The 144,179-nt window shown below is 39.5% G+C and overlaps 7 protein-coding genes, 3 long non-coding RNA genes, 2 other non-coding genes and 3 pseudogenes across 15 annotated transcripts in view; 13 read left to right on the top strand and 2 right to left on the bottom strand.

Moving 5' to 3' along the window:
- Positions 1 to 389, top strand: part of LOC146915874 (uncharacterized) — a 2,488-nt gene extending 2,099 nt beyond the window's left edge. Inside the window, exon 3 of the long non-coding RNA XR_015014787.1 lies at positions 170 to 389. This is a non-coding gene — a long non-coding RNA (uncharacterized LOC146915874). The remainder of the gene's footprint in view (positions 1 to 169) is intronic.
- Positions 390 to 9,421: 9,032 nt separating this feature from the next.
- On the top strand, positions 9,422 to 11,134 carry LOC146915873 (uncharacterized). Its single transcript, XR_015014786.1, has 2 exons — positions 9,422 to 9,557; positions 10,927 to 11,134. It is a non-coding gene; the product is annotated as an uncharacterized LOC146915873 (long non-coding RNA).
- A 1,556-nt stretch (positions 11,135 to 12,690) lies between these two features.
- On the top strand, positions 12,691 to 20,726 carry LOC146915872 (uncharacterized). 4 transcript variants are annotated; one of them, XM_085718133.1, is made up of 8 exons: positions 12,691 to 12,756; positions 13,340 to 13,485; positions 13,571 to 13,715; positions 17,359 to 17,960; positions 18,441 to 18,633; positions 19,167 to 19,231; positions 19,364 to 19,574; positions 20,058 to 20,726. In XM_085718133.1, exons 3-8 carry the CDS (start codon positions 13,623 to 13,625, stop codon positions 20,418 to 20,420), a joined length of 1,527 nt encoding a protein of 508 aa, XP_085574259.1. In that variant the 5' UTR covers positions 12,691 to 12,756; positions 13,340 to 13,485; positions 13,571 to 13,622; the 3' UTR covers positions 20,421 to 20,726. The 4 variants fall into 4 exon arrangements, with proteins under 4 accessions (XP_085574259.1, XP_085574261.1, XP_085574258.1 ...); XM_085718132.1 differs by lacking the exon at positions 12,691 to 12,756 and adding an exon at positions 12,954 to 13,028; XM_085718135.1 differs by lacking the exon at positions 13,340 to 13,485.
- Positions 20,727 to 22,393: 1,667 nt separating this feature from the next.
- LOC146915871 (uncharacterized) lies at positions 22,394 to 24,924 on the top strand. The gene is made up of 3 exons (XR_015013602.1): positions 22,394 to 22,670; positions 23,376 to 23,522; positions 24,518 to 24,924. It is a non-coding gene; the product is annotated as an uncharacterized LOC146915871 (long non-coding RNA).
- Positions 24,925 to 31,497: 6,573 nt separating this feature from the next.
- Positions 31,498 to 34,921, bottom strand: LOC146915870 (uncharacterized). Its single transcript, XM_085721471.1, has 3 exons — positions 32,666 to 34,921; positions 31,872 to 32,495; positions 31,498 to 31,785 (listed from the first exon to the last, which is right to left on the bottom strand). The coding sequence occupies exons 1-3, from the start codon at positions 34,919 to 34,921 to the stop codon at positions 31,498 to 31,500; spliced, it is 3,168 nt and encodes a 1,055-aa protein (XP_085577597.1).
- A 1,865-nt stretch (positions 34,922 to 36,786) lies between these two features.
- On the top strand, positions 36,787 to 37,515 carry LOC146915869 (uncharacterized). Its single transcript, XM_085721470.1, has one exon. The coding sequence runs from the start codon at positions 36,787 to 36,789 to the stop codon at positions 37,513 to 37,515; it is 729 nt and encodes a 242-aa protein (XP_085577596.1).
- Positions 37,516 to 57,872: 20,357 nt separating this feature from the next.
- Positions 57,873 to 68,330, top strand: LOC146915868 (uncharacterized; annotated as a pseudogene).
- A 1,142-nt stretch (positions 68,331 to 69,472) lies between these two features.
- LOC146915867 (uncharacterized) lies at positions 69,473 to 80,782 on the top strand (annotated as a pseudogene).
- Positions 80,783 to 82,557: 1,775 nt separating this feature from the next.
- On the top strand, positions 82,558 to 92,765 carry LOC146915866 (uncharacterized; annotated as a pseudogene).
- A 2,243-nt stretch (positions 92,766 to 95,008) lies between these two features.
- Positions 95,009 to 95,115, bottom strand: LOC146915865 (small nucleolar RNA R71). The gene has a single exon (XR_015017091.1). It is a non-coding gene; the product is annotated as a small nucleolar RNA R71 (small nucleolar RNA).
- An 88-nt stretch (positions 95,116 to 95,203) lies between these two features.
- On the top strand, positions 95,204 to 96,910 carry LOC146915864 (uncharacterized). Its single transcript, XM_085721468.1, has 3 exons — positions 95,204 to 95,318; positions 95,747 to 96,600; positions 96,860 to 96,910. Exons 1-3 carry the CDS (start codon positions 95,204 to 95,206, stop codon positions 96,908 to 96,910), a joined length of 1,020 nt encoding a protein of 339 aa, XP_085577594.1.
- Positions 96,911 to 105,757: 8,847 nt separating this feature from the next.
- On the top strand, positions 105,758 to 109,030 carry LOC146915863 (uncharacterized). The gene is made up of 5 exons (XM_085721467.1): positions 105,758 to 106,032; positions 106,296 to 106,464; positions 106,521 to 106,795; positions 106,876 to 107,119; positions 107,426 to 109,030. The coding sequence occupies exons 1-5, from the start codon at positions 105,758 to 105,760 to the stop codon at positions 109,028 to 109,030; spliced, it is 2,568 nt and encodes an 855-aa protein (XP_085577593.1).
- Positions 109,031 to 109,222: 192 nt separating this feature from the next.
- Positions 109,223 to 109,735, top strand: LOC146915862 (uncharacterized). The gene has a single exon (XM_085721466.1). It carries the CDS (start codon positions 109,223 to 109,225, stop codon positions 109,733 to 109,735), a length of 513 nt encoding a protein of 170 aa, XP_085577592.1.
- A 9,814-nt stretch (positions 109,736 to 119,549) lies between these two features.
- LOC146915861 (small nucleolar RNA R71) lies at positions 119,550 to 119,656 on the top strand. Its single transcript, XR_015017141.1, has one exon. It is a non-coding gene; the product is annotated as a small nucleolar RNA R71 (small nucleolar RNA).
- Positions 119,657 to 136,393: 16,737 nt separating this feature from the next.
- Positions 136,394 to 137,668, top strand: LOC146915860 (uncharacterized). The gene is made up of 3 exons (XM_085721464.1): positions 136,394 to 136,504; positions 136,910 to 137,107; positions 137,198 to 137,668. The coding sequence occupies exons 1-3, from the start codon at positions 136,394 to 136,396 to the stop codon at positions 137,666 to 137,668; spliced, it is 780 nt and encodes a 259-aa protein (XP_085577590.1).
- The last annotated feature ends 6,511 nt before the right edge of the window (positions 137,669 to 144,179 follow it).

Genomic DNA, 144,179 nt, shown 5'->3' with positions numbered 1-144,179 from the left:
CATTTGCTAGGCTAATTGTGCATCATTATATTTTGTGTGAGGAATGTTTATGCTGATGCCATTTACCATGCTAGTATATATGCCTGCAGTATTTTTGTAATTATGTTGTTATTAGATCGTGACCCTTTACATTAATCCGTGGATCGGGCTTTGCCCCATATCCAAATAGGGAGTGTGCTTTGCGGGAATAGCAAAGGCTTTGGAGGTGTAGCAGTTTGGCGGCTTGATGCCATTGGTGGGATCTTGTCCATGTCATCCCAGTTCAGAGTTAAGGATCAGCTTAGATGTTTTACTTGTGGTGTCTTATGTTTATGTAATTTTACTTCTTTTGTTTGGACACCGCTGTAAATGATACTACCATGAGAAATGAATACTCGAACATTATTTTATGCTTCCGTAGTGCATGATTTGATAGTAAAAGCTCATTTCCTAATATTGTTTTATAAAATGTGACATTTGATTCAGATTGTATTGTTGGTAATGCTTTCAAAATGTTTTACTTACTCTGATTTTAAATTAAAGACAATCCTGAATCCTTTAGTGCATGACATTGAGTTGTTTTTAAAAGAAAAAAAATGCACTCCTGTTTTAAAAATCGGGCTGTTACAGATCTCTTCGCCTGGAACCCGTCCGAGATTCCAGGAATGGATCCTGACATAGCCTGCCACCACTTATCCATTAAGTCGGGCATCAAGCTAGTTGTATAGAGAAAAAGAAAGATGGGCGAGGAAAGAAGGAAAGCCGTTGACGATGAAGTAAGAAGGTTGGTGGACGCCCGTTTCATCTGCGAAAAAATATCCCACATGGCTAACCAACACAGTCCTCGTGAAGAAAGCGAACGGGAAGTGGAGAATGTGTGTGGATTATACCGATCTGAACATGGCGTGTCCCAAAGATCCTTATCCACTTCCCAATATCGATCACTTGATCGACAGCGCCTCCGGATACCGGACTTTAAGCTTTATGGATGCCTACTCCGGTTATAATCAGATACGCATGGATCCCCTGGACGCCCCAAAAACGGCTTCATGACCAACACCAAAAATTATCATTACAAAGTCATGTCTTTTGGCCTCAAGAATGCAGGCGCAACCTTTCAAAGATCTATGGACGCAGCTTTCTCTCAACAGATAGGTCGAAATTTGGAAGTGTATATCGATGACCTGGTGGTAAAAACAAAAGAGGGGCATAGTCACACGGGCGACTTAGAGGAGATTTTAGGTCCGGTTCAGAAGTACAGAATCCGACTGAACTCGACGAAGTGTTCTTTCGGAGTACAAGCGGGAAAATTCCTAGGTTTCCTTTTAACGAGGCGGGGAATTGAAGCAAACCCCGATAAATGTCGGGAGATCATCGATATGAGAAGTCCCTCCAACATCAAAGAGGTGCAACCGCTAACAGGAAGGTTGGCAGCCTTATCTCGTTTCCTATCCTGCGCAGGTGACAAAGCTTTCTCTTTTTTCGCCTCCATCAAAAAGAAGGAGAAGTTCGAATGGACGCCGGAATGCGAAGACGCCTTTCAACAGATAAAAAAATTTCTATCTATTCTGCCTGTCCTCCAACGGCCAAGCCAGAACGCTGTCTTGTTTTTGCATCTAGCCATTTCAGAGAACGCCATGAGCACTGTCTTAGTCGAAGATTCGGAAACAGGTGAAAAACCAATTTATTTCGTCAGCAGGGTATTTAAGGGTGCAGAACTAAGATACCAAAAGATAGAACGACTGGCTCTAGCAGTGGTGACAACGGCGAGAAAACTTCGACCATATTTTCAGAGCCACAAGATTGTTGTAAAGTTAGATTATCCCATCAGGCAAGTCCTGGGTAAACCTGATCTGGCGGGACGGATGGTAGCCTGGTCTGTTGAACTCTCAGAGTACGACGTGCAATTTGTTCCAAGAGGAAGCATCAAATCCCAGGTTCTAGCAGATTTCGTCGTAGAGCTCACCTCGCTAGTACTGGAGCAGGCTCCCTTCGTATGGCTTCTGTCGGTAGACGGTTCCTCCAATTTAAAAGGCAGTGGTGCAGGCGTAGTCTTAGAAGGACCAGGCGATATCCTCATAGAGCAATCTCTTAGATTCGAGTTCAAGGCGAGCAACAACCAGATAGAGTATGAAGCACTAATCGCCGGCATGACTTTAGCACAGGAGATGGGGGCTGAAAATTTAAGGGCAAAAAGCGACTCCCAGCTCGTGACGAGCCAAATCACGGGTGAGTATCAGACAAAGGACGCCCAGCTTACCAGATCTCGCCAAAAGGTTTACTTTCTTTGAAGCAATCTATGTCCCACGAGAACAGAATTCAAGGGCAGACTTATTAGCAAAGCTCGCCAGTACCAAGCGGCCGGGCAATAACAGAACCGTCATCCAAGAGATAATTACCACACCCATCACCAGCATCAAAGAGGTGCATCACGTCGCCGAGGGCATGCAGAACTGGATGGAGCCATTACTAAGATATCTGACAGGATCATTCGTAGCCGCTAACAACGAAGAAGAGCAGACTGTCCGAAAACGAGCTTCAAAATTCATAATCGTTTCTGGAAAGCTATACAAACGAGGTCGAACGACCCCTCTATTGCGCTGTCTAAACAAAGAAGAGGCCCAACTGGTTCTTTTGGAAGTACACGAGGGCATATGTGGAAGCCACATCGGGGGGCGAGCTTTAGCGGCGAAGCTCCTCCGCGCGGGATACTATTGGCCCACCATGCTTCAAGATAGCTCAGATTTCGTCAAAAAATGCGACAAATGTCAAAGGTTTTCAGATAAGAAGCATGCTCCTACTCATGAGTTGACTTCCGTCTTCTCTCCCTGGCCTTTCTACAAATGGGCGGTCGACATCATCGGACCTTTTCCCCTCGCCCCAGGACAACTGAAGTTCCTCATAGTAGGCGTCGATTACTTCACCAAGTGGATAGAAGCAGAGGCGGTCGCCAAGATCACCACTGAAAGGGTCAAAAAAATTTACTGGAAGAGGATCATCTGCCGTTTCGGTCTTCCTAAATCCATAGTGTCGGACAATGGGACGCAATTTGCAAGTTCAACAGTGATAGACTTCTGCAAACACTTGGGGATTCATACGCAATTCCGTCATTCATCTGCAGGCCAACGGACAAGCAGAGTCAGCCAACAAAGTCATCCTCAATGGGATTAAGAAAAAGCTGGAAGCCGCCAAAAGTCTCTGGGCAGAACAACTCAATGAGGTATGAATAAACTTTTAAAATTGATTCCACTACTCCAAAAAATTATTTTAAAGTAATCAATATTGCATTACATATGAACGCCATGCTGGTCAAACGAAAGTACAGGTATTATGGTCCTATCATACCACCCCCCATTCTTCAACCAAGGAGACGCCATATACAATGGTTTACGGCGCCGACGCCATGCTCCCAGTGGAGATAGATACTCCAACTTGGCGACGGGATAATTTCTCGGAAGAAGGTATCTATCTTTTTATGTTCGTATAACTAACAGTTTTGAATGCAGGAAAATTCTTTTACTTGTTACACACTACTCTCACGGAAACTTGAATTCATGAAATGTTGCTTTACAAAGCAAACGAAGTAGGTTTAGCAGTTAGCATGGATGTCATTGATGAAGTTAGAGAGCAAGCCCACATCAGAGAATTCGCGGCTAAACAAAGAGCAGCTCGCCCCAACAAGGATAGGGAAGCTTTTCCCAAACTGGGAAGGTCCATACAGAATCCGAGAAAAATGCTCCCATGGAGCATATAAGTTAGAAGAGCTAAACGAAGAAGTTGTGCCTCGCACTTGGAACGTGGCTAATCTGCGTCACTATTATAGTTGATTTCCTAGTTTAATTTTGAATAAGGACGGTCTCCAGCCGCCACTATGAACTAGTATTATCTCATTACTTTATCAATAATCTAAGGTTAGGGTAGCACTCTTTTCCCCTGCAAGGGCAGGGGTTTTTAACGAGGCGCCCTCTCCTTTTTTATATATGGTGTTCTTTACTTTAATTGACTGTTTAGCTTCGCATTGTCATTTTAAAACATAGAATTCAGCCACTCGGAAAATCAGGTGACATACATCTAAGAAGATAAAAAATATATTGATCCCATGGATCTGGTCCCATGGACCTGCGAGCCCCTAAAACGCCAACCCTTTTAGGACTCTGGCGAGGGTCGACGATAACTCGCCAGAAGATAAAATTTTTGATCCCATGGATCTGGTCCCATGGACCTGCGAGCCCCTAAAACGCCAACCCTTTTAGGGCTCTGGCGAGGGTAGACGATAACTCGCCAGAAGATAAAAATTTTGATCCCATGGACCTGCGAGCCCCTAAAACGCCAACCCTTTTAGGGCTCTGGAGAGGGTCGACGATAACTCGCCAGAAGATAAAAATGCTCCCATGGAGCATATAAGTTAGAAGAGCTAAACGAAGAAGTTGTGCCTCACACTTGGAACGTGGCTAATCTGCGTCACTATTATAGTTGATTTCCTAGTTTAATTTTGAATAAGGACGGTCTCCAGCCGCCACTATGAACTAGTATTATCTCATTACTTTATCAATAATCTAAGGTTAGGGTAGCACTCTTTTCCCCTGCAAGGGCAGGGGTTTTTAACGAGGCGCCCTCTCCTTTTTTATATATGGTGTTCTTTACTTTAATTGACTGTTTAGCTTCGCATTGTCATTTTAAAACATAGAATTCAGCCACTCGGAAAATCAGGTGACATACATCTAAGAAGATAAAAAATATATTGATCCCATGGATCTGGTCCCATGGACCTGCGAGCCCCTAAAACGCCAACCCTTTTAGGGCTCTGGCGAGGGTCGACGATAACTCGCCAGAAGATAAATTTTTTGATCCCATGGATCTGGTCCCATGGACCTGCGAGCCCCTAAAACGCCAACCCTTTTAGGGCTCTGGCGAGGGTAGACGATAACTCGCCAGAAGATAAAATTTTTGATCCCATGGACCTGCGAGCCCCTAAAACGCCAACCCTTTTAGGGCTCTGGAGAGGGTCGACGATAACTCGCCAGAAGATAAAAATGCTCCCATGGAGCATATAAGTTAGAAGAGCTAAACGAAGAAGTTGTGCCTCGCACTTGGAACGTGGCTAATCTGCGTCACTATTATAGTTGATTTCCTAGTTTAATTTTGAATAAGGACGGTCTCCAGCCGCCACTATGAACTAGTATTATCTCATTACTTTATCAATAATCTAAGGTTAGGGTAGCACTCTTTTCCCCTGCAAGGGCAGGGGTTTTTAACGAGGCGCCCTCTCCTTTTTTATATATGGTGTTCTTTACTTTAATTGACTGTTTAGCTTCGCATTGTCATTTTAAAACAGATAGAATTCAGCCACTCGGAAAATCAGGTGACATACATCTAAGAAGATAAAAAATATATTGATCCCATGGATCTGGTCCCATGGACCTGCGAGCCCCTAAAACGCCAACCCTTTTAGGGCTCTGGCGAGGGTCGACGATAACTCGCCAGAAGACAAAAAATTTTGATCCCATGGATCTGGTTCCATGGACCTGCGAGCCCCTAAAACGCCAACCCTTTTAGGGCTCTGGCAAGAATCAATATCTCGCCCACAAATAAAAACATATGAAGGGACTTGTGAACTGAGTCAAAATGATAAATGACCACCACAAAAAATTGATATCGTCCATTGAAAGGGCACTGAAGAACGGTTTGTGATCATCAAAAGCACAATAAGCCATGGCAGTAATTGAAATTCCAAAACAAGCAAGTTTTATCAAAGACAAATTAAATAACCAGCTCAGCGTCATACAAGCCAATAAACATTGTTTAACGGGCTCTTCGCAGAGCCGCCAAAAGTTACCAAAAGAAGCTTAAATAAAAACAGGAACTACTCGTCGTCTACAAGCTCGCCGTCAACAATGACCTTGAAAGGGTCGAGCTCGTCCACTTTGGCCTCAGGATTAAACAAAAGAACCTGCTCCTTAGCCCGCCTGAAACCGTTATCAAAATACTCCGCTAAAGATCGCCTCTCCTCGTCCACTGCCAACTCTGATTTTTCCAGAGCAGATCTGACCTCATCCCGTTCTCCCTCCGCGGTCTCTTTAGCCTGCTTCATCTCCTCTAGGGTGGCCTCCGTGGTTGCCTTGTCCTTCAACGCCTCCTTAAGGCGAGCATCTAGTCCGGTACACTTATGCTTCCACTTCTCCTCATCTTCTGCGGCATCGTTGTACTTTTTCGCAGCCAGATCATGCTTCATCTCCAAGCAGTGGTTCATCAGCATAATCCTCAAAGCTGCAGTATTGGAATCAGCCACCAGGTCACTGCACTTGGCCTTCACCCCAGCTTCCACATCCACTTTCGCAAACGGCACCAGTTCTTTCATATACCTACAAATAATAAAATCGCAATGGGTTAATCCTGGTCGCCCGAATATAAAGAATAGAGAAAGTAAGAAACGAAAACATACCGGCGGATGTCAAATTCAGAATGCCACAAGGAGTCCACCACCTCGTCATTTAGGGAAGAAACACCGGCTTCCTTTCCCGACGGAGGGCGACTACTGCTAGGCTTTGTCCCCCTGCTGGTCCTATTTTTCTTGGACGTAGGAGAACCCGCCAAGACATCAGCATCGCCAGCACCCTCCATATCTTCCACCTCAATCACGTTGGCGTCGCCCTTTCCAGAGTCTTTTCTCTTTAGCCTCCTCAAAGAAACGCCCGCTGCACTACTGGACACATATCCATCAGGATTTTTGCTCTTCTCCAACTCAGCCAGATACTTCTTCATCTCTGCGCCGGTAAAAGGCAACATTTCGTCTACACAAAATAAAATAAAAAGAAGTAAAGAAGAAAGAAGAAGATTCAGTTAAATAAACCGAAAGGAATAACAAGCAGAGCAAATATGAATTTTAGGGGCACTCATGTAAGTAAGCTGCCATGCGGACAACGTCGCCCTCTCTATTTAACAGATCATGGATATTTGTCAGTGGAACCTTCTCCAAGAACTGAGCTAGCTTATGCTCGTAGGGCGACATTTCATCCAAGTCATACCCTTTCACCGCCAGAGGGGCACTGGTCCACCGAAGAGGAAACTTTGGCTCGCCATTCATTAGAACTGAGGATGTTGAACACCCAGGCGACCCCTGCACTCTAACGAAAGTATCCCGCCATTCCTTCTTAAAGTTACACGCATAAGTGGGAAAGAGCCTTTTCCCAGAATGGGCGGAGATAGATATCCAGGTCCCTTTGTTAACGTCTTTGGAGACATAAAAGTGGAAAAAGACGGCGACAGAGGGCTCAAGACCTAGAGACTTGCACAGAATTTCAAAACCATGAATGAACGCCCAGCTATTAGGACGAATCTGCGTAGGCGCCACATTCAGGAACTTTAACACGCCCATCTCAAAGGGCGTGAAAGGAATTTTCACGCCAAATTCCTCTAGAACGGCGGTATATACGAAGTAAGATTCATCCCCCTCGCCCGCCATCTCCTGATCGCACACGCATTCATCCGGATCACAAGACAACAACACTACGTCCTCCTCCCGTCCGGTGGCCGAAATGTCGAACTTACTTTGAAATGAATCCATAACAGAAACGTCAACATAAAGGGAATCCTCTAACAACACTTCTTTCGCAAACAAAGACATCCCTATTAACCTAGGAGGTAACTTCTTCCCCACTAATCCACGAGAAGTTCCCTGAAATGGACGAATTGCCCAGCACTCGTCCTCCTTAGTTGCCCCTAAAGTGGCAGACAGAAACACACAATCACTAGCACTGCGCGAATTAGTACTTGACTCACTCGAAAGGTCACTAAACAATTCTTCCCCGAATAGCCCATCGTAATAAGCATCCCAATTGATAATCCCATCAGCACCGGTAGCATGCCTCAGACACTCTTTTCTTAAACGTTCTTTTTCAATCGGATCACTGGGTTGGATCAATTTCCCCTCATCGTCGCACTCTCTAATTAAAACCATCTCCTAAACGACGTATTCGCTCGAACATAAAAACACGAAAGAAACAAAAGTAACGAAAAGATAAATAGTCAGTAAGTACCTGCGAAGGGAAGGAAGACCGATCCTCGAAGGTAAGAGGGACGAAAGTGACCGAATCAAACGAAGAAGGAACCAAAAGAGAAGACGGCGAGGAGCGTTGGGGAAATGAAAGAAAGCAAACGTAGAAATGCGCTTTTAAAGGAAGGAAAGAGTCGCCTAGGGAAACGCGTCGGGCACAGTTTGCCAAACCAAGATTGAGACACGTGGCGGCCATCGACAAACAGTGGAATATAAGAAGTTCGTGACTACACAAAAGGCGACCTGATGTGGTCGCCCAAAACAAAGAGGAACATACAAAACCGCCTTTAGGCGACATCCTCTGAACGAAACACAGATAGGACTGTCGTACGTTACAAACCATCTCGCCTTGTCCCAAGACTCATGCTTGGGAGGATATAAGGAACCAGCAGTGCATGAATATATGCACCCTTGGGGACTATCAAAGCGTTTCGTGAGAACCCCAGTACAAGATCCCTAAGTTCAGGACACATATCTACCCTCAGGATCCCCTGAACTTTCCGAACCACCTTAGAAAAATCTTCCGAAATAACAAGCAACATGGCAGGATTTCATAAGCTCATCCCTTCGCCTTGTACCAAGACTCGTGCTTGGGGGGGCGTGAACCGCCATAACCTTTAAAAATAAACTCTCAGATAGTCCTTTCTCACATCATCCCTTCGCCTTGTCCCAAGACTTGTGCTTGGGGGGCTGTGAACCATCATAATATTCCTGAAGTCTTAGGAGACCTCCAGAAGGGCTTCAAAGACCTCCAAAGTGGATCTAAGGCCTCCAGAAGGGCCTGGGCGTCCTCCAGAAGGGTTCCCCGGCCCCTGGCGCGCCCTAATAAAGGCGCCGACCTATTGGACTTCTAGAAGCCGCCTAAAACTGCTCTAAATACTAAAATACCCCTGTTGCTTGGGAACCAAGCAACAAAAGCCCAAGCCCATAACAGGCTATAAATACTACTCTTGAGAGCATTCTCAAGGCATCTAATCATCAGTCTAAACCCTAGAATCCTAGTATTCCTTACCGTACTTTTTGCAAGTACATTATAAAATATGATATTTCTACCATGGTCATATGTTGCAAATATGTCTATATAATTGTATAGTCAATTTGATATTTATATGTGAAACTCTATAAAAAAAAAACCGTGCATCGCACGGGTTAGAGTCTAGTTTTGTTGAAAAATAATGAAGTATGAAGCGTTTGAAGTTGTGAATTTCTGCTGGAAAAACTGCTTACGGGTTTTGGGACAGAACTCCACTAAAATGGTAAGAACTCTCTCCATGTAACTCCGAATCAAGTGGTTATTGTTGCTATGGTTAGCTAACGAAATTACTGTCGTTTTGGCACCGGTTTCACGAATTTTGGCTCAGTAATGAAGTCAGGAGACGATTTTGAAGTATGGTGACTGATGCATGATTTGAGCTGAAGACATTGTTTTCATGTTAGTGTAAAGGATGCTTTTACGGCTTAGGGAAAGGTTTGAGTGCAGAAGCTTGGAGTGATGAAAGCTTGGATAGATCTCAGAACTTTCATTGTGAGTTCCTTTAGTTAGAAAACTTCCCTTTGGGTAGTTAAATAATGCCTTTAGAATAATAGAATATAATTTGGTACATTAGAACATAATTTAGTGACATTATGATTTAAGGTTCACACCCTTGCTAGTGTACTCTAAAATAGTTTTTATGTTGATAAATATGCTTATGGCAATGTAGGAGTTAGAGGAAAATTATTATGATAAGTTTTACGTGCGTATGAATAAATATGCAATTTCGGCTAACATTCCGAAAAGTGAGAATTGTTGGATTTTATTACTTTATTTCGACTCTTAGCTAATATAAATTATACTTTTAAGGTGATATGATGGTTTGGTTTGGCTAAGACTCTAAATTCTCATTTTTATCGAATATTTATATGTAGCCGAAATTGTATTATGAATATCCTCTTATCATATACTACCATAGTGTATATTTATTTGTGTAAAAGAATGATTAGAGTAAATTAGCCATTGGGACAAATCATTCATGAGTAAGTTTCCAATCATTGGAAAGAAAAGAATTCTAAGTATGGAAGTTCGACTTAATTAGTCGAATTTAATTTATCAGGATATGGGGAAAATTTTATAACCTTTTAGGAATGGCATATGACAACGATATGTCTAGAACATGAATAGGTTAGTATAAGAAATAATTTCAGAATAAAGACGAAATTACTACGTCTTTATTATTAGACTCAGAATGTTATTACTTCAAGGAAATCAGTTAAGATAAGTTATTCCTCTCTAGCTCCCCGTTAGTAGTGGAGTTGAGGATTAACTCAGTTATCAGAAATCAGTTCAAGTTATAATATTAAAACATGTTTAAGCTGTGGCTTTCGCTATCCGCCAGTTGGATACGAAAGGTTCCCGCCAGTTGGAACGGGCACTATCCGTGAGGATGACCCCACAATAATCAGAGGAGTCTGGTATCCCCGTCAGTTGGGTTCCCGTCAGTTGGAAATATATATATATATATATATATATATATATATATATATATATATATATATACATACCGGTTAGCAGAGGAATAAATTTCGGGGTTACTCCACCTGGGTTTATTCGTAAAATCAACTCAGATAATATTGTTTGTTCAACGCTAACATTTCTAACATAATATGACAGACATTATGAACATAATTATGAGTATGATTTCAGCATTAGTATCAGAGCTGACACAGCATTTCAGATAGCGATCCTAGTTATCCCCCGATCGCTCAGTTATGCATGACACTACTGTATAAACCCAAAAGGGTTGAGTTTAGAGACAGATGGCGATCCTAGGTTCCCTGAAATTGCCTACAACCTAGGATAGGTGGAACTCACTGAGACATCCCGTCTCACCCCAATCCCTTTTATTTTATTTCAGATCAGCAGGTTGTACGTGGCAAGGAGACAATACAGGAGGCTGAATGATATATTTTCACATGCTCGTGTCGTACTAGTTCAGATTATTTATTACGGTTCCAGACATGTATTAAGATAGCAAATGTACGATCCTACAGTGATGTATATATTTATTCAGTCGAAATTTTTATTATTGTAATTTTAATGTATCCAGTACTAAATTTAACGCACATTATAAGTATTCTAGATAAGTTTAGTATGGGTGTTACACTCCCTTTGGACATTCATCCCAATTAACGAACTTCTATGAAAATTGACTTTCAATCCCGACGCCATTTCAAGGCCTCTCAACACCGATTTCAACATCCAAAGGTTATCCACCGTTGGTTCTCCGATACAAAGATTGTCATCGGCATATTGCAAATGAGAAACCACTAGACCACCTCTTTTTACCTCAAAGCCTTTAAAGAAATTATGATTGACCACATTTGTCATTAAACCATTAAAACCTTCGGCCACCAAGAGAAACAAAAACGGAGCTAGCGGATCCCCTTGCTTTAAGCCTCTTTGCACATTAATTTCCTCGGTAGGACTCCCATTCACTAGGATTGACATGTTACCACCAAAAATACACGCTCTCATCCACCTAATCCACTTTTCCTCCATTCCAACCCTTTTCATCATATATTCTAAAAATCCCCAATCCATCGAATCATACGCCTTCTCAAAATCCACTTTTTAATATCAAACATTCTCTATTTGCCCGCTCCGCTAAATCCACAACCTCATTAACAATCAATACACCATCGACCAAATGCCTCCCTTTCAAGAAAGCCGATTGTGAGACCGAGATTATAGAATTCATCACCTTTGAAATGAGCTTATACAAACTACCCAAAAGAGATATGGGGCGATATTGATTTAACGACACCGGGGTGCTCACCTTAGGGATTAAGGTTACGAAAAAAGAAAGAAAACTCTTGGGAAGCTTTTCATTGGCATGAAATTGGTCGAACATAATACGGATTTCATGTTTCACAAGGTACCAAAACTCTTTGAAGAAGGCAAAGTTGAAACCATCGGGACCCGAACTTTTTCCACCATCACTATTTTTAATCACATCTTCAATCTCCAATAACGAAGAAGGTGTGGATAGAGCCCTATTTTCGTCTGCCGTAAGCATCACAAAATCTACCCCATCCAAAGTTGGTCGTTCCCAATGCACATCTGCCACATGACCTCTAAAATAATCAACCACCGCTTTCCTCACCTCCGTCGGGGAGTCGACCCAAACACGTTGACTTAGACTATATACATAATTCAATTAATGAATCTAAAATGTTAATTTTTGTTTATAATAGTAATCGGAGAGTGTATATAATATAATGGTATCAATTCAGATACATTTATATGGACGCATAACGCATTTAATTTTTAACAAAATATATACACAAAATATTGACAATTTTCATTGTATTGAATGATTGGTTATCAAAAACATCATTTATACTTGATAACTATTTTTTATGCAAGCAAATAACTAAAATAAGAAGAAAGGTAATAGTATTTATATTTTCACTATAAGTATGCCTCTCTTAAAGCAAACTAATAATTGAGACCCCAATATAAGGGAAGACCTCTGTAACGGTAGTTCCCCAACTTTGTACTTTTGTCCAAATTGTGGACATTAAAAGAACTTGGAAAGAGACCTTTCTTTTCGTCCCATTTGATTTTATAGCACTATAGCATCTCACCTTATAAGCAATATTAATCATTCAAATTATACATTGCAGGCTAAAGACACATTCACGCAGCTGTATTATACTCACTCACGAGATTCATCTTCAAAAAGGTTTTCCAATCTTCCTTTTGAATTGACACTCACATAATCTCTCTCTTCCTATTAAATGATCTTTTTCTCTTTCTTTTTTTTTTTGGTAAATTATTTTTTTTCCTCCTTTTTTTTATTTCCATCTTTTTTATTAACATATATGATAAAAAAAGTCGTTTTATTTTTAAATAAAAAAGTCATCAACATGTAAAAAAGTTACACAAATTTCTCATTCTCATTCTTGTCAACTCAAATTATTCCGCAAACAACACAAGACAAGAGAAAATTCCCAGGTTCATTTATTTTTCTCTGTCATTGTTTTTTTTTTTGTTTTGATGAATGTTTTCAAAACAAATTCCAAATTTGCTATTTAGACACGACATCATGGTTTTTGACATCTCAGCTGCAATCATGCCTTTGTCTCATAACATGATTGCAATTGTGATCTCTTTTCAATTGTGATTCTCTTCAATATCAAAATCAGCTACATCATTTTCACTCAGTTCTCAATTTAAAATTTCTTAATCTTCTATATTTATTTCTTTAGAATTTCCCATCTAACATCTTTTCTCAACCCAATTTTCTTTTTTCTTTTGTTCTTCAGCCATCATTTTACACCATCACAACCCAAGAACAAAGTCACAATAGACCAATCAAATTGGCCAAAACTCAATGACCCAATTCAAGAACCATTTCAAAGTTTCCATCTTTTGGTATTCTAACTAACAACAAGCTCCAAACATCAAAAGGGTATGTATGAAATTTGCAACATTAACATGTTTTGTCACAAAAACAGAGTATTTTAAGATTTAACAACGTTGTTGTTCTTTTGCAGGGAGAGAAAACTACAGATCGGGGCAAATTGGTAATTTTGAAGGTGTACGTTCATGAAATCGTTGTCGAGATTCACCGCCGTGTTGGTGTTTCCGGTCGTGTTAATCGTCGGCGCGTTAGTGTACGCGCGGTTCCTCGAAACACCTGTGAGTATTTTTTTGCTTTGCCTCAAGCAACATTGATTTGATTGGTTCCTAAAGTTTGCTATTTTTTAACGTTAGTTATTTGTTTTGGATGTTTCGGTTAAAAAAAGACATTTCGGTTAAAAAAAGACATGAGAATTACTTGGTGACTGAAAATTTCTTCCCCCTATGTATATGTTACTGTTTGTCACCTCTAAAGTAACTTTATTTTTTTATATTAGAAAATCTCTAAAGTAACTTTCTCATTTTGGTGGATAAATTTAAAAAGTTTTTCCAAAACAAAATATTTTTTAAGTACTATTAATTTAACTGTTAAAGCATATTTTTTAAGTATTAATTTTGCTCTAAAATGTGCATGACCAAAGAAACAATAATGAGTATGTTTAGATAATAGTTTGCAAAGTACATAGACTAAATTGTTGTGTTTTCATATTTTAGAGATTGCATTATGAAGTTGAGAGATTAAATTGTTACTGAATTTGTGTATTTTCATTGTTTAAGAACTATTAATGGGCATTCATGTGAGCCACTTAACCGAAAGACTAAATAATTGAATGAAGAATAATTGAGAGTTTTTTTGATTGATTTTAATAGTTTAGAGATCAATTTGAAGAGAACAACATTTTATGATCGAAATTGTTGCTCTATCCAAATTTTATTTATAATTAGTTAATTTTATTTATCCTAACATATTATTTTGGAATAAAACCCAATTAACTAACCTCAAATTGAGATTTAAAAGATATAAATTGAAATCTAGTCTAGATATGCATAATATCTTTTACTTAACCTCTTTCTAGAGAGCGGTGGGTGACTGCCACCGCAAATTCACTAGCCATTTTACCACCAAAACAAACAATACTTGGTTAACTTTGTGTTTGAGTGAGAAGTTAAGTAGTTGAATGACAAGGAGATCTAGAGTTTTTATCTCCATCCAACATAATACTAATACTTATTTTTAAAATAGGTTTGCTCTTAAACTTGATTGGTGTGTCTTGCAAAATCGTGTTTCACTCAATTTGTTACACATTATTTGTAAAAAAAAATTGTTAGAAAATATCTAGTATAATTTTTGTTTGACAATATACATATTTTAAAGGAGACTCTATCTTTTTAATAATACAAAGAGGACACGAAATATTTTATAGATCAAGAGTGGTTCAGTGACTTTGGTTTAGTTAGGTAGGTTTGGCAAACAAAATGAAACTGTAAAAAGTCAACAATGTCCTTTTGGCGTATTAGGGGTTTACCATTAAACAGCTGTGCACAAGAGTCAAGAGACAAAGATGTGACTTGACCCAAAAGCCCGATTTTAGTTGAATTGTCAACATATTCAGCTGTCCAATTAGAATAAATTGTTTGATAATTTTTTCAAACACATGTCTTTCTTCAAAATTATCTTACTTGATACTCCCTCTTTTCCTTTTTAATTGTCACATTTTGACTTTTTACACAAACAAAGACAACAAATATTTTTACTACTTTTGATACAACAATTTATCTTTTTCCTATAATAACCTTAATCATTTAATACTTCATTTCATATATTTCTCTCTCTGCAATAAATATATAGGGGTAATATAGGTAAAGTCACATTTAATGATACTTTAAACTTTGAAAACGACAGTTAATTAGAAACAAAAAATTTATGCAAAAGTGACAATTATAAAGGAACGGAGGGAGTATGATTTAGGCTACTCTTAGATGGCCGTCCATCCTATAAGATTTGATCGATGGAGAGACTATGCAATATGTTTAGGGTATGGCAAAGTGACTTGAATATTTTAGGTAGACTGAGATTAATAAGATTTTTTTGCTACTAGATATTTCTAATGCCTAATGAGTGCAGCTAGTGTCGGCCAACCAAACATAGAAAATTAAAAATTCTAAGATCTATTGTTGAAATGTGAAGATGTTTGGCCACGTGTCCTTTTGTGGACCTACATATGACTTTTACGACCCACGTTTTTTTCGAAGGAACGACCCACGTTAACATTGTATTTTTGCACCCCAGTTGACGTGTGTTGTTGCCTTGTGATCCTTGTTATTTTAGAATGTGTTTTAGTTTTTTGAGTTGCTTTCTCCTAAATCCTAATGGTAATTTTAGTGGATTAAGTCTAAATTCTCTTGGTTGTAATTTTAGTGGGTTAAATTCATACAAAGTTATGCTTTGATTTTAAGTGAGATTCTGCTGATGGATAATGCGATTGAATCAGTTAGATTAATCGTTTCTTTGATTGTCCCGTGAGCTTAGCTAAGCTGGTAAGGACAATGCATAATAATATATGCATGGCTCGGGGTTCGAACCCCGGACACCACAACAAAAAAACGTTTCTTTGATAGATCGAGTTTAAATTTTTTATATTGTAATTTTTTGCTACATGTTCATGCAACGTTAATTAAATTTTGACCCATCCATAATATTAATAACTTTTTTTAGGGGTATAATTAACTTTTTTTTAGGGGTATAATATTAATAATTTTTTAAGGGATAATATCATAAAATTAATAGCTTTTTTTTTGAAGGAAAAAATTAATAGCTTGTTCCGTACATTTATAACTATTGGATTAAGCTCTTCAAAAAAAAAACCATTGGATTAAATTAGATAATATACTATCATTATAGTAAACAATTCCTTTATTATTATTATTATTATTATTATTATTATTATTATTATTATTATTATTATTATTATCATCATTATTATTATTATTATTATTTTAGACATAATATTTCATGTCATATTTATAAAAAAAAATAATATTTAAGAGTTAAAATACTCTACACAACCCAAAAAAAACTCTAGATTTGCTTCTTCTTGGTTTTTTTTTATGGTGGTTTGGATTTGAATCTCAAACCTTGCATATATTATACATTGTCCATACCAACTAAGAGCTAATGTTTAATGTTGGTTTGTTAAGGTACGATACATTTAAAGTTTCTTTCCTTTTTTGAAAGAGCGTTTAAATTGATTACATTATAAAAAAAAAAAAAAAAAACGAGCATTGAATTAGCTAGTGTTGCCAAAATAATGTAGAGTAACGACCACGCCACTTTAATTAAATTGGGGAGATCTAGTTATTTAGAGATTCAAATCCTAAATATGAACTCTGAAGTAGGGTCATTCCCTTTTTTATTAATGACGTAGATCATGTCCCTTTCATACACTCATATGTCTTTATCATAAAAACAATGGGAGTGTATGACTAGTACATACTACATATGTAATTTAACCATCGACGTTTACTTATGTTTTTTAAAAGATATTTTTAGTGTGTGTGAGATTAATTTTAACGTTAGAATCTTTCAAACTCAAAAAGAATCGTTTGTTAGTATCACATTCTTTTTTTTGCTCAAAAAAAAAAAGTATCACATTCTTTTTTTATGAATATAAGATCTAAAAAAACTATTAAAAAAAATTCAAAAGGTTAATGAGTTGGATTCAAATATGATTTATGATAAAACATTATACTATAATTCGATCTATGCAGATGACCCCGCTTAGTAAAATTAGGTTTGGTTGTAGTTGTATGAATATATATTGTTCTTTATAAATTTTTTATGTTGATTCTACTACTATCTTCACAATTGTTTATTTGATGAGATTTATAGTGTATATAATGACCATAATGTCCCTGTGTGTAGGAGGTTTTCTCCGCAGTTTCATCTAACGAACCAATCCTAACAAACAAAGCATATGATGAAACACCAAAAAAGCCCCTGAATCAAATAGATGAAACACCAAAAATAACCCTGAATCAAATAGAGATCCCATTAAATTGCAGTGGATACAACCTCACTGGAAAATGTCCCACAAACAATCCCACCATCTCAACAAACAATCAAGACCATTCATCTACTTCCACGTGTCCCGATTACTTCCGTTGGATCCATGAAGATTTAAGACCATGGGCCCACACAGGAGTAACAAAGGAAGCAATAGAGAAAGCACAAAAAACAGCAAATTTCAAGTTAGTGATATTAAAAGGAAAAGCTTATTTAGAGACATATGAGAAAGCATTTCAAACAAGAGATACTTTTACTCTATGGGGGATCCTACAGTTGTTAAGGAAGTACCCTGGAAAATTACCTGATTTGGAGCTTATGTTTGATTGTGTTGATTGGCCAGTTGTTCCAAGTAGTGAATATAGTGGACCTAATGGTGTTGATCCACCACCACTCTTTCGTTATTGTGGCAATGATGCAACATTGGATATTGTTTTTCCTGATTGGTCCTTCTGGGGATGGTAAGTCATCAAAACTTATTTCACAAATTGTTGTATCCTATTTCTCTATGGCCGTTTAGTCAAATTTCAACCATTAGATTATCCTTTAACTTGATTCAATAGTCGAGATTTATCTTAACGACTACAAAGAACATAAGCATGTGTTTGGAAAATGTCAATTACGCGGCATGATTGCACACTTGTCATGCATCTCCAAATAGTAGCTTCAAAGTATACTATAATTTTGAGTAGCTACACTCTTTTTTTTGAGTAGCTACACTCTTGTGTACACTTATATATTAGTTTTGGGAGGTTTCTGAAGCTTTTATAAATCAATGAGGTCCTATAAATGTAAACATAAAACCAATTATTTTTAAATGATATTTTAGTCTAAAATGATGTTTATTGTGCCAAATAGAGATTGATTGTTTTTTGTGACAATGAAATTTAAGCAAAAATTATAGTTTTATGGCATATGTTGTGCTTTAATTGATGATATAGGCCTGAAACCAACGTTAAGCCATGGGAGATTCTATTGGGAGAGCTGAATGAGGGCAACAAAAGGATTCCATGGATGAAGAGAGAACCTTATGCTTATTGGAAAGGGAATCCAAGTGTTGCTGAAACAAGACAAGACCTCATGAAATGTAATGTTTCTGAAAAACAAGAATGGAATGCTCGTTTATATGAGCAGGTATGTGTCAATCTTTCCTAATATAAAGTTTTTTTCTCCTAATCTAATTTTTATTTCGGTTAAATAAGTTTTTTTTCCCCTAAAAATATAAAGAATTTTGATTTTAGTTCCGAAAAAATTAAACAGTAGGTTTTCGTCCTCACAAAAAAATTTAATTTTATTTTTGCTCCTTAATGACCAATTTATGTTAATATGAATGTCTAAATTATGAGTCTTTTATGTTCAAAATGTGTTCATGTTATGTCCGTTTATTATGTTCGACTTTTGCAGGTTCATATTATGTTAAACAAATGTAAAGAACACGTACGTCAAAATTAAATTCGTTAAGGACCAAAAACAAAATAAAAAAAATTTGTGAGGATGAAAACACCTCATTTTTTTATGGATTAAAATCAAAATATGTTATATTATAGCGATGAAAATCATATTTACCCCTTTTATTTTTGTATAATACTTTTTTTTTCAAAGGTATTTTGTTATGATAAAATAATAATGAAAATTGCCTAAATTAACAAATGAAAGTTTTGTTTCAGGATTGGGGACGAGAGTCACAACAAGGGTACAAGAAATCTGACTTGGCAGCTCAATGCACCCATAGGTATGTCCTTAAATTCAACATTAACTTTATGGAACATGAAGTTAGCTCCTATGTTTGAAATCTTGAAGTTATAATATTTCATAGTAATCAAAATATCAATGTTTTAATTCAATCATGATATATTGTGTGTAGATATAAGGTTTACATTGAAGGTTCTGCTTGGTCCGTGAGTGAAAAATACATTCTAGCATGTGATTCTCCCACTTTACTTGTGAAACCTCATTACTATGATTTCTTCACAAGAGGTTTAATTCCAGTGCATCACTATTGGCCCATTAAGGAAGATGATAAGTGCAAGTCCATTAAGTTTGCTGTGGATTGGGGCAATAGTCACAAGACAAAGGTAATTAATATATTTTTGTTTATTTACTGAGACTAATTAATCATATTCTTTGCTGGTAATTAATTTTGAATCTCTTGTGTCTCAATTACATGATATAGTTCTCTTAAAGTGGGAAAACATATTTTTAAGTGTAATTTGCAAATCCTACACTTGAACTCACTGGGAAGATATGTTTTTTTTAAATGATAAAAAATATGTTTTTCCCTATTCAAGATGATCTTATTGTATCCCAATACTTAGTCAATAACATGATGATTATAAGCTCTGTACAATTATAATGGAAAGTGTGTCTTTGCACGAAGCTGACACTAAGACATGTGATTACATTCCATTAATTCATTCTTTTAAATTTTATCGATTTGGAAGTACGCTATCTGGTGTTTGTGACATTGCTTCATAGGTTATTATCACCTTAGAGTCTTTTTGGTTCTCAATATTTATATTCCCTTTGTTTTAATGTTACATGTCTTTTTCCTTCATCAGGCACACGAAATTGGAAAAGCAGCAAGTAATTTCATTCAAGAAGAGTTGAAGATGGATTATGTGTATGACTATATGTTTCATCTCCTAAATTCATATGCTAAACTCTTTAGATACAAACCATCTATAAGTGATAAAGCTGTTGAACTATGTGTGGAATCAATGGTTTGTAAAGCAGAAGGATTAGAAAAGAAATTTATGATTGAATCATTGGTCAAGGGTCCTTCAAACACAAATCCATGCACCATGCCTCCTCCTTATGATCCTCCATCTTTGCATGCACAAATAAGAAGAAAGCAAGGTTCAATTCAACGAGTCGAATTCTGGGAGACAAGTTATTGGAAGAAACAAAATACGAAATCTTAATGTATATTTTTTATGACCGAGTTCTTGTCCAAGGGAACGATGTGCAGATCGTATGAGTGTTGTAAACCATAGGATACCGAGTTTGATTACTTAATCATCACATCAAAAAGGAAGAAAAAAAAGAAAAAAAGATGATTGTCATCATTATTAGAGATTATGTTTTTTCCTTTCCATATGGAGTTTTTTGGGTAGATATAAATTTAGTATACACCTTGTCTCATATAGTTGGCTAAATAAAATGTATCATATTTGTACGGATTACGAGTATTTTTTTTTTTTACTTCATAAGAAATAGTATTTTGTACGTTATGAAGTCGTGTTTAATTCATATCTCCTCAAATAGTATTTTTTTATTTGTACGTTATGAAGTCGTGTTTAATTCTTATCTCAAATGCAGGAGTCTTATTGTACCAAAAAAAAAATGCAGGAGTCTTAACACACACGCTCATACCTAGGTAAGAAGATGAAGAAATGTAAGAAAAAATTAGTTGTTGGTGATGCACAATAAGATACAACAAACCTGCATTGTCTAATAGTTTCTTTTTCAAATAAAAGATCAAATGGTTAAAGTTAAAAAATTTAATAAGGTCTATGATGGACCACAGTAATGTTGGTCCACCTTAGACATTTGTGGTTAAAGTTAATAGAAAGTGACTTAATTGATTTACGAAGGTAAAGTTAAAGGACCAATATAGGCGTTTTAGAAGTTACAGAACCAAAATCAAAACAAAAAATTAATTATTTGATCAAACGATCAATTGAGCCTTAAGTCAAATACCAATGTGAGACTCTTAACAATAACCAAATTTATCCACAAAACATTAAATTAGTATGCATACCATCGTTTAACAAGAACAATTAAGATAAACTACAAAATAGTGTGAAGGATCATACCATCACTTGATTTGTTCATTTGAATTAATTCAGGTCCCTGTATTTTGACCATATTTTTCCTCTTAAAAAATCTTTTGTTTTTAGCATTGCGTTCACTGTAGGTCGAAATAGTCACCACGTGCTTGGTTAAGTTGTTTAATTAGCTCTATCTTAATCTTAATAAATCTAGTATGACTATATGTAAATTTGGTGTATTTGATCTAAATTTGCGACCTAATGCGCTGTTTTGCGACTCTTTCGTGAAGAAAGTCAGGGTTTTTATCCTAAAATCAGGTGGAAATTTTCCCTATAAATACCGTCTTCCTCGCTCACTATTTTCTCATTCAGAGCGAAGCAGTTCAAGAGAAAGGCGAGCACTAGGAGCTTCCACATAGGAGTTTCTCTCTTCTCACTCCAATTTTTTCTAGGGTATGTTTTATTTCTTTTGTAATTTGTTTTTAGTTATCATGAGTATCTAAATCTTTTTAGGTCTGGGTTCTAAGATGAGCTTATATTTTATTTGTTGGATAATTATTTAATTTAAAGTCGTTTATTCAATTATTTTCTGTTCGCTATTTAGTTTTACTGAAGTGCTTAAGATTTGTCTACTCTAGAGCACAACCCTGATTTAGTCACTTAGGTAGTGACATGACCTAATATTGATATTTATATTTGTCTAACCAGGAAGTAATTAGTTAGTAACTAGCGAAAGAAATCGAAAGCGATTGGACCTTGATAGTAAGTTATTAGGAGGTAATATAACTAATATCAAGTAAAATCTGCTGAAATCAGGATGTAACTCGTTAGTAATTAAGAAAACAAGTGACTTCACGACTTAAATCAGCATACCATTTTTCTTGTACCTTGGTAAGATAGACGATGATAAGACCGCTCGTTTCTAGAACTAACGAGAGGCAACGAGAACGTAAAAAAAATGAACGTAAAAAAAAAAAAAAAATCATAAGCAAGGATAAAATGAACGTAAAAAAAAATAAAAATAAAAAGAAGCGATAAATTTTTTTTCCCCCACACACAGAGAGGAGAGATGGACCAAATAGGCAATGAGAAGTTTAGCTTATTTCCCCCTCTCCTTACATTCTCACGCAGCAGCATCCACACCCACACCCACACCAAGAAGATAACGATAACCATTCTATTCCTTTCTAGATCAAATTCAACATGCAACCCTAAATTTCACCCTCTTTTCACCTTGTTAGTTCCTCCATTGGGTGTTTGATCATAAAAAAGGAGAAATAATAAGAGAAATATTAAGATTTTTTATTAGGGTTCAAGGAAGATTAAGAGGAAATTGGGGGAAATTCTAGGAATTGGAAGAGAATAGGAGCAAATAAGAACAATTGGATCCAATAAATCAAGGTGGGTTTCCTTCCCTTCATCCCTCATTCATTGGATTAAAGGGTTATGAATTCGAATTTTAATAGTTGAGAATATCCATGAATTCATGAAGCATGCATGTTAGATATAAGAAATTGATGTTGTTGCATTATGTCTTGAGTAATTACAACTAATTATGTATGATTGATGATGATAGGGTTAGAAATTCATGTTGTGTGGCTGTTGATATGCATCGCTAGTTTAGTCCCTGATAGTTTAAATGATAATTATACTATGTATAGTAAATTATGATATTTTAAGTATGAATGATGATATATGATTACAAATATGCAAAGACATCAAAGATTACAAGAAGCATAAATATACTTCCAGGTAGTACAAGAATAAAAGATAATGATTATTACTAGTCCGTTATCAAGCGGCTAGGTGGTATTGAAAGAACGATAAGGTAACCTCAGAAACAGAGGTACCTTAAACGACGTTTACATTAAAGTAGTAGGTGGGGCGTCACTTACCGCTTTTTAGCCTACTTACCTGGTAGGTAACTTTCTCTCGTGTATACCCACGTTTAGAGAAGTTGAGAATGCAACAAACGAAACGAAACTTATAGGTATATACGTAAGTAGTATCATGAACTATTATATGTATTCTTCTAGATTGACTTATGGATCTTCAAATTCCTCTTTATAAGTGTCTTCTTGCTGATACAATGCTGCAATTTGACAGAAAAATAAAGGAGGCCGTGTTAAATATTATGAGCTATCATCTATTTGGAAACAATTCTTTCATTGAAGGATGAAATACATGTGATGGTGGAGGCTGTACTGTCCCTGCAACAGAATAACTGCCTTTAACATCAGAGACTATCCGCAGGTATATAATCCTTATGCTTTCTGCGAAATTGGAAGTCAGTTAGTTCCATTTAAAATGTGCTCATGTTTTTACACACTCCACTACATCGATCCTTTATAAGAAAAAAGCTTTCTGAGATGAAACATCTGAGTTTAGGCTATTTGCTATCAATCGAAGATTCATTTAATTGTTATACACTATCTAATGTAGCTAAACTGATATTTTGTTTAAAAAAAGTTATTCTTTTTGGACAGATTGCTTAAAAATAATTAATGTCCCAATTTTTCTCTGAGACCTTGATCCCTTTCCTTTCAAATTAAAACTTAATCTTGTATTCATTTGCTGCTTAACCTTATAGTGGTATTCATTTATGCATAAACCACAAATTTTCAATTTCAATTTTGAGCTCTTATATTTTAATCTGAAAATAGCATCTTTGGTGATAGGTGGACTGGTTTTTTTTTATTTTTAAATTACATCTTTTCTTAGTATAATTTTCAACATTGAAGGTAAAAATTTTATTTGATGTAGAAACTCATTTAATTTCTACAGTTTAAATCTGAAAATAATAATTTGGAAGTATAGTTTGAAGTTTTTAGTATTATTTTTTTTTATTAAGCTGATTTGTGCCATTGTTTAAAAATTGTTTTCTTTTAGTGGGTCTTCCACTGTTAACAGAAAAAATTATCGTGGGCAGGAATCTCAAAAGTGTGTAATAGACATAACTTTGGTAGCTAGCAAGTAAATTTCATTCTTAGATTCCAAATCCGACCAAAGTAAGGGAAAATATAATTTTTTAATGGCATTTCACCCTCAAAATTTGATACTTACAACAAATTATTAAATCTTGTGTTTGATGGTTAGATGAAAATTAGGAGTAGATTATTGTGATTAAAAAATCTGAGTCTGTTGTACACCAGTAGAATTGAATATTTTAGTATTGTATGTGATCATTTTATGATCAATTTAAGTTGAAACTGCTAGAGTGACTTGATTTCATTTGCTAAATTCTGCAGAACCGGTGTGTAAATATAGCAGCACATCTATAATCTATTCCACGATCCTATTGGTTCAGAGGCAATCATGTTAGCTGGTAATCACGTTAACTGCATGCTCACATCATGATAAATAGGTATATGTAGTTATGTTCTGTATTTTGTTACACATGAACTTTTTCCACTCCAAACATGACTTTAGATAAACATATTCAGAAAAAATGCAGATTTTGTATGGTCCGGAAGTACATTTCTGTACAAAATATGTCCACTACATACATGACTAATATTGCACATATGAGGCCTTGTCCTGTGCTTTGTTTATTCTAAGGCATCATTTAAGTTTAGGTCTCGGGTAAATAGTCATTTTGAATTTTGATTCTTAAATATGTGAAAGTTGTCACAATAGTACCTTAATCTATTACAATTATGAAAACATATATAAATGCGTCTTTTGCTTTTCAGTTTTCGTACATTTGTATTTCTGTTAGTCAATGTAACACACAATAGTTCCTGAATGTGTCTTTCGTTAGTCAATTTAACCCACAATGAAGTTACTTACAAAAGACACACTTCAGGTGTTTTTGAAATATCGATACATTCATGAACTATAGCGACACGACCACATACATTTATTTAGGGATCAAAATGATTGTTTACTCTGTGTGTCTCACATCGCTGCCATATGGTAGAATCAAAATTCAAAATGATTTAAGTGATTGATGTGTCATATGTTGGGGTCTTTTCCCTTTAGGCCTCTGTTTAATGTTGTTTAAATATGCTACACAGGTTTGTTGGGAAAATTTACTAGGTACTTTGAGGTTGAGCTAAAGGAAGTGAAACTCATAGAGGATTACTATGCTTCTTGGAGCGGATGGGGGGTGTGTACCTGCAGGCACTCCGACGCTCAAGTCAGTAGAGATCAGAGAGTGAAGGTTTTAGAGGGAGATAGAGTTCTACCTTGGGGACTGCGGTGAGTCCACTATTTATAGAGGTGGAGGGCTGCAGAGCCGTTAAGGAGGCACACCTGGCTCTGGCGGTTACGAAATCGTGGGAAGTGTAACCGACATAGATTTTATTGCGGGAACGTGCACAACGTGCAAGAGAGACGTTGGGGTTCGTTTGAACCGGTCTCTTTGCTTCGTGCACCCCCCTTCAGGCGAGGGGGTACGTTGTGAGCAATAATGCCAAACGTGGAGTTTGGGCTTTGAATGATATTGGGCCTAAGTAAATGGGCCAAGAATCTCTTTGGTCGGTCCAGAACAGTAGCCGCCCAAGTCGTTGCTCTTGATAAAGAGTGATGACTTAAGTGCGGGCGTTTTGCTCGTAAGGAGCCGATCTCAAAGGAAATTCAGTTGGTATGTACCCCCGTGCTAGAGGTAGAGAGATGGATCTCGTTAGCGGACTTATGCGTGCCTTGACTTGGAGGATCGTTTGTGAGGCAGACTGAGAATGTTGAGGCTTTGGGCCAGATAGGCTCGCCTGTCTTGAAGCGCTTGTTCTCCCTCTAACGATGTAAGTTCGCCTGTCAATGTGGCGGAGTCCGGTATACGTATGTCTGGCGGTGAGATCGGATGAAAAGATTCCCTCGTCAGGCAGTTTGGTCGGATGTCATTCCGTAATTAATGCCAGCATCTCGATGAAGAAGTTGAGGGGACATGACCTTTGGTTTCTGAGTGACACGTGTGTAGGCTGTTAGTAGCACTTGAGTGCCTATAGTTTCCAGCGTGTTCTCAGGTTGTATTTCCGAGGTGCCATCATCACCGTTGATTGGATTGACGTTTGGAGAAACGTAGTGAAGGATCATAGCCCTTGGGTGAATGGGTATGATTGAATCTGGGCCGTCGAAGCAGTGCTTTAGAGGAGGAATAGCGAGTGAAGGGATGCGTCGAATACACTTTGTGACTTTTGGGTGGTTCGTGCAACGAGTATAAATAGCTCCACTATTGTTTTGGAGAGTCACTGTATTTTCGAATTTCTCAGAGACTTGGAGATTTCTCACAGTTTCCACAGGCAAAGTTCTTTCGAGTTTTCGCATCCCAACCGCAGCTTCAATCTCTTCTTCCTCACTGGTAGAGTTCTGAGACTCGTTTCTTTTACTTTTGTATTTTAGTTTCTGTTCTGCTTTTAGAAACCGTAGGAATGCATGCTTCTTAGGGCAGGAGTAGCTTGACTTGGTGGTTTCCGCCGTTGGTTCAGGCGTTTTCCACCGTGCATTAAAGAGTTTGTAGGTATGCTGTCTGTTTTCTGTTTAGTGTTTAGAGAAACATTGGCGACAGGCTTGTGCTTCTTCCATAAGCTTTGGGTCTGTTCGCTGAGGGTAGATCCCCTCGATGCGTGAGTTGATTTTCTAGACCTCTTAGCTTTTTTATGGTAGCGATTTGATCCCTTCCTTGCCATGGCCGACCTGATAGGTGAAGGAAGGGTGGATCTGACTGTTAGATTCACTTTTTCCTTTGCTTTTTCCAGATCTGTCATGGCTGACGAGGGAGTTGCTGCGTCCGTCATTATGAGGCTCGGAGAGGAGCCTTTAGAGACTGAATCGGTGTTTGCCGCTGATGGTTTGAACGAAGCACCTTTTGACCTCATCGGTGAGGGTAGACATTGGGAGCTGATTCTGCCGAGCACGTCCAACCGGGTGTGTTCGGAGTATGAAAATTACGTATTTCCCATGTATGAAGTGATTTTCAACGACATGGATTTTCGGCTCCCTTTCTCTAACTTCCAGCGGGAGGTGCTTCGCTGGACCAAGTTGTCACCTACCCAGATTCATCCAAATTCTTATGCCTTTATGAGGGATTTTGAGCTGCTGTGCGATTATCTTCGCATCCTTGCCTCCAAGAATGTCTTTTTCTCCTTCTTCACCGTACAGCGGGGTACGGACTGGGTTTCTTTCCGCCAGACCCAGAAGATGTTTGAGGCCTTTGCCGGGAAGATCCGGAGTTTCAAAGAGCATTTCTTTCTGGTTCTGCCTAAGAGTGCGGCCGCCTTGGGAAATCTCTTGGAGGCTGCTAAGGAAGGTGGGCAGAAGCGTCGTTCTTACTTCCACCCATGCTGGTCTCAGGACCATTTTGCTTATGAACCGAAGGACTTCGGTCGGACCGCTGCCACTTTGACCGATGAAGAGAAAAGCCTTCGTCAACAACTCTGGGCTTTCATTGAGTCCCTTCCCCAAAGGGTTAAGACAGACCGGCGGGGGGACCCTTTGATGAATGCGGACGGGACCCCAGTAACAGAACCCCGCTTCATCAATACTTATAAGTTGTTGACCTCTGATAATTCTGATGCCTGTCTTGGTAGCTTATTTTCTTGTTTTGTCTTCTTGCTGTCCTTTTGTTCTGTTTCTTCTGACAAGTTTCTTTTGTCTTGTGTTTGCAGAGAAAATGAAGAAAGACTTAGGAGCCCTCGTGAATGCGGCCAGCAAGAAGCTCTCGGCCAAGAAAAAGCGTAAAAATGTTCAGTCTCTGGAGCATCTGATTTCTGGGTCTGGTCCTAGCTCAACCCCTGGTCCTGTGGTGGATTTGGACAGGGAGGAGCCATCTGAGGAGCTGGTGCAGGATCCTGCCAAGAGGCAGAGGGTGAGGATGTCCTCTGAGGATCCAATCACGCCGATCAAGGCCGTTCCCGTCCGTTCTGAGAAGGGAGACTTCCTCCAGTTGCCGAAGGTGTGGTCCGAGCCGGAGCTGTGTGGTCCCCAGTCGACCCTTTTCTTGGATGATTATGAGCTAAGGATTATCCAGGATCTGGGTCCAGCTGGCCAGAGTAAGGCAATAACTGATGGGGTTATTGCCACTATGAAGGCTTTGGAGGTCGCTGCTGCTTTGAACAACGGTTCTCTGGACAGTGAGGATCGGGTCGACACTCTGGTGCGGGAGAGGGATGTTTTGACCGCCAAGGTCGCTGCTCTTGAGGAGGATCAAAGGAGCAAGAGGTCCGTCGCTGAAGAGCGTGACCGTGAGCTTGCTTCATTGAAGGAGCAGTTGTCCGGAGCTCAGACTGCTATCGAGCAGGCGACCGCATCTTCTCGGAAGCTGGCTGAGGAGAAGGCTTCCTTGGAGGGGACTTTGGAGAAGGCAGACCTCCCTAGGGATGATGAGGCAGAAGACCTTGCTGTCCTGCGGCGCGCTGGCCTTGTGGACATGATTGGTGAGCTGGAAGGAAGCTTGGTGGAGGCCCTCCAGCTTGGCTTTGATCGGGCGGTGGCCCAGTTTAAGGTGACGAACCCTGGCATTGAGCTGAATGTCGAAGGAATTCACCCTCTTAGCGAGGTGAAAGACGGGGTGATCGTTCCGCCTCCCGATCCCGAGGAAGAAGACGGGCGTGTTGATGAAGCCCATGCCTGATGTGGCCTTGTAATTAATCTCTTGTTCAACAACCAACTTGTAATGACATTGTGCGCCCTTTAGTGGTTTTAGCACCTTATAATATGATTGTTTCATTCTCAATTATACTTGTTTCTGTATGTTTTACTTTCAAGTACAATGTTTTGAATTTTGCATGCTCGTTGCGTGAGGCTTTACTACTCTTTGAAGTATTTGTTGAGAGCGAATTATCTATCTATCTTGTATGTAGGACAAACTGTAATAATTCGTACGCTCTTAGCTGCTGTCGAAAGCGGATTATCTATCTGCCTTGTGTTTTTGACAGATTGCAATAATTCGTGTGCTCTTAGTTGTTCAACTTTCGAACTTGTCTGCTTTTGGATCGCAAAGCTCTTTAAGTTGAGTGTAGCGGGACGGGCTACCCCCCGCAGTCATTATTTCGACGAAGTGACTTAATGACTGGAGAGTCTTGTACGCCCGCCCGACGTTTGGTAGCTTTGATTTGATGAAATCAAAGTTGTGCCTTTTGCTTTCCAGGTAACAATTGACTTCGCTTGGAAAGTTTTTACCTTTGCGTAGTTTTGCAAGGAAGAGCTCAGGCAAGAAGTTTTCTAACCGTTTACGCGGAGTATTAGTTAGAAGTGTTTGCACATCCAAGAGATTGTGTATCTGAATATGTGTCCAAAGTTATGGACGTGTAACAGCGGATGAATGAGACAATTTTTTCTAAGTTCCCTCCACTGAGGCGTGAAACACCCATCGCGAGCTGGGGTTCTACCTAGCATGTCGAGCAGTGATGTCGCAGCGGTATGCGTACATACTGAGGAGTAAGAGAATTTGTTATGTAAAATCCTCTTATCCTTTTTCTTTTTGGATTCGGAGTGGTACGACTTTCCTCTTCCGTTTATTTGCTCGACGGGGAGCGATGAGTTCGTTGTATCGAACTAAGTACATACATTAGAGTGAGTTGGCGTTGTTTGCCATCTAAGTGTAGTACTTTTTGAGTTTTTCTGCATTCCAAGTCCTTGGAATTGCATTTTGATGGAGGTCTTCGAGTCCGTAATCTCCTGTCCCGGTCTTCATCCGGATCCTGAAGGGGCCGTCCCAGTTGGCGGCGAGCTTCCCTTCTTCGGAGTCCTTCTGGTTTCGCTGGAGGACGAGGTCGCCTACTTCGAATTCTCTTTTGATGACTTTCTTGCTGTGGCAATCAGCTATTTTCTGTTTTATTGCTGCGTCTCGCAAGGTTGCCCCTATCCCGACTTCGTCGACGAATTCGAGTTCTTCACGTAGATTTGCCGTGTTGGCCGGGAAGTTAGTGCTGGCGTCCGTACGCCATGTGAGTTCGGTTAGCTCAATGGGTAAGACCGCTTCCGTCCCGTACGTGAGTCGAAAAGGTGACTCGCCAGTTGTGGAATGGGGAGTAGTTTTGTAGGCCCAGAGGACTGCGTGTAATTCCTCCGCCCACTGTGTTTTGGCCGCGTCTAGCCTCCTTCTTATTCCTCGCAGAACTACCCTGTTTGCAGCCTCAGCGAGGCCGTTGGCTTGAGGGTGTTCGACGGAGGTGAAGCTTTGCTTGATGCCGATATTCCTTAGGTAGTCCTGGAACCGTTGGTCCGTGAACTGTGTACCATTGTCGGATATCACTAATGCTGGCACTCCGAATCTTGCTAAGATGTTTCTCTTGAAGAAGCGGAGTACGTTTTTAGCTGTGATTTTGGCCAATGGTTCTGCTTCAATCCATTTGGTTGAGTAGTCGATTGCGACGACCAGATATTTTAGTTGCCCAGCGGCTTTGGGGAATGGTCCCAGAAGGTCGATGCCCCACCATGCGAAAGGCCAAGGTGAGACCAAGGACATTAGCTCAACAGGGGGTGCTAGGTGCATGTCCCCGTGTCGCTGGCATTTATCGCAGAGGTTCACGTAGTCTTGGGCGTCTTTCAGCATGGTAGGCCAGTAGTATCCTGCTCGTAGGGCCTTTTTTGCGAGAGCTTTTGCACCAAGATGTTGTCCGCAGATGCCATCGTGGATGTCAGCGAGGACTTTTTGGGTCTCGTTGGGTCCTAGGCACTTGATTAGTGGAATATTGAAACCTCTTTTGTACAAGGTTCCTTCCACTAAAGTGAATGAGCAGGCCCTCCGTTTCAACCTTGTCTGTTCTTGCTGATCGGTCGAGAGCTCGCCATTCTCTATTTATCGAGAGATGAGTCCCCTCCAATCTTCCAGTCCGATGATCGAGTTGACCTCTTGATGTAGAGTCCCTCTATTCGGGATGCTTGGCTCGCCGAGGACCTCTTGTATTACTGTCTTGTTTCCGTTCGCAGTTCGTGTACTTGCGAGTTTCGAAAGAATGTCTGCCCGAGTATTCTGTTCGCGGGGAACGTGAATTACTTCTACGGCGTCAAATTCTTTCATTTTCTCTAGTACTAACTGGACGTACTTTTGGAGGTGGTCTTCTTTTACCTGGAACTCTCCTGTGACTTGGGAAGCCACTAGTTGCGAGTCGGTAAAGATTTTCACCCTTGTGGCCTCCATGTCTTTGGCGGTTCGCAAGCCAGCTAGGAAGACTTCGTACTCTGCAGTGTTATAGGTAACAGGAAAAGACAAAGCGAGGGAAATTTCGACAACGATACCTTTGTTGTCGTCGATGATTATTCCGGCTCCGCTTCCTTTGGCGTTAGATCATCCATCTACAAAGGCGGTCCATTCTTCAGGGCTTTCCTCAGCTGGGAAAGTCATTTCGGTGAGAAAATCCGCGAACACCTGAGCCTTTAGTTCCTTTCTGGATTCGTAATGAATGTCGAACTCGGATAGCTCGAGTGACCATTTCATCATCCGACCAGCCACGTCTGGAGGACCCAGGATCTGGGTTGGTCCGTCCGGACTACCACCGTGTGCGCTAGGAAGTACTGCCTTAGTCTTCTGACTGCGCCGAGGAGTGCGAGGGCCACCTTTTTGATCCTTTGGTACCTTGTTTCAGGTCCCAACAATGCTTTGCTGGTGAAGTATACTGGTTTCTGCCCCTCCGCCGTTTCTCTGATGAGGACGGCGCTTACCGCGTTAGAAGAAACAGAGAGATATAGGTACAATACTTCACCTTGATCTGGTCGTGATAGCACTGGTGGCGCAGAAAGCGTTTCTTTGAGGCGCTGTAAGGCAGCTTCGCACTCGTCAGTCCATTCGAACTTCGTTTCTTTCCTCAAGAGTTTGAAGAAAGGAAGTGCGTGTTGAGCGGACTTGGCCACGAACCTGGAGAGAGCGGTCAACATTCCGTTGAGTGTTTGGATGCACTTTTTGGAGTGGGGTGTTGGAAGCTCAGTAAATGCGCGACATTTGTCTGGATTTGCTTCAATTCCTCTTTCTGTAAGATAGAAACCGAGGAATTTACCCGCTTGGACTCCGAACGTGCATTTTTCTGGGTTGAGTCTCATGTTGTATTTTCGAGTTTGCTCGAACACTCTTTTGAGATGAGCGGCATGATCCACCTCTTGTTGGGATTTTACGATCATGTCCATGTAAACCTCTAGAATGTCGCCCAGAAGTGCCTTGTCGTAAACTCTGTTCATCATCCGTTGATAAGTAGCCCCCGCGTTTCGTAGACCGAAGGGCATTACGTTGTAGTAATAGTTACCTGATTCGGTCATGAAGGCTGTTTTCATTTTATCTTCAGCCATGGGTATCTGGTTGTACCCAGAATAGGCGTTCATGAAGGATAAAGTTTATAGCCAGAGGAATTATCAACGAGTTTGTCGATGTTAGGAAGAGGATATGCGTCTTTAGGGCAGGCCCTATTAAGATCGGTATAGTCAACACACATACGCCATTTTCCATTAGATTTTTTGACAAGTACAACATTGGAAAGCCAGGTAGTGTATTTGGCTTCGGAAATAAACTTTGCCTCTAGGAGGTCTTTTACAACCTTTTCTGCAGCCTCTGACTTCTCGGGAGACTGCTTCCTACGACGCTGGGCTACAACGCTAACTCCAGGATCCACAGTAGGTTGGTGACAGGCGACGCTAGGGTAGATTCCGGGCATGTCAGCTGCGCTCCAGGCGAACAGGTCAGCGTTTTCCTTGAGGCAGGCGACCAGCTGGTTCTTGACAAGTTCGGGGAGATCCTTGCCAATCTTGAAGTTCTTCGAGGGGTCGTTGCCGAACGGGACCAGCTTGAAATCACCATCAGGAACAGGTCGAAGAAGTTTCGCGTTGAGCGGATCCTTCTTCTCCTGTTTTTGTTCCTTTAGGTCCTCCTTGGTGAACCTGGGGTCAAGTTCGACCAAGTTGGCGTCCACAGCAGCTTTCCCTTTGTTCTCAGCAGGTTTGCTGGGTTGGGAAACCGAGTTCTGGGTTTTGTTGGCTTGGAGGAAACATCTTCTTGCAGCTTCGATGTCTCTGCTGAGTGAGGCGATGATGCCGTCTTTCGCATGATATTTCAACTTCAGATGAGCGGTTGAACATGCGGCCCCTAGCTGGGCGAGCCCAGTTCTCCCTATAATGCAATTGTAGAGAGACTGGCAGTCGATCACCAGGAATGGGATCTTTATTGTCGTTTTGGCCTCCTCTTCGTCGAAGGTGACCATTAGCTCCACGTACCCCCTTGGTTGAGTGGATGAGCCGTTGAAGCCATAGAGTTCATCCCCAACGTAGGGAGAAAGGTTTTTCTCCGTCAGTTGGAGAGTTCTGAACAGGCTGGTGTACATGATGTCGCATGAGGCCCCTGTGTCTATCAGGACTCGTCGGACATCTGCATTGGCCATCGATGCTCGCACGAGCAAAGGGATGGCAGAATTTGAAGCTCCACCAGGAAGTTCGGAGTCATAGAAAGCCAAGGGTGGCCTTCCTCCTCGGATGGATGGGGCCATGGTGTTGACGTCCATGAGCTCCGGGAACTTCCTCTTCATGCTGACCATGGAAATGTTCAGCGTCCCTCCAGTGATGATGTTGGCGGTCGAAAACTGTTCCCCGGTGCATGAATAGGGGGTGATTTCCACGTTGTCTGGGAAATCACCTAGATGTTCCATGGACATGGCGATGGTCCGGCCAGGTTCAGAACTGTCACCGACGAGATCGACAACTTTCCTTTCTGATTCTGGATTTTTCACGTATTGTTTGAGTCGACCCCTTTGGATGAGTAGTTCGATGGCGTCCTTCAGATGGATGCAGTCGTCGGTTTTGTGTCCGTGGCACTTGTGGAACCGACAGTATTTTGTTTTGTCGACTCCCTTCCTTTCCTGAGTTGGAGCCTTTGGCGGCTTAATGCCGACTTCTGTTAGATCGGCTACAGCAATCTTGGAGATGATTTTCTCCCTTGACATAGCCAGTGGAGTGTACTCGGTGAAGTGACCGTTTGGTCTATTGCTTTCGCGAGCAGCTTTGCCTTCCCTCTTTTTCTCATGGAAGGGCTTTTTGGAGGATTCAGCAGCAGGTTCCTCCTTCCTGACCTTGTTGAGGCTGTCCGCAAACAAAGCCTCTTCGTAGGCGATGTAGATCTTGACGATCGCTAGGAACTCGTTGAGAGTCCTTGGGCGATCCAGGAGGACAGCTTTCTTGACGTCCGTCTCGTCGCGTAGGCCTTTGGCAATGAGGTATAGCTTCGTTGTCTCATTTGCGCCCCGGACCTGGACGGCTTCTTTGTTGAACCTCTCGATGAAGTCTCGGAGAGGTTCGCTTCTTCCTTGGACGATGGCTTTGAGGGAAGCCACCGTTTTTGGTTGCGTCCTCGACGCAGTGAAGTGGGTGGTGAACTCGTTGCAGAGGTCGCTCGAAGAGTCGATGGAGTTTCTCCTCAAGTTCTTGAACCACGTAACGACTCCTCGCCTCAGAGTAGTGACGAAGAGCTTGCATTTAATGGCGCCCCGCACCGATCGGTAAGTGAGAACTGCTTCGATGTTCTCAATGTGCTCATCCGGATCGGTAGTTCCGTCGTACGAGTCCATTTGCGGCGGCTTTTCCAGTCCGCGAGGGATAAGAGCTTCCCGGATACGCCGTGTGAACGGACCGTAAGCATTACGATCGGTTCGGGTATCACGGGTGTCCAGTGAACTGGAAGGTGACCGGGAGAATCTATTGTGCCTGGGTGGAGACCTCCTGGGTGGAGTGCGGCGCATAGGGGATCTTCGCGACGGGGCCCTTCTGGGAGGGGATCTCCTTGGTGGAGACCGTCGGGGGGACCTTCTTGTCTAACTCCGGGAGTAGGATGGAGATCCGATGCTCGCCGAATGTCGAGGGGATCTGGAACGTGACCGGTCGGGGCTCCCTCCTCTTATGTTACGCATTGGGGAGAGAGATCGCCGGGTTTGGACTGTCGGACGTGCTTGTTCCAGATCCATCAGCCGGCGGTTCTGTTCCTCGATTAAAGATGTTTGTCGTTGAACCGTGCGGATCAGGTTGCTGATGAGTACGCCGGTTGACGCTGCGTCTTCTGGCGTCTCTGCAGGGCGGATGGGACCTAGCAGAGGCCTTTGTTGGATAGGAAGTACGTGAGTTGGGTCCTCCCTGGGTGTATCCACAGGTGAAGGTGAGGATGTTACGCCATCCTGTTGAGGAATACGCACCTCACTTCGTAGCTGGGATTTGGCACCGTTGGCAGCCATGGTAGTTTTTTGTGAAAGCTTTGGTTTTTAGGGATAAAAACGGGGAAGCTTGTGATTTCCCACAGACGGCGCCACTGATCGTACCTGATCATAAGGAGACTGTTGGTGCTTTGAATGCGGTGGTTGTGACGGTGGTGGAACGCGTCAGGATGCTTCTTGGAGCGGATGGGGGGTGTGTACCTGCAGGCACTCCGACGCTCAAGTCAGTAGAGATCAGAGAGTGAGGGTTTTAGTGGGAGATAGAGTTCTACCTTGGGGACTGCGGTGAGTCCCCTATTTATAGAGGTTGAGGGCTGCAGAGCTGTTAAGGAGGCACACCTGGCTCTGGCGGTTACGAAATCGTGGGAAGTGTAACCGCCAGAGATTTTATTGCGGGAACGTGCACAACGTGCAAGAGAGACGTTGGAGTTCGTTTGAACCGGTCTTTTTGCTTCGTGCACTCCCCTTCAGGCGAGGGGGTACGTTGTGAGCAATAATGCCAAACGTGGAGTTTGGGCTTTGAATGATATTGGGCCTAAGTAAATGGGCCAAGAATCTCTTTGGGCGGTCTAGAACACTACCTTATGTTTGAACGTGATAGCTTTAGCTTTACCGGTAAATAAGTCGTGGTTGTAATGCTTCATCTCACAATATATATTTCATGCATCGTCAATTGAATAGAAAACTATATTAACATTACATGTTGTGATTATTAATTACTTTTTTTTTTGGTTATATTATTTTATTAAAAGTATAATCCCTCCGTCCCGGAATATCTGACTCATTTTCTAAAAAAAAGTGTTCCAAAATAACTGAGTCATTTCAATTTTCAATACAACTTTCATCATTCCCAATACAATATAACATTAAATACAACTTTCATCATTCCCAATACAATATAACATTAAATAATACTACTTTTATCATTCCCAATACAATATATTCCAGTTTCCCCTTTATTTATACATTTTTCTTAATCTGTGTGAAATGAGCCCAGATAAATTGGGACGGAGGGAGTAATAGATTAATTTGATTTTGGCAGGATAGTATAATACATTAATTTAACACAATAGAAAAAAAAAAAAAAAGGACAGATATATACGGGAGTGCTCTAACGCCAGTCTGTATTAAACAAAAAAAATTCTGTTGCTTTTTGTTAACCTTTATCATGTGATCCGTACATGTGTCACATGTGTATAAAAATAGAATAATGTGTCACATGTCTATAATAGATTTTGACCAAAGAAAAACAGAGTGATAGACAAAAACCGTACATGTGTGTGATAAAAAGTAACAGTATAAGCTGTTGCAACGGATCACCAAGAAAACAGATAACTCCTTTTTGGCATAAAAAGAACGTAGCAGAGAAATACATAGAATCAATTATTTTCACATCATCCATGGCACCATCAAATCGAAAAGCAGCATCAAAAGATAAATCCTCGTCAAACATGGGCTCACCACCACCAGCTGTGGCCGCACCCCCCATGACATATAACCAACCACTGTCACACGAATACCCCGGATACCCGCTTGACAACAACAACTCTTCTGCTAGTGCTAACCAATTCCTTCATTGGTATATTCGATGTTCATGGTTAACATTCACACGTGTATTAGTTTCCGTGCTTATCTTGGCGGTTGTGATAAACCCTGAGCTTCCTATTTTGAAGATTGTTTACATGTCGGTTTCTAATTACAACAGTTCATCAACACTTACAGGAAATTGGGACGTTAGTTTAACTATTAAAAATCCAAACAATAGATTTGGAGCATCTTTTTTGGATTTTAAGATTCATATATTAAGTGACAACAAAACGTTAGCAGTGAGTAATGTACCTGATTTCGAGTTAAATACACATGAACAAAAACAGGTATATGTGAAGACTTCATCACATTACTTGATGAACTCGTTTCAAAAGTGGGATTTGGATAAAATGAATAATGAAAGACAAGGCGGTTCTATGGCATTTAGTGTGAGGGTGTCTTGCAAGAGTAAATTTAGTGTTGGGCCGTTGGCTTTGAGAAGTAGTAAGATTTCAGCTATTTGTGAAGGATTAAATGTTATGTTTCAAAATAATTCGGGAACGGGAATATTTGATAGTGGTGGTAACCCTGTTACTTGCTAACTTTACATGTGAAGAAAATTCGATGTTATACATTTTTATTTTTTTTTATGGATGCATTTGTGTTATTTAAGAAGTCTTTCTTCTAATTTTGTCGTTTCAATGTGGGAAATATATGATGTTCTTTCTTTTTGTTAAGATTTTTTAGATTTTTTTTTTTGAGTACATAGACGAAATGACAAAGCCATTATAAACTCACACACACAAGTGGAGGTACCGGGGTTCGAACCCCGGTCATGACATCCGGCCTAACAATTTCGGCATTTTTGCCAGTTCAGCTAGGACTTGTGGATAATTTTTTAGATTATTTAATTGGAATTAAATTTATCTTCAAATTTTTATGTTATCTGCTGAATTTATGTAAGTTATCAATGGTTTATGTTGTTTATTTAGATTCAATTAGTGTCCCACACATTGCAATCTATATCTGTTCTGGACCGGCCAAAAGGACTTTAGGCCCATTTACTTAGGCCCAATACAATTTCAAGTCCAAACTCCACGTGTGGCAAACTTACTTGCGACATACCCTCTCTCCGCGAGGGGGGTGCACGGAGCAAGCAGGATCGGTTCAAACAAGCCACAACGTCTCTTTGAACGTTCCTGCAATTATTTCTCTGGCGGTTACACTTCCCACTATTTCGTAACCGTCAGACCCAGGTATGCCATTACAACGGCTCTGCAGCCCTCCACCTCTATATATAGGGGACTCTCAGCAGTCCCCAAGGTAGAATCTATCTCTATCTCTCCCTCTTAACCTTCACTCTCTGATCTCTACTGACTCGAGCGTCGGAGTGTCTGCAGGTACACACCCCCCGCCATTCCAAGAAGCATTCTTGACGCATTCTACCACAATTCCAACCACCGCATTTAAAGCATCGGCAGTCACCTTCTGATCAGTAGTAATTAGTGGCGCCGTCTGTGGGGAATACAAGCTCTCCCCGTTATTACCTTACTAAAAACCAAAGCTTTCCAAACAATTTACCATGGCTGCCAACGATGTCAACTCACAGATACGAAGTGAAGTTCGTATCCCTCAACACGATGGTATGACATCTTTACCTTCTCCTGTGGGTACACCCAGAGAGGAACCAGTACAAATAGTTCCTCTCCAAGATAGGCCTCTACAAGGTCCTCCACGACCTACAGAGTCACCAGAAGATGCCACACCAACTAGTGCCCTTGTTGTCATACCCCAATTTTTGACCTAAGACATCACTAACACACGTCGTTTGACTCTGATCGATCTGTGACTTTTCATTAAAAAATTCGGCAGGGAGGTATTTTAAAATACCTCATATATGGTTTCGAGTCGGCCCCTCTTCTCTCAATTTTTATTTATTATTACTTTTAGTTTTTATCTTTTGTTGTAGTTAATTAATTTTAAATTACTTTTAAATTTTATATCCATAAGTTAATTACTTTTAAATTTTAAGTTAATTACTTTTAGTTTTATTTATTATTATTATTATTTATTTTTATATCCATATCCAAAATTTTGTCCAAAAATATCCAAGGCCAGCTCATCCATCCTGTCACGTTTTCCTTTAATCCCAAGCCAAGGCAATTTTGGTACTGCTTCCCTCTATAAATATAACACACTAATAGCCAATTTGGGACACACAAAAAAAAATTCCAAGGAGCCAAATTTCGATCCAAACAGCCATCAAGCACACAATTTTCACACTGAAAATCTTTCCAGCAGAACACACAAAAACAAGCCGAAGTTCATCACAAGCACACCTGCAATCAACCAACACATAAACCTGCACAACAAGAACAATAATTCTCGAAAGGCACACGTACAGAAATAGACGCACAAAACAAACCCAGTTACCAACACAAGTCTCAAACAAACCTCAAAACAGCCATAACTCATCATCCACACAACCCAACCAAATCGACATAAACCAACCATCACAACCGACCCAAATCCAGATTCAAACTCGTGCAACAATCAAAACCAGTAACAAATCCAGATCGTACAACAATAAAGATCAAAGGGTATAACCTTAATTTCTTTTTCTTTGATAGATCTAGTGTTCCTTTCTTTTAAAAAAAAATCAATTGTTGTTGTTTTTTTTAAAAAAAAAATCAAAAGAAGGAGGAGAAGAAGAGGATAGAAAAAAAATTATATAAAAAAGGGACTTTAAAGTCCGGCGCGGCGGCGCCACCGCACCTTGTCGGCGACCACCACCACCACCTTCTCCACGTTGGAGAAGAAGAAAGAAAGAGAGAGAAGAAAGTCTCTCTCTAAAAGGAGGAAGAGAGAGAAGAAAAGTGTAAAAATGAGAAAAAAAACCGGAATACCACATATATAGCAGTAAACCGGTCTGGTTCTCTCGGAACCGGTCCACCAAAATCGGTTCCTCAAGCCCAACGCGCTCAACATCACCCTAAGGCCCAATTTTTTTCTTTTAATTTCTGCACCCCCTTTATTTCTTGCCCACCCCCCCCCCCCCCCCCCCCCCCCCCACATGCATTTTTTTTATTCCCGGTTTGTTTATTTCCTACGCATTTTATTTTTATTGCATTTTATATCATTGCATCTCATTTTTATTTTGTTTTCATGCATTTTAATTTTTTTTGCACATTTATTTTATTTTTTCCTCTTGTATTTCATTTCTTTAGTGTCTTAAGTTTATTATCATCCACATATTTATTTTATGTCATTTATTTTCATTTTTATTTTGTTTTCATGCATTTTAATTTTTTTTGCACATTTATTTTATTTTTTCCTCTTGTATTTCATTTCTTTAGTGTCTTAAGTTTATTATCATCCACATATTTATTTTATGTCATTTATTTTTATTGCATAGATTTAGAATTTTAATTTCTTTTGCATATTTATTTTATCTTTTCCTTTTGCATTACATTTTCTTTATTGTTTTAAGTTCATCATCATTCACATATTTATTTTATGTCATTTATTTTTATTGCATAGATTTAGAATTTTTATTCCTTTTGCATATTTATTTTATCTTTTCCTTTTGCATTACATTTTCTTTATTGCTTTAAGTTCATCATCATTCACATATTTATTTTATGTTGTTTATTTTTATTGCATAGATTTAGAATGTATTTAGGTCAAATGTAATACACAAATAAGAAAAAGTGTGCGTGTGTGTGTGTTGTATTTATCGCTTTATATATTATTAGGGACTTTGGGGTGATCCCATGTCACCACGGAAGTCCACGCGCATTTATCTTTTATCGCTCCGTTAGTTTAATTTTCATTTATTATCAAAAATAACAAAAACATTCAAATAACAAAAATCAGAAAAAATATTTTCATAACAAACCTTGATCTAAAATCAAGTGATCGTTCTTTTTATTTTCTTTCTTAATCAAATTTCAAATCAATTTTAATTCTACTTTGAGTCTACTTTCTTTCAATATAAAAAATACAAACAAATTCCAATTTGCCACTTGGCTTTTTATTTCAAACCTTTTTTCAGAACTAATAAAAAAACACAAAACCAATCAAACGTCGTTTTCTACCCCGAACTACGAGGTTTTGATCCCTTACGGGTACGTAGGCAAAGGATAGTCGTCCTTCCAAATCAATAAAAAATATAATTAAAAATGTTCCTTTTCTTTTATCACTTTAATTCCTTCTTTTAAAAAGCAAGCAAGTTATAGCACAAAATTTGAATAAAATCCAGAGGTTCTTGTAGAGTACTACGAATATTTGGGGTGCTAATACCTTCCCTAAATATAACTAACCCCCGAACCCTAAATCTTTTAAAATGTGGTATTTGAACCTTTTTTCCACTTTCTTTTGAAAAATCAAATGTTCAGTCGTGAATAAAAATAGTGAGTCAAACGCTAATCAAATAGCTTGACATCCAAAAAATGACGCGACAGAAAAGGCGAATTCACTAGGGAATCCCCCCTAAGAGGGTTGAGGTTAACTTGGCTTTATTTAAATTTTATACTATAACTTGCTTAAAAATAAAATCAGAAAAATAAAAGATGGAAATACGTGTATATATGTCCTTTCTTCTTTCTTTCTTCTTTCTAATGTGAGTGGTGAGATAAGTCCATTACCCAGACTTCAGAGAAACAATATGATAGGACGGTGGTATAATCATAGTGCCTTGCCAAGAGTGAATTTTGGTTGTGGCACATGTGATAACCCCACTCAACTCAGGGATCTTGGAAACATACTATGTTGGCATGAGTATTCATGTTTGGCATGTTATTTTCAAGTGACCGCTAAAAGTTGAGAACCTTTAGTTACCTTTAACCCCTCTTGGCCTTTTAGGACGTAGTGTGGTGGCTAATCATGAGTAATCTTGGTTTAGTTGATACGCGATACTACACTCAGACGAGACTTTCTTACGAACGTTGTTGGACCAGAAGTATTTCCGCAACCCGACGACATTCGGAAGCGGTTAAATACTCTGAGGACTTTGTAGAACCCGAAATAAAGGTACATATGAAACCATAGTCTTTATCAAATGGGGTTGTTACCCTTAACTCCAACATTATGGACCTAAACTCACCATGTATTCTCTGTATTTTAGCATAATCATGCATATTCATTCATAAAACTTTTAAATATCAAAGGACTTATAGAAATTTTCTTGTAAAACACCGTAGATGGAGATTCTTACGAGACACACTAGGAGTTATGCTTTCCAGAGACCAGATGTGTCCAAATTAAGGGAGCTAGGAAGAAAGGTAGCTAGTCAGGACGATTTTCACGAACGTTCTGGGAAATTGCTTGATATCCTCAAGATAGACGCTACAAAAGGCGTCTTGGAGACTTTGGTTCAGTTTTATGATCGTCATTGTCACTGTTTTACTTTCCCAAATTATCAGCTTGTCCATACTTTGGAAGAGTACTCTTATTTAGTTGGTCTACCCGTGCTTGATGAAGTACCCTTCAGTGGCCTTGAGCCTGCTCCTAAATACTCAACTATTGCTAAAGCCCTCCATCTTAGAGCCTCCATCGTAAAAGATAATCTTATTGTCAAAATCAAAGGAAGTCTCTCAGGCTTCTCTACCGATTTCCTTTACGATCAAGCCTCCGTTTTTGAGGAAGCATGCGCCAACTATGCCTTTTTCTCTGTCATAGCCCTGCTTATTTATGGTCTTGTGCTTTTCCCAAACATTCCTGACTTTATCGACATCCCGTGCCATCCAAGTTTTTCTTACCAAAAACTCTACCCTTACTCTTTTAGCTAACACCTACCATTCCGTCCATGATCGAACTCTTGCGAGTCATGGAGCTATCCATTGTTGCGCACATTTACTCTACAAATGGTTCGTCTCTCATCTACCTCGATCCCGTTCTTTCATAGTCAACCTTGAAGGTATCCCCTTGTCATACCCTAATTTTGGACCTAAAAATACTTGCTCAAAATATTTTTCATCTATGATATGGTCTTGGACCTTTAAAAGATTGTCAATTTGCTATTGTTTTACACTGATATTTTGCCCTGCTTTATCTGCCAATTTTGCTTTGAAAATCTTTTCAATTGTGATTTTGTCTATGTTTTCTTGCATTTGAAACCACACAAAGGATTTTCTTGCATCTCAAGTCATTTGAATTTTCTCTGATCAATTGCATATTTCTCTGCATTTTATTTGAACCTTATTTACAAAAATCATTAGAAAGGACATTTTAGTCATTTCCTGCATTCAAACTCATTTTAGTCCTTGTAAATGTCTCTGAGTCTTTTCAACTTGTCTGCATAAATCCTTGCTTTAATTCTATGATAAAATTTATTTCAAAAATTGCATTTGAGTCATTTTGAGTCAATTTAGTCCCTAGGGGCATTTTGGTCATTTCACATAAAATTTTCACAGAGAGGTTACTTTAAAGTACCTCATTTGGTAATTGGTTCATTTTAGTCCTTTTTGTTGCTTTTAATTGTTTCACTTTACGTTATTTTCAATTTACCATTTTTAAACCAAATTTTATTATTATTTTCAATTTAGTCCTTTCTTCCATTTTATTTTTTTCCTTTTTAGTCTTTTTTCATTTTAAGTCCTTTTAGTCCTTCAAATTGCAGTTCAGTCCTTTTCTTATTTTGTAGTTTTGTCCTTTTAATTAATTGCAGATTAGTCCTCCTAGTTGTTAAAATTGCATTTTTTAGTCCTTTTTTCAAAATTGCAGTTTGGTCCTTTAAGTTTGTCAAATTGCAGAAAGGTCCCAAGTCCCAAAATTCAGCAAGGCCGAGTTTGTTAGAGCTCCAAGCACAGGTGGCATTTTCTCATTGGCTTACAGGTCCAAGTGTCAGCCTATAAAAGGCCATATCATTAATGCACAGTGCCAACACACCCACTCATTACGAGCCAAATCATCACAAACACATTCCCATTTCCATTTTCCAGAAAAACGGATCAAAACCTCAAGTTCACATGAACTTCATCAAGAACACGTGAACCAGAAACCCTAACCGTTTTCCAGATTCACCAAAACAAACACAAATCAACAAATTCAACACCAATTCCATCGTTTCATCACAATCCAGAACATTCATCCCCAAATCCAAACCCTAAATTTCCAGAACATGAAATTGAAGCAAAATCAAACGAATTCATCACAGTTCTCAGAGATTCAAGCATGAATCATCATCATTGAACTGGTTTCTTCGCAATTCAAGTGTGAATTCATCACTGACAGTGACGAATTCGCCACGATCACGAAGAGGAGTTTGAGAGAGAAGAAGAAGGATCGAAGCAAGGTTTTGAGCCGGCGAAGAAGTAGAAAAGGTTCACCGATTTATTTTCGGTCTCCAGAAGCTTCAAAACACTTACTAGAAGAATCTGAAGCAACTGTGAAGTTCTGCGAAGAGTTCTTAGTTCAAATCTCCGATTAAACTCAGGCAACTTCACAAAACCTTCTCGTTTTTCATTTCAAAGACTCAACGAAGGCGCGTGAGCGTCTTTAATCGGTGAATCTATGTAGATTGAGGAAGATTAAAAGGTTTTCTTGTGAAAAACTTTGAAAACCTAAAAAGATTTTCAAAACCGAAAAGTTAAAACTCCGATCTACGTAGATTCAAGCCTTGCATGTGTTTTTTGATGCATGATTCGTATTTAGAATTAACAAAGAAGTGGTTTAGGGTTTGATTCGAGTGTGAAACTCGCCGGAATCTGGAATTCACGGCGGAGCTGATGAAGATTCCGATGAATCTTCATCTTTTCCGGCCGTTTCATTCCAGAAACCGGCAGGGAAGATGAACGGAGAAGAGGAGAGAGGGGAGAGCTTCTCTCTCTAAGTGTAAACTTAGAGAGAGAAACGAAGAGAGAAAATGATTTTGAACCGGCCTTTGGTGCTTTTATAAGGGCGTGAACCGGACCGGTTCGTTCGAACCAGTCTGGTTCACCTCTGAACCAAACGTTTTCACCATTAGATCTAGGTTAGTGTTGGATCTGGATCAATCCAAAGCCTCTGAGGCTTTTGGATAGTACAGATTCAACTGCAACGTTGGGCTTGGGCCTATCTGCATGTTGTTTTCGCTTTTGCTTGTTATTTTGCTATTTGTACACTGTTAACTGTTAGTTACACCATTGTTCGCCTAAAAACTTTGATAAAAATCCCTGAAAATTTTGTTCAATATTTTCTTGTTATTTTTGATAAATTTTGATGTGTTTTACATGTTAATCTTGATAAAAAAAATACATGAAAATAATTTGTTCTTTGGCAACTCAATACTTTTGTTAATTTTGTTAACAATTTTGCTAAAAACTTCTAAAATTTTGTGAACAACTCTTGTGATTGATTTGGATATTTAAGACTTGTTTCTTATGATATTTTGACATGTTAAAAAATGGATAAAAATATATGTGAATTTGCTTGTGATCTTTGGTGCCTTTTGTCAATGTTTGTAAAGTTTTTTTTGCATGTTTTGATTCCAATATTTTGCCTCATGATGATTGATACTTGATGAATAAACTTTGTGATATGTTTGTCTTTGATTTAGTGTATTTGGTGCTGTTTGTGATGTATGGTATTAGTTTCTTGGTTTGCAAGTTATGTGAGTTTTTGTTTGTGAATATTAAATGCAAAATAGGCCTAAAATGCATCCTAATTGTTTGGCTTGATACTTTCTTCTAATTCTCATTATTAACACTGAAATGAAACCTTTGGAAAATAGTTGAAATGTGAGAATTAGAGGCCTTGTATTTGCTTTGTATTTGTGGTTGATTTTTACGAGTATTTTGCTGCCTTCGTTGTTATGTTTGATATTTCTTTGTGATGTTAGTTTTACCATTTGTTATACCACTCTTCTTTGCCTATATTTTCTACTATTTCTTATGCCTTATTCTACTAACAATCTCATCTATTTGTTTCATACATTCCACAAGCATCTTATCCTCCATCTTATATTCTTAGCATTTATTTCTTGCACTTTAAATTTTGCCAAGACTTAGCATGTAAAGACTTAGGGATTTTGTAATTTTCTTTATGCTTTTAATTTCTTGCAAGAAGTAGTGTGTAAACTAGGACCCAATGTAACGGAGAATGGACTATAATGATGTACACCAACACTCACCGACACATGCACACACATCACATGTATGCTTTAGATGTATGCTTAGGGAATGTATGCTTTAGATGTATGCTTAGGAATCACGATACTTAGAAAAATTCTCTTTTCCAAAAAATGTGAACAACTTCACTCAAATAATTTTCCAAAGAAACCTTGAGATCAAAGTCCTATTGAATTTTTCCCTTTTATTTTCTTAATAAATGATAAAACAATTGCTAAATACTTTGACTAAAATTTCGTAAATAAATTGACCAACCTCACTCTTTTCCAATCCTATGCCCTTGAGGCCTCTCTCTCTTATTCTTCAAAATTCCATTTTCAAATTTAAAATCAACCAACAAAAACAAAAATACTTTTTTGGAAGAGAACTACATGGAGTTTGATCCCTTAAAAGGGTATGTAGGCAAGAAGTCAAAACTTCTCCAAGTCCAATAAAACAAAAATCCAAACACATTCTTCTCCCTCCAATTCTTAACCTAGCAAACCCTTAGGTGTAAATAACATTTTCAAATAGCATTTAAAAATAAAGCGCGTGTGTAGAAAGTAAAGACGGTTCCTATAGAATACTATAGTCGTTATAGGTGCATAACACCTTCCTATAGCGAAAACAACTCCCGGACCTCGATTCTCAAGGGTTTTTTTCCTCATTTTGCCCTTCCCAAGAAAAAATGAGATATCAAAGGTTAAAAAGGTTCAAACTTAACCAATGTTTGACACCCGAAAAACCAAGATAAAACAGCTGGCGACTTCACTGGGGAGATTTGAGAGTTACGCCTAGTCTTTATTTCTTACGCTTGCGCTTTACTTATTTTTGCTATACTTGCTTAATTGTTTAAAATTAGCTTGTCATACCCTAATTTTGGACCTAAAAATACTTGTTCAAAATATTTTTCATCTTTGATATGTGTCTGTTACTCTTGAGAGATTGCCAATTTGACATTGTTTGCCCTGATATTGTACTATGCTTTAGCTGCATGTTTTACTGTCTTTGCTTAGAAAAATTTTCAATTGTGACTTTGTCTATGTTTTCTTGCATTTTAAACCATCCAAAGGGTCTTTCTTGCATTCCAAGTTATTTAAAGAGTGTCTCTGATCAGTTGCATATTTCCCTGCATCTTATTTCAATGTTATTTGCAAAAATCATGAAAAAAGGCATTTTAGTCATTTCATGCATTCAAACTCTTTTTAATCCCTGAAAATTGTCTCTGAGTCTTTTCAATTTGTTTGTATAAATCTTTGTTTCAATTCCACGTCAAAATCCATTTCAGAAATTGCATTTGAGTCATTTTGAGTCAATTTAGTCCCTAGGGGCATTTTGGTCATTTCACATAAAATTTTGACAGAGAGAGGTTACTTTAAAGTACCTCATTTGGTAATTGGTTCATTTTAGTCCTTTTTGTGTTTTTTAACTGTTTCACTTTACGTTATTTTTCATTTTACATTTTTTACCCAATTTTATTTTAATTTGCATTTTAGTCCTTCAAAGTTTTAAAATTTCTTTTTAGTCCAGTTTGTTAAATTGCAGTCCAGTCCTGTTATTTCTAACAATTGCAGAATAGTCCTTATTTTGTATCAAGTTTGTTTTAGTCTCTCCAGTTTTGCAGATCAGTCCTTTAACTTCCAAAAATTGCAAAAAGGTCCCTAAGTCCAAATCAGTCCAAGGCCGAGTTAGTTACAGTCCAGGAACACATGGCAACATTTCATTGGGTCTCAAGTACACATGGCAGCCTATATAAGGCCACATCACTGACTGCAACATCACCAATTCCATTCACAACATGCAAACTCATAAAATCACAAAAACAAATCAAAGTTTTCTCTCTCTTTGCGGTTATATCAAAAGCTCAACATAATTGAAGAACATTGTTGAAGTTCATCAAGAACTTCATCAATATTGATCATCACCAAACCCTAACCAACTCAATCTTCCACCAAAATTCATCAATCAAAGCCTCAGATTCAATATAACCGATCGAAATTCACAAAAGCTCTCAGAAATTCATCATCATCGAGTAGTTAATCCAAAAAAAAAATCACGTAATCACTTGCAATTCGAATGGGAGTTCGTTACGAAGTGTAACAAACTCAAGCACGATCGCAAGGACGCGTGTGAGCCAGAGAAGAAGAAGGAATTGAAGTTGAATTCAACCGAAGAAGAAGAAGAGAACCGGCACCGATTTATTTTCGGTTTGCAGAATCAAAAGTGCTTACCAGAGGAATTCGAAGTTCTCCGAAGAATTTTTGTTCGAATATTCAAGTCAAACTGAGGTAATCTCTCAAAACTCCTTTGTTTTCATCGCAAAAGCTCATCGAAGGTCTACAAACACAAATAAACGGTGAATCGAAGCAGATTAACAAGTTCTAAGACTTGTTCTTTCGAAGAACTCTGAAAAGATTGAAAAGATTTGAAAGCCGAACCCTAAAACGTAGATCTACGAAGATTCACCGTTTATTTGCAAAATCTAAGTTCATATTCGTAATCAGTGTGAAAAATAAGTGGATTAGGGTTTAGATCCAGACAAATCGAAGTTGTTTGAAGTGTTGTTGGAAACTGGAAATCACGTTGGAGAAGATGAAGATTCCGGCGGATCTATGAATATTTTGGTCGATCTTCATCCTCCCCGGCCGTTTCTTTCCAGAAACCGGCGAGGGAAGAACACCGGTGAGGAGAGAGGTGAGAGCTTCTCTCACTAGGAGAAGTTAGAGAGAGAAAGAGAAGAGGAGAATGAATTGGACCGGTCCTCAGGTATTTATATAGGCACCTAAACCGGTCTAGTTCAACCTTGGTTCAGTCCCCTTGCATCCTGGCCGTTGGATTTAGGTTTGATCCAATTGGATCAATCCAACGGTCCCTGAGCTTTCCTGTGTGATCCTAACCCAATTGGATCATAGAAGTTTGTTGGTTTCATGTAAAAATTCCTAAAAATTGGTTCAATATTGTCTTGTTATTTTTAATAAATTTTGATATGTTTTACATATTAATCTTGATTAAAAATACATGAAAATAGTTTGTTCTTTGTTAATTCAATTCTTTTTCATTTCTTGTTAAAAATCTTGTTAAAAATTTCTAGAAATCTTGTGAACTTTCTTGCAACTATTTTTATGCTTGAGATTTGTTTCTCATAATATTTTGGCATGTTAAAAAAAAATGGATAAAAATGTAGGTGATTTGTTTGTGATTTTTGGTGCCTCTTGTCAATGTTTGTGAAGTTTTTTGCATGATTTGATTCCAATACTTTGTCTCATGATGATTGATACTTGATGATTAAATTTTGTGATATGTTTGTCTTTAGTTTAGTGTATTTAGGTGCTGTTTGTGATGTATGGTATTAGTTTCTTGTCTTACAAGTCATGTAAACAATTGTTTGTGAAAATAAAGTACCAAATGTGTCTAAAAATATATCATAGTTCTTGACTTGAATGTATTCTTATAATTCTCACATTATTGATTGTAATAAAACCTTTGGGAAAATTGTCATGATATGAGGGTTATAGGTCATATACTTGTTTTGATATTATGATAAATTTTAGGTATATTTTGCCACTTTTATGTTAAGAGTTTTGTTACTTTTTTGTCAAGTTTCTTTAGTGTTTCTTTTGCTTATAATTTCTATTCTCTTATGCCTTATGCTACTAACCCTCTCATTTTATGTTTCATTCATCCATAAGCATCTCATCCTCCATCTTATATTCTTAGCTTTTATTTCTTGCACTTTAATTTTCGTGCCAAGACTTAGCATGTAAGACTTAGGGACTTTGTAATTCTCTTTATGCTTTTAAATTCTTGCAAGACCATAGCATGTAAACTAGGGCATATGTAAAGGACAATGGACTCTAATGATGTACACCGACACAAGCACCGACACATGCACACACATCACATGGATACTTTAGATGTATGTTTAGGGAATGTATGCTTTAGATGTATGCTTAGGAATCACGATACTTAGAAAAATTCTCTTTTCAAAAAAAGACATGAACAACTTCACTCAAATAATTTTCCAAAGAAACCTTGGGATCAAAATCCCATTGAATTTTCCCTTTATTTTCTTAAACAAAAAACTTTAATGAACTTTAATCATACTTAGACTTCTTTCTTGCAAAATAACTAATTCCACCTCACATTTTCCAAATCTTATGCCCTTGAGGCCTCTCTCTCTTATTCTTCAAAATTCCATTTTGAAAATTAAAATCAACCAACAAAAACAAAAAACTTTTTTGGAAGAGAACTACATGGAGTTTGATCCCTTAAAAGGGTATGTAGGCAAGAAGTCAAAACTTCTCCAAGTCCAATAAAACAAAAATTCAAACACATTCTTCTCCCTCCAATTCTTAACCTAGCAAACCCTTAGGTGTAAATAACACTTTCAAATAGCATTTAAAAATAAAGCGCGTGCGTAGAAAGTAAAGACGGTTTCTATAGGATACTATAGTCGTTATGGGTGCCTAACACGTTCCCATGACGAAAACAACTCCCGGACCTCGATTCTCAAGGGTTTTTCTTATTTTTCCCTTCCCAAGAAAAAATGAGATATCAAAGGTTAAAAAGGTTCAAACTTAATAAATGTTTGACACCCGAAAAACCAAGATAAAACAGCTGGCGACTTCACTAGGGAGATTCGAGAGTTACGCCTAGTCTTTATTTTCACGCTTGTGCTTTTGTTTTTACTTGTTTCCTTTACTTGTTTTCTCATGTGAATAAATGTTTAAATTCTTGCAAACGTGTGGGGGTGAGAATATTAAATCCCTACACCCGGGCTGAGTGAACTTAAGATTAGGGGGGATATAATCGACAATTCATTCCGAGGGTTGCCTCGTGTATTGGATTATGCGATCAATCCCACATAGCTGAGGCATTTTGGGGGTGATGTTGTCGGCGCGTGTTGTCGCGTTTAGGCACTTTGCTTCCAATTGTTCTATGACACTATGGACCGTAGATAACCGAACCCATCCATGGCCATTTTCTAGGATGTAGTGCGGAGGCTAAACCGAGTGTCTCGAGTTTTAGTTGTCACGCGATACTACACTCAAGTTAAACCTTCTTACGGATAATCATGGGGCGAATGTTTGTCTCGTGGCACCATGATATACATAAGAGAGGTTGCGACTTGGGAACCTTTTGTAGAACTCGGTTACTATTACTTATAGCCCTAGTATCACCGGACACCGTGTCCACCCATGGCTCCTTGACTTTTAAACTCTAACCCACCATGTTCTCTCCGTACTTGAATGTGATCATGCATACATGCATAAATCTTTTTCCATGCATTTATCGAAGGGCTTAGACAAATTGAATTTGTAAACATTGTAGGAATGGGGAAGACTAAGTCCTACAAGTTCAAGGAAGTGGATTTGGCTGGTTTGAGAGATTTGGCACTCAAGATCAAGGATCCGACCGGTTTCCGACGTCGTTACGGGGATTTACTTACTCTTCTCCGGACTAATGTGGATGAGAAGCTTGTACACACTCTAGTGCAGTTTTATGATCGGGATTATCGGTGCTTCACTTTTCCCGACTTTCAGTTGGAGCCCACACTCGAGGCTTATTCTTGCTTGATGGATCTATCTATTGCCGAAGGGACACCTTTCACGGGTCTTGAGATTGGCTTTCTCAAGTAGATACTTCGAAGTGAACCCTCGGATGTGAGCCTTAGTGACAAGATTCTTGGAGACATCGGAGGTCTTGAGCATCCCCCTACTCCCTTGGTCATTGCTAAGGATCTCCATCTCAAGACCTCCGATGTCTCCAAGAATCTTGTCACTAAGGCTCACATCCGAGGGTTCACTTCGAAGTATCTACTTGAGAAAGCCAATCTCAAAACCACTTGTCAGGACACTCTTGAGGCTATTCTTGCACTACTCATCTATGGGCTTATCCTCTTTCCAAATCTTGATGACTTCGTGGATATGAATGCTATTGTGATCTTCCGCTCCAAGAATCCGGTTCCTACTTTGCTAGCTGACACATACCATGCTATTCACGATCGATCCAGCAAGGGTCGTGGATACATTCTGTGCTGTGTACCTCTCCTCTACAGGTGGTTTATTTCACACCTTCTGAAGTCTTTCCATGATAACCCAGAGAATTGGACTATTGCACATTAACCCTAACGAAGTGATTTGGCTCACCCCCGCTGCTAGAGTCAAAGAAATTATCTTCGGTGGTGGAAAGTTTCTTAATGTACCTCTTCTTGGTACCCGGGGTGGAATCAACTATAACCCGGAGCTCGCCTTGCGACAATTTGGTTTCCCGATGAAAGAGAAGCCCATCTATCTTGTTACATCTCCTTATTTCTTCCATTACTCTAATGCTCCTACGGGGATAAGAGAATATTTCATAGAAGCTTGATCCAAGATTTGGAAGAAAGATGTGAAGCATATGGGTGTGAGGTCCGGTATTGGTCACGAGGCTTATACTCAATGGGTAATAAACTAGGCTGAGAAGATTGGCATGCCTTACCCCGCCATGAGATATGTGTCCGCATCTACTCCAACCATGCCTTTGCCTCTACCTCTGCCTACTCAGGAGATGTATCAGGAGCATCTAGCTATGGAGAACCGAGAGAAGCATCAGTGGAAGACTAGATACTATGAGGCTGAGAATTTGATCATGACTTTGGATGGAAAGGATGAGAAAAAGACTCATGAGGTTTCGACGTTGAAGAAGGAGTTGGAAAAGGCTAGAAAAGAAATTGAAGAAAAGGATAAGTTGCTTATGAGGGATTCCAAGAGGGCTAGGGGTGCCCGTGACTTCTATGCCCGATATTGAAGCTACGAGTCTGAGTCTGAGTCTGAGGATGACCCCTCCACTTCCTACGCTTAAGGATTACTGTTCCTGTTGTTATTGTTTGTTTTACATTTCAAAGTCTATCCCTTGGCTTAGCATTGCAAAGGGAATTATCTTGTAAGACCTTGTGATGTTTGATTGTTTCGTCTGGTTATGATTGTTTAGTAATGTTTACAAATCTCTAATTTGTCTAAAACCCTTCGATAACACAAAAAAGAGTCTTCTTTTGCATATGCATTTACACATTTCATGCATCATATGCATTCATTGGTCACAAAAAAAACTTCCCTCGTGCTCATTGCTTCCTGGTTTTCCCGCCGCAGTCTGAAAGGTGGCTCGTGCACGCAAAGTTCATCAACCAGCTAGAATTCATCAGACAAGATTGTACAAGAGAAGAAACATGGCTAACTTTGAAGAAGAGAATGCTCAGCTCCGTGCCGTATTGGCTGCTATGAAAGAAGACTTGGCTAAGGCTCATGACACTATGTCTACTCTGATGGCTGGACAAGAACAACCGGTCACGTCTGTTCCGGCTACTACTGAAATGATTCCATCCATCCCATTGTCCACAGTGGCTTCTGATGCCCGGTTTGTTATGCCCAACGGGCGCCCTTATGGACTCTCAGCTTTCTATGCTCCCAACACTGCGGCTGGTATTTCTGGTATTGCCCATCAAGGACATATTCCTGCAACAACTTTTGCTTCTACATCTACCTCTATGCCTCAAGTGACTACTGTTGTTACCGATCTGGTTGTGCACACTGTGCAACAGGTAATCGATGTTGACACTCCGCGTGGACAGGACCCCATAATGGAGGCTATGAGAGAACAGTTAAGAGAGCTAGCTGGAGAGCTCCGCGAGGTCAAAGCTAGCCGTGGGAACGGTGTTTCTGCTAAAGCTCGTGATCTATGCCTGGTATCCCGATTTGAGGTTCCTAAGAAGTTCAAAGTGCCAGATTTTGACAAATACAATGGATCTTCTTGCCCACATAGCCATGTCATTCGGTACGTCCGAAAAATGGCTAACTACGCAGATAACGATGCACTAATGATCCATTGCTTCCAGGATAGCTTGACAGAAGATGCGACAGATTGGTACACTAGTTTGAAAAAAGACAATATCTATAATTTTGAGGAACTCGCCGTTGCTTTTGAAAATCATTATGAGTTTAACACCCGCTTGAAGCCGAATAGGGATTCTCTTAAGTCTTTGTCTTAGAAGTCAGATGAAACCTTCCGTGAATATGCTCGAAGATGGAGAGGGGCAGCTGCCCGTGTTTCTCCTCGGCTCGATGAGGAAGAACTGACACAGACATTCCTGATAACTTTGAAGAAATAATATGTTGAAAGAATGATAGTCTCTGCACCAAATAATTTCTCCGACATGGTTACTATGGGAACTCGTCTAGAGGAGGCTGTCAGAGAAGGTATCATTGTTCTTGAAAAAGGTGAGTCCTCAGCTAGTGCGCCAAAGAAGTATGGTAACGGCCACCATAAGAAGAAGGAATCCGAAGTAGGGATGGTGTTCGGTAACCAGACTACAACTGATGTCGCTCCTATTAATGCTGCTCAGTTACCCCTTCCCTACCAATATATGCAGTAACCTCAACATCCCTTCTTCCCACCATTCTAACAGCAGTATCCTCTGCCACCGGGTCAACCACCAGTGCCCGTTAATGCCATTGCCCAGCAGGTACAACAACAGCCTCCTGCTCAACAGCAACAGCCACAACAACAGGGGCCTTGGCCCAGGCCTTATTTTCCACCAATACCAATGCGGTATGCTGATCTGCTCCCAACTCTACTAGCTAAAGGGAACTGCGTCACCAGGCCAGGCAAGCCTCCGCCTACGCCATTGCCTCCCAGGTTCCGACAGGACCTCAGATGTGAATTCCATCAGGGCGCTCAGGGCCACGATGTTGAAGGGTGTTATGCTTTGAAATACGTTGTAAAGGATCTAATAGATAGAGGACGATTGACTTTTGAAAATAGTGTTCCACATGTTCTTGACAACCCGCTTCCAGATCATGCAGTTGTTAACATGATTGAGGCTTTTGATAAAGTTGAAACATCTCGGGTTTTTCGAGAAGTCCCCGCTTTAGATGTCCGTAATGTTGCTACTCCTTTGGTGCCACTACATGTCAAGCTTTGCCAAGCTTCCTTGTTTGACCACAACCATGCTTCCTGTTCAGAATGTCTTCAGAATCCCATGGGTTGTTATACCGTGCAAGGTGATATACAGAGTCTAATGGACAATAAGCATCTGGTTGTTAGTGATGTTTGTGTGATTGTGCCAGTGTTTCATGATTCTCCTGCTGGGAGTGTGCCTCAGACAAGGAATGTTGAACCCTTGGTGATCAGGCTACCCGGCCCGGTATCTTATGCCTCTACTAAAGAAATCCATTACAAATACGATGCAACTATGATTGAGAATGGAGTGGAAGTGCCTCTGGTATCCCCAGCTGCGGTTAGTAACATTGCTGAAGAAACTACAACTCTGAGAAGTGGAAGGGTCCGTCCACCCTTGTTCCAGAAGAAGGTTGTCACACCTGTTGCCACAGTAACTCCACCGGTTGCTCCTCCTATTGACAAGAATGCCAGCCCATCGAGCCAGTCTATTGAAGAGTCTAATCTGGACGAGATCCTGAGGCTCATCAAAAAGAACGATTATAAGATTGTAGACCAACTGCTGCAAACTCCGTCGAAAATATCCATCTTGTCTTTGCTCCTGAGGTCAGAGGCTCACAGGAAAGTGTTGATGAAAGTGCTGGAACAGGCCTATGTTGATCATGAAGTCTCCGTGGATCAGTTCGATGGAATAGTGGGTAACATTACTGCTTGTAATAACTTGTGGTTTGGTGACGATGAACTTCCTGAAGCAGGGAAATACCACAACTTAGCTTTGCATATCTCAGTGCACTGCAAGTCTGACATGATATCCAACGTGTTGGTGGACACTGGATCATCCTTAAATGTAATTCCTGAGTCTACATTGAAACAGTTGAGTCATCATGGAATTTCTCTAAGGGGAAGCAGCTATTTGGTTAAGGCTTTTGACGGATCTCGTAAAGATGTTCTTGGAGAAGTAGATCTGCCAATTACCATTGGTCCTGAGACTTTCCAGATCACTTTCCAGGTCATGGACATCAATGCTTGTTACAGTTGCCTCCTCGGAAGACCGTGGATTCACGATGCTGGGGCAGTAACTTCCACTCTGCATCAAAAGCTCAAGTTTGTGAGGAACGGTAAACTTGTCACTATACATGCTTAAGAAGCGTATCTGGTGAGCCAAGTGTCATCTTTCTCTTATGTTGAAGCAGGGTCCGCTGAAGGGACGTCATTTCAAGGCTTGACTGTTGAAGGTGCAGAACCCCGAGGAGGTAGTGCTACCATGGCTTCATTAAAAGACGCCCAAAAAGCTGTTCAAGAAGGGCAAGCTGCTAGCTGGGGGAAAGTGATACAGATTTTGTAGAATAAGCGCAGAGAAGGCCTCGGTTTCTCCCCGATCTCGGGCGTTTCAACGGGAACTTTCTATAGTGCTGGGTTTATCAATGCTATTGCCGAAGATGCTGCTAAAAGTAGTGATATGCATGTGTTTGTTGTACCAGGAGGCACCATGAGAAATTGGGAGGCCGTTGATATTCCTTTAGTCATGCATGCTTCCATGTAATGTGTCTTGTTGCTCATGTTTTTCTCTGTTTTCAAAATAACAATCCTTTCGCTCTGCCCAAGGCGAAAGTGATGTCTTTGTAAGGGCATGTTTGTTTCGTCATTGCCGTTATTAATAAAAGTTGTCGTCTTTCCCGTGACTCTTTGTTTTTTTCTTTTTTACTTTTAGTGCCTTTTCTTGGAAATAATGGTAATGCCAGAAAAAACCAAAACATCTTTATTTTCTGATTAATTTCAAAAATCTGCATAAAAAACCTTTTTCTAAAATCATCCCAATCATATTATGCAGATTGAACAATAATAAACTCGTTGAACACAGTGACCCTACGGCTCCTCTAAATTTTGAATTCCCTGTATACGAAGCTGAAGATAAGGAGGATGACGAAGAGATACCATATGAGATCACTCGACTGATTGAGCAAGAAAGAAGAGCCATTCAGCCTCACCAGGAAGAGATTGAGCTCGTTAATTTGGGTACTGAAGAGAACAAGCGGGAGATCAAAATTGGTGCTGCACTTGAGCCAGAAGTGAAAAAGAAGATTACTCAGCTTCTCCGTGATTATCCAGATGTCTTTGCATGGTCCTATGAAGATATGCCGGGTCTAGATCCCAAGATTGTGGAGCATCGGATACCTACAAGACCTGAATGCCCTCCCGTCAAGCAGAAATTGAGAAGGTCTCATCCAGACACGACTCTTAAGATTAAGGCTGAGGTGCAAAAGCAAATTGATGCAGGCTTCCTCATGACAGCTGAATATCCTGAGTGGATTGCCAACATTGTACCAGTACCAAAGAAAGATGGGAAAGTTCGAATGTGTGTTGATTACAGAGATTTGAACAAAGCCAGTCCAAAAGATAACTTCCCATTGCCTCATATTGATGTACTCGTTGACAGTACTGCTCAATCCAAAGTGTTCTCCTTTATGGATGGTTTCTCTGGCTATAACCAGATACGGATGTCACCTGAAGATAGAGAAAAAACTTCTTTTATTACTCCATGGGGAACATTCTGTTATAAAGTGATGCCGTTTGGTTTGATAAATGCTGGTGCTACCTATCAAAGGGGTATGACCACTCTGTTTCATGATATGATTCACAAATAAATTGAAGTATATGTTGATGATATGATTGTGAAATCAAGTGATGAAGAGCAGCATGTTGTGTATTTGAAAAAAATGTTTGAAAGATTAAGAAAGTACAAACTGCGGTTGAATCCCAACAAATGTACGTTCGGTGTAAGATCTGGAAAGCTGCTAGGCTTCATTGTCAGCCAAAGAGGCATTGAAGTTGATCCTGACAAAGTCCGAGCTATCAGAGAGATGCCGGCCCCTCAAACTGAAAAGCAAGTCAGAGGTTTCCTCGGACGCCTGAATTACATTTCAAGATTTATATCTCACATGACTGCTACCTGTGGACCAATTTTCAAATTGCTCAGAAAGAATCAGCCTGTTGTATGGAATGATGAATGCAGGAAGCTTTTGATAGCATTAAAGAATACCTGTTGGAGCCACCTATCCTTGTCCCGCCAGTGGAAGGAAGGCCTTTGATTATGTACCTGTCAGTGGTAGATGAATCCATGGGTTGTGTTCTCGGTCAACAAGACGAGACTGGAAAGAAAGAAATTGCTATCTACTATCTGAGCAAGAAATTCACCGACTGTGAGACTCGGTATACAATGCTTGAAAAGACTTGTTGTGCTTTAGCTTGGGTTGCCAAACGCATGCGTCATTATATGGTGAATCATACAACTTGGTTGATATCCCGAATGGATCCAATCAAGTACATCTTTGAAAAGCCTGCTGTTACTGGAAAGATTGCACGTTGGCAAATGTTGTTGTCTGAATATGACATTGTGTATAAAGCTCAAAAAGCCATCTAAGGAAGTATCCTTGCTGAGCATCTTGCTTCTCAACCTCTTGATGATTACCAACCAATTAAGTTTGAGTTCCCTGATGAAGAGATTATGTATCTAAAAGCAAAAGACTGTGAGGAACCATTGATTGATGAAGGGCCGGACCCCAACAGCAAATGGGGGTTGGTATTTGATGGTGCTGTCAATGCTTATGGTAAGGGGATTGGGGCCATTATTGTAACTCCGCAGAGGCACCACATTCCTTTCACTGCTCGAGTATCTTTCGAATGCACGAATAATATGGCTGAATATGAAGCGTGTATCTTGGGAATTGAAGAAGCCATTGATATGAGAATTAAGCATCTAGACATCTACGGTGATTCCGCTCTTGTCATTAATCAGATAAAAGGTGAATGGGAGACTCATCATGAGAAGCTGATCCCTTACCGTGACTATGCAAGACGTCTGTTGACATACTTTACAAAGGTTGAGCTGCACCATATCCCTCGGGATGAGAACCAGATGATTGATGCTCTTGCTACTTTGTCTTCCATGTTTCGTGTGAACCACTGGAATGATGTGCCCATAATCAAAGTGCAGCGTCTTAATAGACCCGCTCATGTGTTTACTATTGAAAAAGCACCTAGTCAGACTGATGAAGATGTGAATGATGGAAAACCTTTGGTATTACAATATCAAACAGTTCTTGCAGAATCATGAATATCCACCCGGTGCTTCCAATTGGGATAAAAAGACCCTGAGGAGATGGGCTAGTAGATTCCTTCTGGACGGAGAAATTCTATACAAGAGGAACTATGACATGGTCTTGTTGAGATGTGTTGACAAACAAGAAGCTGAGAAATTGATGCATGATGTACATGATGGTACTTTTGGGACCCATGCCACGGGCCACACTATGTCAAGAAAGCTGTTAAGAGCCGGCTATTACTGGATGACTATGGAGCGTGACTGCTACAAACATGCCAAGAGATGCCACAAATGTCAAATCTATGCTGACAAGATACATGTGCCTCCACATGCTCTCAATGTTATCTCTTCCCCATGGCCTTTCTCTCTGTGGGGCATTCACATGATCGGAAGAATCGAGCCAAAGGCTTCTAATGGACATCGTTTCATTTTAGTGGCAATTGATTATTTCACCAAATGGGTTGAAGCTACTTCCTATGTGAATGTGACCAAGGAAGTGGTAGTTAAATTTATCAAGAATAACATCATCTGTCGATATGGTGTTCCCAACAAGATCATCACTGACAATGGTTCCAATTTGAACAATAACATGATGCAAGCTTTATGTGAAGAATTCAAGATTGAACATCACAACTCTTCTCCTTATAGACCACAGATGAATGGTGCAGTTGAGGCCGCTAACAAGAACATCAAGAAGATTGTTCAGAAGATGGTCACTACTTACAAAGACTGGCATGAGATGCTACCTTTTGCCTTGCATGGTTACCGTACTATGGTGCGCAGTTGAACTGGGGCAACACCTTTTTCCCTGGTATATGGTATGGAAGCAGTTCTCCCTCTGGAAGTGAAGATTCCGTCTCTTTGAGTGATCATGGAAGCAAAATTAACTGAGGCTGAATGGTGTCAAAGTCGGTATGATCAGTTGAATTTGATCGAAGAGAAATGCATGGATGCTATGGCTCATGGACAGTTGTATCAAGTGCGAATGAAGAATGCTTTTGACAAGAAAGTCCGACCTCGTGAATTCAAGGAAGGCGAACTTGTATTGAAAAGAAGGATAAGTCAGCAACCTAGGGGCAAGTGGACACCTAACTATGAAGGTCCTTATGTTGTCAAGAAGGCTTACTATGGTGGTGCTTTAATTCTTACACACATGGATGGTGTTGAACTTCCGAATCCTGTAAATGCCGATATAGTCAAGAAATACTTTGTCTAAAAATATGAAAAGAACAGCGTGGTAGGTCGAAAACCTGAAAGGGCGGCCTAGGCAAAAATACGCTTCCCGGTGGATCGAAAACCCGAAAGGGCGATCCAGGCAAAAATTAGGGACAAAAAAATGAATATGAAAAAGCTCGCTGAGATTGTACGCAACTCAGGCAAAAATGAGCGTCTCGATGAGCCGAAAACCCGAAAGGGCGGTTCATGCAAAAATGAGATTGATAATGAAAGACAAGTAACTATATCTGGCAAATCACCACCACCCCTTGGGGCATCTGCAGCTGTCAATGATCGTCTTCATCAGAAGCTTCTGTACTTGTGAGTTCAAAATTTCTATGAAATGTAGCGGTCATCATGTTCAATGTACCACCAACCAATAAAATTACCATTTTCCAAACTTTGTAAATCCATGGAGTTATGCCTTTGGCTGACTTTCACCCTTCTACATCAATATTGAGCCTGTGCTTTCGTTTGAAATTCTATTTTCTTTCTATTTTCAATGCTATATACAAAATATTTTCTTTCTATTTGATAATGTCAATGCCTGAAACAAACATCTTTGAAAATTGAGAAACCTTTTTCTGTCTATTTTGAAAGCAAACCTGAGCAATAGGATACATTCCAGTGAAACATGCATGAATAAATGTGTACCAATGTCCATTTCAATACATGTTACAAGCAGGTTGTTCCCCAAGGTGATCCGTGGTTAATGGCAAGAATGAAAAAACAGAATGAAAAACAAAAAATGAAAAGGAAAAGCTCGATAAGTCGAAAACCCGAAAGGGAGGCTTAGGCAAAAATGAGCACCCCGTTGATTGACAACCTATGAAGGATATTCAGGCAAAAATGGGGCAATGAAAAGAATTTATCCCCGGTGAATCGAAAACCCAAAAGGGCGGTTCAGGCAAAAATGGGATTGAAGAATGAAAATGAAAGAATGAAAAATGATATAAAAGCATTGACCACAGATGCGAACATCCAATGTTTACTCAGCACTGACACGCCTAACAATGGCGACCTGTATCAAAGAACCTTCCAAGGTTCCCTCTTCTGCAAGTTTTGTGTATGTGAAGTGATATATTGCCCTCAGCCATGGTTTCGATACGTCTCTCAACGAAGGTCTCTCCAAAGAGGATTCCTGTGTGTATATGTTATAGCACGAGCCACAACGTGCCCAATCTTCCAATGTTTTGTCTGTCTCTGTGAAACTTCTCTGCCAAATTGTAAACCAATCATGCATTTCCAAGCATTCATACATGCATAATCATGCATTCTATGTGCTCATGCATTTGTAAAATTGTTATACCATACGTACATATTGCATTTTCAATCTCAAACTCCAATTCAACTCAATCTCAACTTCCAATTCAATTCAGTTTCAACCCTCAATTCAATGTCTATGCCTATGTCTATGTTCGATTCCATGTCTATGTCTATGTTTGTGTCTCTGATTATATTCAACTTTCAATGACTATTTCAATGTCAACTTTCAATTCAATTCAACGTCTCAGTCAATGTTAACCCACTCTCAATTTTCTTTTGGGCCAACGATAATGGTCATGTCTATCTTCAAATCAAGACAATGTCAATTTACTCTCAATTTGTATCTTGCTAAATCAAGCTCCCCATGTATCTTGCTATATGTTTCGTTATTGGTCAAGTGGCTAGTTCGATCCAAAGAATAGCTTGTACCTGCTTATATGCCTGTGTTTCCGGTCAAACGACAAGTTCGATCCAAAGAACAGTTTGTACCCGGATTATGTTTTGTTATCGGTCAAACGACAAGTTCGATCCGAAGAACAGTCTGCACCTGCCTGCATGTTGTGATATTGATCAAGCAGCAAGTTCGATCCAAAGAACAGCTTGTATCAGCCTTTTGTCTATGTCTCCAGGTCAAACAACAAGTTCGATCCAAAGAACAGTTTGTACCTGTCTACCTGTTTGTGTTATTGATCAAGTAGCAAGTTCGATCCAAAGAACAGCCTGTATCTACCTATATGTCTATGTTTCCGGTCAAGTGACAAGTTCGATCCGAAGAACAGATTGTACCTGTCTTCTATCCCCGGTCAAGTAGCAAGTTCGATCCGAAGAATAGCTTGTACTCACCTTTTATTTGTATTACTTGGACAAGTGGCTAGTTCGCTCCAAAGAACAGCTTGTACCTACCTGTTGTCCCCTGATTTGTCTACCCTGTCAATGTCCACCTAGATCCCCAGTGATATGACATGCTCTGTAGACTCCAGTTGTTTGTTTTGCATTCATAATCAAAATGTTGCATGGCATTCATGTTTTTGCAAATGTGAGAGCGTATTTTTATGTCCAAAAACAATGCAAATGTTAATATTTAAGTATCTTCGTCCCGTCAAAACAAAGACTTCGTCTCTTGACTCTCCGGACAAAGAAACTTAAATAGGGGCAACTGTCATACCCTAATTTTGGACCTAAAAATACTTGCTCAAAATATTTTTCATCTTTGATATGTGTTTGGTACTCTTGAGAGATTGCCAATTTGACATTGTTTGCCCTGATATTTTACTATGCTTTAGCTGCTTGTTTTACTGTCTTTGCTTAGAAAAATTTTAAATTGTGACTTTGTCTATGTTTTCTTGCATTTTAAACCATCCAAAGGGTCTTTCTTGCATTCCAAGTTATTTGAAGAGTGTCTCTGATCAGTTGCATATTTCCCTGCATCTTATTTCAATGTTATTTGCAAAAATCATGAAAAAGGGCATTTTAGTCATTTCATGCATTCAAACTCTTTTTAATCCCTGAAAATTGTCTCTGAGTCTTTTCAATTTATTTGTATAAATCCTTGTTTCAATTCCACGTCAAAATCCATTTCAGAAATTGCATTTGAGTCATTTTGAGTCAATTTAGTCCCTAGGGGCATTTTGGTCATTTCACATAAAATTTTGATAGAGAGAGGTTACTTTAAAGTACCTCATTTGGTAATTGGTTCATTTTAGTCCTTTTTGTGTTTTTTAACTGTTTCACTTTACGTTATTTTCCATTTTACATTTTTTACCCAATTTTATTTTAATTTGCATTTTAGTTCTTCAAAGTTTTAAAATTTCTTTTTAGTCCAGTTTGTTAAATTGCAGTCCAGTCCTGTTATTTCTAACAATTGCAGAATAGTCCTTATTTTGTATCAAGTTTGTTTTAGTCTCTTTCCAGTTTTGCAGGTCAGTCCTTTAACTTCCAAAAATTGCAAAAAGGTCCCTAAGTCCAAATCAGTCCAAGGCCGAGTTAGTTACAGTCCAGGAACACATGACAACATTTCATTGGGTCTCAAGTACACATGGCAGCCTATATAAGGCCACATCACTGACTGCAACAGCACCAATTCCATTCACAACATGCCAACTCATAAAATCACAAAAACAAATCAAAGTTTTCTCTCTCTTTGCGGTTAGATCAAAAGCTCAACAGAATTGAAGAACATTGTTGAAGTTCATCAAGAACTTCATCAATATTGATCATCACCAAACCCTAACCAACTCAATCTTCCACCAAAATTCATCAATCAAAGCCTCAGATTCAATATAACCGATCGAAATTCACAAAAACTCTCAGAAATTCATCATCATCGAGTTGTTAATCCAAAAAAAATCACGTAATCACTTGCAATTCGAATGCGAGTTTGTTACGAAGTGTAACAAACTCAAGCACGATCGCAAGGACGCGTGTGAGCCAGAGAAGAAGAAGGAATTGAAGTTGAATTCAACCGAAGAAGAAGAAGAGAACCGACACCGATTTATTTTTGGTTTGCAGAATCAAAAGTGCTTACCAAAGGAATTCGAAGTTCTCCGAAGAATTTTTGTTCGAATCTCCAAGTCAAACTCAGGTAATCTCTCAAAACTCCTTCGTTTTCATCGCAAAAGCTCATCGAAGGTCTACAAACACAAATAAACGGTGAATTGAAGCAGATTAACAAGTTCTAAGACTTGTTCTTTCGAAGAACTCTGAAAAGATTGAAAAGATTTGGAAACCGAACCCTAAAACGTAGATCTACAAAGATTCACCGTTTATTTGCAAAATCTAAGTTCATATTCGTAATCAGTGTGAAAAATAAGTGGATTAGGGTTTAGATCCAGACAAATCGAAGTTGTTTGAAGTGTTGTCGGAAACTGGAAATCACGCCGGAGAAGATGAAGATTCTGGCGGATCTATGAAGATTCCGGCCGATCTTCATCCTCCCCGGCCGTTTCTTTCCAGAAACCGGCGAGGGAAGAACACCAGTGAGGAGAGAGGTGAGAGCTTCTCTCACTAGGAGAAGTTAGAGAGAGAAAGAGAAGAGGAGAATGAATTGGATGAGTCCTCAGGTATTTATATAGGCACCTGAACCGGTCTGGTTCAACCTTGGTTCAGTCCCCTTGCATCCTGGCCGTTGGATTTAGGTTTGATCCAATTGGATCAATCCAACGGTCCCTGAGCTTTCCTGTGTGATCCGAACCCATTTGTTTTGGGCTTGGGCTTCCAGTTTGTTGGTTTCTGCGTTTTTCTTACTTTCTTGCTATGTGTATCACTGTTTTTGCTATGTGAACCCCCTGCCTACTTGATTTTCATGCAAAAATTCCTAAAAATTGGTTCAATATTGTCTTGTTATTTTTAATAAATTTTGACATGTTTTACATATTAATCTTGATTAAAAATACATGAAAATAGTTTGTTCTTTGTTAATTCAATTCTTTTTCATTTCTTGTTAAAAATCTTGTTAAAAATTTCTAAAAATCTTGTGAACTTTCTTGCAACTATTTTTATGCTTGAGATTCGTTTCTCATAATATTTTGGCATGTTAAAAAAAATGGATAAAAATGTAGGTGATTTGTTTGTGATTTTTAGTGCCTCTTGTCAATGTTTGTGAAGTTTTTTGCATGATTTGATTCCAATACTTTGTCTCATGATGATTGATACTTGATGATTAAATTTTGTGATATGTTTGTCTTTAGTTTAGTGTATTTAGGTGCTGTTTGTGATGTATGGTATTAGTTTCTTGTCTGACAAGTCATGTAAACAATTGTTTGTGAAAATAAAGTACCAAATGTGTCTAAAAATATATCATAGTTCTTGACTTGAATGTATTCTTATAATTCTCACAGTATTGATTGTAATAAAACCTTTGGGAAAATTGTCATGATATGAGGGTTATAGGTCATATACTTGTTTTGATATTATGATAAATTTTAGGTATATTTTGCCACTTTTATGTTAAGAGTTTTGTTACTTTTTTGTCAAGTTTCTTTAGTGTTTCTATTGCTTATAATTTCTATTCTCTTATGCCTTATGCTACTAACCCTCTCATTTTATGTTTCATTCATCCATAAGCATCTCATCCTCCATCTTATATTCTTAGCTTTTATTTCTTGCACTTTAATTTTCGTGCCAAGACTTAGCATGTAAGACTTAGGGACTTTGTAATTCTCTTTATGCTTTTAAATTCTTGCAAGACCATAGCATGTAAACTAGGGAATATGTAAAGGACAATGGACTCTAATGATGTACACCGACACAAGCATCGACACATGCACACACATCACATGGATACTTCAGATGTATGTTTAGGGATTGTATGCTTTAGATGTATGCTTAGGAATCACGATACTTAGAAAAATTCTCTTTTCAAAAAAAAGACATGAACAACTTCACTCAAATAATTTTCCAAAGAAACCTTGGGATCAAAATCCCATTGAACTTTCCCTTTATTTTCTTAAACAAAAAACTTTAATGAACTTTAATCATACTTAGACTTCTTTCTTTCTAGGGGGGCCCGTGACTTCTATGCCCGATACTGCAGCTATGGGTCTGAGTCTGAGTCTGAGGATGATCCTTCCACTTCCTATGCTTGAGGATTTCTGTTTCCTGTTGTTATTTCCAGTTATTGTTTATGTTGTTTTACATTTGAAAGTTTATCCCTTGGCTTAGCATTTCAAAGGGAATCATCTTGTAAGACCTTGTGATGTTTGCGTATTTCGTCTGGTCATGATGTTTCAATTGTTTAGTAATGTTTACGAATTTCTAATTTGTCTAAAACCCTTCGATAACACAAAAAAGAGTCTTTTTTGCATATGCATTTACACATTTCAAGCATCATACACATTCATTGGTCACAAAAAACTTCCCTGGTGCTCATTACCTCCTGGTTCTTCTTCCGCAGTCTGAAAGGTGGCTCGTGCTCGTAAGGTTTACCAACCAGCTAGAGTTCATCAGACAAGATTGTACAAGAGAAGAAACATGGCTAACTTTGATGAAGAGAATGCTCAGCTTCGTGCCGAATTGGCTACTATGAAAGAAGACTTGGCTAAGGCTCATGACATTATGTCTACCTTGCTGGCCGCACAAGAACAACTGGCCACGTCTGTCCCAGCTACTACCGAAATGATTCCATCCATCCCATTATCCACTGTGGCTTCTGATGCTCGGTTTGTTATGCCTAATGGGCGCCCTTATGGACTCTCAGCTTTTTATGCTCCCAACGCGGCTGGTATTCCTGGTATTGGCAATCAAGGACAAATTCCTGCAACAACCTTTGCTCCTACAAATACCTCTATGCCTCAAGTGACTACCGTTGTTACCGATCCTGTTATGCATACTGTGCAACAGGTAATCGATGTTGACACTCCGTGTGGACAGGACCCTATAGTGGAGGCTATGAGAGAACAGTTAAGAGAGCTAGCTGGAGAGCTCCGTGAGGTCAAAGCCAGCCATGGGAACGGTGTTTCTGCTAAGGCTCGTGATCTATGCCTGGTATCCCGATTTGAGGTTCCTAAGAAGTTCAAAGTGCCGGATTTCGACAAATACAATGGATCTTCTTGTCCATGCAGCCATGTCATTCGGTACGTCCGAAAGATGGCCAACTACGCAGATAATGATGCACAAATGATCCACTACTTCCAGGACAGCCTGACAGAAGATGCGGCAGATTGGTACACTGGCTTAAGTAAAGACAATATCCATACTTTTGAGGAACTCGCTGCTGCTTTTGAAAATCATTATGAGTTTAACACCCGCTTGAAGCCGAATAGGGATTCTCTTAAGTCTTTGTCTCAGATGACAGACGAAACTTTCCGTGAATATGCTCAGAGGTGGAGAGGGGCAGCTGCCCGTTTTTCTCCTCGGCTTGATGAGGAAGAACTGACACAGACATTCCTGATAACTTTGAAGAAATAATATGTTGAAAGAATGATAGTCTCTGCACCAAATAATTTCTCCGACATGGTTACTATGGGAACTCGTCTAGAGGAGGCTGTCAGAGAAGGTATCATTGTTCTTGAAAAAGGTGAGTCCTCAGCTAGTGCGCCAAAGAAGTATGGTAACGGCCACCATAAGAAGAAGGAATCCGAAGTAGGGATGGTGTCCGGTAACCAGACTACAACTGATGTCGCTCCTATTAATGCTGCTCAGTTACCCCTTCCCTACCAATATATGCAGTAACCTCAACATCCCTTCTTCCCACCATTCTAACAGCAGTATCCTCTGCCACCGGGTCAACCACCAGTGCCCGTTAATGCCATTGCCCAGCAGGTACAACAACAGCCTCCTGCTCAACAGCAACAGCCACAACAACAGGGGCCTCGGCCCAGGCCTTATTTTCCACCAATACCAATGCGGTATGCTGATCTGCTCCCAACTCTACTAGCTAAAGGGAACTGCGTCACCAGGCCAGGCAAGCCTCCGCCTACGCCATTGCCTCCCAGGTTCCGACAGGACCTCAGATGTGAATTCCATCAGGGCGCTCAAGGCCACGATGTTGAAGGGTGCTATGCTTTGAAATACGTTGTAAAGGATCTAATAGATAGAGGACGATTGACTTTTGAAAATAGTGTTCCACATGTTCTTGACAACCCGCTTCCAGATCATGCAGCTGTTAACATGATTGAGGCTTTTGATAAAGTTGAAACATCTCGGGTTTTTCGAGAAGTCCCCGCTTTAGATGTCCATAATGTTGCTACTCCTTTGGTGCCACTACATGTCAAGCTTTGCCAAGCTTCCTTGTTTGACCACAACCATGCTTCCTGTTCAGAATGTCTTCAGAATCCCATGGGTTGTTATACCGTGCAAGGTGATATACAGAGTCTAATGGACAATAAGCATCTGGTTGTTAGTGATGTTTGTGTGATTGTGCCAGTGTTTCATGATTCTCCTGCTGGGAGTGTGCCTCAGACAAGGAATGTTGAACCCTTGGTGATCAGGCTACCCGGCCCGGTATCTTATGCCTCTACTAAAGCAATCCCTTACAAATACGATGCAACTATGATTGAGAATGGAGTGGAAGTGCCTCTGGTATCCCCAGCTGCGGTTAGTAACATTGCTGAAGAAACTATAACTCTGAGAAGTGGAAGGGTCCGTCCACCCTTGTTCCAGAAGAAGGTTGTCACACCTGTTGCCACAGTAACTCCACCGGTTGCTCCTCCTATTGACAAGAATGCCAGCCCATCGGGCCAGTCTATTGAAGAGTCTAATCTGGACGAGATCCTGAGGCTCATCAAAAAGAGCGATTATAGGATTGTAGACCAGCTGCTGCAAACTCTGTCGAAAATATCCATCTTGTCTTTGCTCCTGAGGTCAGAGGCTCACAGGAAAGTGTTGATGAAAGTGCTAGAACAGGCCTATGTTGATCATGAAGTCTCCGTGGATCAGTTCGATGGAATAGTGGGTAACATTACTGCTTGTAATAACTTGTGGTTTGGTGACGATGAACTTCCTGAAGCAGGGAAATACCACAACTTAGCTTTGCATATCTCAGTGCACTGCAAGTCTGACATGATATCCAACGTGTTGGTGGACACTGGATCATCCTTAAATGTAATGCCTGAGTCTACATTGAGACAGTTGAGTCATCATGGAATTTCTCTAAGGGGAAGCAGCTATTTGGTTAAGGCTTTTGACGGATCTCGTAAAGATGTTCTTGGAGAAGTAGATCTGCCAATTACCATTGGTCCTGAGACTTTCCAGATCACTTTCCAGGTCATGGACATCAATGCTTGTTACAGTTGCCTCCTCGGAAGACCGTGGATTCATGATGCTGGGGCAGTAACTTCCACTCTGCATCAAAAGCTCAAGTTTGTGAGGAACGGTAAACTTGTCACTATACATGGTTAAGAAGCGTATCTGGTGAGCCAAGTGTCATCTTTCTCTTATGTTGAAGCAGGGTCCGCTGAAGGGACGTCATTTCAAGGCTTGACTGTTGAAGGTGCAGAACCCCGAAGAGGTAGTGCTACCATGGCTTCATTAAAAGACTCCCAAAAAGCTGTTCAAGAAGGGCAAGCTGCTAGCTGGGGGAAAGTGATACAGATTTTGCAGAATAAGCGCAGAGAAGGCCTCGGTTTCTCCCCGATCTTGGGCGTTTCAACGGGAACTTTCTATAGTGCTGGGTTTATCAATGCTATTGCCGAAGATGCTGCTAAAAGTAGTGATATGCATGTGTTTGTTGTACCAGGAGGCACCGTGAGAAATTGGGAGGCCGTTGATATTCCTTTAGTCATGCATGCTTCCATGTAATGTGTCTTGTTGCTCATGTTTTTCTCTGTTTTCAAAATAACAATCCTTTCGCTCTGCCCAAGGCGAAAGTGATGTCTTTGTAAGGGCATGTTTGTTTCGTCATTGCCGTTATTAATAAAAGTTGTCGTCTTTCCCGCGACTCTTTGTTTTTTTCTTTTTTACTTTTAGTGCCTTTTCTTGGAAATAATGGTAATGCCAGAAAAAACCAAAACATCTTTATTTTCTGATTAATTTCAAAAATCTGCATAAAAAAACCTTTTTCTAAAATCATCCCAATCATATTATGCAGATTGAACAATAATAAACTCGTTGAACACAGTGACCCTACGGCTCCTCCAAATTTTGAATTCCCTGTATACGAAGCTGAAGATAAGGAGGATGACGAAGTGATACCATATGAGATCACTCGACTGCTTGAGCAAGAAAGAAGAGCCATTCAGCCTCACCAGGAAGAGATTGAGCTCGTTAATTTGGGTACTGAAGAGAACAAGCGGGAGATCAAAATTGGTGCTGCACTTGAGCCAGAAGTGAAAAAGAAGATTACTCAGCTTCTCCGTGATTATCCAGATGTCTTTGCATGGTCCTATGAAGATATGCCGGGTCTAGATCCTAAGATTGTGGAGCATCGGATACCGACAAGACCTGAATGCCCTCCCGTCAAGCAGAAATTGAGAAGGTCTCATCCAGACACGGCTCTTAAGATTAAGGCTGAGGTGCAAAAGCAAATTGATGCAGGCTTCGTCATGACAGCTGAATATCCTGAGTGGATTGCCAACATTGTACCAGTACCAAAGAAAGATGGGAAAGTTCGAATGTGTGTTGATTACAGAGATTTGAACAAAGCCAGTCCAAAATATAACTTCCCATTGCCTCATATTGATGTACTCGTTGACAGTACTGCTCAATCCAAAGTGTTCTCCTTTATGGATGGTTTCTCTGGCTATAACCAGATACGGATGTCACCTGAAGATAGAGAAAAAACTTCTTTTATTACTCCATGGGGAACATTCTGTTATAAAGTGATGCCGTTTGGTTTGATAAATGCTGGTGCTACCTATCAAAGGGGTATGACCACTCTGTTTCATGATATAATTCACAAATAAATTGAAGTATATGTTGATGATATGATTGTGAATTCAAGTGATGAAGAGCAGCATGTTGTGTATTTGAAAAAAATGTTTGAAAGATTAAGAAAGTACAAACTGCGGTTGAATCCCAACAAATGTACGTTCGGTGTAAGATCTGGAAAGCTGCTAGGCTTCATTGTCAGCCAAAGAGGCATTGAAGTTGATCCTGACAAAGTCCGAGCTATCAGAGAGATGCCGGCCCCTCAAACTGAAAAGCAAGTCAGAGGTTTCCTCGGACGCCTAAATTACATTTCAAGATTTATATCTCACATGACTGCTACCTGTGGACCAATTTTCAAATTGCTCAGAAAGAATCAGCCTGTTGTATGGAATAATGAATGCCAGGAAGCTTTTGATAGCATTAAAGAATACCTGTTGGAACCACCTATCCTTGTCCCGCCAGTGGAAGGAAGGCCTTTGATTATGTACCTGTCAGTGGTAGATGAATCCATGGGTTGTGTTCTCGGTCAACAAGACGAGACTGGAAAGAAAGAAATTGCTATCTACTATCTGAGCAAGAAATTCACCGACTGTGAGACTCGGTATACAATGCTTGAAAAGACTTGTTGTGCTTTAGCTTGGGTTGCCAAACGCATGCGTCATTATATGGTGAATCATACAACTTGGTTGATATCCCGAATGGATCCAATCAAGTACATCTTTGAAAAGCCTGCTGTTACTGGAAAGATTGCACGTTGGCAAATGTTGTTGTCTGAATATGACATTGTGTATAAAGCTCAAAAAGCCATCTAAGGAAGTATCCTTGCTGAGCATCTTGCTTCTCAACCTCTTGATGATTACCAACCAATTAAGTTTGAGTTCCCTGATGAAGAGATTATGTATCTAAAAGCAAAAGACTGTGAGGAACCATTGATTGATGAAGGGCCGGACCCCAACAGCAAATGGGGGTTGGTATTTGATGGTGCTGTCAATGCTTATGGTAAGGGGATTGGGGCCATTATTGTAACTCCGCAGAGGCACCACATTCCTTTCACTGCTCGAGTATCTTTCGAATGCACGAATAATATGGCTGAATATGAAGCGTGTATCTTGGGAATTGAAGAAGCCATTGATATGAGAATTAAGCATCTAGACATCTACGGTGATTCCGCTCTTGTCATTAATCAGATAAAAGGTGAATGGGAGACTCATCATGAGAAGCTGATCCCTTACCGTGACTATGCAAGACGTCTGTTGACATACTTTACAAAGGTTGAGCTGCACCATATCCCTCGGGATGAGAACCAGATGATTGATGCTCTTGCTACTTTGTCTTCCATGTTTCGTGTGAACCACTGGAATGATGTGCCCATAATCAAAGTGCAGCGTCTTAATAGACCCGCTCATGTGTTTACTATTGAAAAAGCACCTAGTCAGACTGATGAAGATGTGAATGATGGAAAACCTTTGGTATTACAATATCAAACAGTTCTTGCAGAATCATGAATATCCACCCGGTGCTTCCAATTGGGATAAAAAGACCCTGAGGAGATGGGCTAGTAGATTCCTTCTGGACGGAGAAATTCTATACAAGAGGAACTATGACATGGTCTTGTTGAGATGTGTTGACAAACAAGAAGCTGAGAAATTGATGCATGATGTACATGATGGTACTTTTGGGACCCATGCCACGGGCCACACTATGTCAAGAAAGCTGTTAAGAGCCGGCTATTACTGGATGACTATGGAGCGTGACTGCTACAAACATGCCAAGAGATGCCACAAATGTCAAATCTATGCTGACAAGATATATGTGCCTCCACATGCTCTTCCCCATGGCCTTTCTCTCTGTGGGGCATTCACATGATCGGAAGAATCGAGCCAAAGGCTTCTAATGGACATCGTTTCATTTTAGTGGCAATTGATTATTTCTCCAAATGGGTTAAAGCTACTTCCTATGTGAATGTGACCAAGCAAGTGGTAGTTAAATTTATCAAGAATAACATCATCTGTCGATATGGTGTTCCCAACAAGATCATCACTGACAATGGTTCCAATTTGAACAATAACATGATGCAAGCTTTATGTGAAGAATTCAAGATTGAACATCACAACTCTTCTCCTTATAGACCACAGATGAATGGTGCAGTTGAGGCCGCTAACAAGAACATCAAGAAGATTGTTCAGAAGATGGTCACTACTTACAAAGACTGGCATGAGATGCTACCTTTTGCCTTGCATGGTTACCGTACTACGGTGCGCAGTTGAACTGGGGCAACACCTTTTTCCCTGGTATATGGTATGGAAGTAGTTCTCCCTCTGGAAGTGAAGATTCCGTCTCTTTGAGTGATCATGGAAGCAAAATTAACTGAGGCTGAATGGTGTCAAAGTCGGTATGATCAGTTGAATTTGATCGAAGAGAAATGCATGGATGCTATGGCTCATGGACAGTTGTATCAAGTGCGAATGAAGAATGCTTTTGACAAGAAAGTCCGACCTCGTGAATTCAAGGAAGGCGAACTTGTATTGAAAAGAAGGATAAGTCAGCAACCTAGCGGCAAGTTGACACCTAACTATGAAGGTCCTTATGTTGTCAAGAAGGCTTACTATGGTGGTGCTTTAATTCTTACACACATGGATGGTGTTGAACTTCCGAATCTTGTAAATGCCGATATAGTCAAGAAATACTTTGTCTAAAAATATGAAAAGAACAGCGTGGTAGGTCGAAAACCCGAAAGGGCGGCCTAGGCAAAAATACGCTTCCCGGTGGATCGAAAACCCGAAAGGGCGATCCTGGCAAAAATTAGGGACAAAAAAATGAATATGAAAAAGCTCGCTGAGATTGTACGCAACTCAGGCAAAAATGAGCGTCTCGATGAGCCGAAAACCCGAAAGGGCGGTTCATGCAAAAATGAGATTGATAATGAAAGACAAGTAACTATATCTGGCAAATCACCACCACCCCTTGGGGCATCTGCAGCTGTCAATGATCGTCTTCATCAGAAGCTTCTGTACTTGTGAGTTCAAAATTTCTATGAAATGTAGCGGTCATCGTGTTCAATGTACCACCAACCAATAAAATTACCATTTTCCAAACTTTGTAAATCCATGGAGTTATGCCTTTGGCTGACTTTCACCCTTCTACATCAATATTGAGCCTGTGCTTTCGTTTGAAATTCTATTTTCTTTCTATTTTCAATGCTATATACAAAATATTTTCTTTCTATTTGATAATGTCAATGACTGAAACAAACATCTTTGAAAATTGAGAAACCTTTTTCTGTCTATTTTGAAAGCAAACCTGAGCAATAGGATACATTCCAGTGAAACATGCATGAATAAATGTGTACCAATGTCCATTTCAATACATGTTACAAGCAGGTTGTTCCCCAAGGTGATCCGTGGTTAATGGCAAGAATGAAAAAACAGAATGAAAAACAAAAAATGAAAAGGAAAAGCTCGATAAGTCGAAAACCCGAAAGGGCGGCTTAGGCAAAAATGAGCACCCCGTTGATTGACAACCTGTGAAGGATATTCAGGCAAAAATGGGGCAATGAAAAGAATTTATCCCCGGTTAATCGAAAACCCGAAAGGGCGGTTCAGGCAAAAATGGGATTGAAGAATGAAAATGAAAGAATGAAAAATGATATAAAAGCATTGACCACAGATGCGAACATCCAATGTTTACTCAGCACTGACACGCCTAACAATGGCGACCTGTATCAAAGAACCTTCCAAGGTTCCCTCTTCTGCAAGTTTTGTGTATGTGAAGTGATATATTGCCCTCAGCCATGGTTTCGATACGTCTCTCAACGAAGGTCTCTCCAAAGAGGATTCCTGTGTGTATATGTTATAGCACGAGCCACAACGTGCCCAATCTTCCAATGTTTTGTCTGTCTCTGTGAAACTTCTCCGCCAAGTTGTAAACCAATCATGCATTTCCAAGCATTCATACATGCATAATCATGCATTCTATGTGCTCATGCATTTGTAAAATTGTTATACCATACGTACATATTGCATTTTCAATCTCAAACTCCAATTCAACTCAATCTCAACTTCCAATTCAATTCAGTTTCAACCCTCAATTCAATGTCTATGCCTATGTCTATGTTCGATTCCATGTCTATGTCTATGTTTGTGTCTTTGATTATTTTCAACTTTCAATGACTATTTCAATGTCAACTTTCAATTCAATTCAACGTCTCAGTCAATGTTAACCCACTCTCAATTTGGTTTTGGGCCAACGATAATGGTCATGTCTATCTTCAAATCAAGACAATGTCAATTTACTCTCAATTTGTATCTTGCTAAATCAAGCTCCCCATGTATCTTGCTATACGTTTCGTTATTGGTCAAGTGGCTAGTTCGATCCAAAGAATAGCTTGTACCTGCTTATATGCCTGTGTTTCCGGTCAAACGACAAGTTCGATCCAAAGAACAGTTTGTACCCGGATTATGTTTTGTTATCGGTCAAACGACAAGTTCGATCCGAAGAACAGTCTGCACCTGCCTGCATGTTGTGATATTGATCAAGCAGCAAGTTCGATCCAAAGAACAGCTTGTATCAGCCTTTTGTCTATGTCTCCAGGTCAAACAACAAGTTCGATCCAAAGAACAGTTTGTACCTGTCTACCTGTTTGTGTTATTGATCAAGTAGCAAGTTCGATCCAAAGAACAGCCTGTATCTACCTATATGTCTATGTTTCCGGTCAAGTGACAAGTTCGATCCGAAGAACAGCTTGTACCTGTCTTCTATCCCCGGTCAAGTAGCAAGTTCGATCCGAAGAATAGCTTGTACTCACCTTTTGTTTGTATTACTTGGAAAAGTGGCTAGTTCGCTCCAAAGAACAGCTTGTACCTACCCGTTGTCCCCTGATTTGTCTACCCTGTCAATGTCCACCTAGATCCCCAGTGATATGACATGCTCTGTAGACTCCAGTTGTTTGTTTTGCATTCATAATCAAAATGTTGCATGGCATTCATGTTTTTGCAAATGTGAGAGCGTATTTTTATGTCCAAAAACAGTGCAAATGTTAATATTTAAGTATCTTCGTCCCGTCAAAACAAAGACTTCGTCTCTTGACTCTCCGGACAAAGAAACTTAAATAGGGGCAACTGTCATACCCTAATTTTGGACCTAAAAATACTTGCTCAAAATATTTTTCATCTTTGATATGTGTTTGTTACTCTTGAGAGATTGCCAATTTGACATTGTTTGCCATGATATTTTACTATGCTTTAGCTGCTTGTTTTACTGTCTTTGCTTAGAAAAATTTTCAATTGTGACTTTGTCTATGTTTTCTTGCATTTTAAACCATCCAAAGGGTCTTTCTTGCATTCCAAGTTATTTGAAGAGTGTCTCTGATCAGTTGCATATTTCCCTGCATCTTATTTCAATGTTATTTGCAAAAATCATGAAAAAGGGCATTTTAGTCATTTCATGCATTCAAACTCTTTTTAATCCCTGAAAATTGTCTCTGAGTCTTTTCAATTTATTTGTATAAATCCTTGTTTCAATTCCACGTCAAAATCCATTTCAGAAATTGCATTTGAGTCATTTTGAGTCAATTTAGTCCCTAGGGGCATTTTGGTCATTTCACATAAAATTTTGACAGAGAGAGGTTACTTTAAAGTACCTCATTTGGTAATTGGTTCATTTTAGTCCTTTTTGTGTTTTTTAACTGTTTCACTTTACGTTATTTTCCATTTTACATTTTTTACCCAATTTTATTTTAATTTGCATTTTAGTCCTTCAAAGTTTTAAAATTTCTTTTTAGTCCAGTTTGTTAAATTGCAGTCCAGTCCTGTTATTTCTAACAATTGCAGAATAGTCCTTATTTTGTATCAAGTTTGTTTTAGTCTCTTTCCAGTTTTGCAGGTCAGTCCTTTAACTTCCAAAAATTGCAAAAAGGTCCCTAAGTCCAAATCAGTCCAAGGCCGAGTTAGTTACAGTCCAGGAACACATGACAACATTTCATTGGGTCTCAAGTACACATGGCAGCCTATATAAGGCCACATCACTGACTGCAACAGCACCAATTCCATTCACAACATGCCAACTCATAAAATCACAAAAACAAATCAAAGTTTTCTCTCTCTTTGCGGTTAGATCAAAAGCTCAACAGAATTGAAGAACATTGTTGAAGTTCATCAAGAACTTCATCAATATTGATCATCACCAAACCCTAACCAACTCAATCTTCCACCAAAATTCATCAATCAAAGCCTCAGATTCAATATAACCGATCGAAATTCACAAAAACTCTCAGAAATTCATCATCATCGAGTTGTTAATCCAAAAAAAATCACGTAATCACTTGCAATTCGAATGCGAGTTTGTTACGAAGTGTAACAAACTCAAGCACGATCGCAAGGACGCGTGTGAGCCAGAGAAGAAGAAGGAATTGAAGTTGAATTCAACCGAAGAAGAAGAAGAGAACCGACACCGATTTATTTTTGGTTTGCAGAATCAAAAGTGCTTACCAAAGGAATTCGAAGTTCTCCGAAGAATTTTTGTTCGAATCTCCAAGTCAAACTCAGGTAATCTCTCAAAACTCCTTCGTTTTCATCGCAAAAGCTCATCGAAGGTCTACAAACACAAATAAACGGTGAATTGAAGCAGATTAACAAGTTCTAAGACTTGTTCTTTCGAAGAACTCTGAAAAGATTGAAAAGATTTGGAAACCGAACCCTAAAACGTAGATCTACAAAGATTCACCGTTTATTGGCAAAATCTAAGTTCATATTCGTAATCAGTGTGAAAAATAAGTGGATTAGGGTTTAGATCCAGACAAATCGAAGTTGTTTGAAGTGTTGTCGGAAACTGGAAATCACGCCAGAGAAGATGAAGATTCTGGCGGATCTATGAAGATTCCGGCCAATCTTCATCCTCCCCGGCCGTTTCTTTCCAGAAACCGGCGAGGGAAGAACACCAGTGAGGAGAGAGGTGAGAGCTTCTCTCACTAGGAGAAGTTAGAGAGAGAAAGAGAAGAGGAGAATGAATTGGACGAGTCCTCAGGTATTTATATAGGCACCTGAACCGGTCTGGTTCAACCTTGGTTCAGTCCCCTTGCATCCTGGCCGTTGGATTTAGGTTTGATCCAATTGGATCAATCCTAAAAATTGGTTCAATATTGTCTTGTTATTTTTAATAAATTTTGACATGTTTTACATATTAATCTTGATTAAAAATACATGAAAATAGTTTGTTCTTTGTTAATTCAATTCTTTTTCATTTCTTGTTAAAAATCTTGTTAAAAATTTCTAAAAATCTTGTGAACTTTCTTGCAACTATTTTTATGCTTGAGATTCGTTTCTCATAATATTTTGGCATGTTAAAAAAAATGGATAAAAATGTAGGTGATTTGTTTGTGATTTTTAGTGCCTCTTGTCAATGTTTGTGAAGTTTTTTGCATGATTTGATTCCAATACTTTGTCTCATGATGATTGATACTTGATGGTTAAATTTTGTGATATGTTTGTCTTTAGTTTAGTGTATTTAGGTGCTGTTTGTGATGTATGGTATTAGTTTCTTGTCTTACAAGTCATGTAAACAATTGTTTGTGAAAATAAAGTACCAAATGTGTCTAAAAATATATCATAGTTCTTGACTTGAATGTATTCTTATAATTCTCACATTATTGATTGTAATAAAACCTTTGGGAAAATTGTCATGATATGAGGGTTATAGGTCATATACTTGTTTTGATATTATGATAAATTTTAGGTATATTTTGCCACTTTTATGTTAAGAGTTTTGTTACTTTTTTGTCAAGTTTCTTTAGTGTTTCTATTGCTTATAATTTCTATTCTCTTATGCCTTATGCTACTAACCCTCTCATTTTATTTTTCATTCATCCATAAGCATCTCATCCTCCATCTTATATTCTTAGCTTTTATTTCTTGCACTTTAATTTTCGTGCCAAGACTTAGCATGTAAGACTTAGGGACTTTGTAATTCTCTTTATGCTTTTAAATTCTTGCAAGACCATAGCATGTAAACTAGGGCATATGTAAAGGACAATGGACTCTAATGATGTACACCGACACAAGCACCGACACATGTACACACATCACATGGATACTTTAGATGTATGTTTAGGGAATGTATGCTTTAGATGTATGCTTAGGAATCACGATACTTAGAAAAATTCTCTTTTCAAAAAAAGACATGAACAACTTCACTCAAATAATTTTCCAAAGAAACCTTGGGATCAAAATCCCATTGAATTTTCCCTTTATTTTCTTAAACAAAAAACTTTAATGAACTTTAATCATACTTAGACTTCTTTCTTTCTAGGGGGGCCCGTGACTTCTATGCCCGATACTGCAGCTATGGGTCTGAGTCTGAGTCTGAGGATGATCCTTCCACTTCCTATGCTTGAGGATTTCTGTTTCCTGTTGTTATTTCCAGTTATTGTTTATGTTGTTTTACATTTGAAAGTTTATCCCTTGGCTTAGCATTTCAAAGGGAATCATCTTGTAAGACCTTGTGATGTTTGCGTATTTCGTCTGGTCATGATGTTTCAATTGTTTAGTAATGTTTACGAATTTCTAATTTGTCTAAAACCCTTCGATAACACAAAAAAGAGTGTTTTTTGCATATGCATTTACACATTTCATGCATCATACGCATTCATTGGTCACAAAAAACTTCCCTGGTGCTCATTACCTCCTGGTTCCTCTTCCGCAGTCTGAAAGGTGGCTCGTGCTCGTAAGGTTTACCAACCAGCTAGAGTTCATCAGACAAGATTGTACAAGAGAAGAAACATGGCTAACTTTGATGAAGAGAATGCTCAGCTTCGTGCCGAATTGGCTACTATGAAAGAAGACTTGGCTAAGGCTCATGATACTATGTCTACCTTGCTGGCCGCACAAGAACAACTGGACACGTCTGTCCCAGCTACTACCGAAATGATTCCATCCATCCCATTATCCACTGTGGCTTCTGATGCTCGGTTATGCCTAATGGGCGCCCTTATGGACTCTCAGCTTTTTATGCTCCCAACGCGGCTGGTATTCCTGGTATTGGCAATCAAGGACAAATTCCTGCAACAACCTTTGCTCCTACAAATACCTCTATGCCTCAAGTGACTACTGTTGTTACCGATCCTGTTGTGCATACTGTGCAACAGGTAATCGATGTTGACACTCCGTGTGGACAGGACCCTATAGTGGAGGCTATGAGAGAACAGTTAAGAGAGCTAGCTGGAGAGCTCCGTGAGGTCAAAGCCAGCCATGTGAACGGTGTTTCTGCTAAGGCTCGTGATCTATGCCTGGTATCTCGATTTGAGGTTCCTAAGAAGTTCAAAGTGCCGGATTTCGACAAATACAATATCCTCTGCCACCGGGTCAACCACCAGTGCCCGTTAATGCCATCGCTCAGTAGGTACAACAGCAGCCTCCTGCTCAACAGCAACAGCCGCAACAACAGGGCCCTCTGCCCAGGCCTTATTTTCCACCAATACCAATGTGGTATGCTGATCTGCTCCCAACTCTACTTGCTAAAGGGCATTGTGTCACCAGACCAGGCAAGCCTCCGCATACGCCATTGCCTCCCAGGTTCCGACAGGATCTCAAATTTGAATTCCATCAAGGCGCTCAAGGCCATGATGTTGAAGGGTGCTATGCTCTGAAGTATGTTGCAAAGGATCTAATAGACAGAGGACAGTTGACTTTTGAAAATAGTGTTCCGCACGTTCTTGACAATCCGCTTCCAAACCATGCGGCTGTTAACATGATTGAGGCTTTCGAAGGAGTCTGTGCCCTTGATAAGATTGAAACATCTCGGATTCCTCGAGAAGTCCCTGCTTTAGATGTCCGTAATGTTGCTACTCCTTTGGTGCCGCTACATGTCAAGCTTTGCCAAGCTTCCTTGTTTAATCACATCATGCTTCCTGTTCAGAGTGTCTTCAGAATCCTATGGGTTGTTGTACCGTGCAGGGTGATATACAGAGTCTAATGGACAACAAGCACTTAGTTGCCAGTGACGTTTGTGTGATTGTGCCAGTATTTCATGATTCCCCTGCCAAAATTGTACCTCAGACAAGGAAAGTTGAACCCTTGGTGATCAGGCTACCTGGCCCGGTATCTTATGCCTCTACTAAGGCAATCCCTTACAAGTATGATGCAACTATGATTGAGAATGGAGTGGAAGTGCCCCTGGTATCCCCAGCTGCGGTTAGTAACATTGCTGAAGAAACTACAACTCTGAGAAGTGGAAGGGTCCGTCCACCCTTGTTCCAGAAGAAGGTTGTTACACCTGCTACCACAGTAACTCCACCAGTTGCTCCTCTTGTTGACAAGAATGCCAGCCCATCGGGCCAGTCTATTGAAGAGTCTAATCTGGATGAGATTTTGAGGCTCATTAAAAAAAGCAATTATAAGATTGTAGACCTGCTGCTGCAAACTCCGTCAAAAATATCTATCTTGTCTTTGCTCCTGAGCTCAGAAGCTCACTGGAAAGTGTTGATGAAAGTGCTGGAACAGGCCTATGTTGATCATGAAGTCTCCGTGGATCAGTTCGACGGAATAGTGGGTAACATTACTGCATGTAATAACTTGTGGTTTGGTGATGATGAACTCCCCAAAGCAGGGAAATACCACAACTTAGCTTTGCATATCTCAGTACACTGTAAGTCTGACATGATATCCAACGTGTTGGTGGACACTGGATCGTCCTTAAATGTAATGCCTGAGTCTACACTAAGACAGTTGAGTCATCATGGAATTTCTCTAAGGGGAAGCAGTTATTTGGTTAAGGCTTTTGACAGATCTCGTAAGGATGTTCTTGGAGAGGTAGATCTGCCAATTACCATTGGTCCGGAGACGTTCCAGGTCACTTTCCAAGTCATGGACATCAGCGCCTCTTACAGTTGCCTCCTCGGAAGATCGTGGATTCACGATGCTGGGGCAGTAACTTCCACTCTACATCAAAAGCTCAAGTTTGTGAGGAATGGTAAGCTTGTCACTGTACATGGTGAAGAAGCGTATCTGGTTAGCCAAGTGTCATCTTTCTCTTGTGTTGAAGCAGGGTCCGCTGAAGGGACGTCATTTCAAGGTTTGACTGTTGAAGGTACGGAACCCCGGAGAGCTAGTGCTACTATGGCTTCATTGAAAGACGCCCAGGAAGCTGTTCAAGAAGGGCAAGATGCTGGCTGGGGCAAGGTGATACATATTCTGGAGAATAAGCGCAAAGAGGGCCTGGGTTTCTCCCCGACCTCAGGTGTTTCAACAGGGATTTTCTACAGTGCTGGGTTTATCAACGCTATTGCCGAAGATGCTGCTGAGAATAGTTATGTGCCTGTGTTTGTCGTAGCAGGAGGCACCGTGACAAATTGGGAGGCCGTTGATATTCCTTTAGTCATGCATACCTCCATGTAATGTGTCTTGTTGCTCATGATTTTCTTTGTTTTCAAAATAACAATCATTTAGCTCTGCCCAAGGTGAAAGTGATGTCTTTGTAAGGGCATGTTTGTTTCGGCATTGCCGTTATCAATAAAAGTTGTCGTCTTTTCGGCGACTCTTCGATTTTTACTTTTTAGTGTTTTTTTTCTTGGAAATAATGGTAATGCCAGAAAAAACCAAAACGTCTGTATTTTCTTATTAATTTCAAAAATCTGCATGAAAAAACCTTTTTTCTAAAAATCACCCTAATCATATTATGCAGATTGAACCATAATAAACCCGTTGAACACAGTGACCCTATGGTTCCTCCAAATTTTGAATTCCCTGTATATGAAGCCGAAGATTAGGATGATGATGAAGAGATACCGTATAAGATCACTCGACTGCTTGAGCAAGAAAGAAGAGCCATTCAGCCTCACCAGGAAGAGATTGAGCTTGTCAACCTGGGTACTGAAGAGAATAAGCGAGAGATCAAAATCGGTGCTGCACTTGAGCCAGAAGTGAAAAAGAAGATTACTCAGCTTCTCCACGATTATCCAGATGTTTTTGCATGGTCCTATGAAGACATGCCGGGTCTAGATCCCGAGATTGTGGAGCATCGGATACCGACAAGACCTGAATGCCCTCCTGTTAAGCAGAAATTGAGAAGGTCTCGTCCAGACATGGCTCTTAAGATTTAGGCTGAGGTACAAAATAAAATTGATGCGGGTTTCCTCATGACAGCTGAATATCCTGAGTGGATCGCCAACATTGTACCAGTGCCGAAGAAAGATGGGAAAGTTCGGATGTGTGTTGACTACAGAGATTTGAATAAAGTCAGACCAAAAGATAACTTCCCATTGCCTCATATTGATGTACTCGTTGACAGTACTGCTCAATCCAAAGTGTTCTCCTTTATGGATGGTTTTTCGGGCTATAATCAGATACGGATGTCGCCTGAAGATAGGGAAAATACGTCTTTCATCACTCCATAGGGAACATTCTGTTATAAGGTAATGCCTTTCGGCTTGATAAATGCTGGTGCTACCTATCAAAGGGGTATGACTACTCTGTTTCATGATATGATTCACAAAGAGATCGAAGTATATGTTGATGACATGATTGTGAAATCAAGTGATGAAGAACAGCATGTTGTGTATTTGAAAAAGATGTTTGAAAGATTGAGGAAGTACAAGTAACAGTTGAATCCCAATAAATGTACATTCGGTGTAAGATCTGGAAAGTTGCTAGGCTTCATTGTCAGCCAAAGAGGCATTGAAGTTGATCTTGACAAGGTCCGAGCTATCAGAGAGATGTCGGCCCCTCAAACTAAAAAGCAAGTCAGAGGTTTCCTCGGACGCCTGAATTACATTTCAAGATTTATATCTCACATGACTGCTACCTGTGGACCAATTTTCAAATTGCTCAGAAAGAATCAGCCTGTTGTATGGAATGATGAATGCCAGGAAGCTTTTGATAGCATTAAAGAATACCTGTTGGAACCACCTATCCTTGTCCCGCCAGTGGAAGGAAGGCCTTTGATTATGTATCTGTCAGTGTTAGATGGATCCATGAGTTGTGTTCTTGGTCAACAAGACGAGACTGGAAAGAAAGAACGTGCTATCTACTATTTGAGCAAGAAATTCACCGACTGTGAGACTCGGTATACAATGCTCGAAAAGACTTGTTGTGCTTTAGCTTGGGCTGCCAAACGCCTGCGTCATTATATGGTGAATCATACAACTTGGTTGATATCCCGAATGGATCCAATCAAGTACATCTTTGAAAAGCCTGCTGTTACTGGAAAGATTGCACGTTGGCAAATGTTGTTGTCTGAATATGACATTGTGTATAAAACTCAAAAAGCAATCAAAGGAAGTATCCTTGCTGAGCATCTTGCTTGTCAACTTCTTGATGATTACCAGCCGATTAAGTTTGAATTCCCTGATGAAGAGATTATGTATCTGAAAGCAAAAGATTGTGAAGAACCGCTGATCAATGAAGGGCCAGATCCCAATAGCAAGTGGGGATTAGTCTTTGATGGTGCTGTCAATGGTTATGGTAAAGGAATTGGGGCAGTCATCGTAACTCCGCAGGGGCACCACATTCCATTTACTGCACGAATAACTTTAGAATGCACGAACAACAGGGCTGAATATGAAGCATGTATCTTGGGAATTGAAGAAGCAATTGACCTGAGGATCAAACGTCTTGACATCTACGGTGATTCCGCGCTTGTCATTAATCAGATAAAAGGCGAATGGGAAACTCATCATGAGAAGCTGATTCCTTACTGTGACTATGCAAGACGTCTGTTGACATACTTTACAAAGGTTGAGTTGCACCATATCCCTCGGGATGAAAACCAGATGGCTGATGCTCTTGCTACTTTATCTTCCATGTTTTGTGTGAACCACTGGAATGACGTGCCCATAATCAAAGTACAGCGTCTTGATAGACCCACTCATGTGTTCACTATTGAAAAAGTGCATGGTCAGGCTGATGAAGATGTGAAGGATGGAAAGCCTTGGTATTATGACATCAAACAATTCTTGTAGAATCATGAATATCCACCTGGTGCTTCCAACAGGGAGAAAAAGACCCGAGGAGATTGGCTAGCCAATTCCTTCTGGACGGAGAAATCCTATACAAGAGGAACTATGACATGGTCTTGTTGAGATGTGTTGATGAGCAAGAAGCTGAGAAATTGATGCATGATGTACATGATGGTACCTTCGAAACCCATGCTACAGGTCACACTATGTCAAGAAAACTGTTAAGAGCCGGCTATTACTGGATGACAAGAGATGCCACAAGTGTCAAATCTTTGCTGACAAGATTCATGTGCCTCCACATGCCCTCAATGTTATCTCCTCCCCATGGCCTTTCTCTATGTGGGGCATTGATATGATCGGAAGAATCGAGCCATATGCTTCTAATGGACATCGTTTCATTTTAGTGGCAATTGACTATTTCACCAAGTGGGTTGAAGCTGCTTCATATGCTAACGTGACAAAGCAAGTGGTAGTGAAATTTATCAAGGATAACATCATCTGTCGATATGGTGTTCCCAACAAGATCATCACTGACAATGGTTCCAATCTGAACAACAACATGATGCAAGCTTTATGTGAAGAATTCAAGATTGAACATCACAACTCTTCTCCTTATAGACCTCAGATGAATGGTGCAGTTGAGGCCGCTAACAAGAACATCAAAAAGATTGTTCTAAAAATGGTATGAGATGCTGCCATTTGCCCTACATGGTTACCGTACCATGGTACGTAGTTCAACCGGGGAAACGCCTTTCTCTCTAGTATATGGTATGGAAGCAGTTCTCCCTCTGGAAGTGGAGATTCCTTCTCTTCGTGTGATCATGGAGGCAAAATTAACTGAGGCTGAATGGTGTCAGAGTCGGTATGATCAGTTGAATTTGATTGAAGAGAAACGCATGAATGCTATGGCTCATGGACAGTTGTATCAAGTACGAATGAAGAATGCTTTTGACAAGAAGGTCCGACCTCGTGAGTTCAAGGAAGGTGAACTTGTATTAAAAAGAAAGATAAGTCAGCAACCTGACCCAAGGGGCAAGTGGACACCTAACTATGAAGGTCCTTATGTTGTCAAGAAGGCTTTCTCTGGTGGTGCTTTGATCCTTACACACATGGATGGTGTTGAACTTCTGAATCCTGTAAATGCCGATATAGTCAAGAAATAATTTGTCTAAAAATATGAAAAGAACAGCGTTGTAGGTCGAAAACCCGAAAGGGCGGCCTAGGCAAAAATGCGCTTCCCGGTGGATCGAAAACCCGAAAGGGCGATCCAGGCAAAAGTTAGGGACAAAAAAATGAATATGAAAAAGCTCGTTGAGATTGTACGCAACTCAGGCAAAAATGAGCGTTTCGATGAGCCGAAAACCCGAAAGGGCGGTTCATGCAAAAATGAGATTGATAATGAAAGACAAGTAACTATATCTGGCAAATCACCATCACCCCTTGGGGTATCTGCAACTGTCAGTGATCGTCTTCATCATATGTTTCTGTACTTGTGAATTCAAAATTTCTATGAAATGTAGCGGTCATCGTGTTCAATGTACCACCAACCAATAAAATTACCATTTTCCAAGCTTTGTAAATCCGTGGAGTTTTGCCTTTGGCTGACTTTCACTCTTCTACATCAATTTGAGCCTGTGCTTTTGTTTGAAATTCTATGTTCTTCCTATTTTCAATACTGTATACAAAATATTTTCTTTCTATTTGATAATGTCAATGTCTGAAACAAACATCTTTGAAAATTGAAAAACCCTTTTCTGTCTATTTTGAAAGCAAACCTGAGCAATAGGGTACATTCCAGTAGAACATGCATGAATAAATGTGTGTCAATGTCCATTTCAATACATGTTACAAGCAGGTTGTTCCCCAGGATGAGCTGTGGTCAATGGCAAGAATGAAAAAACAGAATGAAAATGAAAAATGAAAATGAAAAGCTCGCTAAGTTGAAAACCCGAAAGGGCGGCTTAGGCAAAAATGAGCACCCCGCTGATTGACAACCTGTGAAGGCAATTCAGGCAAAAATGGGGCAATGAAAAGAATTTATTCCCGGTGAATCGAAAACCCGAAAGGGCGGTTCAGGCAAAAATGGGACTGAAAAATCAAAAATGAAAAATGAAAGAATGAAAAATGATATGAAAAGCATTGACCACAGATGCGAACATCCAATGTTTACCCAGCACTGACACGCCTAGCAATGGCAACCTGTATCAAAGAACCTCCCAAGATTCCCTCTCCTGCAAGTTTTGTATATGTGATGTGATATATTGCCCTCAGCTATAGTTTCGATACGTCTCAACGACGGTCTCTCCAGGGAGGATTTCCATGTGTATATGTTATAGCACGAGTCACTACGTGGCCAATCTTCCAATGTTTTGTCTGTCTCTGTGAAACTTCTCTGCCAAATTGTAAACCAATCATGCATTTCCAAGCATTCATACATGCAAAATCATGCATTCTATGTGCTCATGCATCTGTAAAATTGTTATACCAAACGTACATGTTGCATTTTCTATCTCAACTTTCAATTCAATTCAATGCCTATGTCTCTTTCAATCTCAATTTTCAATTCAATGTCTCTGTTAATGTCTCTGTTAAAGTCTCTGTTTATGTCTATGTGAAAACTCCTGTGAAATTTCTGTGAGCCAACGTTATTTGGCCATGTTTCTACCTGCAAATTTGATGTCTATGTCAAAATCTCTGTAATGGTCATGTCTATCTTCAAGTCAAGACAATGTCGATCTACTCTCAATTTGTATCTTGCTAAACCAAGCTTCCCATGTATTTTGCTATATGTTTTGTTATTGGTCAAGTGGCTAGTTCGATCCAAAGAACAGCTTGTACCTGCTTATATGCCTGTGTTTCCGGTCAAACGACAAGTTTGATCCAAAGAACAGTTTGCACCCGGCTTATGTTTTGTTATCGGTCAAACAGCAAGTTTGATCCAAAGAACAGTTTGCACCTGCCTGCATGTTGTGTTATTGATCAAGTAGCAAGTTCGATCCAAAGAACAGCTTGTATCTGCCTATATGTCTATGTTTCCGGTCAAGTGACAAGTTCGATCCAAAGAGCAGCTTGTACCTGTCTTGTGCTTCTATCCCCAGTCAAGTAGCAAGTTCGATCCGAAGAACAGCTTGTACCCACCTTTTGGTTGTATAACTTGGTCAAGTGGCTAGTTCGCTCCAAAGAACAGCTTGTACCAACCTTTTGCCCCCTAGTTTGTCTACCCTGTTAATGTCTACCTAGATCCCCAGTGATATGACATGCTCTGTAGACTCCAGTTGTTTGTCTTGCATTCATAATCAAAATGTTGCATGGCATTCATGTTTTTGCAAATGTGAGAGCGTATTTTTAGGTGGCATTTAGCCTACACACTACACAAATTTGTGTAAGATGCACAAGTTAGAGAAAGTTTTTTTTAAACCATTGGATAAAAGAGAAACATTGATTTTATCATAGTATGTCCACACTATATCACTCACACTTTGTCTTCCCTCTTTTCACCACCACCACCAAACCCAACACTCATCGGTAATGCTATAATATTTATTTGACCTGAATTAAAAAAATAGATCAAGCGCTGTCCTTGTATCACTACATCAGTGAAGTGTAAACATTTTTAATTTTTTTACATGGAGGTGTACGATTCTTCTTTTCCATTAGAACTTGGTAACAAAAATCATCAAAAAAACAGGATAAGTTGTCCATAAAATGAAACGGAGAAGATGACTGGAGTCTATAGCAACGGTGGTGGACGGTGGTTCTCCGGCGACGGTCTCCAGAACTCAAAACAAAGTAGCTGAAACATTACCGTAGATCTCGTAGGATATGGTGAAGATGTATTGAGCAAATAGAAAAGCTTCTCGTTAATTTCACCAGTGTTAATTTGTTCATACGAGAAGTGAGTGTAATGGGGCTGCAAATAGTTTGGCCAAATTGGTTCATAGGGTAGTGGTAGGACTTGGATAGAAGAAGATCCTGGTGATATCCAGGCCCAATTGTACTGTGATTCCAATTATATAACCTTTCTCTTTTTTTTTTCTTTCTTTCGTGTTTATTGTTTATTTTGTGGATCTTACTGTTGAGCAAAATAGATCTTAAAATGTTCATTGATTGTGGTTTAATTTTAGTTTTCTGGTTTTTTTAAGAACATGATGAAGATAGAAAATGGATGGTAGTCTTATGATGGGTGAATTGCATATGGAGAGGTTGAAGACAAAGTGAGAGAGATATAGTGTGGGTAGACTATAATAAGGATCAATGTTCTTCTTTCATCTAATGGTTTAAAAAAACTGTCTCTAACTTGTTTCATGTGCACAAATTTGTGCATTGTGCATATTAAATGCCGTATTTTTATGTCCAAAAACAGTGCAAATGTTAATATTTAAGTATCTTCATCCCGTCAAATCAAAGACTTCGTCTCTTGACCCTCCGGACAAAGAAACTTAAATAGGGGCAGCTGTCATACCCTAATTTTGGACCTAAAAATACTTGCTCAAAATATTTTTCATCTCTGATATGGTCTTGGACCTTTAAAAGATTGCCAATTTGCTATTGTTTTACACTGATATTTTGCCCTGCTTTATCTGCCAATTTTGCTTTGAAAATCTTTTCAATTGTGATTTTGTCTATGTTCTCTTGCATTTGAAACCACACAAAGGATTTTATTGCATCTCAAGTCATTTGAATTTGTCTCTGATCAATTGCATATTTCTCTGCATTTTATTTGAACCTTATTTACAAAAATCATTAGAAAGGGCATTTTAGTCATTTCCTGCATTCAAACTCATTTTAGTCCTTGTAAATGTCTCTGAGTCTTTTCAACTTGTCTGCATAAATCCTTGCTTTAATTCTATGATAAAATTTATTTCAAAAATTGCATTTAAGTCATTTTGAGCCAATTTAGTCCCTAGGGGCATTTTGGTCATTTCACATAAAATTTTGACAGAGATGTTACTTTAAAGTACCTCATTTGGTAATTGGTTCATTTTAGTCCTTTTTGTTGCTTTTAATTGTTTCACTTTACGTTATTTTCAATTTACCATTTTTAAACCAAATTTTATTATTATTTAGTCCTTTCTTCCATTTTATTTTTTTCCTTTTTAGTCTTTTTTCATTTTAAGTCCTTTTAGTCCTTCAAATTGCAGTTCAGTCCTTTTCTTATTTTGCTGTTTTGTCCTTTTAATTAATTGCAGATTAGTCCTCCTAGTTGTTAAAATTGCATTTTTTAGTCGTTTTTTCAAAATTGCAGTTTGGTCCTTTAAGTTTGTCAAATTGCAGAAAGGTCCCAAGCCCCAAAATTCAGCAAGGCCGAGTTTGTTAGAGCTCCAAGCACAGGTGGCATTATCTCATTGGCGTACAGGTCCAAGTGTCAGCCTATAAAAGGCCATATCATCAATGCACAGTGCCAACACACCCACTCATTACGAGCCAAATCATCACAAACACATTCCCATTTCCATTTTCCAGAAAAACGGATCAAAACCTCAAGTTCACATGAACTTCATCAAGAACACGTGAACCAGAAACCCTAACCGTTTTCCAGATTCACCAAAACAAACACAAATCAACAAATTCAACACCAATTCCATCGTTTCATCACAATCCAGAACATTCATCCCCAAATCCAAACCCTAAATTTCCAGAACATGAAATTGAAGCAAAATCAAATGAATTCATCACAGTTCTCAGAGATTCAAGCATGAATCATCATCATTGAACTGGTTTCTTCGCAATTCAAGTGTGAATTCATCACTGACAGTGACGAATTCGCCACGATCACGAAGAGGAGTTTGAGAGAGAAGAAGAAGGATCGAAGCAAGGTTTTGAACCGACGAAGAAGAAGAAAAGGTTCACCGATTTATTTTCAGTCTCCAGAAGCTTCAAAACACTTACCAGAAGAATCTGAAGCAACTGTGAAGTTCTACGAAGAGTTCTTAGTTCAAATCTCCGATTAAACTCAGGTAACTTCACAAAACCTTCTCGTTTTTCATTTCAAAGACTCAACGAAGGTGCGTGAGCGTCTTTAATCGGTGAATCTATGTAGATCGAGGAAGATTAAAAGGTTTTCTTGCGAAAAACTTTGAAAACATAAAAAGATTTTCAAAACCGAAAAGTTAAAACTCCGATCTACGTAGATTCAAGCCTTGCATGTGCTTTTTGATGCGTGATTCGTATTTAAAATTAAAAAAGAAGTGGTTTAGGGTTTGATTCGAGTGTGAAACTCGCCGGAATCTGGAATTCACAGCGGATTTGATGAAGATACCGATGAATCTTCATCTTTTCCGTCCGTTTCATTCCAGAAACCGGCAGGGAAGATGAACGGAGAAGAGGAGAGAGGGGAGAGCTTCTCTCTCTAAGTGTAAACTTAGAGAGAGAAACGAAGAGAGAAAATGTTTTTGAACCGGCCTTTGGTGCTTTTATAAGGGCGTGAACCGGACCGGTTCGTTCGAACCAGTCTGGTTCACCTCTGAACCAAACGTTTTCACCGTTAGATCTAGGTCAGTGTTGGATCTGGATCAATCCAACGCCTCTGAGGCTTTTGGATAGTCCAGATCCAACTGCAACGTTGGGCTTGGGCCAATCTGCATGCTGTTTTCGCTTTTGCTTGTTATTTTGCTATTTGTACACTGTTAACTGTTAGTTACACCACTGTTCGCCTAAAAACTTTGATAAAAATCCCTGAAAATTTTGTTCAATATTTTCTTGTTATTTTTGATAAATTTTGATGTGTTTTACATGTTAATCTTGATAAAAAAAAATACATGAAAATAATTTGTTCTTTGGTAACTCAATACTTTTGTTAATTTTGTTAACAATTTTGCTAAAAACTTCTAAAATTTTGTGAACAACTCTTGTGATTGATTTGGATCTTATATTTAGTGGGTCATCAGTAAAGCTATCCAGAATCAGATGCCTTACACTGTACCGAGGCTCGTATCCGCAACAACTCCACCATCATCTTTACCCTTACTCTCTAAGACTATGGGAGAGCACCAGGAACAATTGGCTGATAAAGACCGAGCAGTTGCCATTTGGAAAAGGAAATATGATGAGGCTACGCTCATGGTAGAAGATAGAGATGAAGAAATAAGAAAACAGAACAGTGAGATTCTCAAATTAGGACAACAAATGATTGAGAGAGATGATCTACTCCAGGAGAAGGACAGGCTGCTTAAAAAGCATACCACTAAGAAGCAACGCATGGATTCCATGGATTTGTTTGACGGTCCGCATTCACATTTCAAGGATTATCTTACTTTCTACCTTTCTGTCATGTACTTTAGAGCCTATCCCTTGGCTTTGTTGTTAGAAAGGGAAACATCTCGTAGTACTTTAATTATTCAATAAAAGTTTCAATCATGATGTTTACAAAATTCATTTTATAAGTCCTTCGATAAATAAAATAATGTGTCCATTTTTTTGCATAACATCATGCATCATTTTGCATTTCATAGTCTCGAATCCAAAGTCTCACACAAATTTTTCTTTTCCATAAAAGGTCAGCTCGCTACAAAAGTGGCCAGACGTATTCTCCATGAGTCTACTCGTACTGACTACACTCGGTCAGTCTTAAAGAGGAAGATGGAATATCTCAAACAAGAAAATCAAGTGCTCCGTGAAGAAGTAGCCACCATGCAAACTAAGATGGGCGAAATGGCTGAAGCGATGAAGACAATGACAGCCATGCAAACTAAGATGGACGAAATGACTGAAGCAATGAGGATAATGGCGGCCACGCAGGCTCAAACACCACCTACTCCTACTATCAGGACTCAAGCCGAAACTGTTTCTACTGGCCCTGAATGGACTTTCTGTGCCGACACTCCAAAGCACTCTGCTCCTCAGCACTCCGTGCCCTGGTTCCCGCCTCTTACTGCCGGTGAAATACTCCATCCCGTTGCTTGTGAAGCTCAGATGCATACTCATCAGTATGCAGCTCATGTTCCTCCACCTTTTGTAAGAGCTCCTCCAGTCGCTATGACCTATGATGAGTCAATAATTAGCTAGTTTTAATATAATAATTGGTTTCGTTTTAATTAGATTTAAGTTTATTTTATTTTAATATTATTTCCTTTTTGAACTATTTTACTTCAATTGCATATTATTATATTTCAGGAATAAATATTTGATGGATTGAGTCTTGGAGCAAAAGAAAGGGGTCTGGAGCTGATTCGGAGCAAAAATACGAAGATTCAGAGACAAAAATATGTCTCCCCCAAGTAAGAAGCTTCGCACGACCCATGCTAAGGTTGGCACGGCCGTGCCACCTCCCAGGACAGCCTTTTGTTGCTTTCGCTTAGGATTTAAGCTACTCTATTCTAGTTTTGACCAAAATGCCTGCAGTTGCTTGTGGAACATTCTACTGATGTAATTGCTTAGATTTTAAGTCGAATGTATCCTATAAATAGAGTAGCTAGCCATCACAAACAAATCGTCTTTATTTTTTGGAATTCAATAAGTGACAATTGTCTTTCTCAATAAAGTTCTTCTTTTATTTCTTTACTTTCTTATTATTTACTTTATGCTTTCTCTCTTCTCCTCTATGTGTACGATGAGCATGACTGAGTAGACTTCTTTGTCTTGGGATTGTTGGATAAGTCTAATGACATAATCCGAATCAAACCAAGCCTTAAACCTTAATTTTATGTAACCCTAATTTCTAATCTAAATTCACCGTTTTAACATGAATTAACCATTATCAGACTGTGGAAGCGAAAGTGGAGGGTTTGATAATTGTTAATTCATTATTCCAAATATCAATTCATAAAACGAAAGTGGAGCTTTGATATTCGAACAAGTGAATTTAGACAAGGATTGCGAAACATGAGAATAGTCTAGCAAACCCAGTGGCGGAGCCACTTGGAAACTGGGGATGGCCATGCCCTACCCATTATTTCTGGGAAATTACTATTATACCCTCAATGTTATTTAAAAATTACAAACATGCAATTCCTAGATGTGCTAATCTTGCTGCTTCCTCTATTTTTGCTTGTGCTTGTTTTTCTATAACTATAAGCATGCTCTAGCAACCTGTCATGATAAGTAGCAACATTCATGGCATTTTCCATCAGAAAAGATCTATCGAACCTGGCTTATCTGTTGAGTTCAGCTATCGTCGTCTTCTGTTTATGAAAATCAAGTGAAATATAAATTGGTCCATTTTGAAATCACGTATGTTATTTCAATGAAATTGAAACTGGCTTTTGTTATGAAATTTGAATGTTATTAGAATTAATGTAACATTGAAACCATGTATTGTAATTTGATTTTTACCTTTTCTTTTATTTGATTTTGAAAGTGTTTCAACTGGAAAAGTTAAGATGAAAAGTCGAAAGGCCGATGGCATTGAAAGAAATGAGCATCACCGTTTTAAGCTTAATAGAGTTAACCCGGATGACATAGAGTTAACCCGGATGACATTGTTAATAGAGTTACTTTTTGATAGCGGCCACCCCAAAAAATTTGGTCTGGCTCCGCCATTGAGCAAACGTTGAGACATATAAAGTTTCGAGCTTCAAGGATTCCAAAGGCAATCACCCATGAGAATAGGTGTGGTTGTTGGAGGAACACACTCACTGAGACCGAAAGGAGATGTGATAGGCTAAAGAGAAACTTGTCTTTAGAAATTAGGACTAACGTAAGGTTATAAGTTTAAGGGTTTGTTTGTGAAGGATTCGTCATTATGATGAACCAATAATCCCAAGGCTCTTATTATTATTATTATTATTATTATTATTATTATTATTATTATTATTATTATTATTATTATTATTATTATTATTATTATTATTATTATTATTATTATTATTTTCTTTCATTAAAAATCAAACCTTTTCAACTGAACTCTCCTCTAATCATTCTCTAAAAGTTAATTGAATTGAACAACTCCCTGTTGGACGATACTCTCTGTTTATTACTAGTTCGATAGACCGTGCACTTGCGGTTATTATTGTGTACCCGACGGTTGAGGGTGACAACTTTGAAATCAAGCCTGCCCTACTTAACTTGGTGCAGCAAAATCAGTTTTTGGGATCCCCCGCCGCGGATCCCAATCTTCACATCTCTATTTTTCTAAGAATTAGCGGAACCATAAAAGAGAACCAAGAAGCCCTAAGACTTCATCTTTTTCCCTTTTCCTTAAGGGATAGAGCTAGCACTTGGTTCCATTCCCTTGAAGTAGGTTCCATTACTTCATGGGATCAAATGAGGCAAGCATTCCTTGCCTGATTCTTTCCCCCCCTAAAACTGCTAAACTAAAAGACCAAATCACACGGTTTAATCAAAAAGATGGGGAGTCTCTTTATGATGTGTGGGAGCGTTTCAAGGAAATGCTTAGACTTTGTCCCCACCATGGTCTAGAGAAGTGGCTCATAGTCCACACTTTTTATAATGGCTTGTCCTATACCACTAAGACGTCTGTTGATGCAGTTGCAGGTGGAGCTCTAATGAACAAGAATTACATAGAAGCATATGCCTTGATTGAAGACATGGCTCAAAATCACTACAAATGGACCGATGAGAGAGCCATCACCAATTCTTCACCCTCCAAAAAGGAGGCAGGTATGTACGGAGTCTCTAAGTTTGATCATCTTGCTGCTAAGATTGATGCACTAACTAAAAAAATTTGAAAAACTAAATGTTAGTGCCACCACTTCTGCTTCTGCATCTCCTTCTTGTGAAATATGTGGTATATCTGGTCATATTGGTGTTGATTGCCAACTAGGTAGTGCTATTAATGGTGTTGAGCAAATGAACTATGCTCAATACAACTAAGGGATGAGGCAAAACCAAATTTTTTATAAAAACCCTCAAAATCCCTACGGACAAGTAGCACCATCTGGCTATGCAATCAATCAGAGAGTCACTCAGAAATCAAATTTGGAAATTTTAATAGAGAATACTATTGCAAATCAATCTAAACAGCTTCAAGAACTCAAAAAACCAAACCGGATTTTTGACTGATTCTCTTTCGAAACTCAATACCAAAGTTGATTCTATTGCTACTCATTCTAAAATGCTTGAAACCCAAATCTCCCAAGTGGCCCAACAAGTGGCCACCCTTTCTCAAACACCGGGGGTCTTTCCTGGTCAAACCGAAGTCAATCCCAAAGCCCATGTTAATGCTATTTCTTTTGGGGGTAGTATGTTAGGAGAAACTATTGCTAAGGTTAAAAAGATTGAGAAAGAAAGTGTCAAGGTTTTAGGTGATAAAACGGTGATAGAAAATGAGAAACCGCTTGATGAGACCAAAGCTCCTTCCCCTTTAAAACTTGCTAATCTCAACTTGGAGGGTAAACTTAATAAATTTGTTAACATACTTAAGAAAATTTGCATTAAAATTCCCTTTGCGGAAGCTTTGTCTCGGATGCCTTTATATGCTAAGTTTTTAAAGAAATTTTTTTCAAAGAAAAAGACTATAGAGCATCATGAGACAATAGCTTTGGCTAGGGAAAGTAGTGCAATTATTCAAAAGACACCCCTTAAGCTTAGAGATCCAGGTAGTTTTGCCATACCTTGTATGATTGGGAGTGAGACCGTTGACAAAGCCTTGTGCGACTTAGGAGCTAGTGTTAGTTTGTTCCCTTTGTCCCTCTTGAAGAGGATGTGGATAGGAGAGTTGAAACCGACCGTGTTGGTCATGAAGTTAGCTGATCGTTCTACTATAAATTTAGTCGGTTTTGTTGAAGACATACCTGTTCAGATAGAAAGGATATACATCCCGGCTGATTTTGTGGTAGTTGACATCGAAGAGGACGATGACGTCCCTATAATCCTAGGTAGACCTTTCCTTGCCACTGCGGGATTTCTTGTTGATGTTAAAAATGGTAGGATTGTCTTTCAAGTGAGTGATAAAATGGTAGGATTTGAGTTGGAAAATGTTATGAAAGGTCCCGCTCTTTACTCTAATTGCATGCTTAAAGATCATGATGTGAAAGAATGCGTCATAGTGTCATCTACGCAATATGATCTCTTTGATCCATTTTAAGGACACTTTCTAACCGTCAAGCTAATGACTCTAAAAGAGCGCTTCGTGGGAGGCAACCCACATATTTAATTGCTTTCGTTTTGTTTGTTTTTCGTTGTTTTAAGTTGTTTTGTAGGTAATTGTCCAAGTAAGATTCGAGGATGTTGAAAATTTTGAAGCCCCCTAGGTACAGAACCTTGGCACGGCCCGTGCTCCCAGCTGGCACGGCCGTGCCATACTTGCCAAGCCAAACTAATGTGAAAAACAAGAAGGCTGGCACGGCCCGTGCCTCCAGTTGGCACGGCCGTGCCCGATACCTAACACCATATAACCACAAATTTTTTCTTCTTCAACCCTCATTCTCAAACACAAACATCTCTCATCCTTCAAACTTCTCTCTACAACCCCTATAACAAACAACACCTTCAAACCTTCATATCGCTATCAAATCTTCACGAAATCAATCAATTTCTTCCCCAAATCAATTCCAAACATCATTCTAAACAAAACCCACCAATCAAAAACAACTTTCATCCACCCAAATCCATAATTCACCAAATTGATATTCCTTTTAACCTAACCTAAAAACCACAAATTCTTAACCAATCTCCACAACTAAACTAATAAACATTACTCAAACATCAACCCCAAACCTAAACCAACCTTTTCCACCAAAACTCTTTCCAAACCCTAACCTTCATCAAAACCACACAAAGTCAACCCAAGGTCAAAGTCAATGGCTTCAAGGAGAAGTGAAAAAGGACCAGCAAGATCTTCAGGAGGACCTCCACCAAAGAGGCAAGCACAAGAAAAGAATCATGGAATCAAGTTCAAGGACAACAAGCAAAGGGATAGGTATAAAGTTCTAATCTCTAAACCCTTGCATCCTTCTCGATATCCTGATTCTCATAGTTTGAATGTGCTAGGCATTAGGGATGATGTTTATAGGTTGCTAGGAAACCTCATCCTCAAACTCAATGTGCCTATTTTGTTACTACTTCCTAACCCATCTCGGACTAACACAGAGGTGGAAGCAAATTTGTTGTATGTTGATGATGACCAGGTACATGAAGAGCAAAATCTAGATGAGGGTGAAGGTGGTCACTTGTACCATGATGCGGAAGAAGGTGCTAACTTGCAGCATGAAGGAGGGCACCATGACCAAGAAGCTGGTGAGCTAAATAGCAATGAAAGATGGGTATGGATGCAAACTGAGGTTGAGAGGATAAGCACCGAGCAACAAAGGCAAGGTGTTGAATTATCAGGGCTAAGAAATGATGTCCAAAGGGGCAACCGCATAACTGAAGAAAACAATGAAATGCTCCGGAGGATGATGCAACAAGTTCATCTCCAAGGTCCTCCTTATGGACCTCAATGATAAATTGTGAGCTTTCCTCTTCCTCTCTTCCCTTATCTCTTCTCTCTTCTCTCTTGCTTCTTCTTCTTCTTCTTCTTCTTCTTCTTCTTCTTCTCCTTCTCCTTCTCCTTCTCCTTCTCCTTCTCCTTCTTCTTCCTCTGAAAAGTTCAAGAAAGCGCTTATTGCTGACTCTGCTTAAGTAAATCTCACTCAAAATCTCGGTGCTGGAAGCCAAACTCAGCCTTCACCTACTGAGCAACACTTTTCTGATGGGAATTCTAATGGTAATCCTTATGGTAATGCTCAGTATACTGCTCCTTGTGGTAATGATCATTATGGTAACTCTGGAGGTAGAAGTGGCTATTTCAGAGGCAGAGGACCCCGTGGTGGACGTTTTAGAGGTCGTGGTGGCCGTGGTGGTGGACCTCGTGCCTATATTCAGTGTCAGATATGTCACAAAACTGGACATGATGCTTCTATTTGTTACCATCGTCTTTCTGTTCCATCTACTTATGAAGGATATGGTGCTCCTGGTTTCTATGGTACCTCTAATGGTATTTTTGGGCCACCTCCCAATGTGTGGATGCAAGGAATGCAGCGTGCTCCTATGGTTAATAATCCTTACGGAGCTCAATATCCATCTGGAAATCAGAGGCCACAGGTTCCTCAAGCTTACCTAACTGGTATTGATACCAACACCACTTTCCCTAATGTGTGGTATCCAGACTCTGGAGCAACCAATCATGTCACTCCTGCTGCCTCAAATATAATGGATTCAGCATCATTCTCTGGAACAGATCAAATTCATGTGGGAAATGGACAAGGTCTTCCTATCACTTCTATTGGCTCTATGCACTTTACCTCTCCCTTTGAACCACACACCACTCTTAAGCTTAAAAATCTTCTTCTTGAGCCTTCAATAACTAAAAACCTTATTAGTGTGAGTCAGTTTGCTAAAGATAACAAAGTTTTCTTTGAGTTTCATCCTGATATGTGTTTTGTAAAATCTCATGTTTCTTCTAAAATTCTCTTGCAAGGCTCTCTTGGAAAGGATGGCTTGTACCAGTTTGATCAAGCATCTTTGTCCAAGCCTACCACTACCAACTCAAGTGTCCATGTTCTCTGCAATAAAGCTGCTAAAGCTAGTCCCTCTTTAGAGTCAAGTTCTAGCTTATAAATAGGCAATTATTCATGTAATAAGCTTAATAGCACTGATCATAATAGTTCATATGTTCCCAATTTCAATTTACCTTTTCAGTGTAACAATGTAAATACTATTGCTCACTCTTCTCCATCTCTATATAGTATTTGGCACTGCAGACTTGGTCATCCTCATCATGAGGTTGTCAATTCTGTAACCAAACTTTGTAATGTCAATTTACCTAATAAAAATGTGTCAGACTTTTGTTCTGCTTGTTGTCTTGGTAAAGTGCATAGACTCCCTTCCTTTGCTTCCACTGCATCCTTCACAACACCCCTCGAGCTCATATTTTGTGATCTTTGGGGTCCTTCCCCTGTTGAGTCATTCAGTGGGTATACTTACTTTCTCACATGTGTTGATGCATATTCTAGATACACTTGGATATACCCCTTAAAATTGAAGTCTCATACCCTCACTACTTTTCAAAACTTCAAATCTATGGTAGAGTTACAATTTAAATTCAAGATAAAGGCTGTTCAAACTGATGGGGGAGGAGAGTTTCGCCCCTTCACCAAATATCTCATTGAGTTAGGTATTATACACAGATTCACTTGCCCTTATACTCATCATCAAAATGGGTCTGTAGAGAGAAAACATAGGCACATTGTTGAAACAGGTTTAACCCTCTTAGCACATGCCAAAATGCCTCTCAAATTTTGGGACCATGCCTTCTTGACTGCTACTTATCTCATTAACAGACTACCTTCTCCCACTCTAAACAATCAGTCACCATTTTTTCTCTTGAGGTTTCAATTTCCTGATTATAAATTCCTTAAATGCTTTGGCTGTGCCTGCTTCCCCTTCTTGAGACCTTATAACAATCAAAAGGTTGATTTTCACTCAAAAGAGTGCATTTTTATGGGATACTCTCCTTCCCATAAGGGTTACAAGTGTCTTGACACTTCAGGAAGAATTTTTATTTCAAAGGATGTGGTGTTCAATGAGGTCAGGTTCCCTTACCCTGAACTGTTTTCTTCATCTTCCAACTATACTATTGCCCCTGATGAGCCCACTTTATCAGCCTTTCTTCCCACATATCTCCCAACTTTCACTACATCATCATCATCATCTCCTACAGACTCTACTACCTCTCCTTCCACCATAAATTCCTCTCCCAGTTTTCATTCACCTATACCTTCTGCTGGTCAGACATCACCCTCTCCTGCTTCTGCCCAGCAGTCTCCTATTTTGACACCTGCATCTCCCACTCCTTCTATTCCTTCTTACAGCCCTACTCATATTTTTAATCCTACACCTATTACCATACTGTCCCCTTCGCCATCACCTTCCACTACATCTGAATCTCCCACACCCATCATTCCTCCACCTAAACCTCACAGAATTCATCCTCTAACACTCATTCCATGGCCACTAGAGGGAAACTTGGAGTTGTTCAACCTAGAAAACAACCTACACTTCTCCTTACTCATCTTGAACCCACCAGTCATAAACAAGCTTTATTGAATCCTGATTGGCATCTTGCTATGAAAACTGAGTACAATGCATTGTTACACAACAATTCTTGGTCTCTGGTCCCATTACCCTCTAACAGGCAAGCCATGGGCTGTAAATGGGTTTTCAGGGTCAAGGAGAACCCTGATGGGAGCATCAACAAGTACAAAGCACACCTTGTTGCCAAGGGGTTTCACCAGCAGCATGGTTTTGATTACACAGAGACTTTCTCACCTGTTGTAAAACCAGTTATTGTCAGAACTGTCCTCACTCTTGCTATTACCAAGCAGTGGGTGATACAACAATTGGACATTAATAATGCCTTCCTCAATGGGTTTCTTACTGAAGAAGTATACATGAGCCAGCCACCAGGGTTTGAGTCCTCTGATAAAACTCTTGTCTGCAAGCTGCACAAAGCTTTATATGGCCTTAAGCAAGCTCCCAGAGCTTGGTTTTAAAGGTTGAAAGCTGTTGTTCTTAAGTTTGGGTTTAAAGCTAGCAGATGTGGTCCTTCATTGTTCACACTTCACACCAAAAATCACTGCATCTACTTGTTAGTCTACGTTGATGACATCATCATCACTGGAAATTCTAAAGGTGTGATTCAGAATCTGGTGTCTCAACTTAAAGCAGAATTCTCACTCAAAGACTTAGGAACACTTGATTACTTTCTTGGGATAGAAGTCCACCACTCTCCCAATGGCTCTCTTCATCTCTCTCAAACTAAATACATCAAAGATCTGCTGGCAAAGGCAAATATGGAAAATGCAAATAGCATGGCTTCCCTAATGGCTTCCAGCACAAAGCTATCCAAATATGGTTCCAGTCAAGTGCAGGATGCTACACACTTCAGGTCTATTGTTGGAGCACTTCAGTATGCCACTATAACCAGGCCAGAAATTTCCTATAGTGTTAATAAGGTGTGTCAGTTCCTATCAGATCCTTTAGAGGGGCATTGGAAGGCAGTAAAGAGGATCCTACGTTATCTAAAGGGAACCATCAATCATGGCTTAGTTATCACTGCTGTTGTTCCTATAGAACCTATACCTATCACTGGATTTTGTGATGCAAATTGGGCATCTGATCCAGATGATAGAAGAAGCACTTCAGGTGCTTGCATTTACTTGGGACCTAATCTTGTTTCATGGTGGGCAAAGAAGCAAACTCTTGTTTCCAGATCCAGCACCGAGGCAGAGTACAGAAGTTTAGCTCAAGCATCTGCAGAGATTCTTTGGATACAGTCTCTTCTTCAAGAGCTTCAGATCCCAAGCAAGACTTCTCAATTTTATTGTGATAATTTGAGTGCTGTCTCTCTTGCTCACAACCCTGTTCTTCATTCCAGGACAAAGCACATGGAATTAGACATATTCTTTGTCAGAGAAAGAGTTCTGAGCAAAACTCTTATTGTCTCTCATGTCCCTGCTCAAGATCAATGGGCAGACATTCTGACAAAGCCTTTATCCACATCTAGATTTACTCATCTCAGAAACAAACTCAGAATGTTTGACAACACCCTCAGTTTGAGGGGGGAATGTTAAGAGAATAGTTTAAGCATATTAGTTTAGCCTATTAGATTGTGACACCTGTCACATTAGATTGTGACACCTGTCACTTTAGATTGTGACACCTGCCACTTATTATATTGTACACTATCGGCTTCTATAAATATATGTAATTCTCAGAGTTCATTCAATAATAATAAACTCATCTTTCTCTCATTTCTCTTTCTCCTTTATCTCTCTCTGTTACCTTTACCTTTCTCTCTCCTCTAACTGTTTCCTGTAACTCTTTGTCTTGGGATTGTTGGATAAGTCTAATGACGTAATCCGAATCAAACCAAGGCATAAACCTTAATTTTATGTAACCCTAATTTCTAATCTAAATTCACCGTTTTAACATGAATTAACCATTATCAAACTGTGGAAGCGAAAGTTGAGGGTTTGATAATTGTAAATTCATTATTCCAAATATCAATTCATAAAACGAAAGTGGAGCTTTGATATTCGAACAAGTGAATTTAGACAAGGATTGCGAAACATGAGAATCGTCTAGCAAACCTTGAGACATATAAAGTTTCGAGCTTCGAAGATTCCGAAGGCAATCACCCATGAGAATAGGCGTGGTTGTTGGAGTAACACACTCACTGAGACCGAAAGGAGACGTGATAGGCTAAAGAGAAACTTGTCTTTAGAAATTAGGACTAACGTAAGGTTATAAGTTTAAGGGTTTGTTTGTGAAGGATTCGTCATTATGATGAACCAATAATCCCAAGGCTCTTTTTATTATTATTTTCTTTCATTAAAAAGCAAACCTTTTCAAATGAACTCTCCTCTAATCACTCTCTAAAAGTTAATTGAATTCAACAACTCCCTGTTGGACGATACTATCTTTTTTTACTACTTCGATAGACCGTGCACTTGCGGTTTATCCTATCAACCTACTCGGCACCTGTGATGCATACCATTCCGCAAAATGAAGAACCCATCTTCCATTCAGGGAATATGGAGGCCTATGATAGAATGAATGACTTGCAGGAAAAATATGATGAAATGCAACGATAAATGAGAACTCTTTGTGGGATAGAAAAATTTGGAAAGACTGCTTACGATCTCTGTTTGGTGCCGAATGTCCAGATACCCCGTAAGTTCAAAGTCCAAGATTTTGAGAAGTATAAAGGGAACTCCTGCTTTAAGGAACATCTTACAATGTATGTAAGGATGATGTCCACATATGCCGAGGACGATCAGCTCCTTGTCTATTACTTTTAAGAGAGTTTGGTTAACCTTGCCTCGAAATGGTACACGAATCTAGACAAAACAAAGATCCAAACTTTCCGTGATCTGTGTGAGGCCTTTGTGGAGCAATACAGTTATAATGTCGATATGGTTCCAGACCAAAGTGATCTTCAGGCTATGACCCAAGAGAACAAGGAAACATTCAAAGAGTATGCCCAGCGATGGAGGGATACCGCTGCCCAAGTCAGCCCGCGTATAGAAGAATAGGAGATGACCAAGCTCTTTTTAAAAACTCTCAATCAATTCTACGACAAGAAGATGGTCAGAAGCACGCCTAAGAACTTTGCTGAGATGGTTGGTATGGGTGTACAATTAGAAGAGGGAGTCCGAGAAGGACGTTTAGTAAAAGATGAAGCATCTGCTAGTGGGACCAAGAAATTTGGGAACCACTTCCCAAGGAAGAAAGAACAAGAGGTCAGTATGGTGGCCCATGGGAGGCCTCAACAAACTTATCCAACCTATCAACACGTTGCTGCCATCACACCTGCTGCCAATACTATTCAACCACCAAATAGACAGCCTCAATTCCCACAATATCCTCAACAACAATACCCTCAACAATATCCCCAAAAACCATACAAGCAACGTCCATATCAACAACAACCATATCAACAAAATCCCCCAAAACCCTACCAACAACAACAACAACCTTGACAAAGATTGCAAATTAACCCGATCTCCGTCACCTATGCAGAGTTACTTCCAGGGTTACTCAGAAAGAATTTGGTCCAAACCAGAGCACCTTCTCCAGTACCAGAAAAAGTGCCAACACGGTATAGACTTGACCATACTTGTGCCTTTCATCAGGGGGGCCGAGGTCATAATATTGAAAATTGTCATGGCTTTAAGAATGCAGTCCAGAGGCTGATTAATGACAAGAAAATAACTTTTAGACTCAACACCAAATGTTCAAACCAATCCAATGCCAAATCATGGTGCTGCAACAGTCAACATGGTCGAGGATTGCCAAAAGACTCACCTCATTCTTGAAGTTCAACACATCCGAACACGTTTGGTCCCACTACATGCCAAGTTATGCAAAGTGAACCTCTTTGAACATGATCATGATGTCTGTAAAGTGTGCCTCCTAAATCCCTGGGGTTGTCAGAAGGTAAAAGATGATATTCAAGGACTTATGGACCAAGGAGAACTTATTGTTGAAAGAAAATGTGATGATGTATGTGTTATAACTCCTGAAGAGCCTTTGGAGTTATTTTACGACAGTCGGAAGTCAGTTGCTACTGCTTTAGTGATATGTTTGCCTGGTCCAATACCTTATGCTTCCGAGAAGGCCATTCCTTACAAGTACAATGTCACTATGATAGAAAATGGTCGTGAAGTTCCAATACCACCATTGCCTTCTGTGGGAAATATTGCTGAAGATAGTAGAGTGCTGAGAAATGGGTGTATCATCCCTATAGTGTTCCCAAGGAAAGATAGTGCTCCGGTAACTGAAGAGACTCAAACGAAAGATGTGGGTCAATTTAGTGGGACCAGTGCAAGTTCTGATTTTGATGAGATTCTCAAGCTGATAAAGAAGAGTGAGTACAAGGTGGTTGATCAACTGATGCAGACTCCGTCAAAAATATTCATAATGTCTTTATTGGTGAATTCTGAGGCTCATAAGGAAGCTTTGATGAAGGTGGGGAACATTACTGCATGCAACAATCTGAGTTTCAGTGATGAAGAGCTCCCAAAAGAAGGAAGGAACCACAATTTAGCATTACATATATCTGTGAATTGCAAGACTGATGCTTTATCGAATGTGTTGGTAGATACCGGTTCGTCCATAAATGTAATGGCCAAAACAACTCACGACCAGCTTTCCTACCTGGGTATGCCTTTAAGACGAAGTCGAGTGATAGTGAAGGCTTTTGATGGTTCAAGGAAGACTGTTGATGGGGAGGCGAATCTGCCTATTACAATTAGGCCGCATGTTTTCCAGATATGCATCATACAGTTGTCTACTGGGCCGACCTTAGATTCATGAAGCTGGGGCAGTAACATCTACATTACATCAGAAGCTAAAGTTTGTGAAGAATGGGAAGCTGGTAAACGTGAGTGGTGAAGAAGCTTTGTTAGTAAGCCATTTATCGTCTTTCTCTTTCATCGGGGCTGACAGTATTGAGGGGACATTGTTTTAAGGACTTGCCGTAGAAGAAGAGAATACCAAGAAGAGTGGGGATCTATTTCTTCTCTGAAAGATGCTCAAAAATTAATACAAGTCAGATGGTCTACAAGCTGGGGAAACTGATAGAACTGCCAGAGAACAAACGTCGAGAAGGGTTGGGTTTCTTCCCATCAGCTGATTTGCCCAAGGCCAAGACCGTCGTCGAGCCTATGAGAAATACTTTCCACAGTTCTTGGTTCATTCATGCCCCATCAGAAACCAATGCTATCATCGAAGACAATCCTGAAGCAGTGCCACAAAGTTTTGTGACACAAGGAGGGTTTAGCCGCAATTGGGTTGCTGTAGATGTTCCTTTTGTTGCTCACTTGTCCAAGTAATGCATTTGTTTGTTTTTATGCTTTTTCAAAAAAAATCCTTTCGCCCCGCACCAAGCAAATGTGAATCTATCTAGGGCTTTTTGCTTCAAGAAATTATCATCAATCAAATAAAAATGTCGTTTTGTTCCTGACTTTTGCTTTATTTTTCTTTTGTGCATTTTCTGAAAAAATGGTAATACAAAAAACCAAAAAATATATAATCACCTTCGAAAAATTTGCATTTACTTATTGTCTAAAAAATCATCAATCATATGTGCAGATTAACCATCAATGAATCCTTTGAACAACATAACAATATGATCTCTCCCAACTTTGAATCCCTTGTGTATGAGGCGGAAGAAGAAGAGAATGAAGAGATTCCCGACGAGATCTCTCGGCTGTTTGAACGAGAAAGAAAGACCATTAAGCCTTATGGGGAAGCCACAGAGGTAATCAACTTGAGATCAAGATTGGGACATCACTTGAAGCAAGTGTCAAGAAGCAGGTGATAGAACTTCTCAAAGAATATGTTGATGTGTTTGCTTGGTCGTACCAAGATATGTCGAGGCTAGATACTGATATTGTGGTGCACCGCTTGCCTTTGAAGCCAGAATGCCCGCCGATCAAGCAGAAGTTGAGAAGAGCTCGCCCTGATATGGCCCTCAAGATTAAAGAAGAAGTACAAAAACAGATTGATCCAGGTTTCCTTGTTACATCAGAATACCCTCAGTGGGTTGCCAACATAGTGCATGTTCCGAAGAAGGATGGTAAAGTCAGAATGTGTGTTGATTACCGTGACTTGAACAAAGCTAGTCCCAAAGGCGATTTTCCACTACCCATATTGATGTGTTGGTTGACAGTACTGCCAAATCAAAAGTTTTCTCCTTCATGGATGGCTTCTTCGGTTACAATCAGATCAAGATGGCACCTGAAGATAGAGAAAAGACGTCTTTCATCACACCTTGGGGCCCTTTCTGTTACAAAGTAACCCCGTTTGGTTTAATAAATGCACGTGCTACTTATCAGAGAGGTATGACTACTCTATTCCACGACAAGATGCACAAAGAAATCGAGGTTTATGTGGATGATATGATCGTCAAGTCGGTAACTGAAGAGGAGCATGTCGAGTATTTGCTGAAAATGTTCTAACGACTGAGGAAGTATCAACTCCGTCTAAATCCTAACAAGTGCACCTTTGGTGTCAGATCCGGAAATCTTTTGGGTTTCATTGTCAGTCAGAAAGGTATTGAAGTAGATCCCGACAAAGTCAGAGCTATCATAGAGATGCCCGCTCCATAACCAGAAAAACAAGTAAGAGGGTTTCTCGGACGACTGAACTACATCTCTAGGTTCATTTCTCACATGATTGCAACATGTGGGCCAATATTCAAGCTACTCCGCAAATAACAGGGCATCGTGTGGAGAGAAGATTGCCAAAAAGCCTTTGACAGCATCAAAGAGTACTTGCTAGAACCTCCGATCCTCGTTCCCCCAGTTGAAGGAAGACCGCTGATCATGTATCTGACTGCGCTAGAAGATTCCATGAGTTGTGTGCTCGAACAACAAGATGAAACTGGAAGAAAAGAGCACGCCATCTATTATTTGAGCAAGAAGTTTACTGATTGCGAGTCTCGATATTCCATGCTTGAGAAGACTTGTTGTGCTCTAGCCTGGGCTGCCAAATGCCTCCGTCACTATATGATTAGTCATAATACTTGGTTGATATCTAAAATGGATCCGATCAATTACATCTTTGAGATGCCCGCCTTAACAGGAAGGATTGCCCGGTGGCAGATGTTATTATCCGAATACGATATTGAGTACCGCTCTCAAAAGGTAATCAAAGGTAGCATCCTTGCAGATTACTTGGCTCACCAACCAATTAAAGATTGTCAGCCAATCAAGTTCGACTTTCCCAATGAAGAGATTATGTATCTGAAGATGAAAGACAGTGATGAACCGTTACTTGAGGAAGGTCCAGATCCTGAATCAAGATGGGGTCTAATATTCGACGGAGCTGTTAATGCTTATGGTAGCGGAATTGGGGCAATCATTATTACTCCTAAAGGTGCACACATCCCCTTCACTGCCAGGCTAACTTTTGACTGTACAAACAACATGGCAGAATATGAAGCATGTATCATGGGTATCGAGGAAGCCATAGATCGGAGAATCAAGAACCTCGACATTTATGGTGACTCAGCTATCGTAATCAATCAAATCAAAGGAGAATGGAAAAATTGCCACCCCGACTTGATCCCCTACAAAGACTGTGCAAGACGATTACTGACCTTCTTCAACAAAGTTGAGTTGCACCATATTCCTCGTGACGAGAACCAGATGGCAGATGCTCTAGCTACTTTGTCTTCATTATACCAAGTAAACCGTTGGAATGAAGTGCCATTGATCCATATCAGATGTCTTGAGAGACCTGCTCGTGTATTCGCCACTGAAGAAGTTGTTGATGACAAAACATGGTTCGATGACATCAAGTGTTTTCTTCAAAGTCAAGAGTATCCACTCGGAGCATCCAATAAAGACATGAAAACCTCGAGAAGATTGTTTGGTAGTTTCTTCCTGAACGGGGACATTTTGTATAAAAGAAACTTCGACATGGTGTTACTCAGATATGTAGACAAGCACGAAGCAGATCTGTTGATGCATGAAATACATGAAGGATCTTTCGGAACTCATTCTAGTGGACATACAATGGTCAAGAAGATATTAAAAGCAGGCTATTACTGGATAACAATGGAAGCTAATTGTTACAAGCACGCCAGAAAATGTCACAAGTGTCAGATCTATGATAAGGTTCATGTGCTGCCAACTGCACTCAATGTGCTTTCTTCTCCGTGGCCGTTCTATATGTGGGGCATTGACATGATTGGAAAGATTGAACCCAAAGCTTCAAATGGGCACCGCTTCATTCTAGTGGCTATTGACTATTTCACCAAGTGGGTTAAAGCCGCATCTTATGCTAATGTGACCAAGCAAGTGGTGGTCATGTTTATCTAGAATCATACTATCTGCCGCTACGGAGTCCCTAACTGGATCATTACCGACAATAGAACAAATCTGAACAACAAGACAATGAAAGAGTTATGTAATGATTTCAAGATCGAGCATCATAATTCTTCACCTTACAGACCTCAGATGAATGGTGTTGTAGAAGCTGCAAATTAGAACATAAAGAAGATCATCCAGAAGATGGTGATGACTTATAAAGATTGGCATGAGATGCTTCCCTTTGCATTACACGGATATCGTACTTTCGTACGCACGTCAACAGGGGCAACACCTTTCTCTTTGGTATATGGTATGGAGGCAGTACTCCCTGTAGAAGTTGAGGTTTCTTCAATGAGAGTCTTGATGGAAGCTGAGTTGTCAGAGGCTGAATGGGTTCAAAGTAGATATGACCAATTGAATCTGATTGTAGAAAAGTGCATGACCATCCTGTGTCATGGTCAACTATATCAGAAGAGGATGAAGCAGACTTTCGACAAGAAAATTCGTCCCCGTGAATTCAAAGAAGGTGATCTTGTGCTAAAAAAGATCTTGACTTTCCAATCCGACTCCAGGGGCAAGTGGACGCCTAACTATGAAGGCCCGTACGTTGTCAAAAGAGCCTTCTTAGATGGTGCCATGACTCTTCAAACCATGGACGGTGAAGAACTTCCACGTCCTGTAAACACGGATGCAGTCAAGAAATACTTTGTCTAAAAATTAAAAGAACAGCTCAGTAAGTCAAAAACCCGAAAAGGACGACTTAGGAAAAAATGAGCGTCTCGGTGGGCTGAAAACCCGAAAGGGCGGTTCAGGCAAAAATTAGAGACATTAAATAGAAATCATCATCCTGATAGGCTGAAAACCCGAAAGGGCGGTGAAATTCTAGCGTACTTGTTTTAACATGTTCTGTCAGATGTTTTAACGTTTGCAATGTTCCGATTAATGTTTCAACATCATGCGATAAACATAAATAAAACAAGAAAAATAAAGGACAGAAAATAAAAAAACACAGGAAGTTTGTTGACCCAGTTCAGCACAACACGCTTACATCTGGGGGCTACCAAGCCAGGAAGGAAATCCACTAGTGTAGTCCTTATTCAATAGCTCACAACAAACTTCTCGTTTACACTATATGTCCTAGGACCTACCCGCATAGACTTCAACCTAGGAACTCCTAGATGTGAGATCCCATCTCACTATCCTAATGGTCAGTCACTGCCCTAGTGACCTATCAGACCTCAAACACAACAAGATAGAAGTTACCTTCCAACACAAACAACCAAACCTTGTTTCACAACTTTGGTTTGATGCACAAGAGTATCAATACTCACAAAACCAGTCCTAAACAAGTATCTAACATGACACTAGAAAGAACACAGTAAAGATTCTAGACTTGCATCACAAACGAAACAAGAACAGAATACATGAAGACTTAAACCTTAAAGATCTAAACTTTTTAGTATGACGGCTTGAATGAGCAATTAGGTCTTGAAGTCTTCCTTTTATACTGAAGCAGCTTAGGCTAAATAATTCATTGGGCTTCAGTAAACTTGCAGATCGGTTCAGCAAACCTGCAAAACAGAATCAGAGACAATTCTGGAAAGTCCTAATATGTCGGAACCTATTTAGAAACATTCCAAATCGTAACAAATATTTCCTAAAATAAAATGTCTATTTTAGTAATATTCCACAACTGATTCTTATAAGATATGCGCATTACTTGGTTAGTAAGTAAAGGAAATATGGTTTCCTTAAACGATAAACTACGCGCGTACAGATAAGGCAGAAACCCAGGCACACTGAACCGTGCCAGGATGTTGGAACATTATCCAACATCTTACAGAGTTTCCTAACCACATGCTGGAACATTGGTTCCAACTTACAGATCAAGGATATTTGTTTTAGCAACAATGCAGCCAACACAAATACCCAACAATCTCCCCCTTCGGCAAATTTTTGGCTAATACAAATCAAGGCCAATAGTTATGAAACAGAGGGATACAAAAATGTCATTCCTCCAAGAGCATGAGCACACACCAATGAAGAAACAACTAGCACACAGAATCCAAAGAGACACCATAGATACACTTCCTCAAGTCATCACGAACACATATTCAAGAAGAAGAAGTAGCAGACAGTATCACTCTAGAGAAAGCAAAAGTGTGCATACATAGAATACCACACATATCTTCAATCTCAGCTTAAGCTGGCAAAGGTATTACACTGGATCATAGACATGCAGCAGCGGATCAGATCAGTAGCATAGTCTCAAGAGCTGAGGAATAAATTCCAAAGCTATAACTAGGGAACATAAGTTCTTATACAGAGAGAGAAACAAGTTCTCTTAAGAGCAGAGGAAAAATAAATTCCTGTGCTACAGTCAAGGAAGATAACTTCCAACACAGAAGTGGAGAGAAGCAAGATCTCTCAAGAGCAGAGGAAAACCAAGTTCCAATCCTATAGACATAGGATGTTCCAACATCTTTTAGCACATCAGACAGGAAAACCTGCCACACATAGAGGCAAGGGAAAAAATAAATTTCCTATACCTACAGAGTACTGTCATGAACCAACCATAGAAGCACATAAAACTAAATTCCTATACTTACATGTGACAGACTTGGATGCCTTCAGAGGACTATCACCAACAACATATAGAAGTCAGGAAACATAAATTTCCAAACTTACAAGTGATAGACATATATGTTTAAACTTCTGACTCAACATCCTTCACTCAGCTTGGTCTAAGCACAAGCACACATAGAAGTATCACTCCCCCTGAATAAAAGATCTCATGAGTGACTACTTACAGGAATATTCCATTACTCCCCCTGAATACATGCATACAGAAAATCTGAACAGATAAACTCCTAATGCATAGACATAAAAGATTCAGGATCTGGACATAGACATTCATGGAATTTCACAAACTAGCAAACCATCAGCAGATACATGCTAGCAGACCTATCAAAGGTCACACACAGAACTTAGACTTCAAGAAGTCATCAGACATGTTCCATAATATAAAAAGTAGCAGGAAACATGTACACTTAGAATTCTAAGAAAAACCAGATTCTCAGAATTACATCAAGATGTTGCAGCTGAAGTGCCAACATCTCCACAAAGTCTCACAGACATGTTCCAACCTTGGATAGAGCATTTGCAGGGAACATGTACAACATCTAGGAAAACCAGAATCTCAGAAGCATATAGATGTTCTAGCATAAGTGCTAACATCTACACCAGTCTTCATAGACATGTCCCAACATATCAGAGAATGTCAGCAAGGAACATGTACAAACCAAAATTACTGAGACAGATTCTCAGATTATCATGAAGACTTACAAATGATAAAGCCAAGCCGCAAGTGCACGGTCTATCGAAGTAATAATAGTATTAAAGAGTATCGTTCCGCTAGGGAGTTGTTTAATTCAATTAACTTTAAAAGAATGATAAGCGGAGAAGAAAGTTTATAAAAGGAGGTTTGATTGCTGAAGGTAAATAACAATAATAATAAAGATCTTTGGGATTATTGGTTTGTCATAATAACAAATCTTTCACTAGACAAGACCTTAACTTCTAATTCTATGGTTTACACCGTAATTTCTTAAGACCGGTTTCCCTTTAGCCCCTCACCTTTCCGATGAAAGTCCGGTGAGAGTTTACTTCTAGTAACCAAGCCTATTTCGCTGACTTGATTACTAGAAGATGCTTATAAGGATTGAAACTACTTGTGTCTCAATAATTGCAAAGACTATTTCGCTGCCTTTGCAATTATTGTCTAGATTCACTTGTTCCAACATCAAAGCTCCGCTCTTGCTTTATGAATTGATGTTTGGGATGATGGATTAACAATTATCAAACCCTCCACTTTCGCTTCTACAGTTTGATAATTGTTAATTCATGTTAAAACGGTGAATCTAAATTAGAAATTACGTTTACATAGAATTAGGGTTAAAGCTTGGTTCGTTATGATTATGTCATTAGACTTTCCCAACAATCCCAAGACAAAGAAGTCTACTCACTCATGTTCATCGTAGACATGGAGGAAGAAGAGAGAAAACAATAAGTTGCGAGAAAGAAATAAAAGAAAGGAACTTTATTGAAATAATAATACTGAAATATTCTAAGCAGAGGTGAATGTTTATGGTGGAGAGCTACTCTATTTATAGCTTTACAATCGACTTAGAAACTAAGCAACTAAAAGGGAAAAACAGTAAAGCTGCAACAGGGTAACTTGGGCTTGAAGAAAAAGCAGCAAAAGTGGCTTCTGGAGGTGGCACGGCCTTGCCACATGTTGGCACTGGCTGTACCAAGCTTCTGACTTGGTGGGAACATATTTTTGTTCTGTATCTTCGTATTTTCGCACTGTATTTGCTCCAGTCCTCTTTCTTTTGCTCCAAGACACCTTCCACCATATATTCGTTCCTAAAATATAATAAAAAGCAATTTGAAGTAAAATATTCAAAAAGGAAATAAATTGCAATAAAATCAAATCAAATCTTTAATAAAACTAAACTAAATAATGCGATAAATTAGACTAATTAATGACTCATCAAACTCCTCCACACTTGAATCTTTGCTTGTCCTCAAGCAAAAGGCAATAGACATAGCAGCAACAAAAGATTAATCATGACAATACTTATTAAGAACAGATGTATCAAAAGAAAGGTTTTGTTTCAAGTACACTAATTACAATTTCAAACATTCCTCATGATCCTATTCAACCCAACATCAAGTCTCAAGTGAGTGTGTGTGTGCAGTCCAACCTTTTTCTTGCTCCTGTATAAGACAGATATTATGAGGAACAGGTTCTATCCTTAATGCTAAAGTAACCGAGAAAAGCCCTTTCTTCATTTCGTATAAGAGTGATGGGAATTTAAGTTAAAATTAAATTAGATTATATTAACAATTAAACACAAGGGGCTGCAGATGCTTAGGGGCTATCTATCCTCATAGGAAGTCTTTTTGGATGTAATTGTCCTTTCCTCCTAGATTCAAAATCACCCTAAGTAGTGCTGCAAAATTTTATCATCTCCGCGTAGGAAGTCTTTTTGGAGAGGGTGTCCTTTCCCCCTAGCATTGATGAATTTATTTTCCTCATTTGAGGGATTTGGAGCTTAAGTTCAATTAGGGAGTCACCACCACAATTAGGAAGTTAGGGATTGTCCTTTCCCCCACATGTTGGTGACATTCTCCCGCCCCAATTAACTTTAACAATTTAAGAATAAAACAATAAAGCGCAATTGATTAATTTCTCACACAAACTTATACTACTTTTACTCTAAAGACTTTAAAGGGTCTAAGTTAACACTAAAGATAGAACGTGCTCCTTAAAATACCTATTCATACACTTGCTCAAAGATTGCAACCGGGTGCTTTTCTCATTGGAGAATTTTCACAATAAAACAAGATATAGGTATAGCAAGAACACAAGAAACACAAGAAACTACTTTCATGTACAAGAAACAACCTTTAAAGAAGAGACAAAACAAAAATTTTATGCCATTTTTTTACATTGAAAACAAGCTACTAGTCATGTCTTTCACTATAAAAACAAAACAAAAGAATAAAGTTCAAGGGAGTTTGGAAATACTACGACTTTAGACACTTTATTAGCCCCCCCCCCCCCCCCCCCCCCCCACACACACTTAGGGGAAGCATTGTCCTCAATGATTCAAAAGAAAAAGAAATTAAAAGAGAAGAAGAAGTAGAAGAAGAAGAATGAGTAGAAGAAGGATAGGAGAAAGAGAGAAGAGAGAAGGGATGAGAGGAAGAGGAAAGCTCACAGTTTATTGAGGTCCATAAGGAGGACGTTGGAGTTGTAGGTGTTGCATCATCCGACGGAGCATCTCATTATTTTCTTGAGTTAAGCGGTTGCCCCTTTGAACATCGTTTCTTAGTCCGGCGATTTCAACACCTTGCCTTTGTTGCTCAGTGCTCACTCTTTCAACTTCATTGTGAATCCATGCCCATCTTTGATCTTCATTGAGCTCACCGGCTTCATGGTCATGGTACTCTCTCTCATGGTGCAAGTTAGCAACTTCACCTTCCTCTTGGTGCAAGGTAGCACCTTCTCCCGCATCATGAGCTTGCTCACCAAGAACCTGTACATCATCAACATACAACCAATTCTCTTCCACCTCGGTACTAGTCCGAGATGGGTTAGGAAGTAAAAATATAATAGGCACATTTAGCTTGAGTTCGTAATGGGGAGGTGGACGACGTTTAATGAAATTCATAGCAATGAGGGTTTCCCTATTGAGCCTATTGTTTCCCTCAATTGGTTTGATCCCCTCATCCTCACTCACCCCAAAACACCTAGCTATGTATGTAATGATGCCACCCACCACTATGTCGCCCTTACTAGCTGGTCTAGTACCTACAAAGTCTAGGTAATCAATCAAATAGAAGCAAGTGTTGACGGGGTGGTTGTAGAGCATTGCCCATAACATGAACAACTCATCGGTTCTAGTGTTTCCTAGCTCTGTTCGACCCGAAATAGTGCAAGCCATTACCCGTTGAAGGTACCTAAGGACCGGGTTGTGAATGTTGCTAGCTTTGTTGGACCTAGAGACAAAAGATGTAAGGCCGGTGATGCGCTCCCAAAAGGCAGCTGGGTCATAGTTATCCGGTTTTAAACTATCATCCCAATGATCATGGATATATCCCTCATTAGCAAAACCTAAGGTATCACAAAAGTGCTGAAGAGACATATTATAATCAACATTCGTTAACCGGAAAACAACTCTATGATTGGGGTTATCAAAATTCAACTTATCTTTGGTAAAAACAATTGAGCTTAAAAATTCATAAGTGAAATTCTCATAACCCATCATAGGTGTTAGCATATCAGTCCAACCTAGCCTTCCTATTAACCTAAAAACATCATCTCTAAGCCCTAGCACATTCAAATCATATGAATCAGGATATCTAGAGGGATGTAATGTTTTAGAAGTAAGAATTTTGTACCTGTCCCTTTGCTTGTTGTCCTTGAACTGGATCCCATGATTCTTGACTTGTGCTTGCTTCTTTGAGGGAGGACCGGAAGAGCTTGCTGGTTTCTTACCACTTCTTCTTGAAGCCATTTGACCCTTGTTTGAATTAGTTTGAAGGTTTAGGGTTGGGGAAGATTTTTGGTGGAAAGGATTGGTTTAGGGTTGGGGTTGATGTGTAAGTAAGGTTTATGGGTTTAGTTATGGAGATTGGGTGAGAATTTGTAGTGTTTGGGTTAGGTTTTGAAAGATTAGGGTTTTGGTGAATTATGGGTTTGGGTGGATGAAAGTTGTTTTTGATTGGTGGTTTATGTTTGGAATGAAGTTTGTGATTGTTTGGTGAAAGAATTGAGTGGATTGGTTGAGTTTTGAGGGAGATATGAAGGTTGGAAGGTTGGTGGTTATGGAGGTTTAGAGAGAGAGATTTAGAAGATGAAAGAAGTTTGTGGTTTGAGAATGAATGGAGAAGAAGAAGAAAGATTGGTTTATAGTGGGCTAGATATCGGGCACGGCCGTGCCACCCTTGGCACGGGCCATGCCATCTTTCTGACTTCAACCTTCATTTTTTTTCTTTAAAAACTTGGCACGGCCGTGCCACCTCTCTGGTCACAAGGCTTCAATTTTTTTCAATTTCTTTGAATCACACTCGGACAATTACCTACAAAATACTTAAAACAAACAAAATTAAAGCAATTAAATGCGTGGGTTGCCTCCTTAAGCATGGATCAAAGAGATCATGTTGTGTAGATGACGCTATAAAACGTTCTTTCACAATATGATCCTTAAGCATGCAACAAGAGTAAAGAGCGGGACCTTTCATAACATTTTCCAACTCAAAACCTACCATTGTATCACTCACTTGAAAGACAATCCTACCAAGTTTAACATCTATGAGAGCTCCCGCAGTGGCTAAGAAAGGTCTACCTAGGATTATTGGGACATCTTCGTCCTCTTTAATGTCAATGACTATGAAATCAGTCGGGATGTATATCCCTTCTATCTTGACCGGTATATTGATGAGTCATATATTAGTCTATTTTAATGCTTTATTTAATACCGTTTTATCTAGATTTAGTTTTATTTTATTTTAGTTTTATTTCCTTTTTGAATATTTTACTTTAAATTGCATTTTATTTTATTTCAGGAAAGAATATATGATGGAAGGTGTCTTGGAGCAAAAGAAAGTGGACTGGAGCAAATACAGTGCGAAAATACGAAGATACGGGACAAAAATATGTCTCCACCAAGTCAGAAGCTTGGCACGGCCCGTGCCAACATGTGGCACGGCCGTGCCACCCTCCAGATGCTCTTTTGCTACTTTTTCTTCGGGCCCAAGTTACTCTGTTGTAGTTTTACTGATTAGCCCTTATAGTTGCTTAGATTTTCAGTCAATTGTAAAACTATAAATAGAGCAGCTCTCCATCATAAACATTCATCTTTTGTTCTTGGAATAAAAGTTCACTTTTATATTATTGTTCTTTAATTGTTTTCTCTCTTCTTCCCCCATTTCTACGATGAACGTTAGCGAGTAGATTTCTCTTGTCTTGGGATTATTGGATAAGTCTAATGACATAATCCTAATCGAACCAAGCTTTAACCCTAATTTTATGTAATCGTAATTTCTAATTTAGATTCACCGTTATAACATGAATTAACAATTATCAAACTGTAGAAGCGAAAATGGAGGGTTTGATAATTGTTAATCCATCATCCCAAACATCAATTCATAAAACGAGAGCGGAGCTTTGATGTTGGAACAAGTGAATCTAGACAATAATTGCAAAGGCAGCGAAATAGTCTTTGCAATTATTGAGACACAAGTAGTTTCAATCCTTATAAGCATCTTCTAGAAATCAAGTCAGCGAAATAGGCTTGGTTACTAGGAGTAAACTCTCACCGGACTTTCATCGGAAAGGTGAGGGGCTAAGGGAAACGGGTCTTTAGAAATTAAGGTGTAAACCATGAAATTAGAAGTTAAAGTCTTGTCTAGTGAAAGGGTTTGTTATTATGACGAACCAATGATCCCAAGGCTCTTTTATTATTATTGTTATTTACCTTCAGCAATTAACCTACTATTTTATAATCTTTCTTCTCTTCTAATCATTCTCTAAAAGTTAATTGAATTCACAACTCCCTAGCGGAACGATACTCTTTCTTACTACTATTACTTCGATAGACCGTGCACTTGCGGTTTGGCCTATCATATATCCTCAACAAATCCTATTGGTTTCATGGTAGAACGATAAGCTAACTTCAATTCTATCTCGATAGGTTTCAACTCTCCTATTCCCATCCGTTTAAAGAGGGACAAAGGCAACAAACTAACGCTAGCTCCTAAGTCACACAAGGCATTGTCAACGGTCTCACTCCCAATCATACAAGGTATGGCAAAACTACCTGGATCTCTAAGCTTAGGGGGTGTCTTTTGGATAATTGCACTAGTGTCCTTAGCCAAAGCTATTGTCTCACTATGCTCTATAGCCCTTTTCTTTGAAAAAATTTCTTTTAAAAACTTGGCATATAGAGGCATCCTAGACAAAGCTTCCGCAAGGGGGATTTTTATGCAAATTCTTTTAAGAACGTTGACAAACTTATTGAATTGACCCTCTAATTTAAGCTTAGCAATATTTAACGGGGAGGGAGCTTGGGTCTTATCAAGCGGTTTCTCACTCTCTATCACAGTTTTCTCACCTAAAAGCTCGACATTTTCTTTCTCGATGTTTTGAAACTTAGCAATAGTATCTCCTAACTTACTACCCTCAAAAGATATGACATTAACATGAGCTTTAGGGTTGGCTTCGGTTTGACCAGGAAAGACTCCCGGTGTTTGAGCAAGAGTGGACACTTGTTGGGCTATTTGGGAGATTTTTGTTTCAAGCATTTTAGAATGAGTAGAGATAGAATCAACCTTGGTGTTGAGTTTGGAAAGAGAATCGTTCAGAAATCCAGTTTGGTTTTTGAGTTCTTGAAGTTGTTTGTTTTGGTTGGCAATAGAATTTTCCAACAAAATTTCCAAATTAGATTTCTGAGTGAATCTCTGATTGTTTGCATAACCGGGTGGTGCTACTTGTCCATAGGGATTTTGGTTTTTATAAAAATTTTGATTTTGTCTCATCCCTTGGTTGTATTGAGCATAATTCATTTGCTCAACACCATTAATAGCACTACCTAGTTAGCAATCAACACCTACATGACCAGTTATACCACAGATTTCACAAGAAGAAGGAGTTGAAGCAGAATTGATGGCACTAACGTTGAATTTTTCAAATTTCTCCGTTAATGCATCAATTTTAGAAGCAAGGTGATCATAGTTAGAGACTTTGTACATACCTGCCTCCTTTTTGGAGGTTGAAGAACTAGTGATGGCTCTCTCGTCGGTCCATTTGTAATGATTCTGAGCCATGTCTTCAATTAAGGTGTATGCCTCTGTGTAGTTCTTGTTCATTAGAGCTCCACCTGCAGCTGCATCAACAGACATCTTAGTGGTATATGATAAGCCATTATAAAAGGTGTGGACTATGAGCCAACTCTCTAGACCATGGTGGGCACAAAGTATAAGCATTTCTTTGAAATGCTCTCACGCATCGTAGAGAGATTCCCCATCTTTTTGATTGAACCGAGTAATTTGGTCCCTAATTTTAGCGGTTTTAGATGGTGGGGGCAAGGAACGCTTGCCTCATCTGATCCCATGAAGTAATGGAACCGAGTTCGAGGGAATGGAACCAACCGCTAGCTCTATCCCTTAAGGAAAAGGGAAAGAGATGAAGTCTTACGGCCTCTTGGTTCTCCTTCATGGTCCCACTAATTCGTAGAAAAACAGATACATGAAGATTGGGATCCTCAGTGGGGGATCCCGATAATTGGTTTTGCTGCACCAAGTTAAGTAGGGCAGGCTTAATTTCAAAGTTGTCATCCTCAACCGTTGGGTACACAATAATAGCTTGTGGCTCAGCTGTAGACGGCGTTGCATACTCTTTGAGAGTGCGATTAGCCATGGCGGTGTTATTTCGTGCGTCTCTCTTTCGTTTATGCAAATACGTTTCAATCTCGTTGATTATTACAACTCAACTCCTGGTTTTTTGCATAAAAAATTTAGAACCCAGAAGGTTAACGATAACAGAAAAATAAAAATAAAAAGAAAAAGAAAGAGAATAAGAGAGAGGATTCTAATCACTAAGAAAAAGTTAATCAAATTAGTTAACTCCCCGGCAACGGCGCCAAAAACTTGATAAAGCCAAGCCACAAGTGCACGGTATATCGAAGTAATAGTAGTAGTTAAGTGTAACGTTCCACTAGGGAGTTGTTTAATTCAATTAACTTTAAAAGAATGATTAGAGGAGAAGAAAGTTTATAAAAGGAGGTTTGATTGCTGAAGGTAAATAACAATAATAATAAAGAGCCTTGGGATTATTGGTTTGTCATAATAACAAATCTTTCACTAGACAAAACCTTAACTTCTAATTCTATGGTTTACACCGTAATTTCTTAAGACCGGTTTCCCTTTAGCCCCTCACCTTTCCGATGAAAGTCCGGGAAGAGTTTACTTCTAGTAACCAAGCCTATTTCGCTGACTTGATTACTAGAAGATGCTTATAAGGATTGAAACTACTTGTGTCTCAATAATTGAAAAGACTATTTCGCTGCCTTTGCAATTATTGTCTAGATTCACTTGTTCCAACATCAAAGCTCCGCTCTCGCTTTATGAATTGATGTTTGGGATGATGGATTAACAATTATCAAACCCTCCACTTTCGCTTCTACAGTTTGATAATTGTTAATTCATGTTAAAACGGTGAATCTAAATTAGAAATTACGGTTACATAGAATTAGGGTTAAAGCTTGGTTTGTTAGGATTATGTCATTAGACTTTCCCAACAATCCCAAGACAAAGAAGTCTACTCACTCATGTTCATCGTAGACATGGAGGAAGAAGAGAGAAAACAATAAATTACGAGAAAGAAATAAAAGAAAGGAACTTTATTGAAATAATAATACTGAAATATTCTAAGCAAAGGTGAATGTTTATGGTGGAGAGCTACTCTATTTATAGCTTTACAATCGACTTAGAAACTAAGCAACTAAAAGGGCAAAACAGTAAAGCTGCAACAGGGTAACTTGGGCTTGAAGAAAAAGCAGCAAAAGTGGCTTCTGGAGGTGGCACGGCCGTGCCACTTGTTGGCACTGGCCGTGCCAAGCTTCTGACTTGGTGGGAACATATTTTTGTTCCGTATCTTCGTATTTTCGCACTGTATTTGCTTCAGTCCTCTTTCTTTTGCTCCAAGACACCTTCCACCATATATTCGTTCCTAAAATATAATAAAAAAGCAATTTGAAGTAAAATATTCAAAAAGGAAATAAATTGCAATAAAATAAAATCAAATCTTTAATAAAACTAAACTAAATAATGCGATAAAATAGACTAATTAATGACTCATCAACAAACCACCAAGATGTTGCAACATGGGAGCCAACATCTACACATAACCTGAAATAGTTGCAAAATAAATGCAACAACATAGAACAGCAGGCACAGTAATGACATTCAGGCAAAAACAGGCATATAGATACATGAAAAAAGAGCACATATACAGATAAGGAGTATAGTCAAAGAAGCATCAAATTTTTCTCCTCCTTTTTAGCCATAAAATATGCCAAACAACCAGAAATAATGCCAGAGAGATAGACCAGAAGAATGATTTCAGAAATGCAGAGTACTAGTAGAATACCAATAAAGATTCAGAGTATTAAGGTATTACAAATCAAAATAGGCACACTCTGGTGCACAAAAAATTCAGGGCATAGCCCACAAAATAAAGATAGACAAAACATCATTCAGCAGTTCCAGAACTGCTATCTGATTCTTCCTTATTGTCCTCATTTTCATTGTCTGCTTCATCTGCATTGTCTTCCTCAGCATCATCAATATTTTCTTCTTCACTTTCCTCCAACTTATTCTCAGCAGCAGCATCCTCTCTCTCTAAAGATTGGATCATGAGTTCAAACTGGGTTTTTCTTTCTTCCAGCATAACACAAGTATCTTTGAGTGCAGTCACAATCTTCTGTTTTGTAATCAGCCCTGCAGTAGGTACATTCCCATATGTTCCAACAATGTCTGGAACATGATTGGACCCAAACAACTTAGAGTGAATAGTGAGAGGAGATTCCCTCTTCTTTGGAATGTCAGCAGCAGTTATCAAACTAGGATGTTGTTCTATCATAATATTGCATAACAAGGTGGGGAAAGCTATAGGAAACTTAACAGCATCAGTCTTAGCATGCTTGACAGTCTGTTCAAAAAAATATTTTCCAATGTTCATTCTAGTTCCAGTTCCCGCAGAGTAAATAAATTTACCCAAACATGTAGCAACATCAGAGGAATGTATTGTTGGAACCCAATTGGATGCAGCTATTCGATTGAGACTGGCATATTTTACTGACAGCTTCCCAGAGGAAATTTTTCCCTTCCCGGGCCAAATTCTTACTTGATTGGCAGTGATTTCTCTGCAAATCTGGTTATCAGTCACTTTCAGCTCAACAGCATCAGCCTTTTCAACCCTCAAATATCTGTTTATAATGTCAGGAGAGAAGTTGACACATTCACCTCTGACATATACCTTCTGATACTCCTGACTCAGAGGGTTGTCACAGTCTCTAGGCATATTTACCAAAAATTCTCTTACTAGTTTTTCATAGCAAGCACCAATGTTGCACACTGTCTTCAGAAGCCCTGCTTCTTTGATAATACTCATTACTTCTTTCATCTTCACAGCTTCCTTGCCTAGTTCTCTTTCCAGAGCCAACCTTCTATGAAAGATGTACTTCCACCTTTGTGCATTTTCAGGAAAGTGAAATGATACTTTATCAATAGGTACATTCGTAACTGTCTCCTCAACTTTCTCCCTAGCAGACCTTTTTGAGGTAGATAAGTTGATGTTTGACACATCTTCTCCAACATTGTAGTTAGACTCATCTGAAGAGGCCACCTCCCTCTTCCTTGTCCTCCTAGTAGTAGATTTTACTTTTACCTTGCTCCAACTTTTCTTAGGACCTATACCAACAATCTTGTTCTTGGATTTTGGGGTTTCAACATCAGGGTGGACTGCCTTCCTTTTGTTACTCCTTAGCCTTTTGGCTACGCTTTCAACCTCCCTTTCTATAATTAAAATGTCATCAGAGATCCTATCATCAATGTTCACCATATCTTCGTTAACCTTATTAGCACGCACATCTTCCTCTGGATCAACCACGATCCTAATATGTTCCTCTTCCTCAGGAGGAACTTTCTCAGTAGAATTTCCAGAATGAATTACCTTATCTGAGTGAGTCTCCTGCCTTGATTCATCATTCTCAAGGCCTTCTTTAGTCTCACCCCTAGATTCTTCATTTCCTTTAGAGTGGATGCTAACCATCGTCTTTCCTGGGTTCACTTCCTCTGCTAAAGTAGTCTCAGTACTAGGGTCCTTATTTTCACCAATGGTAGCAGTATTCTCATGGTTATCAGATTTATTCAAAGATGTTTCAACATTACCCTTAACATCCATGTCCTCATGTTCTTGTGCAGGAACATTGAAGCTTGCCTCCTTACCATCTTTAGACAGATTCATGTCTATGGAAACAGTTCTATTTATGACATTCAAATTCTCTAAACCTAGCTTTCCACCAGGTACAGGTATATCAGAAATCAGAGGAGCATTAGAGTTACCTTTATCATCCTCAGAGGAGGCCGAAGTAGTTTTGACGAACCCTTCAGCATCAACTCTGTTGGCATCCTTCTCAAAAGTCCCAACATTGAGTTTAACAACTGTAGAAACGATGGGGGTTTCTTTGTCAACCATGCTCAAGGTAGTTTCAGGTGTTCCCATAGTTGATTCAACACGTTTCTTCTTCTTTAAGCCAGATTTGGTGGGTGATTTTCCTTTAACCTTTCTGGGAGGGACAATAGTGATAGGTTCGACCATCTTAGGAACTGAAGTGCTGGTTTCTTGGTGTTCACAGTCCATGGTTTGTTTGAGTGCAGGGCGTGAGTTTTTGCTGGTCTGAAGTTGTTGGTTCTGATTGGTGAAGATGGAGGGATGAGCCGTTTGATATGGGTAAGATGCAAAAGGATGTATGTGTTTGATCTCGGGAGGAGTGAAAGAGAAGGTATTGATAGGCAAGGAGTTATTGTGTGTTGTTGGTGTGTTTATGTGGGTTTGTGCCAGAAAAATTGGATTAGTGTGTCCTAATGAGTGTGGAACCACGCGCACCAAATTTTTCAACTTCTTATGTGGACTGATTTCATTCTGATCTCCAAGTTGCCTGTCTTTCCAGTTTTTGGCTGCAATACTACCTGATTGTTCCTTATGAGAGCAGTAGATCTGATTAACCTTCTTATCATACATTCTATCATAATGTGAACTACTGTATTTATTGAAGGTTATTAGATGTTCCAACATCATATTCGACATACCAGTTAGGTTACCCTATTCCTTGTGGTACCCACAAGCTGTTATTGTCTTCAGAGTTTACACCCCTTAGAGCAACTCCTTTCTTAAAATGGGGCAACATACATTCACCAAAGGATGGAGTTATTTCACCAGTTACAATTCTTACCTCTTTCATAGCTTGACTAAGATGTGAGTTCAACAGGGTTACCTTATGGTTTAATTCTGAAATTTTAGCTTGATGACTGATTCTATCATTCTCCAATCTACTGGTGATATTTCTCTGCTCCTCAAGTTGTCTGCAAGTGTTGTTGTTTCTTTCAGTAAGATATTTGTAGGATGCACTCAGTTCAGCAAAACCCAAATCTTCTACACATGAGTCAACATCATCAAAAAATTTACTAGACAATGCTGTTATATGCTTAGCAGATTCACTCTCTCCATCCTCTTCAGATTCATCATCATCAGACCAGGAAACAATCAGACTTTTCTTCTGCTTCTTTAGAAATGTAGCACACTCTATTATGATGTGACCATAACCTTCACATTCATGACATTGTACTCCTTTATAGTGAGAGTCCATGTCATCAGGTCTTGTCACCTTCTCTTTACTAGTTTGATTGTTGATGTTGGATCGGATGTTCTGACCATTTGGTCTGGACCTTCTGTCAAATCTTTTGAAAATCTTCTTGAACTGTTTTCCAAGAAGTGGCAGATATTCTGACATGTCTTCATCATCTACAAAATTTGCTTGTGACTCATCGGATTCCACACACGAAGAAAAAGCAATCCCCTTGCCTTTCTTATCTGTTTTACTGTTGACAAATATTTCAAAATTTTGCAAGGACCCTATCAATTCATCAACCTTCAAGTTTGAAATGTCCTGGGCTTCTTCAATAGCTGTAACTTTCATGTCAAACCTCTTAGGTAGAGATCTGAGAATTTTCCTTACAAGCTTTACATCAGAGACCTCTTCTCCAAGAGACTCAAAAGAATTTGCAATATCTAGAATGTTCAAGTGGTAGTCCTGGATGCTCTCATCTTCTAACATTTTCAGATTCTCAAATTTTGAAGTAAGAAGTTGGAGTTTAACACTTTTTACCTTAGTTGTGCCTTCATGTGCAGTTTTGAGAATCTCCCAAGCATCCTTAGCCACAGTGCATTGCTTGATCTGTCTGAACATATTCTTGTCTACACCATTGAACAGAGCATTTAATGCCTTTGAGTTTCCGAGAGTCAATTGATCTTCATCAGCACTCCAGTCCTCTTCTGGTTTTAACACTTCAGTCCTGTTGCCATCAGCATCAAGTTGCACAGGATGTTCCCAACCTCTCAGAACTGCCTTCCATGTTTTGCTGTCAACAGATTTGAGAAAGGCACTCATGCGTGATTTCCAGTAGTCATAGTTGGAGCCATCCAACAGAGGGGGACTGTTTACAAATCCACCTTCCTTGTCCATAGTGCTAGAATAGAAGTCCCTGGAGGTCACCCTAAAACTGGCAGGGTGCCTGCTCTGATGCCAATTGAAATTCTAGCGTACTTGTTTTAACACATTCTGTCAGATGTTTTAACGTTTGCAATGTTCCGATTAATGTTTCAACATCACGCGATAAATAGAAACAAAACAAGAAAAATAAAGGACAAAAAATAAAAAAACACAGGAAGTTTGTTGACCCAGTTCAGTACAACACGCTTACATCTGGGGGCTACCAAGCCAGAAAGGAAATCCACTAGTGTAGTCCTTATTCAATAGCTCTCAGCAAACTCCTCGTTTACACTATATGACCTAGGACCTACCCGTATAGACTTCAACCTAGGAACTCCTAGATCTGAGATCGCATCTCATTATCCTAATGGTCAGTCACTGCCCCAGTGACCTATCCGACCTCAAACACAACAAGATTGAAGTTACCTTCCAACACAAACAACCAAACCTTGTTTCACAACTTCGGTTTGATGCACAAGAGTATCAATACTCACAAAACCAGTCCTAAACAAGTATCTAACACGACACTAGAAAGAACACAGTAAAGATTCTAGACTTGCATAACAAACGATATAAGAACAGAATACATGAAGACTCAAACCCTAAAGATCTAAACTTTTTAGTATGACGGATTGAATGAGCAATTAGGTCTTGAAGTCTTCCTTTTATACTGAAGCAGCTTGGGCTAAATAATTCATTGGGCTTCAGTAAACTTGCAGATCGATTCAGCAAACCTGCAAAATAGAATCAGAGACAATTCTGGAAAGTCCTAATATGTCAGAACCTATTTAGAAACATTCCAAATCGTAACAAATATTTCCTAAAATAAAATGTCTATTTTAGTAATATTCCACAGCTGATTCTTATAAGATATGCGAGTTACTTGGTTAGTAAGTAAAGGAAATATGGTTTCCTTAAACGATAAACTACGCGCGTACAGATAAGGCAGAAACCCAGGCACACTGAACCGTGCCAGGATGTTGGAACATTGTATCCAACATCTTACAGAATTGCCTAACCACATCCTGGAACATTGGTTCCAACTTACAGATCAAGGATATTTGTTTTAGCAACAATACAGCTAACACAAATACTCAACAGGCGGTCTATGCAAAAGTTAAGGATTAAAAGAAAGACAAAGTAACTGCATCTGGTCTAGCACAATCCACTTGAGGGATACCTGCCATCAAAGAATCTCCAATCTGAAGCATCAAAAGCTGCCGAATTCAAAGTTATTAGGGAATATAGGGTTATGAAGTTCAATATACCTCCCCATTATAAATTACCATTTTTCGAAACTTTGTAAAGATCTGTGGAGTCGCGCCATTGGTAGGCCACCATTCAAATAATAAAATTTGAACCTTTACCCCTTTACTTGAAGTTCTCATTTGTTCTATTTTTCAAAATCCTTCTATTTTTTGACGATGATATTTTTGAAACAAAATTCTTAAAACTCTTTCATGTCTCTTAAAAGTATAAATAAACAAGCACATTTTAGGACTCGAGAGTAAAAGAAGCATGCCTCAACATTGTCCTCAATAATGGTTAAACCTTTGTCGAACAAGGATGGCTAAACACTACAAAGAAACAAGGGGCACGATGCCTAAAAGTGTGTCAATGGAAGAGCATCCTGTGTTGATTTACAAATGGCGAATTCTTCCAGGCGTTCAATACTGGGTTCTCTCCCTAGAAAACATCACTTGATTACTTTGTCCCCTATAAGATCATCTTCAAGGAAGTTTTGTCAAGCGTGTAGTAATGCAATGTCGGTCCACTTCCCACCTTACCTATCCTGTCTCGTTTCATCAAGTCCATATATCACATACAAGGAATACATTCGTACAAGTTACATTCATACATTCATGATCCATACATCCATACATCGACACTTTCACATATTAGTACACATCATATACATCGCATCATTCATACATTGATTACATCAGTCATCCAAAGTCTTGTTTGATAATATCCTTTCAGTTCAGTCCTCGTATCATCATTATGTAAAGTGGCAAGTTCTAACAAGTGAACAACTTGTTATCGTCTTCTTTATCAAAGGTGTTATCCCCAAGTGTGTCTGGTCAAGAGATGTCACCTGTCATGTTTCAAGCTACCGGCCCACCAATGGACCGCTTAAATTTACTCTTTATCTTATGTCAAGCTACAAGTCCACCAACAGACCACTTAAGTTTTACCTCTCATCATGTTTCAAACGGTTAGTTCCAACCAATGAACAGTTTGAAATCACATTTTACTGTCGTTAAAGGTGTCATCCCTTGCTTAACTGTTCAAGTGGTGTCACTAATCAATTTCAATTTCAATGGTGTCATGCCCAATGTGTCTGGTCAAGAGATGTCACTAATTAATCTTTTCAACTGACAAGCTTTAACAATCAAACAACTTGAACCCGCTAGAAAGTGTCATCCCCAGGGTGTTTGGTCGAGAGATGCCACCTGTCTTGTATCAAGCTGCTAGTCCACCAACGGACCACTTGAGTTTACCTTTTTATCTCATTTCAAGCTACTACTCCACCAACGGACCACTTGAGTTTACCTTTTTATCTCGTTTCAAGCTACCAGTCCACCAATGGACCGCTTGAGTTTACCTTTCATCATGTTTCAAACAGCCAGTTCCAACCATTGAACAGTTTGAGATCACATTTTAAATTCTCGAAAGTGTAATCACCTAGTGTGTCTCGTCGAGAGGTGTCACTAAAAAGTTTTGTCCCTGTTAAACTATCGTTTCAAACCAATATGATAGCGGACAATCTCCTTCCCCAGTGAAACAACATTCCCCTAGCGGAGTCGGATCCCTCTCTTCAACGAACTTGGGTTTCCCATTGTTGTTTCTCGTCTCAGTCAAATCATCTTTGTCATCCTGCATTCATAATTACATCACGAGCATTCATAACATCTCAGGTCAAAATTGATGCACTATTGTATTTAAGTCTCTTCGCCCGTCAAATCAAAGTTTCCATCTTCAAATCTCCGGACGAAGAAAACTTAAATAGGGGCATCTGACATACCCCAATTTTTGACCTAAGACGTCACTAACACGCGTCGTTTGACTCTGATCGATCTCTGACTTTTCATTAAAAAATTTGGCAGAGAGGTATTTTAAAATACCTCATATTTGGTTCCGAGTCGGGCCCTCTTCTCTCAATTTTTATTTATTATTACTTTTAGTTTTTATCTTTTTTTGTAGTTAATTAATTTTAAATTACTTTTAAATATTATATCCATAAGTTAATTACTTTTAAATTTTAAGTTAATTACTTTTAGTTTTTATTTATTGATAGAGATCTGGCAAGTGTACCAAAAACTATCGAAGTAGTAATAAATATCGATCCACAAGGACTGTGTTAATTTCAATTCTAGCAAGCGCGTTATACATTAGGATGTGTAAAGTTTGTATTTGGTTGCCCAAGGCAGAAAAGTTTGGTTTTATCAGACTTAATTAAAGTAGAAAAAGGGCAAGAGAAAATTATATTGAGATGAATGGTTAAGCCGGTGAATCCGCTTTTGCTTTATATGAAGAGTCTAGCTCTCTTTACTCTCAATTACTACTCAGTTTTTACGATAAATTAACTAAGTGGTTTTGATCAATCTCTTGACTCAAAACCCTTTCCTAAGTTATAACCCTATTAATCTCTTAACTTGATTGAATAACCGCGGAAGCGATGTTGGAACGTAAATTCATGTATCATAACTCTCAATTTCCTATCTCTAGGTTCCTAGTGTTCAGTTAAACAAAATTACTATTTCAGGATTAAAAGCTAGGGCTAGTAGTCATTCAATTCCTAAGATCAATTCATGTGATTGCAAGAAGCTAGGGCTAGTAGTCAAACAAAACAATAACATGAAAAGCAATAAATACAAGTAATTCTGAATAAAAACTGAATAGCATTGATTATAGAGAGAGTTCAACTACAAAATCATATATTACAATAGTTTCATCATGGCTTAACCAAACTAGAGGTTTAGCTACTCATAACTAAACAAGTATAAGCATAAACAAGAGAAAACATACATAAATCTAACCAACGAAGAGTTGGTATGAGATTCAGAGCTTGTTCCTTGGTCTCCTGCCGTCCTCTGCGCTCAAAATCGCAATAATAATCAGTACCCTAACCTTTGCTAGCAGCTGGATATTTATAGAAAGAATTTAGGGTTTCAGAAAAAGCCCATCATCATGCCACGTTTCGGGACCATCGTGGCACGATGCCTTCATTAATCTGACGTGGCAGCAAGTTCATCAACCAATCATGGCACGTTTCGTTTCCCATCGTGCCACGAAAATTCCAGAATGTCACCATGAACTCCACATCGTAGCAACGTGCCACGACCAGTGATCAACGTGGCACGATTGCTTAAACTTTGGCAATATTTTCTTGTTTTCTCAAAGTTTCTTCTCTTGAGCTCTTGTTCTTGTTTTGGTTTGATTTCACCATGAATTCCATGCAGTTGACTCTCTAAATGCTATTGTAAGGCATAAATATGACTAAAAAACTAATGTTGATGCACTGTCATCACAACCCCAAACTTAAACCAATCCTTCTCCTCAAGGAATCCAATTTGCAAATGGAAAAATCGCAGTAAGATAACAAATTACCAACCAATGATATGCTTAAAAAGTTCACTCCTTTCCTGTGTAATGATGTACCGGATGCCTAGCTCTTACCTCCGAATCCACAACTCCACGCATATGTTTGAATAGGGTCACACAATCATCATGCAGGTCTGCTGTATTGTCAATCAAAGTCAGAGTCAAGTACACACTTTTAAGGTCTTTTAAGGTTATAACGGGGCTTAGGTGAAAGGTGGATATATTTTGGGAAGTAGTGTTATGAAACGATGAAGTTAAGCTCATACTACTTGGGTATCGTTGATAACAACACAGAAAACCAATCTCCTTCCTTTCAAATTTAACACAGAAGAGTACTAGAGAACTTATTCTTTTGAGACATATAAACATTATTGGTCTCATACACATTATTGGTCTCATACACTAGCGAAAAAAATAATAAAAAGGGGACTATAAAGTCCGGCGCGGCGACGCCGTCGCACCTTATCGACAGGCCCCAAGCCGGCGACCACCACAACCACCTTCTCCACGTCGGAGAAGAAGAAAGAAAGAAAGAGAGAGAAGAGAGTCTCTCTCTCTAAAAGGATGAAGAGAGAGAAGGAAAGTGTAAAAATGAGAAAAAACCGGAATACCACATATATAGTAGTAAACCGGTCCGGTTCTCTCTAAACCGAACCGGTCCACAAAAACCGGTTCCTCAAGGCCCAACGCGCTCAGCATCAACCTAAGGCCCAATTTCTTTCTTTTAATTTATGCACCCCCTTTATTTCTTGCTCACCCCCCTTTACATGCATTTTTTATTTTATTCCCAGTTTGTTTATTTTCTACGCAATTTATTTTTATCGCATTTTATATCACTACATCTCATTTTTATTTTATTTTCATGCATTTTAATTTTCTTTGCACATTTATTTAATTTTTTCCTCTTGCATTTCATTTCTTTATTGTCTTAAGTTTATTATCATCCACATATTTATTTTATGTCATTTATTTTTATTGCATAGATTTAGAATTTTAATTTCTTTTGCATATTTATTTTATCTTTTCCTTTTGCATTACATTTTCTTTATTGTTTTAAGTTCATCATCATTCACATATTTATTTTATGTCGTTTATTTTTATTGCATAGATTTAGAATTTTTATTCCTTTTGCATATTTATTTTATCTTTTCCTTTTGCATTACATTTTCTTTATTGCTTTATGTTCATCATCATTCACATATTTATTTTATGTCGTTTATTTTTATTGCATTGATTTAGAATGTATTTAGGTCAAATGTAATACATAAATAAGAAAAAGTGTGCGTGTGTGTGTTGTATTTATCGCTTTATATATTATTAGGGACTTTGTGGTGATCCCATGTCACCACAGAAGTCCACGCGCATTTATCTTTTATCGTTCCGTTAGTTTAATTTTCATTTATTATCAAAAATAACAAAAACATTCAAATAACAAAAATCACAAAAAATATTTTCATAACAAACCTTGATCTAAAATCAAGTGATCGTTCTTTTTATTTTCTTTCTTAATCAAATTTCAAATCAATTTTAATTCTACGTTGAGTCTACTTTCTTTCAATATCAAAAATACAAACAAATTCCAATTTGCCACTTGGCTTTTTATTTCAAAACTAAAAAAAAAACACAAAACCTATCAAACGTCGTTTTCTACCCCAAACTACGAGGTTTTGATCCCTCACGGGTACGTAGGCGAAGGACACTCGTCCTTCCAAATCAATAAAAAATATAATTAAAAATGTTCCTTTTCTTTTATCACTTTAATTCCTTCTTTTAAAAAGCAAGCAAGTTATAGCACAAAATTTGAATAAAATCTAGAGGTTCCGTAGAGTACTACGAATATTTGGGGTGCTAACTCCTTCCCTAAATATAACTAACCCCTGAACCCTAAATCTTTTAAAATGTGGTATTTGAACCTTTTTCCACTTTCTTTTGAAAAATTAAATGTTCAGTCGTGAATAAAAATAGTGAGTCAAACGCTAATCAAATAGCTTGACATCCGAAAAATGACACGATACTCGTCTATAATCTGCTCCGCACGGTTCAGCGACTGACGTCGTTAATCGAGGAACAGAACCGACGTCTGATGTATCTGGAGTAAGTGCGCCCATTAGTCCATACTAAATGGACTCCTTCCCCAACACCCAAAAGAAGAGGAAGGAGCCCTCGCTACTCTCATTCCAGATCCCCTCGGCACTCAGTAAGCATCAAATCTCCTAGCTACACGAGGAGGTCAGCCAGAAGGAGATCACCCAGACGATCTCCTCCAAGAAGATCCCCTCCAAGGAGATCCCCATCAAGATGCAACAGATTCTCTTGGTTCCCTTCTATCTCCGAGGACAGCCTCGATGCCCGGAATGACCGTAACGCTTACGGTCCGTTCACACGGCGCATCCTGGAAGCTCCTATTCCCCGCGGACTAGAAAAGCCTCCTCAAATGGATTTGTAAGACGAGACAACATATCCAGACGAGCACATCAAGAACATTGAGGCAGTTCTCACATAATGATCGGTGCAAGGCGATGTGAAATGCAAGCTCTTCGTCACTACACTACGACGAGGAGCCGTCACCTGGTTCAAGAACTTACAATGAAACTCCATCGATCCATGGAGCGACCTCTGCAACGAGTTCACAACCCACTTCACTGCTTCAAGGATGCAGCCAAAGATGGTAGCGTCCCTTGAAGCCATTTCGAGACTACATCGAAAGGTTCAATAAAGAAGTTGTGCAAGTAAGGGGTGTCGATGAAACAATGAAGCAGTACCTCATTGCCAAAGGTCTGTGCGAGGGTACGAACGTCAAGAAGGCTGTTCGCCTAGATCGTCCAAGGACTCTCAACAAGTTCCTAGCGATCGCAAAGATCTACATCAGGTATGAAGAGGAGTTGTACGCAGACAGCCTCAACAAATCCAGGAAGGAGGAGCCTGCTGCTGAGTCCTCCAAAAAGCCCTTTTATGAGAAAAAGAAGGAAGGCAAAGTAGCTCGTGAAGGCAAAGGTGCTAATGGTCGCTTCACTGAGTATACGCCACTGGCCATGTCCTGGGAAAAAATCCTCGCCTAGATCGCAGTAGCCGATCTAACGGAAGCTGGCGTCAAGCCACCAAAGGCTCCTTTGCTGGAGAGGAAAGGGGTGACAAAACTAAATACTGTTCCACAAGTGCCACGGGCATGTTACCGACGACTGCATCCACTTGAAAGATTCTATCGAACTCCTGATCCAACGAGGAAGGCTCAAACAGTTCCTCAAGAACCCTGAGTCGGAAGAAAGACCATTGAGCTCATCGCCGATGGCAACGAAGCAGACAAGATAGTTGCTATGTCCGTGTAACATTTGAGCGATTTCTCTAACAACGTGGAAATCGTACCCTACTCATGCACCTAGGAACAGTTCCCCTCCGCCAACGTCATCACGGGAGGAACGCTGAACATCTCCATGGGAAGCATGAGAAGAAAATTTGAAGAGCTCATAAGCGTCAATTTGATGGTCCCTTTCGATTCTAACATTGGAGGAAGACTACCCTTGGCATTCTACTACTCTGAGCTGCCTGGTGGGGCATCAAATTCAGCCATTCCTTTGCGAGTGCGAGCATCGATAGCCAATACCGACGTCCTTCGAATCCTGATTGACACAGGGGCCTCGTGCGACAACATGTACACCATTCTGTTCAAAACTCTTCAACTAACGGAGAAAAACCTTTCTCCCTACGTTGGAAATGAACTATACGGCTTCAATGGTTCATCTACTAAACCTTGGGGCTACGTAGAACTGCTGGTCACTTTCGGCGAAAAGGAGGCCAGGAAGACAATAAAGATCCTATTTCTGGTGATCGACTGTCCTACTCTCTATAACTGCATTATAAGGAGAACCGGACTTGCCCAACTGGGCGCTGCATGTTCAACCACTCATCTGAAGTTGAAATACCATGCGAAGGTTGTCATCATCGCCTCCCTGAACGGAGACATCGAAGCTGCAAGAAGATGTTTCCTTCAGGCAAACAAAACCCAAAAGTCAGTTTCCCAGTCCAGCAAACCTGCTGATGACAAGGGGAAAGCTGTTGCGAGCACTCTGGATGCAAACTTGGTCAAACTTGACCCCAGGTTCACCAAGGAGGACCTCAAGGAACAAAGGAGGGAAAAGAAGGATCCGCTTAACGCGAAACTTCTTAGACCTATTCCTGATGCAGAATTCGAGTTGGTTCCTTTCGAAAACGACCCCTCGAAGAACTTCAAGATTGGCAAGGATCTTCCTGAACTTTTCAATGCACAGCTGGTTGCCTGCTTAAGGGAAAATGCTGACCTATTCGCCTGGAGTGCAGCCGACATGCCCGAAATCGACCCGAGCGTCGCCTGTCACCAGTTGACAGTTGACCCTGAAAATTCAGAGGCTGCAGAAAAAGCTGTAAAAGACCTCCTAGAGGCAAATTTTATTTCTGAGGCCAAATACATTACATGGGTCTCCAATGTTGTACTTGTCAAGAAATCTAATGGAAAATGGCGTATATCCTCTTCCTAACATAGATAAACTCGTAGATAATTCCTCCGGCTACAAACTTTTATCTTTCATGGATGCCTATTCTGGATACAACCTGATTCCCATGGCTGAGGAAGATAAAAAGAAAGCAGCCTTCATGACCAAATTAGGGAACTATTACTACAACATAATGCCATTCGGTCTACGAAATGCGGGGGGTACTTATCAACGAATGATGAACAAAGTCTACGACAAGGAACTTCTAGGCAACATTCTTAAAGTCTACATGGACGACATGATCTTCAAATCCCAACAAGAAGTTGATCATTCCGCCCATCTCAAGAGAGTGTTCGAACAAACCCGAAAGTACAACATGCGACTCAACTCAAAAAAATGCACTTTTGGAGTTCAAGCTGGTAAGTTCCTTGGTTTCTACTTGACAGGAGGAGGAATCAAATCAATCCCCGATAAATGCCAGGCATTTACAAAGCTTCCTACGCCCCACTCTAAAACGTGCATCCAAACACTCAAAGGCATGCTAACTGCTCTCTCAAGATTCGTGGCTAAATCCACTAAACATGCTCCCTTTCTTCAAACTCTTGAGGAAGGAGATGAAGTTCGAATGGACTGACGAGTGCGAAGCCGCTTTGAAGCATCTCAAGGAGACCCTCTCTGCACCTCCAATTCTCTCGTGACCTGATCAAGGTGAAGTACTGTACCTCTACCTTTTCGTTTCTTTCGACGCAGTCAGCGCCGTTCTAATCAGAGAAATTCCAAAAGGACAGAAACCAGTATATTTCACCAGCAAAGCTTTGCTAGGGATGGAGACGAGGTATCAAAATATCGACAAAGTAGCTTTCGCTCTCCTTACAGCAGCACGATGATTGAGGCAATATTTCTTAGCTCATACAGTAGTAGTCTGAATGGACCAACCCAATACACAAATTTTGGGTCGCCCTGACGTCGATGGGCGGATGATGAAGTGGTCACTCGAACTTTCTGAGTTTGACATAAACTATGAATCTAGGAAGGCACTAAGGGCGCAAGTGTTCGCTGACTTCCTTGCTGAAATGACCTTCCCTGAGGAAGAGAACACAGAAGAATGGACTGTCTTCGTAGACGGATCATCCAATTCTAAAGGAAGCGGAGCAGGAGTGATCATAGAAAATGGCGAAGGTATTGTCGTCGAAATTTCCCTTGGTTTATTTTTTCCTGTAACTAACAACATTGAAGAGTATGAAGCCTTTTTGGCCGGACTACGGATCGCCCAGGATCTAGGAGCCTAAAAGGTAAAAATCTTTTTCGATTCTCAATTAGTGGCTTCGCAAGTGAATATCGATTACCAAGTCTGAGAAGAAAATCTACAACAGTACGTCTAGCTAGTACTCGAGAAAATGAAAGAATTCAAAACTATAGAGGTAACTCATGTTCCCCGTGAACAGAATACCCGAGCAGACATTCTCTCAAAACTCGCTAGCACACGGACTGCAAACGGAAACAAAACTGTAATCCAAGAAGTCCTCAACGAGCCTAGCATCCGGAGGCAGGAGGCCCAACTGCACGAAGTCAACGCAATTATTGGGATGGAGGACTAGAGAGGACCCATTGCACGCAACATAACTAGCGGAGAACTCCCATCTTATCCCCGTAAGAAAACGAAGCTAAAACTAAGGGCCTGCTTATTAACTTTAGTGGAAGGAACCCTATTCAAAAGGGGCTTAATCACACCACTTATCAAGTGTTTGGGACCTAACGAGACCTAAGAAGTCCTTGCCGACGTCCATAATGGCATATGCGGACAACATCTTGGTGCCAAAGCTCTCGCCAAAAAGGTCTTACGAGGGGGGTACTTTTGGCCCACCATGCTAAAAGAGGACAAAGATTATGTTAACCTTTGTGACTAATGTCAGCGACATGGAGACATGCACCTCGCACCTCCTGCCGAACTGACATCTCTGGTTTCTCCTTGGCCTTTTGCATGGTGGGGCATCGACCTTCTGGGACCATTCCCCAAAGCTGCCGGACAACTCAAATATTTGGTTGTACCAATCGAGTACTCAACCAAGTGGATCGAAGCCAAACCATTGGCAAAAATCACAGCCAAAAACGTACTTTGTTTCTTCAAAAGGAACATCCTGGCATGATTCGGAGTACCGGCCTTAGTGATATCTGACAATGGAACTCAATTCACTGATTAGAAATTCCAGGACTACCTGAGAAACATCGGCATTAAACAAAGTGTCACCTTCGTAAAACACCCTCAAGCTAACGACCTGGCCAAAGCAGCGAACAGGGTCATCTTACGGAGAATGCGAAGAAGGCTGGACACAACCAAAACTAGGTGGGCTGAAGAGTTGCACATGGTCCTTTGGACCTATAGATCTACTCTCCACTCCACTACTGGCGAGTTACCTTTTCGACTCACGTATGAGACAGAAGCGGTCGTTTCCATTGAGCTAATTGAACTCACTTGGCAAACTAACGCTGACACTAACTTCCCAACCAATGCAGTTAACTTATGTGAAGAGCTCGAATTTGTCGACGAAGTCAGAAGTGAAGCAGCTTTGCGAGAAACAGCGTTAAAACAAAAAATAGCCGCTCGCCACAGCAAAAAAGTCGTAAAACGAGAATTTGAAGTTGGCAACCTCGTCCTCCGACGGAATCAGTAGGACTTTGAAGAGGGAAAACTCGCCGCCAACTGGGAGGGACCCTACAGAGTTCGAATGAAAACCGGGAGGGGGGCCTACGGACTCGAGGACCTCAACAAAGGCACGATTCCAAGGACTTGGAATGCCGAAAAACTCAAAAGGTATTTTAGATGGCAAACATAGCCAACCAACTCTAATGTACATACTTAGTTCAATACAGCGAACTTCACGCTCTGCGAAAACGTGCAACTACGACGGAGGAGGAAAGTCGTGTCACTCCAAATCCAGAAATATAAAGGATAAGTGAAATCTACGCAACAGATACACATATTCCTCATTATGCTCGCTACCAACTGCGGCATCACTGCTCTGCATGTTAGGTAGAACCCCAGCTCGCGATGGGTGATTCACGCCTCAGTGCTTTGAGCTTAAATTGATTTTTTCGTTCATCCGCTGTTTCTCTTTCTAAAAAACAACTTTGGACACACATTCAGATAAACAATCTCTTGGATGTGAAATGCTTTGATAGATCTCTGGCAAGTGCACCAAATACTATCGAAGTAGTAAAAATATCGATCCCACGAGGACTGTTTTTAACTTCAATAATTCAATTTCGTTATAAAAGTAGGATGTATAAAAGTTTATTTTGTTTTGCCACTAGGCAGTAGATTTGGTTTGATTTTAAGAAATCAAATAAAATAGTAAAGATTTGATTAAGAAAATAGGAGAGAGATGACATCAGGTCTTCGAATCCTCTATGTTTCCCCTAATTGGTTACTGCACCTATTATTACTAATGATTCTCTAGTTTCACGATAGTTAACAAATTAGCCCTAATCAATCCCTTGAGTTAGGACCCTCTTTTTAAACTACAGCCCCTAATTCCTTAGGTGGTCTAATAATCATCAAAGGTTTAAGCACGTTAACCTAATATCACTAACAAACGATTATCCATTCCTAGACTAACCATGTTTATTAGAACAATTCAATTAGGTCTAAGTCGAAAGCTATGGTCAGTAGTCATTCGATCTCACAAAATCATGTTTATATTTGATCAGGATATAAAAAGCAGTAAGAACAATTGAATTGAATGAAAACTAGAATATCATTAATAAGTAATAGAGTTTCACAGCAACATATGATCAATTAGGGTTACATAGGTTCATCTCCGACCTAATCTCTAAGAGATTTAGCTACTCATAATTGAGTTTACAAATAGCATAATCAATGAAAGAATTAAAACATACATAAACTGGGTTAGAGATGATGAAATCCTCTCCGCTGCAGCCTTCTGGGTGTTAAAATCGCACTTTCGTTCTCCAAAATCGTCACCCTTGTTCTCACCAAAAAGTGCAGTATTTATAGGCAAATAACAAACTGCCAGCACAAAATCGCGCCGCGCCACTTTTTAGCCGCGCCACGATTTTAGCCAAGACTGTAAATTGGATCAGCGCGATTCTTCTTGGCAGCACACCAGTTTTTCATTATTTTGCACTCCAAAACAGCTTAAATTGCATCAGAACTCTATCAAAATGTCACAATAAGTCCCTAATATTACGTAATGACAGGATGTCATCACAACCCCAAACTTAAACCATTCCTTGTCCTCAAGGAATTTGCTTGCAACAGTGACAAATGACAGTAAAATAACAGTTACCTGACAAAACGATAGTACCCAAAAGTTCATTCTCCTTCTAGCTAAAGATGAGCTAGTTTGACTTGTTCGCATCCACCAATTCACAACTCCTCGCATCAAATTGAAACAGGGTTCTACCAGTCGACATGCAGGTCTACATATTACCATACGCTTGAAAAGTTTCTAAATATCAATCAAAGTCAATATCATTACACACTTTTGAGGTCTTTAGGGTTATAACGGGGCTTAGGTGAAAGGTGGGATATATTTGGATAAGTAGGCTACACAAAATTTGAGTTAGGCATTCCTACGGAAATTAAAGCACAAAATTCAATCCTTAAATCATTCACCTTGTGGAAACACAATCAATGCAAAGGTACTAGAGAACATTTTTAACATTTAGGGACAATCGAGTTTGAAGTTACTCGGATTTTCAATGTTTTGTCCCTTTCTCATCATTCAATTTCTTTTTTTTTTTTTGATACACCATTTTTGTGTGTATTTTGCATGACAATTTCATATTTCTTTCATTTTTGTTCTCTTATTCTCTAGTACCCCCACCCCAAACTTAGTTGGTTGCAAATTCCAATAGCAACCCCAAACTTAATCTTTAGCAACATTCTACAATGCCTTAACTCAGAAATTCATTAAGGGACAAGTCCTAAAAGTCTCTAGGCTTGTAATGTAGTTTGTCACCGAACAAAAAGTTCTAATCCTACCGGCTCACAATTGGTTAAGAAAGGATAAATTCAACAAATTAAAACAGGGTAGGCTTCAAAAAGGCTCACAGGACCAAGCACTTTTGCCTCAGTGTGTAATTGACAAAGACCAATCAATAATAGAGAAACAATGCAAGTTCTAGAAATGTAGTTGCATGGAAAACTAATCTAAATATAAGTAAATTGAAAAACAAGATTTGGCAATGAACCTTATGGCTGAGATTTCTGGGAGTATGTGACTACCTAGCAACGCCGTACACTTCGCCTTTGAATCAAGTCACCCCTCCTTTAGAACTTTTGGAATACCGTTTCATCAAACAACTGTTACTAAACTGGAATAGGTCACATGAAACAAAACAAATTCATTAATAATAAACAAGTGCAGGAGCAATTACAATAGGGAAATAAGTTCAATGGACTTCGACATTAAAAGAAAATAAAGAAAATACATCAAAAGAAAAATAACTGAAATTAAAATACAAAGCAGAAAATGCTAATCCATCAGTAGATCAGCCCATGTTCACATCATCATCCGAGTGTCCAGCCCCCGGTGTCCTCAATCCTTCAAAGATGCCATCCCCTTGATCTTGCTTGGTGGCATTGAAATCGTCAGTGATTTCCCTCCTCAGTTTCTCAACCCAACACTCCTCCGGCGGTTGAACATTCAGCAATGCATTAAGGGCTTCAGGGCTGAAATCAATGATCTTGCCCCAAACAAAAGATTGAAAGGGTGTATCGGAAACCCGTGCATTTGCAAAGAATTCGACGATCACGGTTTTGTTGTTCGCTTCATCGATCATCACATTCAACTTCGTCCACCCTCTCCTTCGTAACTCAGCCTCAAAGAACGGATAATTCACAAGTTTTGTGAATTCAAACTTCCTCTCCCCCACAACTTCAAAACTTTTCATGGCTTTGTGGAACTCTTGGGCTTGGTCATTGATAAAATGAATGGCATTTTCGGGTGGTTCGGAAGCGGTACGAGGGCGTTTGGCTTTGCTTGTGGATGGCTTGGGGTTGGTGGCTTTCTTTGAGCGGGTGTTTCTTTGGTTTGAGGCCATTTGTGGTTTAAGATGGTGAAAGGGAAATTTTGTGAAGTTTGGGAAAGTTGGGAATGATAGTGGTTTGATGGTGGTTTGGATTGATGAATTGATGATAGGATTATGGGTAGATGATGTTTAGGAAGTGAATAAGGAGATGAATATGAGAAAAATTAGTGAATGGGAAGTTTAGGGAAGTTTTGGTAGAGAAAGGTAGGAAGAATGGAATGGGAAAAATGGTGGAAAAGGCTGGTTTTATAGGTCTGTTTGGTGAAAATCGCGGCACGCCAAAATGCAAGGCGCGGCGCGATTTTGTTAAAACAGGGAAAATGCTTTTCTGTTCCTCAAAATCGCGGCACGCCAAAATACACAGAGCGGCGCGATTTTGATGAAACAGGGAGTGTGTTTTGCTTCCTCAGGCCAAAATTTTTTGTTTTCTTGAAAAATGCCTGAGTTCCTTTAATTTCTGAAAAACTTTTGAGGAGAGAATCATGCAAGACATCAGTACCTTGCATGATTTTCTTGGCAAGAGGTATCCTTGAACAAATTTTTAAAACTTTCCTGCCTTGTATTAGAAGAAAAGAAAAATATTTTTGTGTTTTTGTTTTTGAAAGCAATAAAATCATACCTGAAAAATAAATAGTGGGTTGCCTCCCACCAAGCGCTTTCTTTTACGTCATTGAGCTTGACGCTTCAACCACTGTTAGGGTGGCAAATATGTCAGAAAGAACACATCATCCTTCTTCTTCCTCTTGTTTGGTAGGAATTCCATGAATTTGTAGCAAAGAAGTAGATGCTCCCATGATCTCACCGTTAAACCTTTAGAGTTTAAGCTCTCCCACCGTAGAGAAGGACGTGCATCCATCTGCACACGAGTGATTTCCTCAACCTCCGTTGGTTCAGACTTCGGGAAAATATCAACACTCCTCACTTTGGGTTTTTCTTCCACCTCAACCTTGTGACACTCAATCTCCATCTGAACCAGCTTCCTCTGAGACTCATGTGCTTTCTCAACAAGATCACCACACTGAACATCAAACTTTTCAAATAAAACTTGATTTGACACCAAGAAATCATCTAAAATATTCTGAAGTTGAGTATTGTAATCGATGTTGATCACCTCTTTCTTCCCTTCACCATCACTACCTGGTTGATTTGCCTCATAATGACCACAACTCGAGATTTTGTTGTCCAAAATTTTGATCTTAAAAGATAGCATATATTTTTCATACTGCAACTTAGCAATCTCTTCTGTGTCATAGAGGAGTAACCTGTCTATCATAGCTGCAAAACTTGGATAAACTTTTCAGTAGCACAGTACAATGAGAAGAAAACAAAGAGCATAATATTTTTTTTTAAATATATATATACAAAAATATAAAAGACAGAAATCCTAAATAATAACGTAATTGCCAAATTGAAATGACTCAACAGTCCCCGGCAACGGCGCCAAAAACTTGATAGATCTCTGGCAAGTGCACCAAATACTATCGAAGTAGTAAAAATATCGATCCCACGAGGACTGTTTTTAACTTCAATAATTCAATTTCGTTATAAAAGTAGGATGTATAAAAGTTTATTTTGTTTTGCCACTAGGCAGTAGATTTGGTTTGATTTTAAGAAATCAAATAAAATAGTAAAGATTTGATTAAGAAAATAGGAGAGAGATGAGATCAGGTCTTCGAATCCTCTATGTTTCCCCTAATTGGTTACTGCACCTATTATTACTAATGATTCTCTAGTTTCACGATAGTTAACAAATTAGCCCTAATCAATCCCTTGAGTTAGGACCCTCTTTTTAAACTACAGCCCCTAATTCCTTAGGTGGTCTAATAATCATCAAAGGTTTAAGCACGTTAACCTAATATCACTAACAAACGATTATCCATTCCTAGACTAACCATGTTTATTAGAACAATTCAATTAGGTCTAAGTCGAAAGCTATGGTCAGTAGTCATTCGATCTCACAAAATCATGTTTATATTTGATCAGGATATAAAAAGCAGTAAGAACAATTGAATTGAATGAAAACTAGAATATCATTAATAAGTAATAGAGTTTCACAACAACATATGATCAATTAGGGTTACATAGGTTCATTTCCGACCTAATCTCTAAGAGATTTAGCTACTCATAATTGAGTTTACAAATAGCATAATCAATGAAAGAATTAAAACATACATAAACTGGGTTAGAGATGATGAAATCCTCTCCGCTGCAGCCTTCTGGGTGTTAAAATCGCACTTTCGTTCTCCAAAATCGTCACCCTTGTTCTCACCAAAAAGTGCAGTATTTATAGGCAAATAACAAACTGCCAGCACAAAATCGCGCCGCGCCACTTTTTAGCCGCGCCACGATTTTGCCTTTACAGAACATAGTGAATTTTTCAACCAAAATCGCAGCAAGACTGTAAATTGGATCAGCGCGATTCTTCTTGGCAGCACACCAGTTTTTCATTATTTTGCACTCCAAAACAGCTTAAATTGCATCAGAACTCTATCAAAATGTCACAATAAGTCCCTAATATTACGTAATGACAGGATGTCATCATGCTTCTAACAAAAACCCCGCGTAAAAGATAGAATTCTCATTCCCGAATCTCCCCTTTCAAAAAACCGCAGAAGGTATACGTTCCGATCAAACAACAATACCGGGCGGAAGAAAGGCAAAACTTTAATTCAAAACAACGATTAAAAGTGCTAAATCGCCGGTGAGCATGCAAAACTCTTCTGTCATTGATTTATTTCATCAAAACAACGACTGTAGAGGGTGGACCAAACCGCCTCAGCGACCTCGTCTTTGTTTCTAAGGTCGCTTAACTTATCAGAACAAGCACCAAAAAGCAAAAGACATCAAAGCATACGAATTGTTACTTTGTAAACATACAAGATCGAGAATTCGCTCTCAAAAATACTTTAAACAGTAGAAAATTGCCTCCCGCAACGAGAACTCAGTTCGAACGTCGTACTTGAAAATAAAATAAACATTTTCAACAAAGTGTGATGAGAACCAAAAACAACAAACATAAAATTAAAGGTGCTAAAAGCACGAAGGGCGCAAAATGTCATCAGCTCAAAAGCCAGTTACAAACAGAGGTTGTTAAAGAAGAGATTAATTAAAAGGCCTCATCGGCCTGGG

This window comes from Medicago sativa, chromosome 6 (genome assembly GCF_051527215.1).
Source record: "Medicago sativa cultivar Bolivia chromosome 6, Bolivia_mono, whole genome shotgun sequence".
Taxonomy (NCBI): domain Eukaryota; kingdom Viridiplantae; phylum Streptophyta; class Magnoliopsida; order Fabales; family Fabaceae; genus Medicago; species Medicago sativa.
This window is presented reverse-complemented; position numbering and strand designations above follow the sequence as displayed.

Coding starts and splice junctions, on each gene's coding strand:
- LOC146915872 (XM_085718135.1), top strand. CDS start 13,623: ATGAAATCGTTGTCGAGATTCACCGCCGTGTTGGTGTTTCCGGTCGTG. Junction 13,716..17,358: donor CGCGGTTCCTCGAAACACCT/GTGAGTATTTTT, acceptor CCCTGTGTGTAG/GAGGTTTTCTCCGCAGTTTC. Junction 18,634..19,166: donor ATGCTCGTTTATATGAGCAG/GTATGTGTCAAT, acceptor GTTTTGTTTCAG/GATTGGGGACGAGAGTCACA.
- LOC146915870 (XM_085721471.1), bottom strand. CDS start 34,921: ATGCGCCGCACTCCACCCAGGAGGTCTCCACCCAGGCACAATAGATTC. Junction 32,496..32,665: donor CTACCTGGCTTTCCAATGTT/GTACTTGTCAAA, acceptor GGGTACAACCAG/ATACCCATGGCTGAAGATAA. Junction 31,786..31,871: donor TCTCTGTTTCTTCTAACGCG/GTAAGCGCCGTC, acceptor ACCTGAAACAAG/GTACCAAAGGATCAAAAAGG.
- LOC146915869 (XM_085721470.1), top strand. CDS start 36,787: ATGGCACCATCAAATCGAAAAGCAGCATCAAAAGATAAATCCTCGTCA.
- LOC146915864 (XM_085721468.1), top strand. CDS start 95,204: ATGAACAAGAATTACATAGAAGCATATGCCTTGATTGAAGACATGGCT. Junction 95,319..95,746: donor ACCCTCCAAAAAGGAGGCAG/GTATGTACGGAG, acceptor TCAATACCAAAG/TTGATTCTATTGCTACTCAT. Junction 96,601..96,859: donor ATGGTAGGATTGTCTTTCAA/GTGAGTGATAAA, acceptor GTTGTTTTGTAG/GTAATTGTCCAAGTAAGATT.
- LOC146915863 (XM_085721467.1), top strand. CDS start 105,758: ATGGTCTACAAGCTGGGGAAACTGATAGAACTGCCAGAGAACAAACGT. Junction 106,033..106,295: donor TTTGTTGCTCACTTGTCCAA/GTAATGCATTTG, acceptor TCATATGTGCAG/ATTAACCATCAATGAATCCT. Junction 106,465..106,520: donor CTTATGGGGAAGCCACAGAG/GTAATCAACTTG, acceptor GTCAAGAAGCAG/GTGATAGAACTTCTCAAAGA.
- LOC146915862 (XM_085721466.1), top strand. CDS start 109,223: ATGGTGATGACTTATAAAGATTGGCATGAGATGCTTCCCTTTGCATTA.
- LOC146915860 (XM_085721464.1), top strand. CDS start 136,394: ATGAAAGAATTCAAAACTATAGAGGTAACTCATGTTCCCCGTGAACAG. Junction 136,505..136,909: donor CTGCAAACGGAAACAAAACT/GTAATCCAAGAA, acceptor GACTAATGTCAG/CGACATGGAGACATGCACCT. Junction 137,108..137,197: donor CAAAAATCACAGCCAAAAAC/GTACTTTGTTTC, acceptor TTCACTGATTAG/AAATTCCAGGACTACCTGAG.